General features: G+C 36.9%; 1 protein-coding gene across 8 annotated transcripts; it reads left to right on the top strand.

Moving 5' to 3' along the window:
• The first annotated feature begins 28,594 nt into the window (after positions 1 to 28,594).
• atp2b2 (ATPase plasma membrane Ca2+ transporting 2) lies at positions 28,595 to 134,118 on the top strand. Of its 8 annotated transcripts, none has more exons than XM_038290260.1 (24): positions 28,595 to 29,678; positions 72,681 to 72,881; positions 76,131 to 76,388; positions 79,200 to 79,325; positions 85,529 to 85,654; positions 86,010 to 86,042; positions 87,339 to 87,431; positions 91,304 to 91,345; positions 94,341 to 94,505; positions 98,167 to 98,381; positions 98,799 to 99,041; positions 110,617 to 110,858; positions 112,479 to 112,713; positions 122,284 to 122,463; positions 122,633 to 122,720; positions 122,923 to 123,029; positions 125,004 to 125,195; positions 125,458 to 125,671; positions 125,766 to 125,977; positions 126,141 to 126,248; positions 126,349 to 126,531; positions 128,234 to 128,423; positions 128,727 to 128,776; positions 130,492 to 130,628. In XM_038290260.1, exons 1-23 carry the CDS (start codon positions 29,480 to 29,482, stop codon positions 128,732 to 128,734), a joined length of 3,660 nt encoding a protein of 1,219 aa, XP_038146188.1. In that variant the 5' UTR covers positions 28,595 to 29,479; the 3' UTR covers positions 128,735 to 128,776; positions 130,492 to 130,628. The 8 variants fall into 8 exon arrangements, with proteins under 8 accessions (XP_038146188.1, XP_038146267.1, XP_038146554.1 ...); XM_038290339.1 differs by having other exon boundaries at positions 128,727 to 128,779; positions 130,492 to 130,627; XM_038290626.1 differs by lacking the exon at positions 128,727 to 128,776 and having other exon boundaries at positions 128,234 to 128,326; positions 130,492 to 134,118.
• The last annotated feature ends 10,061 nt before the right edge of the window (positions 134,119 to 144,179 follow it).

Here is a 144,179-nt window from a genome sequence, read left to right as displayed (position 1 = left end):
TAGTCAGATGGTTGCATCCTCAGCAGGTGGCCATGCAGATTTACTTTCATGACAAAAGATTTATAATCTTCCATACATGATGAAGTTTATATGTCTGTATCGGTTTGTTCAATGTAAAAACTGACATTCCATTTCTTAAAAGTAACCTCTGCTGAAACTGTGAAGGTTGTTTCTCAACAAGAATTTTCTTGGCTATTAGCAACTATTTACAATTTTATTTAGTAACATAAAAAAATATTAATAGGTTGATTATATTTCAAAACAAACATGTTGAGGCATCACCTGATTATTAGAAAGGAACTCTGTGTCAGGTAATATTCTTTGAATACCACCCTGGTGGTATTCAATATAATTCAAATATATTTTATTATAGATATGTGGAGGGATTTTAAACTCTGCACCACTCAGAATAAATGCAACATCTCTCCAAAACATAAGAATTTATTCACACAGTAGTTCAACTCCCCAGCTAAAATATGTGTGCTAACTCTGTTGAAGATAACAATTATTAACAGCATTATGGGTTTTTAATTAGAATTAGAACTAATATTATACAAAAGAATAAATAAAATGAGCAATATTTATCTAAATAAATATCAAAAACCAAGTTTATCTCTGTGGGACCACTCTCAGGTAACCAATGAAGCACACAGACCCCAGAACGTCCGAGGCCTAGCTTTTACTTTGTGCCACACTCAGTCCCAAGTGCACTCACCTCTTTGACATTGTAGATAGTGTGATTTTTCTAAAGTTATTGATGTCAGCTGCAGCTCGTTATCCCAAAGCAAATTTCACACATCTGTAAAACACATACCTGACAGTAAAGCATTTTCCAATTATGATGTTATTAGAGACTGACCCGTGTCTTTAAAAAATAAAAATATGCTTACACTCTGTATGGCTGAACCCACATGTAGCAGTTCTCAGCTGTGATGATCACCAGTTAAACAGACAACTGTCATAAAGCTTCCTCTTCCAAGCTCTTTTTCAGAGTTTCATAGTCCTTCACTTTGCCAGCAAGCAAGATGTTCTGAACAAGTGCTTCCTTGAGGTGTATGTCTATTAGTCTTTTCCTGTTGCAGTAGCTGGAGCCAACAGTGTTTTCAGTCGAACACAAAAACTAAGGATTTTCAACAAGAAACAGCAGAGAATATATGTACATGTGATTCAAACTACAAGCCATTTCTTCACACTTGCCTTACAGTACATAAATTTGAGGCATTTAGTCCTTCAATACTTCTTTATTAGAAACATGCATAAACCAGTGTCTTTTGATCAGCACTCTTATGACTGTACTTGTGTGAGCATCTCTTATGACAAGCTCTTGATCTAGAAAATGCCAAATAAATTATTTATTCTGTAGGAAAAGTTTTGTATTTAGAACCATTTTGTGTGAATTTGTTTAGGTTTTAATAGAAGTCATTAACCACTTCTGTTGATATATTTAGCTAGTTATAGTTAGCTTTTAAATAATATTTGCCTTACTTTTGTGTGTGTCTTTCTCTTGTCTGCAGTCCCCTCTTGCAAACTTAGCCTGACTGGGTTGATTTTAATTAGAGCAATAACTCCCTCATGATTTATTTGGGCTAATCTGGTGCAAGGAGAGGGCCATGGTACTGTTTTATCTACCTTTTTCTGACCTTGCAAGAGTGTGTTTTTGTGTGAATAATAAGATTGACATTATTCATATAATCTAATAATAACTCAGAAAGTCAGCCAGATAGTCAATTCCATCCATCTATCTACCCATCCTTTCAAACATTTATTCTCCCAGTGAACCAGAGCCAGGTTAGAGAAATTCTAGTTTACTTAATTAAAGAAATTGAAGTAAATTACACCTCACAAGATCTAACTTGATAATAGATTCCCACACAAATAAATAGCTCTTCCTTACTTTAACGTGTAAATATTCTTGTTTTATACAAAAATAAACACTGAACAAGTTAACAATTTTCCCTTTTTAAGATTTCTGATATAGCCATTGACACTGAATTCTTGACAGATCTTAAGGAGAGAGAGAGGGAGGCGCAAAGCGAGGGATTCAATAAAAGCATTCCTAAAAAAAAAAAAAAAGGCTTGTTGAAGGCAAAGGCTAAGAAACAGTGGGATTATACATTGCTGGTGTTTTGTTTTTGTTGTTTACATAAAAAGATTAACTGCTGTTTAATTCTATTGCAGTTTGATTTTTTCTTTTGTTAAATTGCTTGAGAAGCATTTTTTTCAGCATCATACCTTTTAAATAGCCAGTTGAAGGTTATCAGTGTGTAAACATAAAAGCTTTTCTTATGTATCATAATTGCACTTTTAGTAGTAAAGTTCTGCTACCATTAAAGCTATCCAAATTCTTCATAAAAGTAACTGCATAGTTACTCAGTAAATGAGTTACTAACCTAGTTACCTTATTAGAGATGTAACTAGCTATTAGTTACTTTTTTAAAGTTACATTTCCAAGGGTTAAGTCAACTGAAGCTCTTGTTTTACTGGCTGATGCAGTTAAACATTTGCAGGGGTCTTCTGACCGAATTAGCAAAATTTCATGAAGTAAAATGGTATAGGAATGAATGTTGAAATCATAAGGAAAAGGGATTATTATAAAGGCGCTGAATCCCAAGGAACTATCTGAAATCCATCACTTTTCACATAACAAATAACAGTGAGAATGCGATCGATACAGCTTTAGTTCATCTCAGTTTTTAAAATGGTCAGTATGACTGGAGCATAATCTTGCAGGGGAAAAAAAAAATCATTTCACCATCAACATGCCACAGCTGAGTGCCCTTCATAAGATTTCCAAAAGGAATGTCAAAGGAATAATCAAGAGTTGTTCAGCAGTCAAGGTGCACGTGCACAGAACTTCAAAAAGACCTGGGAATAGCAGGTACAGTTTTTGCTACTAAGATAATGGGTATGTCTTTTAACTGCAATGGCCTCTGTGTCTCCAAACTGTGCAGGATTCCACTGCTGAAGAAAGGTTGTTTAAAGTTTGCTACATAGGATTTGGCTAAACTTTTTAAATATTATGGTCTGGTCAAAGGAGCCAGGGGTGTTTCCTGGTCCTTGGAACATTGGGGGCTAAGCCCCCAAGGGGGAACCTTGGGGAATTTAACTCAGAAAAAGGCACTTTGTTGAAGCCTTCTTGAGCATTCTGTTACTTGTTTGAATTTAAATCCTGCAATATTCCCAGTTCGCTGTATATAAACATCTAGAGACATAATTTAATTTAACCTGTAAACGTTTCTGAATGTTTTTGCAGAAATAGAAGTTTGAAATATCTTGTATCTTGTGATCTTATACCAACTGACAGTGTCAGTTATAAAAATAAATCTTTATTGGTTAATCCGCATGTCAGGCTTTATAAAGATCGGGAGTCAGGGATCGACCACAAACCTGTAATCGGTGCACCCTTTGTTTCTGTTGTTTTCAACTTAAAACAGTTGAACTCTTTGAATTTTTAATTTCAATGCTAAAGCAAACATGTAAGAAAAACACAAAAAATTTAAAAGTTATGTTTTTTTAAGTTTCATTTTTGGCTCTTGTAACCTCTTTCCTTTATCAGCAATACCACAGTATTTCAGCTAACTAGAATACACTCTCACATTTCATACGAAATCAGCTCTTCAGTTGCATGCAGTTTCCTTCCAAAGCAAAACCTCTATAAAATCTCAAACAGACAGTCAGCTCTCTGTGCTTTTGCTCTGATGAGCTTACAGACTAAGAAGCTATTCCAGGGACATATTGTGTATATTTGCTGGATGAAGTTATAATTACTTTAGAGCTGGTTTTGCTCTAGTCTGATGTGACTATCCACAGCTGCAACTGCAGGATCAGACTGGGGGTGAGTGGCTGTTGTACCCATCATATAGCACTGCAAATGAAAAGAACATCTTGCTGTAGAACCTCAACTGCTGAAGAAACATTTTGAGGTCCAATCTAGACATGTCACACACACAGAAGCTTGTAACTAGGAACATTTGGACTGCAGAAGTATGGAAAGCCCAAAGTGCTACAGATACAATTGACTGAAAAAGAGGGCAGCATTTTAATTTGGAAAAAAATATATATTCCAGTGGTCTTGAGATGCATGCATCAAAAATAATTAAACCATCTCTAGACTAAAAAAAAAAAATATTTTGTATTTAAATTAATGTTAATTTTTAACGACATCGTTTTACACTTTGGTCATGTGCTGAAGATGTGATTTTTTTTCGTACTTTGCTTTACAAATCAAATTCACTCTTGCTTCAAGAAACTCTAACATAATAATTTAGATTAATAGGGTTATCTGCAGCTCAATTTCATTAAATGAGAAAAAAAAAAAGGTTATTTAAAACTACATTTTAGGCATGATTTAATTAAATGTTTGGAGTGAATACTTCAGTGGTTAGTATTAAAAAGAAAACGTTTTATTTACTTTAGCAAAGATTTTATATAATGATAAAAAAGAAATGATAAAAAGGAACTACTTCCAATTTTTACATATTATTTATTGAACCAACTTTAAAAAAAAAGGTTGTTTATTTGCAAGAAAAACAAACAAACGAATAAAGGTAAAAACAGTATATATGTAATAACGACTTATTTATCGACTTATTTATTTATTTTTAGACCTGATTTGGACCTCATTAATATCCTAGTGATGATATCTGACGTGAAAAACAAAAACCTAAAACAAAATATTGATGAATGAATTGAACTGAATTAGGCCCTAAAATAGCACAACAGAAAATAAATTCTGCTCTTTTTAAATTGGGCATTCACAGGATCTTGAGATTTCTCAGGTTTGAATTTTAACTATCATTATATCTTCATGCTTTTTTCCCCATGTGCATGTGTATGTTCCCTCTGGGTTTTCCAACCCCTTCTCATAGTCAAAATACATCACTGTTCAACTAATTGGTTACTTAAAAATACCCTTTGGTATAAGTTTATTCATGCATGCTTCTCTGTCTCATGACTTTTCCCGTTATGTGATGAACTTACAAACTCTCCAGGGTTTACCTCTTCTCTCAAGAAATGATTGCTTGGTAAACCTAGATACACCATCATCTTTTCCCAGGTACAGATGATGAATGGATGTATTTCAGTTCTTAGGTTACAGAAAAACAGCCTTTGATCTTGACTGGGCGAGGTAATCTATTGTCTCATTGTAATACAGTACACCCAGTTATTTACATTTGCTGCAGCTGATCATTCAAGTTATTGCATTTTTGTTAATAATTAAGTAATTGGCTTCTTTAAGCTTTTATAATTCCCATCGCCAATTAATGTACAATACCATTGCATTTTGATTGCTGCTGTTTTATTGATAGTTAATTAAAGGTTTTCTAGCATACTATGTGTGTTTATGTATAATGCAGTATGTTCATTTTCAGTAATAACTTCTATCTCTCCTTATCTTGTAGTCTGGATTTTTATTTATTTTTTTATATGAAGCAATAATTCAATTCAATTCAGTTTATTTATATAGCGCCAAATTCACAACACATGTCATCTCAAGGCACTTTACAGTTCAACCAGATCATACAGTCAAATTGATACAAAGTTTTCTATCTAAGGAAAACCAGTTGATTGCATTGACTCATTGACTCAAATACAATCCCCCACACTAAGCATGCTTGTAGCGACAGTGGAGAGGAAAAACTCCCTTTTAACAGGAAGAAACCTCCAGCAGAACCAGGCTCAGTGTGAGCGGCCATCTGCCGAGGCCGACTGGGGTTCAAGGAGACAGAAGCAGAGATACAAAAAGCAGCTGTAAAAGGCGGCCCCGTCCAGGAAACACACAGCCAGGCAGACGAGCTCCAAGGCAGCTCCCATGCCAGAGGACGAAGAGAGCACATCCACTCAGTCACGGTCAGAGAAACAGGACCACACTGGAAAACAGGCCGATCTCCAACATCTATTAACAAGGGTGTTGATAGAAGCAGCACAGCTGATGTTTTTTTCCAGGATGACGTCACAGCCAAACAGGAACAGACGAGGCAAAGCTACTCTGAGGAAAAGCAGAGAGAGCAGAAGGTTAGAGATTGAACTAACAGATTCTGCAGAATAGGAGAACAGAGAGAGAATGAAGCAGAATGATGAAATGGGGGTCCCTATATCCTCCAAAAGTCTAAGCCTATAGCAGCATAACTATAGAGATAGCTCAGGATAACCTGAGCCACCCTAACTATAAGCTTTATCAAAAATGAAAGTTTTAAGCCTAGCCTTAATACAACATTTGTTTACATGTTGATGTAGTATTTTCACAACAGAAGTATGGGTTTGTTTAAAAAGGCAAAATCCTTTATTTATAAAACACCACCCAGTATAGAGTCTCATGAGACTCGATGTATCCCAGTAGCAAGAAGCGAGCATTATGTAACACACAGCTGGAAGGCAAAGAGACAGAGAAATGCTCAAAGTGAGAAGGAATACATGAACTGGGTGATATCGTTATTAGTTTTCTTCTATATCAACATGTCTTATACTCTTCCTGCCTCTTATTCTATTAAACTCTTAAGCCACAACACAACGTGATAAATTACATTTTAGAAGTAAATAAATATCAGCATCGTGGGTGTGTGCGTGTGTGTGTGTGTTTGGCAAGTACATCCAGAGAAAAACAAACATATGTGACTCTCTTTAGCCGAAAGCACAAACACAAAATCATTGTTCAGAGGGACTCTCCCCATAAGGCTTATGGACTAAAGAATTTGATTTGTAAGGCTAATAGGTAAAATAAATTAATGATCTCTCTGATGCTATAAAGTTAATGTATGTTTTTAGTAATTGCTACTAATTTAAAAGAAAAAAATCTAATGTTAACATTTATTATTGGATACATGCATCTAAAGTTAATTTAAAACTTTCACATTTACCCATTTGCAGTCACACTAGTTCCTATTTGTAGATTTCAGCTTGTGTGGCTGGTTTGAATATCAGCACAAAATATCATGGTCAAAAGATGTCTTTAAACCTACAGTGTTTAGCTTTATATTATACATAAACATGTCATCCAATAAAATCTATGAATTGAAATCTGTATGTCTGTGTTGCCTTAGAAATTGTTTTTTTTTTTTATTACATAGGAGTAGCTTGTGTATTTATGGAGGCAGGCATCTTTGAGCTAAGCAGTGAAACGCTGACAAACTGGTGACTATAGCGATCTTCATAATGATCGAATGGGACTGCGGCAAGTTAGGCCTATATAAATAAATATCCTACACAGACCAATAAAATACTTTTTTTTTAAATAATCTATGTAAACTAGACTCGCACCAGCGACGACCTGCAAACGGATGGTAATTATGAAGAAGACCAATTTCAAGGGTCTTCCGTTGCAACAAAAATCTTGTACTGTACATGTTACTTTTGGTCAAAGTGCCCAAGACAAGGGAAAGAGAGTCACCTGGACAACAGAGGTAAGGTAAGATGCTATTCTTGTTCTTAGATCAGTATGAGAACGCCGGCTGAGAGAGCACCGGGATAAGTAAGCCAGCCATATCCCCCTCTGGACCTAAGGAATCACAGTGATAGAGGTGTCTGCTTACCAGTGGTAGCTAAGGAGGAGAGCTGAGGAGAATATTGTTGAATCAGAAACCCCTATGGGGTCCATGGAGGTACTGCATGGGGGTTGTGAAAGTTTTGGTTGATTAGACTTTTTTTTTGTTATATTCCCTCTGCAGTTTTTTCCACTAATTAAAATGTCTTTAATTACACATTAACATGAATTCAACTCACTGCAGTAAATAGATAAATAGAGGCAGAAGATGTCTTTCAGTCATCAACACACACATTCAGCGACACACAGGAGCTCTTTAAATCTGGGCACCGTTTCATTCACAAGACCTGTCCCATCAACAAGGAATCAGAATCAGGAATACTTTGATAATCCCAGGGTGAAATTACTTTTGTTACATGACTCCATCTGTAATAGAGTGACAATAGGACAAGTTTGATATAACAGAATTTCATACTATGTATAATTAGGGGGTCCCCGCTCCATCTTGCCATCAGTTTGGAGGTCCTTGGCCTGGAAAACGTTATAGACCCCTGCTCTAGAGGCTAACTGCTGGAGATGTATGGAGGACAGCTGAGTATCAGAGGAGCTTGCTGGTCAGACAGAACGGCGGAGCTGGGAGAGAAGGTGAAGGCTGGTCAGTGTTAGTGCTGGAGGTAGGACGACCAACAGTCATTCTACACTGCATGAAAAGTCAGATTTTCGACAACTTAAACTGCCGTGAATTCCACTACTTTATGGAAATTTGCAGCCATTTAAGGCTAGAGGAGCTTGAATTCTCTGAGCCAGAGATGGTCAATTTCTCACAACTTTGGGAGAAGGGTGAGGTGGGCGGAAAGGAATGGCTTGTGGCAAGGTGTTAACTACTTCAAATAACATAGCTATTCCAGCGGCCAGGAGCATAGGAATGTATCGCATTTGGTTAATCATTCATTGGATAAAATCAACTGATATCATCTCTCAGATATCACGTGATTGGCTGTTAGATGTCCGTCACATCGGTTCATATTGCACAATTTGAGGCTTATAGGTAAATTAAACATATTTAATACACAAATATATATGTAAATAATAATATATAATCAGGATATACAATTTTTGTCATTATTATGTTATATTATTATTAGTGCTGTCAATCGATTAAATTTTTTAAATCGCGATTAATCGCATCAATGCCTGAGTTAACTCGCGATTAATCGCATTTTAATCGCAAATTTTTTTTCTGATTGAAAATCATTTAAATACTCTCGATGACATACAAAAAATACATACAGGCTAGGTTTGTGCCAATGTTCTTTTTTTAAAATGAAAACAGGTCACAGACACTGATTTATGCCATAGAAACATATGGCAAGAAGATGGGGAGGCATGTAGCAAAAAATAACAAATATGTAGCCAAAAAAAAGGCCCTGAAAACAGGCTGATGTAAAAGACAGTCTTTACAGTCAATACAGTCTTTTGAACAAAGACAAGCATTTTACCCTACTGCTATAAAATGTAGTACAGTTAACATTAGATGTTAATTAACCAAGATAATAATGAACAATTTTCAATCAATAAATCAAAATCAATAGACCGACATCACTAGATGGAGGTAGTCTATGCTCTAGAAAGTTACTTTTCAGCCTCTTAACAAAAATGAGAACACACACACACCCATCCACCCACCCACACACAGACACACCCACACACACACACACACAGACACGATACCGACCTGTGGCGTACACAGACAGCAAGAGTGCCGTAGCAGATTCCATTTCACCTCAGTAATCTGTTTTCTCAGCGTATTTCAGGTTGCTACTAGTTACCAGACACTCAACTTGTTTGTTGGTGGTGGGGCTTAAAGAAAAGGCACTAGCGTCACCCAGTGTATGAGCGTCTTTTTCCCTTGAGGAGCTCCGCTCTGGAAGCCTATGAGAAATGCATACACTGGGGGAAAATAGCCCCGCCTTCTCGTAGGCTGCAGCGGGATGTACTTGGAAAATTGTACCATAAAACCACATAGCGTTAATCTCACGTTAAAAAAATTATCGCCGTTAAAATGGCCTCACGTTAACGCGATAATAACGCGATAATTTTGACAGCACTAATTATTATATTTCTTCTTATTACATAATCTACTTCTTATTTCAACAATGAAAACACTTTCCTAATCTTAATAAAGGTCTAGGGCTGGGTATCGTTCTAAAATTTTCGGTGCCGGTACCAATACCGATACCTTCACTTCGATACCGGTTCCTGAACGAAAAAGAAAATTACACAACATAATAAAGTACAAATCTTGAGTTTTATTTTAAGCTCCGATTTTTCCATTTACATTTTTCCTCTTACATAAAAAAACATTTTTCAGTGAAGAAGAACAGTTGCAAACAAGTCAGTGTCTAATATTCACTGTTACATTATGAGGATCTTTTTACTTAGCAGTTTTTCTTTAGAAAAATTAACATGTCTGCTTTCTCAGGAGACAAACAAGCCCGTTGAATGGGAATCCTACTGACACCGCACGGCTTGTATGTGGGGGTCTGAGCGGCTCCGACAGAAATAATATTGGAAGGCAGGATGTTAATCTGGATGAACTGACTGCAATGATTAAGTTTTCAGGTGGATTTTCCCACTTAAAAACATAATAAAACTACTTTATTCCCACTGATCACAGCAAATATAGCTGCAAGGCAAATAAAGGATAGAGTAGCTCCGCCCAACGCGCATCATGCACGCGCAACACGCAGCCAGAGCAGCAAAGCTGCTTCAGCCGCGCGTCAGAAGCTGGTACAAGCAGCAAAAAGGAAGCAGCAGACGCGATTTTGCTGCTCTTGCTGCGTCCGGTGTGAAAGCAGCATGATTCACTCCGCTCTGGCTTTGCACTGCCCACGGGCTGCTGAGAGGAGAATGGTTGCGCCGGCTGCGGTCCGCTCTTCTTGCAGTCAAACACCGAGCAACTTTCTGCTCTTAAATTGTTTCCGTGCACGATGTATTGCATTGCGCACTATTGGCATCAGTCTTAATAAAGTGAAGCCACACTTTTGACCTGGGGGGCATTTTAAGGGGGTTCCATGACGCTCGCAACCAGTTCACAACAGATACACATGAACCCTGGCTGTAGGCGGGACCACCTATGTATTTTTCCTGGATGACGCAATCACGTTAAGTGTTACAGCCAATCACCGAAACTTGGTAACGAAAGACAAGGCATGTTTCATTACTCTGTAGAACCAAAACATTTCGGTCGGTACCATAAAAGAACCGATGTTCGGTACCCAGCCCTATACAGGTCACACATTTATGAGAAAATCATTCTGAGGCACAAATTTATTTACTTACAAACAAAATTTAACACATTTTTAGAGTCAAAAACGTGTTCCTTCTGGACCACAAGAAGGTTAACTTCTGTCTGTGAGTTTCTAGATATACAGGCACCTGTGATGTCTTAAACAAATACTTCTCAAACCTGTTTGTTGATCACTACTACCCTGCATGTTCTAAATGTCTCTCTGCTGCAGCACATCTGATTCAAATAATTGCATGACCTCCTTAGCAGCCTTCAAATGCTACAGAAGCCTGTTATTATTCAAGTATATAAGTCACGTTTGTGGTAGTTATTATAGTAAAGAAAATATTAAGTTTCACTGCAGTTTTCAAATTTTTGCAAAAGCTCATAACGGAAACCATTTGTTTCTATTTCTTTCATTAAATATTTTTGAAACACCATGATTTAAGTCCAATGTAGAGTTGATGCAAGATCATTGTCTTCTTTTCTTAGTTAAGTCGAATTTTTGGTTTAGTTTAATTATTCAGATTCTAGGAAGGATGTCTTTTTTTTTCAAACTCTTTCTTTTCAAGTTAGCAAATGTTTTAAATCTATACAAGTAGCACTCCCAGAAGGCAATCTTAAATTTTTTATTTTCCATGTTTCTCTTCTATATCGCTTTCTGTTACTGATTACTGCTTACTCATTTTTAATAACTAGATTTTAAATATGCATTGTACCTTTCTTCCTTTGCTTGCATGTATTTCTTCTGACACCTGCTTTCCTCCCTTCCTTATAATTTATAAACTGATGTTACTTTGACTTGTGGTTTCTGTGCTTTCATGCTTGGCTGCACTTTTGTTAAGTTTCTGTTGTAGATTTTTTTGTTTAATTATACTTTCTTTAAATGTTGGTTCCTTTTTTTCCATTGAGGCTTTGTTTTCCATTTTCTTGCTGAGCCTGTTGTTTAATTTTCCCAATGTTTACATTTGATCTCTACTGCACTTTAAGAAATGGAAATGTCATGAGAGCTGTACAAAACTCTCACTCTGTGTATTCAAAATGACAATTAAAGTTGTCTAAGTCTAAGTCTAATTATGGAAAGCAATACCACAACTGCTCTCAGAACCTGGCACTGGTTCATTCTGGGTGTTCAGAGCAGGCAGAACCAAGACACTTCTGCATTTTCCTGATTTTTGCAGCAGAATGACATGACTTATTCTGTGATAGGTTTAGGGAATATGACAGCTCTGAGTCTCATGTCAGGGTTATTCATTCTAATCGAAGGGTTGTTTAAGTAAACATACATCATGATTTGGTCATTTGATTATGGACCCATGTAATTTGTTTTCAATCAAAACTTTGGAATTTTGCATATGTAAACATTGCTACTTTGTGTTGTCAGTGCTTTAACAGTGCTGTCAAAAGTTTTCAGTCAAAAGATGCCATCAAGTGTTTCCTGCAAAGGTTGCACAAGTCTTCTTGAAATAGTCCTAATTTATTTTATTCTTACTCTTTTTTTTTTTATTTTTTTTTTATTTGTGATTTGCGTCATGAAAAACTATAGCTGTAAATAGAGTGATTTTTGTTTTTAGCAAAAGTTCATCTTAAAGATAGGAAGTGGTAACTCAGTGATCTAAATTTAATTCAATAATACTTTATCACTCATAAAGGGTAATTAAATATTGCAATAACTCATAGTTTGATTTTTTTTTGTAGGTGTTGATAGCTTTCGGGCAGGAAGGATCTTCTAGATTGGTCAGTCTTGCACTGGATTTGGAAAAGCCTCCGACTGAAGCCACTTTATTGTTGTTTAAAATGACAGGATTTGAGGTTTTAAGATGATATACTTTGTGTGTAAAATCTACATAATGCAACGGTACAGAATATCATCACTTCTAAATCTTATCCATCTTATTGCAATTTCTATCCAAATCCCCACAATGCAGGCACACCAGACCAACCTCTCCACAATTTAAGATTGTAGCCAAGTTGTAACCAATTGCTTTGACACAATGTGCTATCTGTGCAATCCTTTTGCTGTAGGAATTTGGGATGAGTGAGGAAAAGATGAGGAAATTAATGATAAATGGTAAGATCAGGGAGGTGCTAGCCCTTTGAAGGCCCTGGGCACAAATACTGGGCCATGCCCCATCTGAAAATGAACAAAAATGCAGTATTTGTAAATGAATTTCTCTTTTTTATATCTTGTTTATCATTGTTTTGAAAAAATAAATGCAGCAATAAATGAGAGGGTGAATTAAAGTTTTGAAAAAACAAACAAACATGAAACTAATTTTGCACCAGCAATGCTGCATTTACTTCCACCCCAGATGACTGTGTTTTAAGTATTGAAAGATGTTTTTATGTGCAGTGCACAGATTTAACATAAATATTCTAATGTAGTGTTGTAGGGTGTTTACTTCCCTTTTCCTAAGTGGTTACTCCACTTGTCAGACCACCATTTTAAATAAGAACTTAATGACTTGCTTGTAAAAATAATCGTATAATAATAATAAAATGGGAAGGTAGTGCAGTTTGTTGACATGAAGCCCCGGTTGACAAGCACTGAGGGAGGGAATGTGGCGAGGTTTATTTTTAAAGTTCTTTGGAGAGCGCCAACATTCAAATGGTCCTAACTTCTTTACATCCGATTTTGATTTCCAGAAGTTTGACACCATTAGAAAAGCTCAGACTCTATTTCAGAATCTGTAAAACACTCATGAGTAAATGTTTTTATGGGTTGTTTTGCTTCACACATTTGCATATGTTAGAGCTTTACCTGTTTACCTATTGATGAGTTAGCACTATTGATAAACTCTGGAAAATACAGAACTATACAGCTTACTTTTCTGTAACATGAGGTACTACAAATGGTTTGGTAAAGAAAGTACCGTATTTTCACGACCATAAGGCGCACCGTACTAAAAGGCGCAGTCTCAGTTATGTGTCCCATTTCTGTATTTAACACACACATAAGGCGCACCGGACTATAGGGCGCGTTTTTTATATACAGGTACATGTCCTCTACTACCTTTAAATAGCTCTACTGCGTATTTTAAAAATACAGCGGGCCCAAAACTGAGTATGACTGTGCTTTATTCATGTATTTATTACAAAGTATTAATCAAACCTGCGAGCTGGCCATGAGACAGACACATCGCAGATGACACAGCGCTGTGATTACTCCTAAATTAACTTAAAATCCTGAAACCTGCCGACGGAATATGTTCACTTTTATTGCCGGTATCCTGGTGCCTGCAGTGTAAATTATTTAGATGAAAAACACCTGCCAGCCGCCGTGTGAGGCTGCTGTTGAAGGGATTTACTGTCGGTGCACCGCCGGTATGTGGGGGTCTGAGCGCCTCCGACAGAAATAGATAATCTGGATGAACTGACTGCAATTAAGTTTTCAGGTGGCCTTTCTCACTTAAAACATATTAAAACTACTTTATTCCCCCTGATCACAGCAAATATAGCTGCAAGATTTAGATTATTTAGATGAAAAAACACCTGCCAGCCACCGCGGTGAAGAGGAGGAGACCCGCCCAGAGGCTGCTGTTGAATTAAGTTTACAGGTAGAAAAATAGAGCGGGAGCAAAACTGAGTATGTTTGTGCTTTATTCATGTATTTATTACAAAGTATTAATCAAACCCATCAAAGTCATCATCCTCTGTTTCTGAATTAAACAGCTGTGCTAAATCAGACATGACAGTTTCCCTTTCTTCGCTGTCAGAGTCACTTTCCGTGCAGCGCGGCTCCTCAGAAATGATGCCGGCTTTTGCGAAAGCTTGAACAATAGAGCCAGCAGACACATTAGTCCAAGCATCAACAATCCATCCGCTAAAGGTGGCGTAACTTGCCCGGCGCTGCCTTCCACTTATCCTGAAACTGTGGTCTCCGTCGGTCATCCATCGCTCCCACGCCGCTCGCAGCCTTACTTTGAACGGCCGCTTCACACCGATGTCGAGCGGTTGAAGTTCCTTTGTCAGACCCCCGGGATAACGGCGAGCACAGCGTTCATTTGATTCACCTTTTTTTCACATCGGCTGTGAGAAGGGCACGCAGCGATGGTGATGCGTGGAAAAAAGCACCTGGTCTCCTCACATACACCTGCCTTTCATCATCTCATCATCCATCCAGCCTTTTTCATTTGCGTTAATATCATATGTCATCAGAGCGATGTGTCTGTCTCGCTGTCAGCTCCCAGATCAGCTTCTCTGATTCGTTGATGCAGCGCGTCCAGCAGCAAAACTTCAATTTTTCCATCTCGAGCAGCAGCAGCGCGTTGTCAGATGCTTAAACGCTCCTGCAGCTCAAAACGCGCTGCGGGACCTTTTGCTGCGCCTATACGCGCGTCAACCATTGACTTTGCATGTAAACTCGCTGCTTCTGGTGCACCTGCTGGGTCCGGTTCACACCGATGTCGAGCGGTTGAACAGCGAGCACAGCGTTAATTTGTTTCCCCATGTTTTTCACATCAGCTGTGAGATGGGCACGCATGGAGTTACATATTAACAGCGATGGTGATGAGTGGAAAAAAAAACACCTGGTCTAATTACATTCAGCCACTCTTTCATCATCTCCTCAATGAGGTGGTCTCAAAAGTCGCAGTTACAACACACATAGGGCGCACCGCACCAAAGGGCGCACCGCACATTTTGAGGGGAAAAAAAGACGTTTAAGTGCGCCTTATAGTCGTGAAAATACGGTATATGAATTTACAAATACTGGAATCTTTCTGTGTGTCTTTTAGTCGATATCATATGTATTATAGTAGATGTTCCCAAACTTTTCAGCATCTGACCCCAAAAATTTTATCATATTTAACTCATAACCCAAACACTTGATTATACATTCCTACAATTTAAATGACGACAAGTGAAATAATATCACAGATAGCATCATCAACCAAAGAAGTTGATTTTGTCTATTATTAAGAGATGTTTTCATATTTTTAAGCCCTTCTGTGGTGGATCTCAAGTCGCCATTTTTGAGCAGTAATGTGTGTCTCTTGTCCTTAGTTGTCCTTAGTTTAGTTTTGAAATTAACCAATATACAACATTAAAATCCATGTCCAAACTGGCAGCTCATTCTAGTTGACAGTTATGACTGCTGATGAGCAGATCAAACCCTGTTTGTATAGTTTTTAAAATGCCTCAAAATGGAAATCTCTTAGATTCTCTGAGTTTTATTTCAGCTTTTAGACGGATCAAGAAAAATCTTGTGGGTTTACATATTTATTTTGTTTGTCATATTACATTACTCTGTATTTCAATATTTTTCCCAAAGAAGATTCAGACACTAGATAAACCAAGCAGTTTTTAAGAACAAAATCAATAAATACAAAACTATGAAATGCAAGTACCCAAAACCTTACCTATAAATATTCTTTATAGAAAGGGGAAAACAGCCCAGCTTTTCTCAAAAGTATTTAGTAATGAGAATGACTGTCAGATATCGCAAGGTTTTTTTTTTTTTTTAAAGAGAAAGAGAGTGATTAGGTGGATGTTGATCCTGTGGTCTGGAGACATGACCTGACTGAAAAGCTGTCTTCAGCGATCAATGATTTATCAATAGTCATATATCTTTTCAATGTAAGATGAGATTAAGCTGCTGCAGATGTTTGGTAGATGCCTTCATTTTCTTTCTAACCTCATCTCTATCTTTAATGACACCATTATTTTAAAAGATAATATATATAGTTGCTGCAACCTAGTAGAGTCGCCTGGGGGAGGAATGGTATTTATACCATGCTCATAAAGGGTTTTATTTATGACTGCAAGTCTTCTGTATATGATTTACATCTGACTTGATTTATAGTAAATGGCTTCCCTCGCTCCTCTCCCAAACCATATATCTTGTTTTCCCAACATATAAACATTTTGGTCCTTTAAAGAGAGTCCCTTGTCATTGAAGTGGTTCTTATCTTGTCCTACATATCTGGCTCTCTTATGTTGCAATGCATGAGGATGTTTTGTTAGGAGAATATGTTTTTCTATGTTTCTTCTCCTTGCTCTATTCAGTCTGGTTGCTGCCTTAGTAAATTCCCAGGTTGGATGTCCACAGCTTTGGAAAGCTTCTTTTTTTCTGTCCTCTCTCTTTTCTTGAAGGTGTTCAACTCACTGGTTCTGATAATAAAAGGTTTGTGTTCCAGTATGTCTTGAAAGAGAAAGTATTGATCTGTTTTGGCTTGACCAGCTCGACACCCTCTGCGGGTGATCAAGAGTGCTTAGGAGTTTGCCCAACCGATCTCCATCTGGTGAGGGAATTCGACTGGATGCTGCCCTGTGGGGAGAACTCCAGGAGTATGGAGTTAGGAGCACTTTACTAGGCCCAAGTTAAAAATCTATTTACTTATCTCAGAGAATATAATTATAACTCGATTATATGATTATAAAACCTCGAACGCTTCCTGGATGGGAAGCGAAATGATTTCAAACTTGAAAACAAAGTCAAATGGATTGTTTGAAAATTGTCTTTTATGGAGTGATTATAACTCATTATTCATGCTTTGTACTAAGCTTGTATGTAGCACTCACATAAGTACTAAATGCAAGTATCTGCAGTAGTGTTCAGTTTGAAGAAATCTGGTATGGCTGCATCACTCTCGCCCATCGTCTACAGCCTCTGGGGTGATCAAATATCTCTCATCGTTCAGACAAAACACATCTCAGTAAGCCAGGCTAAGAAATGCACTAATATGTCCCTATGGTTTGGGAAGTCCAAGCTCCATATGATTTTAGATTTGCAGGGTACAACATACTTAACAACTTTAAAACGTAAAACTTCTCCCTTATAAGTTTTAAAATAAAATAAAAACCCTGTGGATAAAGAACAAAAGATTTCTAACTAACACGAGCTTAAGTCCAGTGGTGTTGTTTTTTAATATTTCTTGGATTTACCATGGCCAAGATGACTAAGAGTCTTTGTCATTACAAAAACACCCACACACAAAAAGATTAAAATGAAAGCATACCTAATCAAATAAAAACATATGAGAATGTTTGAAGACACATAACCAGCAAATACGCTGTGACAGAGCTCTTAAGCTTCATCACTGCACCACAGTGCCACTAAGTATTAAAAGCCAATTAGTTACCACTGCAAATCTATATCAGATCTCTCACTGATTTCTCTCAATCTCATCCTCGGCCACAGAGAAAGAATTTTCACTGGGTTCTCTTCTATGTAGGGCACATCATAAGCCCTTTTAAAACCTTTAAACAGAAGTATAAATAATTTTGTGAGCCTTTTTTGAACTGATCTCTCTTTTCTGTCTTTCTGTTTTGGATAGCTGCAATGTAAAATAAACCTGTTCCATGTTCTCCATTCCTACACTTAGGTAACATGACAGCTTGTTTAAGCCCAATTAGATAGCGCTGGTAGTGGCTGAAAGAAGACTCTCTATGTGGTTGTTATGTAACAGCTCACCTCAGTTAACATCTTTCTTTTTTTTCAGTAGTGTACTGCATTGCAGCTGCTATCTAGCCTACTACGTATCAGGGAATTCCCTTAAAATGGTGCAAGTGTCTCCGCACTTTACTGTTTCATTTCTTTAAACATTTGAATAATTTTCAGCTTATGATGCAATTATGATGCTGATTACACAATTATTATACAAAATTTTTAGAGGTGATTTTTTTTTTATTTTTTTTTTTATGATACACTCATCAAAATCTTTCATCCACATTCCTAATTGAATGCTTATGGAATTCTAATGTTAATTTAGCTCTATATGATGCTACATTGTCTAATTTCACATTAATTATGTTATAGGATTTAGTGGTAGTGAAACTTTACCACACTTCTACACAATTTTTTTTTTATGTCTAACTGCTTTTATATTCATTCTAAAAAGAAACTTGTCATTTTCTAACCTCTGACCTCTGAGTAACAGTAGAATATCAAAACCATATAAAACAGATCAGTGTGCAGATGTGCAGACACATCTGCACTGTTCATTGTCACAGGCAGAGGGGGCTGTATGCCTGTATGCTCTGATGGTGTGGGCACAGTTTATTCATGATTCCTCTCTCAATGTGTTCAAGGACATAAGGAGACAAATATATGGAGAATGTTCAAGGATGTGTTAGGCTTATTGAGGAGAGTAAACTGTTAAACACCCGATTTTACATGAAAATTTTGAAAATGAGCATGAACCTTTTGTGATTTATATGTTTTGGTCCATGTGCAATTTAATTAATAATGTGATTAAGTATTTTTTGCTAATTTGAGAAATTCTTTTAATGATCATTTGGAATGAAATATTCCAAGCCTAGATTTCTTGTGCCGTGGGTTCTCTCTGGGTACTCCAGCTTCCTCCCACAGTCCAGAAACAAGACTCTTAGTTTAATGGTTATCTGTAAATTGTCCATAGGTGTGAGGCTGTGTGCATGGTTTTTACCCTGATGGATTAGGGGAAGTGGATGGATGGATGGATGGATGGATGGATGGATGGATGGATGGATGGATGGGTGGAAGGAATGATGGATGCATGGATGGATTCCTTGTCTCTGATTATTACAATATCGTAATAGGTTAGATATTGGAAACTCCTGATTTAGGCCCTAAACAGTTTACTAACTGAAACCATCAGCACATGTTTTCTGTCTGATTCTCTCAGCCCGGCTCAGTGAGCTACACAATCATTAGAAATACTGCTTGACAGATGTACAGAAGATAGCCATTGTAACCCTCCACCAGAATGGTCCACTATGCGACTAAAATTGTATTGTTTGAAATGACACTTGTTTACAGGGTGCAATCTTTAAGCAGAATTATAGAAAGTCTAGTGGAGGAATATGTGCATCCGCAACAAGGTTAACCTTAGACCTGAGAACTTTGTAAAGCAAAGTATATTCAAGTATTTCAGGGGGCTTCACAAGTCGTTGTTCCAGTCTGAAGTCAGTGAAGTAAGAGCCACTACCCACATCTTAAACACGGTTGCCCAAAGTCCTCCTTTCAAATGAAAGTAAAGTTTATATTTAATTTGTGAATTAGCATCCCAGAGTTTGTAGGGGGGAGTTATAGGTATAGAATCCAAAGTTTCCCCAATCGGTGATGATTTTAGATGCCATCTCATCTGGTGGCATAGGTCCATTATGATTTTCCTAGGTCCACATTTAGCACAGCTTCCGATCTAGAAATAGTTAAGCAGTCCATGCTTTTTTCTGCTAATTATCTCTTTAGTAATGCTGACCTTCCCAAAATGGAAAAGGTAGAGCTTGGTTAATGACAAAGCAAACCTATCTGACCTGAAACATTTAAAGAATCTATGGAAACACTAAACCCAACAATGCAGATGACCTGAAGGTTGTTTTCAAAGCAACCTTAGCTTCAAAACCAACCCAACAGAGTTGCAGGCTGAAGAGTTTCACGCGATACTACAGTGGTGTATTAATTGATAAAAATTTAGGCCTGAAAAATACTGATTGTGTACGAATGCACATACTTTTCTGAAGCCTGACAGTCCTCCTTTTCTTTAAATAATTTTTTTATTAATCATATCTAATATTATATTAGTTTGGAGGACTGAATTTTGGAATATTGTTGTTTGTAAATAATCCTTACATTCACAAAGAACATAGGATGGATAAATAAATGTCTGTTTATGTTTTAAGTGTCAAACATTGTGCACTATTTCACAATATTCCTATTCTTTGAGATGTACCTATAGTAGTAGCCCTTGTGTAGACCATTTTAAACTGGTCTCTAAGTGTTCTAAGGCTTGACTTAAAAATTGATATGGTCCACAAGCAAGTCTTTAAATTATGCAGAGATGACAGGAAGTATAAATCAAAACTTAGAGACAGCTTTATTTGAATCAATATGAGAGAATTTTCTTTTCTTTTTTTTACTTGGAACATTTCATTAATAATGTAAAATTACTGAGGTTATCCATTCATTTTAATGTTGAAGTATATAGAATGGTGGCAGAAACTACCCACATACTTGAACTTTACAGGCAGAAAGAAACAATGTGCCTTTTCATCTGAAGTGCAGCCAAACCAACACTAACTATTCCAACTTCATAAAATATTTTGCGATTCCTTTACTTAAAGGAATAGTACATCCAAAACATGATTAGCCTTCATTTTCTACTCACCCCCATGCTGAACAACACTCTGGAGTACTTTTTTGATATCTCAAATGCATCTGGAGATCTGGGAGGCTTCTTGCTGTCTGCTGACATTCAAATAATGGAGGTCTATGGCGCCCGAGACAGAAAGGTCCATAAAAGTCCACAAAAACGTGTCAATATTCCTCCATACTGCTCGTCCAATGTAATCCAAGTGTCCTGAGTGGGTAGCATCCAGAATTTACTCGAAACGAAGTCATTTAGAATGTTTTTAGAGCATAAACAGTAGTGTATAGGATTTCCTAATAGCGCCCCCATGCGCGCTCACGATTCTACGGAAGCCGGCAGACCAAACCGGAAGAAAGTGCGCATTCAGCGCCTGGTCTGCCGATAATGCAAGCGTAGAAGAAGAAATGTGCTGTTTACCTGTGCAAAGAAAGAAACAACGAAAGAAAAATGTCTGAGGACTTCAGTGTTGAGGAAGAGCATGAGTTCTTTGCCGAGCTGAATGCGCTGGTTTGGTCTGCCGGCTTCCGTAGAATCGTGAGCGCGCATGGGGGCGCTATTAGGAAATCCTATACACTACTGTTTAGGCTCTAAAACGTTCTAAATGACTTCGTTTCGAGTAAATTCTGGATGCTACCCACTCAGGACACTTGGATTACATTGGACGAGCAGTATGGAGGAATATTGACAAGTTTTTGTGGACTTTTGTGGACCTTTCTGTCTCGGGCGCCATAGACCTCCATTATTTGAATGTCAGCAGACAGCAAGAAGCCTCCCAGATCTCCAGATGCATTTGAGATATCAAAAAAGTACTCCAGAGTTTTGTTCAGCATGGGGGTGAGTAGAAAATGAAGGCTAATCATGTTTTGGGTGTACTATTCCTTTAAACTTTTGTGGTTACACATGGACTTACAACTAGCTGAATAACACATCTGTCATGGCCCGAGGGGGTCTGTATCACTTTCACCAGCAATAAGCCACTTATGGAACGGCGGTAGTAACAACAACTACAAATGTGCAGATAGTTTCACAGTATGCGTCACCTCCCCCTTTTCCCATTTATTATGAAGATGGAAATCGATATGACGGAATTTCACTTAGAGCCCGGGACTTTGCGCTGGTCCTAATGGGAAATGCTGTCTTCCTTCAGGTAAAACAATACAGCTTTTGTGCACTGGGTGAAGCCAAAATCAACCAAAACTCAAAGCTCTTAAGAACTGCTTTAACATTAAGTGTAAATTACTAAGAGGACCAAAAATGGTCCTCTTAGTAAATTAAGAAATTAAGTAAATTAAGAAATAGAAATATAATATATATATTTAGAAATATATATATATATATATATATACCGGGTTAGTTTAATATATTTTGAACAACAGGAACAACAAAAAATGGGTACAGGGAGAGTATGTATGTTTTTCTTTTTTCTTTTATTTATTCATTTTCTTTAATGCAGTTTGTTCTGAAAAAAAAATCAAGTTTATTTATCTACTTTCTTACATTTTTGACACTTAAACGTTGCCTAAACAATGATCAATATAGATGTCTAATAGATACATTTCAAGGTGAGAATATTTGACTTTTTTGCACAATTTTTTTGGTATAAACAGCACTGTTGTTTTTAGTGTGATGGATACAGTGTTCAGCCAGAGAGGTCTTTATTTAATGGGAATCCCATTTGTTGTTTTGAGTTGACGAGTTCCAATAAATATGAAATGCTTTTTAGCTAGAAAGCTGTTATCTATTGAAAAATCTGCTCTTTCTCCTTGAGTGCTTGTTCAGGTGTTGCTCATTATTCACTGTCAAATGATGGGGACCATGCCAACAATTATGGAGATGAACTGGCACATATGCAGGTGGGCAGACAGAAGGATAGCACAGCATGGGAAGTTTTAGTCAAATACTGATAGGAACGATGATACAAAAAATGGATTTGCAGTATATTAACAATTTCATGTAAAAGATCTAATGATGGAGTTATAGAAAATATGGATAAAAGTTATCAAGTTAATATAAAGTTGCTAAAACTTATTGATTGACTAACAATTTATTAAAGCATGAACCCAGCAGTTTACGTAAAATTTAATATAAATATAAAAATATAAACCAATCATTTATAGACAGGGTCTGTCGCTCTGGTATAGGCCCATTATCAGACTCATTGTTTGGTGTCAATGAAGTGTACGATAATCATGATATAGCTGTGTGTTTTTAGTGCAGTCTAACAGTAAGTAGTGGGAGCAACACTTTGTACTGCTAGCTGTGGTTCTAAATCAGTGGTTATACAGTAGTTACTCCCAGAGGGATGTTAAAATTTGGCTCCATGAAGTTCATTACCTCATAAAAACCCTAACAATCAAACATGCTTTTTGGTATCATGTATTTTTCTATCATGTTACAAATGTTTTCATGGTGCCCTCTACGTATACTTCTGACATCACATCCTTACCATCAAAGAAAAGTGGTCATTTTTGGTTGAACTGTTGACACTACCCTTCCACGACTAATGGGGTGCTAATTGGATGATATCTTGAAGAGGTATTTGTGAGTCTATGTTTACGTACATACGGAACCACATAAATCCATTTATATCTCTGTCACAATTGAACAGTTTAAAACAATCTCACAGCAGACTCCTTTTATATTCTGTTATAGTATGACTCCAACCTCTTTTTGTTGTTTTCTCTTGCAATTGTCTGTGTTGCTCCATTTAAGAATAAACAGAATCAACCTCTTCTGGGGAGCAGCAATGCTATAATGATTACAGATGGTCTCTCTAAGCAAACATTATCAGTTAATTTAATGTAACAAATATTAATTTGAAAAACAATTAATCAACAATCATAAGTTATTTAAATGTTTGCACCCCTTTTACAAACATTGAAATCATAGATTTATGTTACACTTTTTAATTTATAAAATTATTTTACTTCTATATATATATATATATATATATATATATATATATATATATATATATATATATATAGAATATATATATAGAATATATATATATTCGCTTATGTATCATCTGTGGTGATACGAGCTTTATTTACAGAGATCCAAATGTACTTACAGGTGGTATATGTATGAAATCACGGAAAGTAGTTTTTTTTTGTGAAGGTACTTAGTTAAGGAATTAGCAGTGCACCTAGCCTCTGTCTCAAAAGTTCTTTATAATCTCTTATTATACCTCCTTTTGTAAGTCTTGATAATTACCTACTTGATCTGGTGGGAGGGTTGAATTGCAGAAAAATCTTAGATGATGAAGGGTGATGTTTTTACTTCATATGTCATTTTTGGGTAAGATCTCTTGGAATCTCGTCTCTACACATCACTTTAATTTAAACACGGAGTGCAGACAGCTTCACAAGCTACTTACATTCCCATTTTGATAGGGCAAAGCTTAATAAAAACAACCATACATCTTTGAGAGCAGATGTTGTTGAGTATCCAGGACAGTATCATAAACCTCCTTCCAGTGTTCTTATATTCAATCTTGAAATAGCAAATTCAGCAGATTTCAGGGGATTAATAAGTAAACGCTCTTGGCATCCTGCTCTGTGTTTAATTTTGTGTTATTTAGTCATTGGCTGTTTTACGTTAACCTATGAATGCACAAAAGAATGTGTGAGCACATTTTTAGTAACTGCATGTCATCAGACAGATCTACAGACGTTTTTAATGGCAAGGAATGATATGCTATATATGTCTTTGGTGACCTTTAGGCAATGCAGTTCTAGAGGTTGATTATGGAAGATTCAGCATAAAGGTCTGCCCTGGCAGTTAAAATTACCACCAACATTAACTGAAGCTGTTTAGGTACAGCATACGTTCAAGCTGAGCAAAATTCTAGTCAGTTTCTTGTTAAATAATTGGGGGCAGGCAGAAAATATTAGCTATCATCTTTGCAAAATGTTTAATAGTCTTATAGATTTAAGAAAAAGCAGGATATTATATTGAAGCTGTAGGATGGTTAAATACCAGCATGTGAATATTTATCCGCGATGTAGGCACAGATTGAAAAGGTGATTTTCTGGTACAGATGCCAGGCTTTTTTGACAATTACTGTATACCCAACAAATCAGCAGTTCTGTCTACCTCTGATTCAATCTGCAGCAACCCACTAAATAACACAACTTGATGATTTTTTGGAGTTTCTGTCATAAGTTTGTGTGAAATGTGGACAAAATGAAAATAGTATTTTAAAATAGACTCAAAATTGTTTAACTCTGGAAACAGTTGTTGTTAAACACTAAAGATGAAAGTAATGCGAGATATACAGAGTGCTGTGAGATCTATCAATGTGTCATATCATCAGTGTTATTTCCTAAAAATATATATTTAAAAAATTTAAGGGATGTACTTACTTTTGTAAAATACTGTCTAAGAAGGTTGTGATTGTTGGGGTTGCAACATTGTGGCTTCGAAAGAACCTCAAAGTAGAACCATTTACAGATGACAGATAAACACTTTAGTCACTGCAGGGCTTAGCAGAATACAAAACTAGGGTGCTTTGATTCCAGGTCCCCCTCTGTGTGGGTGGGGGTTGATAAAGGGCAACAGTGAGGCAAAGGTTCACTTTGAATAATAATATTAATGATGAACCTTTTTATAATCTGATGAAGACTCTACTAGTATGGCGAAAATAAACCATATTTGCAAGCTGAAATTAAAGATTCAGGCTAAACTAGTTTATCTTTAATAACTAAAATGAATTTAATAACAACAGATAAACATGAATATAAGACAGAAATTATTTATAAATTCCTGGCGGGGCTGTCCTGAAGCACTCATGCTAGTATACATGGATCTGGAGTAAGAGATTATGGTTTTTACCTGCAAGAGGATGAGTAGCTCTATAATCACAGCTGTCAGGATGTTATATAAAGGCTAATATTGTACAATTATAAGATTTGGTACATGTGTTTCTGGTGAAAATCTACAAAAAAGTCCCTTGGAGCCATAGTTAAGCCCCAAAGGAAGTCGGCCATTTTGGATCAAAAATATAATTTTCTCTTATTGACTCGTGTAGTGTCTCAGCAAACTTCAGCCAGAGGTTTGAGTCACAGAATTTAAATTTGCTTAGCATAGACTTTAAGCATAGGGGATTAAATTGATCAAAATAATTTTACTACATTGAAGCATATGGGCCCAGCCAAGCATCGCAATCTGACCTCTTGTAGTTATAAAAACATCATTGTTTTATAACTACTGTATTCAGAGGAGTACATTTTTTCTGTGTTATCTTGGAACATCATTTGGCAAATACAGATGCCTATTTGAAGATATCAGAGTAGCCCAGTTCCAAGGCAACAGGAAGTCTTGTGTTTTACTGTTGGAAGCCCTTGTTGTTCGCTGCTTGCCTATGAAACAAGAAATAGCTGGAACTACTGTCAGGAAGGTTGGATGTGGACCACATTGGCATACATACATAGTGGTGCGCTGGTCCTGCGGTCGCGATAGGCTGAGCAGCACTGAGCTGTGAGGGCCGCCCAATGCCGCTTGCGACTTTAATATTGTAGCTGGTTTTGCAGGCGATTGCGACCTGTTTTCTGCTGTTTTCTATGACTACTGGCAATAGTGTGTGTTCAGATGTGCACATGTCATATATATCTACACATAGGGGTGGACCTCTATTACCCCTTTCACACTGGCCGAAAAACCCATTTAAACCCGGGAACAATCAGCTTTTAGTGGCGGTGGAAACAGCTCGCTGACATGTGTCAATCCAGGTCAAACAACTCTGTAAGGGACCCACACTAAAATTGCCTTGGCTCTGATCAGTATGCAGTGTGAACACCAGAGCTGACATGCTAAATTATGTAATGACATGGAGGGCAAGGAACGTATCTGACATCATCTTGTCGTTAGCATGTTAAATAACAAGGCCAAACAACTCTGCTTGCATTCGAGAAACATGGCATAGCACTGGCAAAATAGAGATTTGTGAGCTCCCTATGATCCGCACAGAAGAAGAGATTCGTCTCCAGATTTCAAACACGCTCTGGCTCCCGTCTATGTTGCCCTTCATTGTTTAGGCTGGCTTTTCAGTCAAATGGAAAAATAGCTAAAAGCCAATTGTTAGCGGATCAACCCAATTTTGTAAAACCCGGGTTTTCGTTGTGACAGAGGCTAGTATGAGTGATAGTTTGGTTTATACTCTCCACATCGAACAGGCTGAGAGGGCACATGCAGTAAAAGTGACACTATCATGCCACCCCTTCCTCCAAAGTAGGGAGTCAACTGTTTCTTCTATTTTTTTCTGCATTTCCACTTGTTTTTATCCCTGCCCCACTGTGGTTTTTGTGAGTACTGCACCTACATCCGCATCAACTATAAAAGGGTACAGCTCTTCTCTGGACTTGTGCATGGCATGCTCAGACCAACGCAACAACCCAACGCACGGGTATATCTCAAACTATACAGAGCACACAAAATTGTAGAGGATTTAGACTTAGACTTTAGACTTAGACAAATTTTATTGTCATTTTGTATACACTGCGTGTATACAAAGCCAAATTTCGTTTAGTACATTTGGATGAAAAAAATGCCATTGTGTTGTAAAAATAGCAAATGACAGTATCAGTTTGTTTTCATAAAATAAATACTTACTATAGTTTTATTAAATTCAGAAAAATTGACTTTTACCTCATTTCCCACTACCTGATAAAGCTGTTTAACCCTGCAAACAATCGGCTTTTAGTAGAAGTAGAAGCAGCTCACTGACCAGTGTCGACTCATGTCAAATGACTCGGTAAGCGTTCCAGGTTAAAATCGCTTTCAAATAGTTCGGCTCTGATTGGCCTACAGTGCCAACATCACACCCGGGTCGACCTGCAAATTTTCTTGAATGTGGAGAATGTACGTCACAACATTGCGCCATTCCAAAAAAAGTAAAAAAAAATAAAATAAAAATCCACTGGACTTTGTTTCCAAGGTTGAAGACGTGTGGGTTTTTTTAAAAACCTTTTTTGGAATGACTGTGACCTGAATGACTGAGAATCTTCACCAGCAACATTGCACCGGTCGCTTCTGATCTTACAAGCCAAAAAAACTCTGGTTACACTTGATAAACATGGCACAGCACTGCTAAGAGGGATTCAGATGGCCAAAAGAGCCAAATGATACAGCACCCTTACTATGCCTTGGCTCCCTTCCATGTTGATCTCCATTGTTCACTTTCCTGATTTCTGTAGCAGTGGCGTTATGATTTTTAGCGGGTCGAAATAAACTGTGCTAACCTGCTAATTTCAGTTATTAGAAAATGAATCTAAAGAATTTATTAACTTGACTATCTGGTAGGAGGTGCAAAATGATCCTATTAATTAGTGGATTGAGGTTATCAGTATTATCTTAAGTTTAATCTACAAAGGTTTAGTAATTATGGTATAGTGTTATTTGTTCTGTCTGTCAATATGGAGTTAAACAGATAGTAGAGAATGGTTTGAACTTGAATGGTTTGAGTTATCTTACCTCAGTGGAGTGTGCCTCTTAAATTTTCCGGTAAAAATATGTAGTGGCACAATGTCTGTGCAGGTTAACTGATCTGCATTCATTAATGCCAAGAATTAAAAGAAAACAACATTAGGGGAATGTGTCATTGAAATAGAATGGCTTCACATAAGAGGTCGCTCACTGCAGAGTGAAGTAGCAGTTTACTTACTGGTGAGACAGCAGCATCAGCTCTCGGCTCAGCCCATCCTCCCTGTGACAGCGCAGCGTTACGTTCTGCATCTCTGCTCTGTCGTCAGAGAAGCCCCAGCCTCCCACCCGCGCACAACTCCTCTCCTCTCTGCACCAGAAAGGAGCAATCTCATATCTCCGTCTCTTTTATGTCCTCGCTCGTTCTCTGTCAGTTAGTGTGTGTACTCAGAATGAGGTTAGCAGCACCAGCAGCAGCAGTAGATAGAGACAGCAGAGGCACAGTTACTACAGCAGCCAGGAGAGGCTGTCCTTCAGCTGTGCACCATCTACTGCTGCATTCACCCCTGCCCTGAGAACACAACGCTCATTCCTGTGCTCTCTCTGTGTTTCTCCCTGCTCCTTCTCTCACCTCTCCGAATTCATTTCTCGAATTCGACTCCCTCTCTTTTCTTTCCCTTTCTCTGTAGCAGTGATGGGGAGGACCACCATGTAGAGACTGAGAGGCAACAAAGGCAAGAGCAGAAGAGCAGTAATGGAAAGCCACACATGGAGTGGGTCTGGACTGCAGCCGTGGTGAGCCTGAGAGCTACATGACTTGAAACCACCATCATTGCCCTTCTCAGGACCTAACCACTTGGGCTGTCCAGCACTTACCTGGATGCTCCCCATTTGTGATTTGCAATCCCCTTTTCTTCCCCTGCACTGTTGCTCTCTTTCCTGTGCTTTAATTTTCTTCTTTTTTGCATCTTTTTTTTCCTGTTAAGATCCGTTTCACCTGAAATATAGGCTTCTCCCCTCTTATCTATTTGGATTCTTGTCCTTTTTTTGAACATCTTTATCCCCAAGAAGCACTTGCTCTTTATTCCTTTTTCAGTCATTGTTGCCTGTTAGAAATTATTTTTAGATTTTTTTAATCAGACTGAGCTCTGTTGTGCAATTCTTCTTCTTCTATAAGCAATAACAAACACTAATCCAACTGACTTGAAAGCTGAAAACATGGGGGACATGTCCAATAGCGATTTTTATGCCAAGAACCAAAGAAAAGAGAGCAACCATGCGGCTGGCTTTGGTTGCTCTGTTATGGAGCTGCGATCGTTGATGGAGCTTCGTGGCACAGAGGCAGTGGTCAAGCTCCAGGAGGACTATGGAGCAGTGGAAGGACTCTGCATGCGATTGAAAACCTCACCCACTGAAGGTAAATGCATGCTTCCTACCATTCCACATAAAATACATATATTGTTGTTGTTTTAGTGTAATATTTTTGATGCATAATTGTTTTTATCTCTTGATATACAAAATATTTGCTAGTGTTAGAGAACATTATTTTATCAAAACCTGGGGTAGATGTAATGTAGAATTTTTCCTGAAGCATTTTTGAGAGTACGTAAGCACCGCATAATTATAATACATGAGGTTTGGGGATCCGATTTAAGGACCATATATACATTTTGTGCTGTGTAGCTAGTGTGAAATCTCTTTAGTATGCACAGAAAAATCTCTGGACAGTTTAGCCCACCTAACTCTCCCTCCCCATGAGAAGGATCCCACCATCTCTTGTCATCTTCCTTTTCAGCCAATCAGGTGCAGACGGTAAAATAACTGTCCAGGTGGGATGATAAAATGAATGTGGTAGAAATCAAAGTGATAGAAAAAAAAATCATTTATTTTTTTTCATGTTTTTATGTGCAAAAAATATAAATATGTATTTAATATGAAGTAGTTAAGAAATGTATGTTAGCATAGGGAAGACAAATCAAATAGCACACTTGTAATTCTATCTATTCTATTCTATTGTAACATTCAAAATGTTACAATTTTATATGCCAGGTCACCTCTAGCCAATTTATCTTGACTGTATATTTTAATAATCACACTTACATAATTGCTATAGTGTGATGCTTGAAATAATTACGAAGTTTGAAGTCTGACTTGCAACTTTAGTTGTGTAACTTTGTAGTATGGCCATGACAGAACAGGACAGGTATATCCAGAGATGATCATTAAATCCCTAAAACGCTATGAGTTAGGGATTTCTGACTTCTTCTGATATCTTATTAAGCAGACCATCTTTCATCTTTAATAATGTTATTAATTAATGTCAGCTGGGCATTTACCCACTGAGGATATCATTTTAGTACATCATACATTGCTTAATATCTAAGTTAGAGTGCTATAAAATAAAATAACAAAAGCAATTCATAGACTCGACAGCTCCATCTATCTATCCATCCATCCATCAAACCATTCAACCATCCATCCTCCCTCTATGGGGGCTGGTGCCTTTCTCCTGTAGTCGATGGGCAAAAGTTAGGGTACGCTCTGGACAAGTCACCAGCAGGCTTTGATCAGATCATCGAAGACAAACTTCAACTGGTTCTTGCATGTAGTGAAATTATTTATATTTTCTAAAAATAGATGTGCAATATTAAGTAAAGCTGAATCTTTGATGCTTGGTAAAGGGCAAAGTATCAGAGTTTTTGAAATACCAGAAAGATTTAAATAAAAAAATAAATAAAATACAACAAGGTAATGATGACATGTGACCCAATTAACAAAAAAGGTTTTGCGAGCAAACAAGTCAACCTGCCTGCATTGGCATCACAATCTTCTGACCTAAATTACATGAAACTTGTGATGTGAGCTAAACAGAAAGGAAAAAAAGGACATAGGACTAAGGATGATCCTGAAAGAGTGCAGAGTGGAATAGGATAACCACTTTCTGTGTGTCCTAATCTTTCTGAACATTAGAAAAAGAGGGCTGAATACTGCCTTGTTTGTACAGGAGATTTGTACCAAGTATTGACTGCAGGAATGCCAGTAATTAGACTAACAGGGATTCTGTTAAAAGCAATAGTTGAAGCATGGAGCAGAGAATTTAAGATGTGAAGCTCAAATTGAATTCCTGAACCAAAAATAAACTGGCATATGGAGTCGGTCACCAGGAAGTTTGCTCATCTGTCTTCAACAGTGATGGGACTAACGGCGTTGAAACTAACGGCGTTACTAACGCCGTTACCTTGTTTTAGTAACGAGTAATCTAACTAATTACTTTGACTGTAACTATAACGCAGTTACCATTGCAGGCACCCCGTTACTGCGCGTTACTCAGGTCGCACAATGAACCTTTTTTCATGATAGGACTCGTGCGCAGCTGCGTGAAGCTGACACCCCACCCACGTCAAAAAACTCTGCAAATAGACTGAATGGTTAATGCAACGTTAGTGCAGATTTGTGCAGAAAAAAATATTGTTTGTTCTACTTTTGTTTAAGAGATATTAAAGATTATTTTTTTAGGTCATCCAGAGGTGCGCGCCTTGTCATGAGAGAGGGGAGGATGAGATTCCGTCTGTCAGTTGGGTAGGTGGGTGTTTCTGCTGGTGGGTGTTAACGTACAGCACAGACAGAGAGATGGAGAGTGAGGATGACTCCAGCAGCAAAACAGCGTTTTCCACATGGAAATACCGGTGTTACGTCGAGCTGCGTTTCCCCATCACATAACGGTTTCCTCTGCATCTCCACACAGCGCAGGCAGCAAGAGTCACCGCGCAAGCGACAGGAAACGCGCATGCTCGCTAAAGGCGCGCAACAGTCGCTCTGTGCTCGCGCCACAGGAGAACTATGGAGAGCGTGAACGATCAAATTAACCTGACAACAGCCAGAAATGATAGCCTGTATGGAGAAAGGGAGAAATCTGGATGGATGGATGGATGGATGGATGGATGGATGGATGGATGGATGGATGGATGGATACTCTGCCTTCTCAACCTACTGTATTTTTTATTTTAAACATTATTTGATGGCCTTTGTGGCAGGGATGGAGATCCATATTTTATGTCACACACAGAGTATACATCTAGATAGATAGATAGATAGATAGATAGATAGATGTTGCAGTATCTATAACAACCCAAACACACAGGATTTCAGAATTAGACATCCCCAGTTATTAATTTCATATACTCACTGGACCTGAATGTCCTGTTATAAAACTTCACATCGCGTTCCCCCTGATGTCATTTACGTTGAGTTGCAATAAATGCTAAACTGTCTGCAGGTTCTTGTCATTGTCGTCCGCTCTATTCAGCTGGCTTTGGAAACACAGGCGAGAAGGTGGGGGCCGGGTGGTGAGGTTTACGGGGGCGAGAAACGCAAAAGTAACGCAATAGTTACTTTTACTAGTAACTAGTTACTTTTATTGTGGAGTAACTCAGTTAGTAACTCAGTTACTTTTTGGGAGAAGTAACTAGTAACTATAACTAATTACTTTTTCAAAGTAACGTGCCCAACACTGGTCTTCAAATGCAACAAACACAGCAGTACCACTGTTAGTCACAGGGGAATTTGACTCACTATATATAAAATTAATCAGTTAAAAAAAAATAAAAGAAGAAAGGGACAAAAAATGGCACATAGTGTCAGAATATTTCATTGCTACACAGCCTCTGCCTTGCATTTTTAAGTCTCTTTCTAAAAATAATCAAGATGTCCTCTATCGTTGTCCTCTATTGTAAAACTTTCCGTCAATTTTAGAAACCAGGTTTAAAAATCTCTCTTGGCTACTCTGCTTAACAGGTTCAGAGAGGTGAAACGTTTTCCAGAACACTTAATGTCCAGTTGCCTAAACTGAACCTTTCAAGCCTGACCATGATCTGGATGCCTGAGAATCTTCAAAGATATGTTATGTTGTTGTTTAACAAAAGTTACACAAAGTGTCAACATTTCACAAGAAAGATGGTGTGTTCATCTTTTTTTTTTTGCTAAGTCTGTGTTTTTAAAATAATTTGTTTACATTAATACATAATACATTAATCATAATGTATTATCATAATCCAAATTGATTGAACTTGCTAAAGAATATGCATTAGTTAAATATGACTAGCCATAATCTCTTTTACCCTCGACTGCTTCACTGAGCTGGTATAGAGAGCATAGACAGGTTCAATCAAATGTAGTAGATGGCAGGCCACAGCACATAACAGTAGAAATCAAACTCTCCTTTTTATCACATCCAGTATGAAGGCCAAAACACCCAGCACCCAGTTTAGCATCCATTCAACTGAAAATCAAAGCATTAACATATGGTTAAAATAAATAGGGCCATGCAGTCTGCTCCTGATTCACTCCATCAGTATCTGCATGGTTCTGACCAGGGTAAAGCCCTGGTCTATCATGGTCTGACCTATGCAGTGGTTAGGCCTACGCAGCAACTTGAAGGAAATGTCATGATTCCTGCAGGAAGAGAGACACAGTTACAAAGGAAATTACAGGGGTTTGTCTCCATATTGATTCATCTAGAAACAGCAACACACATTTTGTTCACATACAGTGAGGCCAAAAAGTATTTAGTCAGCCACTGATTGTGCATGTTCTCCTACTTAGAATAATGAGAGAGGTCCATAATTTTCATAGGTAAACTTCAAATAGGAGAGACAAAATGAAAAAAATAAATAAATCCAGGAAATCACATTGTAGGATTTTAAAGAATTTATTTGTAAATTATGGTGGAAAATAATAATTTGGTTACCCAGCAAGAGTTCTGGCTCTCACAGACCTGGTACTTCTTCTTTAAGAAGCTCATCTGTCCTCCACTCATTACCAGTATTATTGGCACCTTTTTCAACCTGTTATCTGTATAAAAGAGACCTGTCTACAGCCTCAAACAGTAACACTCCACTCAACCATGGCCAAGAGCAAAGAGCTGTCGGAGAACACCAGGAAGAAGATTTTAGACCTGCACCAGACTGGGAAGAGTAAATCTACAATAGGCATGCAGCTTGGTGTGAAAAAATAAACTAAAGCAACTAAATACAAGACCACTGATAGTATCCCTCGATCTGGGGCTCCACGCAAGATCTCATCCTGTGAGGTTGAAATGACCATGAGAACGGTAAGCAAAAATCCCAGAACTACACCGAGGGAACTGATGAATGATCTGCAGAGAGCTAGGAACAAAGTAACAAAGGCTACCATAAGTAACATAGGTTTTTGGTAAAAACCCAACTCGTCGTGTTTGAATGAAGAAGAATGCAGAGTTGCATCCCAAGAACATCATTCCTACTGTGAAGCACTGGGGAGGAAACATCATGCTCTGGGCTGTTTTTCTGCAAAGGGGATAGGAAAACTGATCCGTGTTGAGGGAAGAATTAATGGACCCATGTATCATGAGATTTTAAGCCAAAGCCTCCTTCCATCAGTGAGAGCCTTGAAGATGAAAGGTGGCTGGATCTTCTAGCATGACAATGATCACAAACACACTGCCTGGGCAACGAAGGAGTGGCTCCATAAAAAGCATTTGAAGGTCCTGGAGTGACCTAACCAGTCTCCAGATCTCAAACCAATAAAAAAATGGTGGAGGGAGTTGAAAGTCCGTGTAACCCAGTAACAGCCCTGAAATATCACTGCTCTGCATGGAGGAATGGGCCAAAATACTAGCTGCAGTGTGGGCAAACCTGGTGAATACTTCCTGGAAACCATAGACCTCTGTCATTACCAACAAAGGTTATGTTACAAAGTATTAAGTTGAACTTCAGTCATTGACCAAATACTTATTTTCCACCATAATTTAGAAGTAAATTATTCAAAAATCCTACAATGTGATTTCCTGGATTTTTTTTTTAAGTAGGAGAACTTGCACAATCAGTGGCTGACTATATATTTTTTGGCCCCACTATATAGCAAGTTGGGCAGACTTAGACATGCACAAATGATAAAACATTTAAGCAGTACACTTACTCATGGTAGAAGCATACTCCTAAACAGTGATGGGACTAACGGCGTTGAAACTAACGGCGTTACTAACGCCGTTACCTTGTTTTAGTAACGAGTAATCTAACTAATTACTTTGACTGTAACTATAACGCAGTTACCATTGCAGGCACCCCGTTACTGCGCGTTACTCAGGTCGCACAATGAACCTTTTTTCATGATAGGACTCGTGCGCAGCTGCGTGAAGCTGACACCCCACCCACGTCAAAAAACTCTGCAAATAGACTGAATGGTTAGTGCAACGTTAGTGCAGATTTGTGCAGAAAAAAATATTGTTTGTTCTACTTTTGTTTAAGAGATATTAAAGATTATTTTTTTAGGTCATCCAGAGGTGCGCGCCTTGTCATGAGAGAGGGGAGGATGAGATTCCGTCTGTCAGTTGGGTAGGTGGGTGTTTCTGCTGGTGGGTGTTAACGTACAGCACAGACAGAGAGATGGAGAGTGAGGATGACTCCAGCAGCAAAACAGCGTTTTCCACATGGAAAAACCGGTGTTACGTCGAGCTGCGTTTCCCCATCACATAACGGTTTCCTCTGCATCTCCACACAGCGCAGGCGGCAAGAGTCACCGCGCAAGCGACAGGAAACGCGCATGCTCGCTAAAGGCGCGCAACAGTCGCTCTGTGCTCGCGCCACAGGAGAACTATGGAGAGCGTGAACGATCAAATGAACCTGACAACAGCCAGAAATGATAGCCTATATGGAGAAAGGGAGAAATCTGGATGGATGGATGGATGGATACTCTGCCTTCTCAACCTACTGTATTTTTTATTTTAAACATTATTTGATGGCCTTTGTGGCAGGGATGGAGATCCATATTTTATGTCACACACAGAGTATACATCTAGATAGATAGATAGATAGATAGATGTTGCAGTCAGTGTTGGGAAAGTTCTCTTTCTACGTGAACTAGTTCAAAGTTCAGTTCACACATTTTAAAATGAACTAGTTCAGTTCATAGTTCACAATTCCAAAAAACGAACTAGTTCATAGTTCTTTTTTTTTCATATATTGCTCAATTACACCATAGCCTACTGTAGAACCACAGACAGCAATTATTTTATCAGTTGTAACTCTGAAACTGTGCGTCAGATTTCATCTTCATATCCAGTTTTGAATCCTTATCCAACCAGGGTTTACATTAGCATTGAGGGGACAGCATTTCCTCATTGTTGATTTAACGCTTTGTTGCTGTCCAGTCACTTCACACTAGTAGCAGCTGCAGCTTTCACCTCTACAGTATATTCTCAAAAACATCAGGAAAAATGTGCTGCTTGAATGGTCTTTTTTATGAGGAATTATTAAAAGAAAAATAGGAAAGTAGTGCACAAGTTTATTTTGACAGTGATCTTACCTCATAGCAAATGTTTTTTTTTGGTTTTTTTTTTTATAATTTTTTCCATTTGAAATTCCATTTCAATACATACTAAAAAGGAATACTGGAATCCTGGAAAATTATACCAGGCAGGTTTAACAAACAAGTTACATGGATAGTAAAACCCTCAAGAACAGGGGTCTTCTATGTTTTCCAGACCAAGGACCACCAAACTGATGGCGAGATGGAGCGGGGACCCCCTAACTATATATATTGTATGAAATTGTGTCCTATAGTCACTCTATTACAGATGGAGTAATGTAAAGAAATTAATTTCTCCCTGGGATTATTAAAGTTTTTCTGATTCTGATTCCTGGTTGTTGTGAAGGAAACGGTGCCCAGCTTGAAAGAGCTCCTGTGTGTCGCTGAATGTGTGCATTGATGACTGAAAGACATCTTTTGTCTCCATTTATCTGTTTACTACAGTGTGTTGATTTCATGTTAATGAGTATTTAAAGACATTTCAATTAGTGGGGGGAAAAATTGCAGGGGGGGAATATAAAAATATCAACTAACCATGCAGACCCTCATGCAGTACCTCCGTAGACCCCCTAGGGGTCGCGGATTCCCTGTTGAAGACCTCCGCTCAAGAAGATTTTACTAACACAAACGGAGGGACCAGGCTGAGGTAGGAATTTAAGGTTACTGAAGTGCAGATTTTTTTACTGAAAGCCGGCGGGCAAACTTGTTGCCATCATCCTCACCGACCACCTGGTCATAAAACTGTTTTAAGTGATCATACTGCTGCTTTGTCGCCTCCACGGTCTCCTCCATGCTGCTGTGGCTTCAACGCTGCATTTTTTTTTGATGACGCACGCGGCTGTAGGCTACGACGCTGGTAGCTGGTGTTGCCAGATTGGGTGTTTTTCCTGCTACATATTAAGGCTTGTTTACGGTGTGATTTAGCCGGGGTTTCGCCTGGAGGACTCTATAGAAATCTGGCAACCTATTGAACGGAGTTGAACTGAGAGAGCGTGCCGTTCACAGACGCCAGAATGAACGAGTTCACAATAACGTTCATCAGGCAGTAATACAGTACGTTCAGTTCACGTTCGCCCAAAATATGAACGAGTTCATGAACTTTCGTTCAATGAACGCGTTCAGGCACAACACTGGTTGCAGTATCTATAACAACCCAAACACACAGGATTTCAGAATTAGACATCCCCAGTTATTAATTTCATATACTCACCGGACCTGAATGTCCTGTTATAAAACTTCACATGGCGTTCCCCCCTGATGTCATTTACGTTGAGTTGCAATAAATGCTAAACTGTCTGCAGGTTCTTGTCTTTGTCGTCCGCTCTATTCAGCTGGCTTTGGAAACACAGGCGAGAAGGTGGGGGCCGGGTGGTGAGGTTTACGGGGGCGAGAAACGCAAAAGTAACGCAATAGTTACTTTTACTAGTAACTAGTTACTTTTATTGTGGAGTAACTCAGTTAGTAACTCAGTTACTTTTTGGGAGAAGTAACTAGTAACTATAACTAATTACTTTTTCAAAGTAACGTGCCCAACACTGCTCCTAAAAAAATAAAGTTAAACAGTGATGGTCTTTTAACTTGCTAGAGCAGCAACTGCATTTATATCTTTACTGTCTAGTTTGTTTATACTGGTAAATTTCAGGTTCAAACCCCTCTGAGAGTAATTGACCTCATGCAGCTCATGGTCCATAGAGACAACATATCTATAAAACGTTACCCTGTGATGGACTTGTTACCTGTCCAGAGTGTACCCTTCCTCTAGCCCCATACATAGGTATACAGACTTCATGGAACAATAATGATACATGTGGTTTACGTATTCTGCAGAAGATACAATTTTTTAAACTTCAAAGGTGATCATAATAATGCCAGCTGCCATCATCTGTCTGTTATTTGTACCTCATGAGGCAGAAGTTGACTGTGAAGTGTCCCTTCTCCAATTAATGTATTAGCCTTTGAGGCAGGAAAGTTAACAAATCTGAACTAAGAAAAAGGCAACATGTTAAACCTTTACAATGCTTAAGAATTTCACAATGACATTTATCTAGACTTGATGGTTCTAGAGAAAGAGCAGATACAATTACAACAATTAAAATTTAAACGTAGAAAATACTGCTTTGGTGTTTTTTTTTTATTTTTTATTCATCTTTGTAACCCCTTTTTTGTACTGTATACCTGGACCCAGGATTTAGTTATTTATCTGTCACCTTATAGATAACAAGGAGGTGATCTCTTGGCTTGTTTCTGTCTTTTGTTTAAAGCTAAGCTGTCAGCCTACATTGTAGTCTACTAGAATGTGCTGTGAATGTAAGCTAATTCTATTCTAAGAGGAAAAAGGTCAACTGGTTGGTTTTGAGAGTATGACTTTTTCCTAAAGATCGATACTTAATACTGCAATAAGTTGCAATATATATTTTGGTTTGCCACATTGTATTGACAATAGATATAAAGGCATGACTAATCCTGAAAATTTTGGATGAAGAAAAAAACACTTAAGCCACTTATTTATTGGCATAATAGAAATGGAATAGTTTCCAGGATGGTAGTACATAGGTGACAGTTTGACAGTTCCTTCTACATTCTTTCCATATGTTTCAACATATATATATATATATATATATATATATATATATATATATATATATATATATATATATATATATATATATATATATATATATATATATATATATATATATATATATATATATATATATATATATATATATAAATATATAAAACAGTGAATCCTTCAATACTTTTTGAAGTATTCATTACATTTATGGATGAAGAAAAAAACAATTAAGCCACTTATTTATTGGCATAATAGAAATGGAATAGTTTCCAGGATGGTAGTACATAGGTGACAGTTTGACAGTTCCTTCTACATTCTTTCCATATGTATATGTTATATATATGTTTATATATATATATATATATATATATATATATATATATATATATATATATATATATATATATATATATATATATATATATATATATATATATATATATATATATATATATATATATATATATATATATATATGTTTATATATATATATATATATATATATATATATATATATATATATATATATATATATATATATATATATATATATATATATATATATATATATATATATATATAAAACAGTGAATCCTTCAATACTGTTTGAAGTATTCATTACATTTATACATCCAACTCCTTACTGTTTTTATCTCACCATCCTTCTCCTTTTTTCATACCAGTTTTTCAATGGAATTCAAACAAGATTATGATCATATTGTTAATGCACTGTTACAGTACATCCTTTTTTAGGCTAGCACTGACAGAAAAGACATGCTTGCAGTTTAAATAAAATTTATACTTTAAACTCATTTCTAATCTAGTGTTTGTCTCCTCTTCCCCATCATTGGCTACCTTTGGGCTCATCTGTTGCCCAATGGCCTATAAGTAATATCTTATTCCCTTGGCCTTTTTTTTTAAGGAAAAAAGTTTAAAATGTGCACACCAGTTCTACAAAAGTTTTAAATATTTGCACATTTGTTTGTTAATATATGTTTGTTGATAACATATTTGTTAATTTATGAGCTTTAAAATAGGGCACTCAGAAATGCTTTCCAAATGCAGGACTGCATGTCCTTGTAAAAAGAATTCAAAAATGTCCTTACTTCCTAATCCAGCAACTGCAACTTGATGCACTTTCTTTCTATATTTCTGTTCCAGTAGCTTAGCACTAAGTCGTGCATAACTTTGAAGTTAAAGGAAAACCATGTTTTTTTTTTTTTTTTTTTTTTTTAGTTTTTAAGGATGAAACTCTGAAAAAGGTAGGAGGCATTTTAATTCAGCCTTGTTTACTCCGTTACCCTTATATCAATTGTAGTATAACTTATAATAGGGATGCACTGATATGAAAATCTGAACGGACACTCAGTTTTTTAAATGCACATGATATGATTCACTACACATTGGAAACACTTTGTAAAGGAAGCTGCAGGGGAAGTCACCTAAATAGGGCCCATTTAACTGTGCTGCATAACGTCGCAGCATCAACTATATGCACTAGGAGATCTTTTTCCCCTTTGTCTATAGTTTTACAGATCTGTTCATGGGAAATGTTCTTTGTGTTTTCTGCTGTTAATTTAATTATTTTATAAAGTTAATTATAATAGTGTCTAAGATTATTAGTGTGATAAAACTACACATTTTGGTGCAAAACTTGTTCAAATGTATTGATATGCTTCTTTTTTTCTCAATTTTGCATATTAAAAAAAGCCCTTCAGAAAAGTCAGGGCGTGAAGAAACTCAGGTTCCAATTAATTGATAAGATCAATCAACTTTACATTAACTAATCCTATAATAACTTCTATCGCACTTGAGCAGTGGTCTGCAAACTTTTCTTGCTGCCCCAATCTTTGGTCTACTAAAAGGTTTTCGTTACACATTAACTTCTTACCTTGTGAAACATGTAGGTTGCAGCACCATCCCTTTGGGATTTTTTTTTTCTTTAGCACAGACAAGGTAATGGATAATGAATGGAGACAAATAGAAGGCAATCCTGGAAGAAAACCTGTTACAGGTTGCAAAAGACCAATTTGGATTGAAAAATATCTGTGTGTTAGAATAAGCTAGTCAAAGCTCAGAACAAATTTTTGAGTCTATAGCTTAAGACTTGAAACTATATGTTCACCAATGTTTTCCTTCAAACAAGACTTAATGGTTTTTTAGAGAAGAATATGCAAAATAATTGGAGTCTATGTACATAGTTTTGCATAATCACGACATATCAAAACATTTCCATCTATATATTTATTTCTCTCATCGTTGTATACTTAACATTAATGTAGTAAAAAAAAAAAAAATGAGTAGATCACATCTGATGCTCTTCATAAAAAGTCTTTCATCCAATGGTAATGATCAACTCAATGACCAACCCTGGCTGAAAGTGCTTAAAGTTTGTTGTGGTGTGTGGTTGTAATATAACAATTGAAAATAGGTTTAATGGAATGTTCACACCAAATGCATTTCCAGCAACTGGAGTGATCAATTTACATTGTCATTTCAATGTAGAGGTGCCCTAAGGGGTGCAGCAATGCAAAGCGATGTGATGGAATTTCTTCTAGCGACGCGAAAGGAATGGAATGGGTGATCAGAGAAGACTAAGATTTTTTTCCAATGTGTGAATGTACTATAAGATATTTGAATATTTTTATACACCGCTTAGAGCAGGGATGGATATTTCCATAGGTATGCTTACAATACCTCAAAATAGATTTTGCTGTATATTTTCCCACTTGTCCCACTGTTTAGAAGGCCTGTCTTTCACCATCCTTTTGTATTTATTATCCTCTCAGACCTACAATAAAGGCAGCCAATTTGGACACTAAGCTTCAGTGACATTTTACTGTGGTCAGAATAGGCCTCTTTTTACAATGCAGGGGCAAAGGCAGAGTAAGTACTGAATAGGCATTTAAAGGCTTGTCTGAGAAACAGCCATTCTGAATGAAATGATTCAATTTGTGGGCGCTGGCAGTGTTGGTGTCTATGCTGATATTATTACAAAATGAGAGATGTTTAAAGAAATTCTTACAACTCATTCCCCTAAGAGATATGTGAATTGTTTATCTTTTTAGGTATCTTAAAACCTATTTTTTTTGTGTTATGTTGAAATATTTTAACCTCCTTGTCGTTGCAATATTCTGGTATGCATGTTTACTAATCCTAAATCACAAATCCCTTGACTTCCTATCTACCCCTGTACCTTTCAACTTCTTCCTTTGGTTAACTCAGACTTCCTCCCCATCACCTTTTCACTTGCCCTTTACATGCTTCTATTTCCCATCATCCTTAACGTGCGACATCTTATGTCTTCTTCCTCTCCTCCTTTGTTCCCATTTCTATTTCAGTGTGCTGGTCGGTTGCTGGTATCCCAATGGGCCAGCGTGCAGTGTACCCTAAATAGACCTGCTCTACATCAATAACCTTCATCATGTCTCCCTTCTACTCTTGCATCTTTCACAGTGTTAGATACAATGTGAAAAGATGCTAGGAAAGTAGCACACCTACCTGAAAAAGTAGCACACCTTTTTCATGTGACCTTGACTGTGTATTTATATTAATATAACTTTGGCAAATTAAAGAAAAGACTTGGATCCAAATTATTCTATTGTCACATCTAAGAAGCAATTAGAATGAAAATGTTTATGCCTTGTCTTTTGTGTTGTTGTGCCATCACAATCATAACAGTCCCTGGAGTAACACTTGGTGCATTTTTTTTTTATTATATAAATTTTTTGATGGCTCTCATGCTACCATTTCCTAAATCGTACTTGACAGCATTTCATTTAAAATACACTGACAATGCTCTTATGGAGAGTTGTTGAGTTTTCAGGATAAGTTAATATGTAATCTATCTTAACATCTGAATTGAAATACTAGAGCAGATGGATATTTTTTGGATCTAGAGCGTTTCCACTACAACATGTACCTTTGCTTTTTTTCTCATGGTGTGTATGGTAATATGTATAACCACACAGGCCAATTTATAGTAGAATATTTTCAACACATACCTTCAGGTGAACTAGTTGGATATTGTAACATTCCAAAAACATGATATTTGTTGTTCCACATGGTTTGTTGAAAAAACATTTTTAAATTTCCCTCATGACTCTCATGATAACACCTTCCTTCCACCTTCCAGATGATGTTAACAATCTCTCTCTTTAAATGAAAACGATCAGTTGATAAGAGGTTAATATTGCCTGATAAAACACACAGTCACCATAAACAAATGTTTAAGAGAGCACAGTGGCATTTTAAGTGCATTTGAACACATAATCTGATATAGATTTAAAACTAATGCCAAATATATGCTTAATGGTACAGAGGACATTTTTTCCGGAAGTATATAAGAAACATGCGCAACACTAACCTACCTACTCCTCTATCTTTGTTTGAAAGAATCTTCTGAATACACTCTAGTCTTATTTCGTTGCTCTCTGGCCTTCCTTAAACTTTAGAGACAGTTTTCTTCTTATGACTCTTAGCCATTTTCAAAGTTGATAAGAGCAATAGAGCTGCCCTAAAAGACTAAAATTGAATCTTACTGGATACATAAACATATTGGTGCACAACCAGAGGCAACAAAGACATCTCAAAGATTGGCATGTCTTGCACATAACAACAATTCACATAAGAATATCTATAGTTTACACCGTCATCCAGCGCCTTTAGGAGCGTAAGGGTGGGAGCACCTTTTTTAGCCAATCAGTGAGCTGTTAATTAGCTTCTTACTTACACATCTCTTTGATTTTGTTCTTTAATACTGCTTATTTGCTGCTAAAGTGAACTGTTAAGTGAACCGTGTTAAACAGGGAATGATTATTAGTAATTTAAATAAGGAAATTATTTTAAGATTTTCTTTACCAGGGGTGAGATTAAAGTAAAATGTAGCTCATAAAATTGCCTCATCAATACTATTTTTCCTGCCAGTTTGATGCTTAGAGAATGTTTCTGTAAAGTGTGTCACTCTGTCTGGAAAATTGCCTAGAGAAATGTCTTGTGTTTCACTGTGATTGCTTGGTGGTTTTTCCTCCGATAAATCTGCTTCGATCAAGACTATGGATGTACATATCAAATCTGTGCTGAGGGCTGAGAGCTGCCTACTCTTCTGCTAAAGACATGCAGTGTACAAGAGCTTTAACGCTGGTGCAGCTTCAGGTAGCCTCTCATAGAATTTCCTCATGAGGTTGTATTGTTACTCAAAGTTTGTTATGTTGTCCATGGTGGACACCACACAGTATTCCTATTATTTATGACCAACTTTACCTCAAATACTTAACTGTCCCAATTTTTGTGAAAAAAATTGCGTTACACATTTGAAAATGTACTGCTTTTTTGAACACATTTTACATTTCTTCAAATCATAACACCTAACTCTCCGAATTCTTCAAGAAATAGACACCTATGAATGATATATTGCATTTCCTTCACAATCACATTTTATCTCAGGGATCCTGGTAACAGCTTTGCAAAACAAGGACTGCTCCCCAGATGCTACAATGAAAACTGCATGAATGTGGATTTCTTTAGTTTCCAGAGGCAACATTTAGAGAGCATTCAATATATTTTAACATATTTTATTTATTTTTTTTTGTATCTAGAACTTCCAACTTAATGTTTTCAAAATGTATTATATCAAATAACTCCTCTCTCCCTCTGTCAGCCTACATGCTTAGATTAAACTTTTTTTTCTCCCTTAGAGGCATTCACAACAGGTTTAAGAAAATAATGATATTGTTTTAGAAAGCTATTTTATATCTGGCATTGATCTATAATTATATATCTTTCGCCTTTCTCTTAAACTCCTTTCCTTTCAGAGTCATTGAGTTTAATTATAGATAGTTTTGAGCATGAACAGTTAGTAATAAATATTCATAAGCAGAGCTTTTAATGTATCTCTATATATGTAAGACTAAGAGAATTAACACCAAATAAAAAAAAAATATATATTTTTTTTTAAATTGAGTATATTAAAATAGGACAACAGAGGCAAAAATTCCTGATTATTTTTGATGGTCGTTCTTTAATAGTGGATGGCACTTTTTGATTTGATTTAGTTTCAAAGAGCTACAATGTAATTAGAATTTTTTTTAGTTCTGGTCCATATTCCTTACTGGCTGCCCAAAACTGTTGCTTGCCAGCAACCATTAAAAATCAAGAAGAAGAAGGAGACATAATTATAGACTGATTAGTAAACACTTCCACATCAATCCTGTCCTCAATCATATGATTTGATATATATATATATATATATATATATATATATATATATATATATATATATATATATATATATATATATATATATATATATATATATATATATATATATATATATATATATATATATATATTTATGCAAGCTGTTCTACATAGTCATAACAGCAAAGTTGAGTAGCGTTAAGAATCTGTCAACGCTTTAGTGTATGAAGTATTTTAATGGATCAATATAAATGATGCTTCTGTTAATGCAACAAATTATGATATCTGTTTGATTATAAACTACTTATGGACTGTTTTTTTTCTCTGTTCAGTAGCAAACTAGTTAGTAGCTATGGCTAATGAGAAAACAGGTAATGATAATCCTTTGTGGTGTAATGGGAAGATGAGTCAACATATATTCAATAATCCACAGCAATGGCATCTCTGCTATTGTATTCCTCACCATTATCATGCTTCTGCTGTACTGCTGTGATGTGCTAAACTTTACTACACAGTGGTGGAAAGGTATTTTTTACTCATTACTTCATCTGAATTACTTTAAAAAAAGCTTGGTCTCTTTTATTTCTTAAAATGTCTCCATTTCATCTTCGTCTCCCTTTTCCCTGTCCATGTGGAAAGAGTTCCCATACAGTACACGAGTTCTTTCCTACATCATCTTTTTTCTTTCCCCAAACTGCATTATTAATAACATTTTCTCTTGTCTTTTTTTTCTTGAATTTAGTTTATATCCCATTTGACAAAACATTAATGTCTTCCATCTGATATTTACACACATTTTGCTGTTCTATTCTTCATTGTGTTTTTTTGTCGATTCTTGTGTGTTTCTCATCCCAACCTTTCTGTCTTTGCATCGTTTTCTTCTTTCATCCATCCTTCCCCAATGATCAGACTAATCACGTCCTCTAGTTGCGGCACCTCAAGCATGTTCCCCTCTGACGCAGTCTATTTAATCTCTGTCCCACAAGGGATCTCTCACATGGAACTGCAGTCTCCTTAATAAGGACAATTTTTCTTGCCCTGCAACTCCTCAGCTCCTACTCTCCTCCCCCACTGGTGTCTGTCTTTCCCTTTCCTTCCTTTCCCTTGTGACTCTGAAAAGGGGCTGGAAGAAGTGAAAGAGGAAGCATTGAGAAAAGGAGAAAGTGATGGCTCTCAGAGGACAGATTATAAATGATACACAGCCATTTTACTCTGAGTAGAACCACTGTGGGCAAAACCACAGTGCACACTCACATAAATACATTGCCACTCACACAGGTGATCACAATAGTGTAGATGCAATGACCTTGAGGGCGACTTCCACAGTAATTTAACAAAGCAGTCAAAAATATATATTTTTCTACTGTAATATCACAATCTTGATTTTATCATCATCTCTACATAAAACATTCTTTTTAAAAGGTAAAATAGATAACAGGAATTAGATCAAAGAACACTTCTGGAAATAATTAGTATAGCAGACATTTTATTTTAAGTCCACACAAAATCTGTAAGTTCCATCTAGCTTTTTGATCTCTTGCTCTTTTATCTGGCTCAGATAACGACGGCCGATAAAGTAATTTACGCATATAGTATAATAAAATTATCACAACAGAGTATGGTTGTTTGCAGAAATCAACAATGTTTGAGTATGCTTTAAAATATTTTCTGGAAAGAATAAAGATATTTTTTACTGTTATGCTTTAATTTGTATTAATGTGCAGTGATGTCACAGCTCACCACGCACATCAGTTTTAACAGCTTTGTAAGGGTTTACTATGTTTAAAATCGTCATTGGAATCAACAACAAAAAACTGTATGAAATTCAGTTAGAGCCATACTAATAAATTTCATTTTAATTAACAACATTTTTATCAAATGAAATTATTTGATAAATTAGTTTTCAAAACCAGTGGGTTTTAACAGTGATTGAATCGTTAGATAGAAACTTTAAATATGTATTATGATGATAAGACAACAATATATACCGAATTTAGTTGTAGACGCACGCGTCTGTATATGCTTTCATACTATGGTCCATCCGTCCATACAGATGAAAAGGTCTTGGTCTTTATATGCTCTTAAATCTTGCAAACATTTAAAAAAGATTAAAGTAATATTTAACAAAACTGTTTTTCTATTATATCTATATGATGAGGTGTTCAATTAATGTTTGTGTCAAGCTTCGAAGTTACTATATTTTAGTGCAAATATGTTTTTCAAATCCTACATCTAAATACTGAAAACATGTTTGTATAGTCACTCTGAGATATAGTCAGCCATTTTACTTTCTTTGGTTCTTCTGAAATTTCTGATTTGAAATGTCAATAACTATCTGAGTAAATTCAACTTAATCAGCTAATTTTAAATTTAAGTGGAATTATCTATTTTAGATTTTAAATGGGTATTCTCTACATTCAGTCAAATTCAAATAAAAAATATTATATTAATCCCAAAGGAAAATAAGATAACGATCCTTCATAAAATGTGCTCTCAAAAAGTGTGTTCAGAATACTTTAATTGCTCATTATACTTGAAGCATGTACAGTGCTGCATGGAAATGAGACATGCGGACACAAGATCTGCAGCTTGCCACTCTGTATGACTTTTCCCCTTGTGCCTAATACTCTGGCTGACTATATGTGGACATGTCCTGCATAGGCTGCAAGCTTAAAACACCACACAACATGTAAAAACAGAAAACAGTTGTTTTTAACAGTTTTTTTATGGAGATTTTGATCAGCATATTCTTTCACCAGTGGACACAGACCATGGCACTAAAATGTAACAATCACCTTTAAACTAAGTCACAATATCTACATATTTTTGACATCCCCAGAGCTGCTGATATAGGATCCCTAATACTTCTGTGAGTGACAGCATTAAATTTACTGCTGTGTTAAAGTGTAATAACTTAGGCTGCATTTATATTGACTTTTACTTCAGAATACTGTTATGTAAAAAACACAAAACAATATTATGTATTAAAAAGTGCTTATATTTAGAGCAGTTAAAATTAATTCTATGCTATTTTAATACAGATATCGCTGTGTATTGTTTACACAATACACTTTAAAATACAAGCAACACGCCTGGCTGGGTAATATCTATTAGCAGATATAATTTTTTTTTTTTGGTAGAATATGGTCACAAGGTCTGGCAAAGACTCAAATGGTTTTGGGGCTGGTCGAATGCCTGGCTTAGTCCATCTATCTTTCTCCATATTATGAGAAACCTTAACTTTAACATACAACAGACTTTAGAGACACTTGGGATTCTTCCAACTCTCCTTGTTTTAGTGACACTTTTAAAAGGTAGTCAACGAACTGAGAGTTCTGCAAGGACCTAGACCTAGTTCAGTATGCAAGGACCTAGACCCAAAAAGAGTTTGATGGAAAAATATGTTAAAATATGTTAAAAAAATATATTATATATTATATTTTTTATAAATGTATAAAATATTTGAAAATGTTTGTTACAATTACTGGAAGCAGTTTGCCTAAGTAGGCTGCTTAAAATTCACACTTGTAAAGTTCTTATCTATCCTTATAGATTAGATAAAGTACATCAAAGTTTTGGTCTACAGAAATGAATAATCTTAGTAGAAACTTGGTACATGCTGAAGAAAAACCAACAACCTGGAAATAAATTTCAGTCACATGCGTTACAATAACGATTAGATATATACTGGTTAAACAAAATAAAGGGAACGCTCAAATTAATACATCTTAGGTCCAAATGAATGAAATAATCTCGTTCAATGTGCCGACCACAAAATCACACAAAATTCATTAATGTAAATCATATTTATAAACCAATAGAGGCCTGGATTTGGAGTTAGACACAAAATCAAAGTGTAAAAACATACCACAGGCTGTTCCATCTTTGATGTAATGTCATAAAAACAGGTCAAAATAAGGATCGATATTGTGTGACATCCACATGCCTGTAAGATCTCCCTACAATGCCTGGGCATCTTACTGATGAGGTGGTGGATGGACTCCTGAGGGATCTCCTCCTAGACCTGGACTAAAGCATCCATCAACTAATGGACAATATCTGGTGCAACATGATGTTGGTGGATGGATTGAGACATGATATGCCAGATGCGCTAAATTGGATTCAGATCTGGGGAATGGATGGGCCACTCCGTAGCTTCAGTGCCTTCATCTTTCAGAAACTGCTGACGCACTAAAGCCACATTATATCTAACATTGATCTGCATTAGTGGGAGCCCAGGGCCAACTGCACCAGCATATGATCTCACAAGGGGTCTATGGATCCAGTATTGGTACCTAATGGCAGTCATGCTTCTTCTGGTGAGCACATGTAAGGATATGCGGCCCTCCAAAGAAGTGCCACACTATTACTGACTATGACTGCCATCAAGCTAAAGGATGTCGCAGGCCGCAGATTGCTCTGCACGGTGTCTCCAGACAGTCATGTCTATCACATGTGCTCAATGTGAACCTTCCTCTGTGAAGAACACAGGGCACCAGTGGTGAATCTGCATGGTGTTCGGCTGCAAGCACAACCCCCATCTGTGGACATCGGGCCCTCATACCATCCTCATGGAGCTGTTTTCTTAACGTTTTTGCAGACACATTCACATTTGTGACCTGCTGAGGTAGCTTTGCAGGGCTTTGGCAGTGCTACTCCTTTTCTTCTTACACAAAGGCAGAGGTAGCAGCCCTGCTGCTGGGTAGTTGCCCTCCTACAACCTACTCCACATCTCCTGGTGTACTGGTCTGTCTCCTGGTAGCGCCTCCAGCCTCTGGACACTGTGCTGACAGACATAGCAAACCTTCTTCCACCATGAATGTGAAAGCACAACGAACATTTAAAAGTGACCACAACATCAGCTAGAAAGCATAGGTACTGAGAAGTGGTCTGTGTTCCCCACTTATTATCCTACTTCTTTATTGAGTGTGTCTTGCTAATTACCAATAATTTCCACCTGTTGTATATTCCATTTGCACAACAGAATGTGAAATGGATTGTCAATCGGTATTGCTTCCTAAGGGTACAGTTTCATTTCAAAGAAGATTGATTTAATTCAAATTATATTGTTTTGTTTATTTGTTGCCTTTATTTTTTGAGCAGTGTATCCAGCCTTTTTCTTTTCGATTCTTGACACATTTCGGTAAAATTCAGATGAGATTCGTACAAGGTGTCACATAAGATGTGACATTTCACATTATTATTAAATAATTGCTTTGTAGCTTATTGCAAATGGTAGAACCATAATTACTTAAGTATTACCAATGTGTTCTGAAATATAACTTATTGAACTTTCAAACATGTATGGTGCCTTATATGGGTCTATTAAGCAATAATGGATTTATAAACTAATCAGTGAAAGTTTGGTTATCACCTTCATGTCTTTATAAAAAGAGAGGCAAATATTTTACCTTTCATTATGAATACACACAGTGGAAAAGCAGTAACGATTCTTAGAATGATCGCCCTGCGATGAGTTATGAAGTGCAATAAATCCTGACTTCCAAATAAGGGTTTAATTATAGTCTCCAGAGAGCTACATTTGGGTCTAGTTCAACTGACAGTGATTAATCATGGTCTGAGAAAAAGCATTTGTTTCTTGCAGTAATCTACTGCAAATCACTATGTGTCTAAACCAAGGTAGAATGTATAGACAAACACATTTTAAAGACAAACAGACAGTTATAAAATGTTTCATACAGATGTTAGCCATCATTGAAGTCAGCTACGCTGTAGATCATTGATCGAATAAAAGGCCTAATGCCAAAAAGCCAGACATTAACAGCCTTTTCCCATGGTGCCTGGGGATGTATAATATATGTTTTATACAACTATATATGTCTTATGTAGGTACAGTATAAGATATGTCTGTCTTTGTGACTATAATCTTTACAGCTAAATTTGTTAAACATGACATAAATTTGTAAAATATGGTAGGAAAATGTGTTTTACTGCTTAGAAATAAGGAATTCATCAATATTTTCATGCTGCAACTATCCATCCATCCATGAACCAGAAATGGACAAAATTACAGTGGCCCAGGTTTTTATTTAGGGGTATTAGAAGAAAGGGACTGAAAATTATTACATGGGAATCTTTCTGTATTTTTAATTTTAAAATAATATATCAATTTACCTTTGTGCCTCAACTATATTATATTTTTTACTAGTCTGTTTAAAGAATACTGTCTATGGTTATGTCATACAGTAAAACGTGACATGTGTATCCTCCATATCTACACTCACCGGCCACTTTATTAGGTACCCCATGCTAGTAACGGGTTGGACCCCCTTTTGCCTTCAGAACTGCCTCAATTCTTCGTGGTATAGATTCAACAAGGTGCTGGAAGCATTCCTAAGGGAGTTTGGTCCATATTGACATGATGGCATCACACAGTTGCCGCAGATTTGTCGGGTGCACAACCATGATGCGAATCTCCCGTTCCACCACATCCCAAAGATGCTCTATTGGATTGAGATCTGGTGACTGTGGAGGCCATTTGAGTACAGTGAACTCATTGTCATGTTCAAGAAACCAGTCTGAGATGATTCCAGCTTTATGACATGGCGCATTATCCTGCTGAAAGTAGCCATCAGAAGTTGGGTACATTGTGGTCATAAAGGGATGGACATGGTCAGCAACAATACTCAGGTAGGCTGTGGCGTTGCAACGATGCTCAATTGGTACCAAGGGGCCCAAAGAGTGCCAAGAAAATATTCCCCACACCATGACACCACCACCACCAGCCTGAACCGTTGATACAAGGCAGGATGGATCCATGCTTTCATGTTGTAGACGCCAAATTCTGACCCTACCATCCGAATGTCGCAGCAGAAATCGAGACTCATCAGACCAGGCAATGTTTTTCCAATCTTCTATTGTCCAATTTCGATGAGCTTGTGCAAATTTTTGCCTCAGTTTCCTGTTCTTAGCTGAAAGGAGTGGCACCCGGTGTGGTCTTCTGCTGCTTGTAGCCCATCTGCCTCAAAGTTCAGAGATGCTCTTCTGCCCACCTTGGTTGTAACGGGTGGTCATTTGAGTCACTGTTGCCCTTCTATCAGCTCGAACCAGTCTGGCCATTCTCCTCTGACCTCTGGCATCAACAAGGCATTTCCGCCCACAGAACTGCCGCTCACTGGATGTTTTTTCTTTTTCGGACCATTCTCTGTAAACCCTAGAGATGGTTGTGCGTGAAAATCCCAGTAGATCAGCAGTTTCTGAAATACTCAGACCAGCCCTTCTGGCACCAACAATCATGCCACGTTCAAAGTCACTCAAATCACCTTTCTTCCCAATACTGATGCTCGGTTTGAACTGCAGGAGATTGTCTTGACCATGTCTACATGCCTAAATGCACTGAGTTGCCGCCATGTGATTGGCTGCTTAGAAATTAAGTATTAACGAGTAGTTGGACAGGTGTACCTAATAAAGTGGCCGGTGAGTGTATAAGTTACATAAAAAGTCGTTAAGGATTTAATTAAAACTGGTTTGTTTGACTCATTAAGAACTCATAGCGCTAGTTGCCTCTATTGACAACAATGAGACTTAAAGGTGGGAGACACACAGCAAAGGTCCCAAGTTTGTTGGGCAGCTGTGCAGAGTTCTAATAGCCTGAGCTTGAGACTCTACCACTTTGTGACATGTTGCCCCAATAGGCTTAACAAAAACATAGGGTTTAGGGCTAAATACTAGGAAATATAAACACAATACTTTAAATATGTTATTTCCTAGTTAACTTCTTATTGTACTTTTTGATACAGTAAATACTCCATCTCCTTATATTTTATTAATCCTCTGGAAAAGTGTGTATTCAGAAAAGTCTCTTGTTCAAAAAGTCAGTCTCAACAAATTAAATTTCTATGGCTGGGTTAATACAGTACACAGGACATAACACCACTTTTTGTGCATTTTAGTCTCACCTGACTGTTGAAAGCAAGGGAAATGGATTGATGGAAATAATTACTTAAGTCATAGCAGGATTTGAATGTGAACACTTGCTAATTTATTTTCTTTGAAGACTTTTCCCACTCTCTGTCTTGTCATTCTTCCTGTTTGGGAAAGAAAAAAAATATACAGTTTTATCCAGAAGAAGTGGGCAATATCACTGAAATAGATTGAGAGTTTAACCAGATATGATGCTTCTTTGCTCAAAAATGCAAAATATGTGCACCTACTACAAAAGAAAAATAAGAAGTGAGAACAGAACATATCAGAAAAACTCTCAAATTGGTTGTTTTGCACTTGTACAGGCGATTTGAGTCTTATACAGGTGCTGGTCATAAAATTAGAATAGCATGAAAAAGTAGATTGATTTCAGTAATTCCATTTAAAAAGTGAAACTTGTATATTATATTCATACATTACATACAAACTCATATATTTCAGATGTTTATTTTGTTTAATTTTGATGATTACAAATGACAACAAATGAAAATCTCAAATTCATCATATCAGAAAATTAGAATATTACTGAAGACCAATAAAAACAAAGGATTTATAGAAATGTTGGCCAACTGAAAAGTATGAACATGAAAAGTATGAGCATGTACAGCACTCAGTATTTAGTTGGGCCTCCTTTGGCCTGTATTACTGCAGCAATGCGGCGTGGCATGGAGTCGATCAGTCTGTGGCACTGCTCAGGTGTTATGATAGCCCAGATTGCTCTAATAGTGGCTTTTAGCTCTTCTGAATTGTTGGGTCTGGTGTATTGCATCTTCTTCTTCACAATACCCCATAGATTTTCTATGGGGTTAAGGTCAGGAGAGTTTGCTGGCCAATTAAGAACAGGGATACCATGGTCCTTCAACCAGGTACTGGTAGCTTTGGCACTGTGTGCAGGTGCCAAGTCCTGTTGGAAAATGAAATCTGCATCTCCAAAAAGTTGGTCAGCTGCAGGAAGCATGAAGTGCTCTAAAACTTCCTGGTATGTGGCTGCGTTGACCCTGGACCTCAGAAAACACAATGGACCAACACCAGCAGATGACATGGCACCCCAAACCATCACTGACTGTGGAAACTTTACACTGGACTTCAAGCAACGTGGATGAAGTGCCTCTCTTCTTTTCCTCCAGACTCTGGGACCTTGATTTCCAAAGGAAATGCAAAATTTACTTTCATCAGAGAACATGACTTTGGACCACTCACCAGCAGTCCAGTCCTGTTTCTCTTTAGCCCAGGCAAGACGCTTCTGACGCTGTCTGTGGTTCAAGAGTGGCTTGACACAAGGAATGCGACAGCAGAAACCCATGTCTTTCATACGTCTGTGTGTGGTGGTTCTTGAAGCACTCACTCCAGCTGCAGTCCACTCTTTGTGAATCTCCCCCACATTTTTGAAGGGGTTTTGTTTCACAATCCTCTCCAGGGTGCGGTTATCTCTCTTGCTTGTACACTTTTTTCAACCACATCTTTTCCTTCCCTTCGCCTCTCTATTAATGTGCTTGGACACTGAGCTCTGTGAACAGCCAGCCTCTTTAGCGATGACCTTTTGTGTCTTGCCCTCCTTTTGCAAGGTGTCGATGGTCGTCTTTTGGACAACTGTCAAGTCAGCAGTCTTCCCCATGATTGTGTAGCCTATAGAACTAGACTGAAAGACCATTTAAAGGCTTTTGCAGGTGGTTTGAGTTAATTAGCTGATTAGAGTGTGGCATCAGGGGCCATCAATTTTGAACCTTTTCACAATATTCTAATTTTCTGATATGATGAATTTGAGATTTTCATTTGTTGTCATTTGTAATCATCAAAATTAAACAAAATAAACATCTGAAATATATGAGTTTGTATGTAATGTATGAATATAATATACAAGTTTCACTTTTTAAATGGAATTACTGAAATCAATCTACTTTTTCATGATATTCTAATTTTATGACCAGCACCTGTATATGGAGGAATTTTTACATAAGAAATATTTTGTAAAACCAAGAATGGAATATTCTCAAAACCTGAGGCATTCTTTGTTTGGAGAGAGAAAAACTATGAGCTTTTAGTTCTTCTTATGTTCTCTCATTGTCAATTTAACTATCAGCCAGTAAGGTCAGGTTGTATTTACTCTTCCTAGTTCCCAGCATCTTGCAGTACATTTTCACCCTTTCTCTTATAGTCTTTTGCTCACACTTAATAGGGTGTGCATCAGAGTGTGTTGATTTCCCTTACCTGTCATGACTATTTTATTACTCTCTCTGGTAGTTTGAATTTTAATACCAGTCCCTATTGTGTTGTGCTTATCTGAGCCCATGGGCGAAACCAGAGACTGACACCCAGATGGGAGACTGTAGATAGACCACTGTCACTCTCCCTTTCAGCCTCTTGGCCCCGGATGTTCTCTCTTTTCACTCATCTGGGGAAGGCTTGCTGATGCATGTCTGTGTTTGCATTAAATGTACAGAAATTCAGTTTTTTGTGTGCTTCCTAGAGAAAAGACTGAAGAATGCCGGAATCTTTATGTGTTGGAGCACTTTTGCAGCAGTCTTTTTTAATGTAGATGTTTTGTAACACAAAATAAGATATAATTGTAATTTACAGAACGTATTTACATCTTCATAACTTACACTGTCTTGTCACACAGAGGTCCTTTTAATTTAAAAATAACACATAGATGTGTCATACTTTGAAATTTAATATCACAGCAATGCATGTGCCTTAATCTACTAATATCTGTGAGTTAACCTAACACATTGTATCCATACCATGGCTAGAATTTTTTTTTACTATACAGAGTGATGACAAAGCTCAATAACATGGAGGAATAAATTAATGAAAGATAGACTGATGGTGGATAGACAAAAACAAAGGAGTGATGCATGGATACTTTTACTGCCTAAATGGTTGACCAGTCTGGAATTACAGGATAATGTTACTGACCCTGTTACACTTTGTCCTTTTTACTAAGCAGTTATGTCCAAACAAACCCTGACCATCTCTTTACTTTTCTTTGCCACACACAAACACACCTCTGCTGCCCTCTCACAACCAGTAAACAGATGTCTCATTAAAGTTTTGTTCTTGTGTAGGGCATTCGATCTGGCTAGTATTACACTTTACTAAGCACAGATGGTGGAAAAGATACATAAATAACTAAGAAATTGAGTAAGAGGTCAGAAATGAAGTTTTTCTTTTTAAAATTCTGATTATTAGTGTAATTTAAGATTACCAAAATTATATCTATATATGTATGAAACGCCATAAAATGAGCAGCGATTTGTTTTGTTTTAAATATTTTTTTCATTACTTTATTTAAATTTAGATGTACTTCATTTTATCTGCTGGGATGAAGAAAGAACTCAGTCAAAAATAAAAACTTCTTGAATTGCTGATTACTCTATGTTACCAACCTCACCTTTAGTGATGGTGTACCAAAAGAACAAAATACTCAATGCAAGTGGCCAAATGGAGGTAACATTAGGGGCTGGCTTGGAAATGGTTGAGGAGCTCTATCATCTAGGAGAAGCTCATCCAGGCGAGTTGAGCTATTTCTCTCTGCATCAGCAGGATGGTTCAGACATTTGACCAGGTTGCCATGTGGGCACCTCTCCTTGGAGAAGACCCAAGGAAAGACTCACTTAAGGGAAGCCTCCGAAATGAGCTGGAGGGTGTCACCACATAAAAAGATGGCTGGGCTTCCTCACTTAGTGTATTGGTACCCTTTGGTCAATAACCTTTTGGTTTGGCGGATAATCAGTATGGTTACATACTGATAAAAACACCCTAATGCGCAAATTGAATACATCATAAAAAAAAGACTTTAATATAGAAATATCCAAGCAGCATCTTAAATTAGCAGCCATATAATTTAATTTTGAGCGCAATTGGTATTTGTAATGGATAGTTGCCGATGTGACTAAAATTCCTCAATGATTACAGAAACAACACAAAAAAATCTATAGAAAATTATACCAATGCAGTCTATAAGACTGATCCAAAATTGTACTGTCAGAAGCTTTTGAAGGAATACCAAAAGAAAAAGAGTGAAAATATGCATTAATGTCTTAACAAACCTCACATTAGGAGAATATATAAAATAACTCGAAACAAAATATTTTGTTCATTATACTTAGATTTTGTTTATTGATCTAATTTTGATAATAACTGCTCTGAAACAGGAGTTGCTTGATTTACTGATTTACAATCAGACTTTGTAGAAAGAATTATCCTATTTTAAAACAGCATCTAATATTTATGGACATATGTCCTCAAAAAAGCAGCTATGTAATTTTAAAAACCACACATACTTAACAAGCGTGATGCACAAAATATTAAGCATATTTTGTGTAAATACTTGTGTGAGATTGTGAGGGCAGTCTATTTGATCATTTCAGTCCACTCTACCAATTCTCACATGAGTCAGGCCTCTAGACCACAGTGCCTGACAGCAAAACTCACCCACTTGTACAGCTGCCCCCACAAGTTCAAACACACACACAAACACACATTTTCCTTATTGTAAAATACACTGGAATTTTATTTTAAAAAGACTGCTTAATATACTTGTTTTGTTTCATTTTGCTGAAAATGCAAAATAGAAAAGTTGTTAGGTTAAGATTTAGTGCACATGAATCAGACTTCTGGTCTATTATCCCACATCTAAAATGTGGTCTTAAAGGTCAGTGTATGATTGTCAGAATCGCTGGCCAGAAAGTTTGTTGGTACCGTGGGATATAGCTTGCTTGGTTACCACTCACACTATACCTATAATGTGACTTGTTGTCACAAGTTACACTTTCCTCTCCATTGACTCTCAAAAAGGGTTCCCTTAAAGGAATAGTACACCCAAAACATGATTAGCCTTCATTTTCTACTCACCCCCATGCTGAACAACACTCTGGAGTACTTTTTTGATATCTCAAATGCATCTGGAGATCTGGGAGTCTTCTTGCTGTCTTCTGACATTCAAATAATTGAGGTCTGTGGTGCCCGAGACAGAAAGGTCCATAAAAGTCCACAAAAACGTGTCAATATTCCTCCATACTGCTCGTCCAATGTATTCCAAGTGTCCTGAGTGGGTAGCATCCAGAATTTACTCGAAACGAAGTCATTTAGAATGTTTTTAGAGCATAAACAGTAGTGTATAGTATTTCCTGAAAGCGCGTTCAGGACGCTACGGAAGCCGGCAGACCAAACCAGATGAAAGTACGCATTCAGCGTCTGCTCTGCCGATAATGCAAGCGTAGAAGAAGAAATGTGCTGTTTACCTGTGCAAAGAAAGAAACAACGAAAGAAAAATGTCTGAGGACTTCAGTGTTGAGGAAGAGCATGAGTTCTTTGCCGAGCTGAATGCGCTGGTTTGGTCTGCCGGCTTCCGTAGGCTCGTGAACGCGCCGGCGCGCGCTTTCAGGAAATCCTATACACTACTGTTTATGCTCTAAAAACATTCTAAATGACTTCGTTTCGAGTAAATTCTGGATGCTACCCACTCAGGACACTTGGAATACATTAGACGAGCAGTATGGAGGAATATTGACACGTTTTTGTGGACCTTTATGGACCTTTCTGTCTCGGGCACAATAGACCTCCATTATTTGAATGTCAGCAGACAGCAAGAAGCCTCCCAGATCTCCAGATGCATTTGAGATATCAAAAAAGTACTCCAGAGTGTTGTTCAGCATGGGGGTGAGTAAAAAATGAAGCCTAATCATGTTTTGGGTGTACTATTCCTTTAAGGCAGACACATTTTTTTGTTGTTTCATTTAAGTGTTACCAAATAATCAATTGAACTATTATTTAAAAAGGAAATTTGCCCACTAGTTTTTTTTTATTTTTTTTATGTACAATACAGTTCACCTGCTTGCATCTCTGGCCTATTTTAAATTTCATTGCTCAAAACCTAATGCTGCATTCAATACGAATGTGTTTTGTGTCAAAAAGGCTCCCAAACTTTCAACTTGAAAGCTGAAGTCATATACTCTGGATGCTGGATCCTAGACACTCCGGGCATTGAGCTGCTCTGTTCTTTTCCCTGCAAAATACTGAGTCGCTTGGATTTATTTGCTTTGATTATTTGGGGAAAAAAATGTTTTAACACATTCTTTAAGCAAGAAAGTATACCTCAAAATGTCATCTGTGCAGTTAGTTCATATGGATTATGATGTTTGTGCTGAATGTTGTGTTGGTTGACTCATAATATGCCTTTACATCATATGTTGCATCTCTTGCTTCCACCGATAGTTTTCATTCACTGTTTTTGAATCAAAGGATTTTTTTTTTATTATTATTATTTTTAATTTTATTTTTTACTTCTTTAACAGCGCAACCATGGCATATAATATTAATCTTGTGATTTATTCAATTACTTGGCTTTTACTGCTCCTGTAAATTAGCTGTTCAGCTCAAAGTCAGCAGAACCTAGATTTGCAAATTGTTAAGGCTCCTTTTTTTTCATCTTCAAAGCTATTTATGTGAATGAACAAGTGTGAGAATCTCCATATGATCTGCACACTTGTGTATTGCAGCAGGTTTACGAGGAACGTTTATGATCATTCATAAAACGTGAAGTAAAGAGCATTTGTTGAATCTGTTCTGGCATTTACATGGATCCAACGGTATAAGGAAAAAAAAGGAGAAATTTGCAATAAAAATATGAAAATGTTGCTTCATGAAGCCAAATAAGAAAACGTAAAGATTGTCTGAGGAAGACACAAAAAACAGAAGCTTTATAAAACAACACTCAGCAACGAAACTTAACAAAGTAATATTATTTTAACACAATTACACAAATAACCAGGATGAAAAAAGTAAATATAACTAAATCAAGACAAATGTAATTATAATATTACATACATTTGCACGAAAAGCTAATTTTAACAAGAATCAAATAAATCAAAAAGTATCAAGTAAGAATAAATAAGAAAGAAAAAAAAAAAAAAAAAGAGTAACAGTAGGAAAAATTTGTAAGAGGAGAGTGATTAGCTGCTATATATGTTTCAGTTAACAAGGCATTTAAAAAAAATGCTTATAAAACAGTCTTATATGCATCATTTTATGTAAGCAAATTTTTTTCTTTAATTCTGTCACAATCTTGCGGCTAACAGACGTTTAGACATCACCACATCATTTGGCCTCATCTTTGCTTTTCTGCATGTGCACATTCCCTTTCAGCACAACTGGACATACTAAACCTGCTCTTACTTACATATTCACATATTTTCAAAGGTTCAGAGTCATGGGTATTTCTGTTCACTGAGTGGGATGCATAGTGTTTCCATGGAGATCTATTTTTAGCCCCTGACAAAAAAGGGCAACTGTTAAAATATGCCATCATCATTCCCTCTGAATTAAAAAGATTTCATTTTTCCTTATGCAAGTAGGAAGGCTTAGAATGTCTTTTTCAGTGTTGTTTGAAAACTAGTAATGTGACCTATGTTAAAGCAGATGTAGATGAATTCTGATAAGATTAACAGATTAGTCAATTGCTAATCAGGAGTCCTTAAATCCAAATTCCTAAAAACAAAAAGGAAATAAAAAATACAAATACTTTCCATATAACAGCTTATTTGTATAATGTACACTGCAAAAACAACCTCAAAATTAGTAAAAATGTCTTAAATTAAGAGTATTTACCCTTAATTTGAGCAGGTAAATAAGATGATTTGCCAATGGAAATAGTATTTTTACTCTTAAAAGAAGGTATCTAGATATTATGCACTTGAAATAAGACAATGCAATTGTTTTTTTTCTTATTTTAAGTGTAAATTGTCTTGTTCCATTGGCAAAGTGTCTCACTTAAATACTTAATTCAAGAAAAAATGCACTTGTTTTAAGAAAAAATGACTTATTTAGATACAATTTTTTTGCAGTGTATTAACATGACTTATGGTCAGTCAAACAAACTTCTGCAACTTAAGAGATGGAATCACCTAGGTGGACTAAAATTTCAGTTGAGTACAGAAAGGGAAATAAAAGTTAATTAAGTTGATTTAAATGTGTCATGGTTGTTTGGGCCAAATAGGTTGGAATGAGTATTTTTATAACTTGCCAATCCTTTTGGATTTACTGGTTCAAAGTCAATAATCTAAAAATTAGAAATTTTCAATATTTTATTGTTGTACAAGCAAACATTTCTTATTCATGTCATAGATAGTAGTGAGATTATGATTAAAGATGATAGATAAGCAACAGTGTGAACCAAGGAATGTGGAGGACCATATTCAAATGAACATGTTGAACCCTGATGCAGATGGGCTCCTAGATGCCACAATTTTTTTTTCATCTAAGAAGTGAAAACATAATATATATACGCCACAGTTACCAGAGTTTCTGCTGCTGTCCATTCATTGCGATCAAGGTTTATCTTCTGATTGCTCCCTCTTGAAGGAAAACTCACTCTTTCACATAGCTTGTATTTCTACCCGATACACTGAACATAACCATGAAGTGGTCGTACTCCAGAGGCCTTTACAGTCACCAGAACATAATTCAACCGAGGACCTGTGGGACAACAAAACATTTGCATTATGGATGTGGAGCAGAATCTTTAACAAATATTTCAAACCTTGTTAAATCTGCCCAAATAAAGAATGAGGTCACTTGTTAAGGCAAGAGGGTGCTATATACTGTAAGTGTTGGTATATTATATTAAGAACCTATCAGTAAGTGTCTCCCCCTATAGTACTCCCATAATACTGTATGTATTTTAGCTATTTTTATAGCAATTAATATTTTTTATAGCCATCAATACCCTGCTAGTAGTTGTTATTTGTTTTATCCCAATAGTTTTTGGAAACATATGAAACACACCATATTATTTGAAATAAGCATTATGAGACAATTTAACAAAGAATCAGAAGAAGAGCGGAAATTAAATTCAAAATCAAAGTACAGGATTAAAACATAGTAACATGTCAATCTGTCACAATCTCATCCCTGTGTAACGTTGTCCCAAACTTGAGAGAAAATATATATGAATTTCTTTCAATTCGTTTCAATCCTAGTTAGAATGTAAACGTTTATTGTTAGTAATCTTTAATATCTCTAATATGGAAAATTGTGTTGCTGACTCAAGAAAGTTTAACAGTTATGCAGACTTTCTAGGACAGTTTGATGCTTTATTGGCTCTGCTGTCATTTTACAGCTAGGCCTGAAACAAAGAATTACATTAAGCATGATTATTCCATTAATGAAAATATTCATTAACTAATTTACCAATCAGTTAATTGTTAACTGGAGTATCAAGACACTAAACGATGCAATTAGCTGAAAAAATAACCTACTCAGAGCAATAATTAACCAAAATTGTAAAAAACATTATAAATGTTTTGCACTCAAGATGAAAAAACTATTTTTATCTTTCAATATGTTTTCACTGGATTCGTCAAGTAGCTTTTAGCATAATCTGGTTTTAACTATGTAATCCTAAATATTATGCATTCTGATTATAAATGCATTGATCAAAAAATCTAATCAACAGGTTAATCGATTAGTAAACTAATAATAAGTCACGGCTCTCATTACATTTTTTTTTTTCTGCTCTCGTACAGTATATGGTATTTCTATTGGTGAGAAACACCAACCTTCAATAACACATTAGCTTAAATGACTACTGATTAAGACATGCAATGGATTAATTATCAAGTTAAACAGATAATTATGTCAGTGTGTATTAATTTGATTTCAAAGTTATTCCTCTCATTGATAAAACATAATCAGTTAAGTATTGTTTAGTACCAGTATATCTTTCTGTTATGTTTACCTCCACAGCATAATTGTTGGTGAATGTCGAACGAAAAGCAAGAAATATAACCAAAAGTTGTATTTGATGTCCACTAGAATAAGCTAAGAGATGAGAGGGGCTTTGTAAAAGCTGCATATTCACAAGACATTCACAAGAATGACGTTTCTCCTATCCATGTGTGTTTCCGTGTGTTTTACGTGTGTATCTGGCCGACAGTGATTGGCAAATATATGTGCTCTGATGTTATCATGTGATGGTGTAAGAAACCACAGGCATGCTGGCAGAGCTCTCTTACACACAAAATAGTCCAAGTATCTGGTCACGACTCACAGACCCGGATACACACACACCCACACACACTCATGCTTTCACACAGAGATGTTTACAAGTTATGTAAAGAAGGTTTCAGCGGAGATCAACGGAAGAGCGTGCCAGGTCTTCTCTTAGTAATTATTAAAAGCCTATAGTTAATTATGCTTTTTATAGCATGAATAGCAATATATTTATTTGTAACCACAGTACAATTTTGTAGGTGGAAAATATTCCTCTGTCTGCTATGAGCTCTGATAACATTTCTTTCTTTAATGCTTCTCAAGTTAGTTTTTATAACCTTAACACTTCATCACACCTGTCGAAAGCACTCAGATATAAGGGGTTGTCAAGTAGAAGCGACGTTATCAGGTGCGATCCCGGGCCAATCCTGGGAGACCCTGTGACGTACTTTGCATGACATAAGACAGCGCTAACGTGTTGTTGAGTGGAAGAAGCCATGCTTTTGTTCTATCAGCAGCAAGACAATGATTTAGAGCTGCAAAGCAAAATTAATTATGTTAAATGCTGCAATGGAAAAATGATCTAGAAATAAGTAAAAATTTCTTAAATCAAGTGTATTTACCCTTAAAGCTGAAGTCTGTAAGTTTTTAAAAATCACTTTTTTGTCATATTGGCTAAAACTGTCCCTATGCCCAGACAGCAGCACATGTGATATGTAACCTGTGAAAAAAACTGCTTCAATTGGTACCGCCTACTGCCTGTATTTCACTCTGGAAAGAATAATTCGGGACGAGTCAAAACAACCAATCACAGCCAGAGGAGCGTCTGATGGAGTGTCAATCACAGCTCACACACGCTAAATCCCCCCCCCCCCCCTTCTGGTCGCATGCGGTAGCCGCACAGTTGCTGTGAGAGGGGTGGAGCTTGGAGGTAGGGCATGAGTGAAGCAGAGAGGGTGGGGGAGTGGCGTGAAACCTGTTTTTCTTCAAATTTTCAGTCGAAGTCTGCTCTCTCCTCAATGTTACAGACTGCAGCTTTAATTTGAATAGGTAAATGAGATAGTTTGCCAATGGAATGAGTATTGTTACTCTTAAAATAAGACAATTAGATGATATGCACATGAAATAACACAATGCGACTGTGTTTTCTTATTTGAAGTGTAAATTGTCTTGTTCCATTGGCAAAATGTCTTTTTTACCTCCTCAATCCAAGAACAGATGCACTTATTTTAAGAAAAAATGACTTATCTAGATTTCGATTTTTTCCAGTATGATAGGGAGCTCAAATTGGTTTTCCTAAATCTACATTTATAAAATCTTATTACTGTATTGAAATCTGTAATAAATGTATACAATCATTGTATTTAAAACATTTTTTTAATTTAACTTTGTGCACAAGTATGATTACATGAGAAAAAAATTGAGTCTACTTAGACACTGCAACTACTTTACAATTTTAAATTCTAGCTCTTGTTCATTTAGTCATTAAAAGAAAAACATTAAAGTCATTATATCTTCAGTTATGACTATATTTTTTAGGTAGTCACAGAATATACTTTCTTAATTTACACTCAAACATCTTTTTTACATGAACTCTAAAGACAATTTTTTCCTTAGCAATTAATCAGGTGTCATATTTCATAGAGATGCACAAATCAGTTGGCCAACTGTTACTTGATCAGTGATTAATTTAGCTAATTTCTTTCTTGTTTTTTCCATGTTCATAAATGCATGGAATCTTAGGGTGTTTCTACAACTATATACTGTGCTTGCTCATTTCTAGATGAGTTAATGAATTTCTTAATAGCTCTTTTCTCTTGTTTGATTTCTATTCACACTGAGAAAACTACAAGCTAACTAAAATACTTTAAAATTTAATTTTTTGGTCAGATGTGTCTAGGGCAAGAATCAGAGGGAATCTGCTGTGTTCAAAGTTAGTCAATAACCTAAATATTTTAATGATCAATAATAGATTTTTGGGAGGGAATTTTCTTAGAAAATATTGTCTGAGCAGTGTACCAAATAACTTTTGACAGTACATCTGGAAAGTTTCCTGTGACTTAACGTGTATAAATTAGATGTGTATCCTTAAAATTTTTCATCATAGGAAACAAGCAACCATTGAGAATGTACAATTCAATTCAATTCTGTTTATTTATATAGCACCAATTCACAACATGTCATCTCAAGGCACTTTACAGTTCACCAGATCATCCATTCAAATTGATTCAAAGTTTTCTATCTAAGGAAAACCTGTTGATTGCATCGACTCATTGACTCGAATGCAATCCCTCGCACTAAGCATGCTTGTAGTGACAGTGGAGAGGAAGAAACCTCCAGCAGAACCAGGCTCAGTGTGAGCGGCCATCTGCCGAGGCTGACTGGGGTTCAAGGAGACAGAAGCAGAGATACAAAAAGCAACTGTAAAAGGCGTCCCCGTCCAGGAAACACACAGCCAGGCAAATGAGCTCCGAGCCAACTCCCATGTCAGAGGATGAAGAGAGCACATCCAGCCAGTCACAGTCAGAAAAACAGGACTACACTGGAAAACAGGCCGATCTCCAACATCTATAAACAAAGGTGCTGATGGCAGCAGCACAGCTGATATTTCTCTCCAGGATGGTGTCACAGCCAAACAGGAACAGACGTAGCAAAGTTACTATGAGTGTTACGACCTGGCTCGATTGGTCGCAACAAAAAGTGGGGGGACACGGAAACAGGCACTGCATGAAAAGTGAGATTTTCGTCCCCGTAAACCCCCGTAAACTCCCGCAGATCTGCCTGATTTTCGTCAGTTTCCGACAATTTGCAACCCGTGCTTGTCCGCGTTTGTCGTGCCACAAATTGTCGGAAACGTACCGTGACGTATGTGGAGAGCGATCAGCTGTACTAATGGCCCTAATTAGCATATGAATACAGCAAACCCGCGCGGCTGGCCAAGTCTGGCTTGAATAACCTTCTCAGTATTGGCTGAAACCACTATTCTTAAACAAGTAAAATCGCTCGTGATTGGCAGCAAAACCACACGTGGCCACGCCAGGCTTTAATTTTCTTACTGAGTATTGGACGGAACCACTTCTTTTTAAACAAGTAAAGTCGCTCGTGATTGGTTGGCATATATATATATTTACATATAAATTTACATATATATATATTTATTCATATATATAAATATATTTATTCATTCATATATTTATTCATTCATATATTTATTCATTCATATATTTATTCATTCATATATTTATTCATTCATATGGTGTGTATTTATGTTATCCTACACTACTACACAATTATTATGCTACCATCAAAGACATGAATGAATTTATACAGGAAATGAAGATTTGCCAGGAAGCTGTTTATGCAAAGAAAGAGCTTTATTGAAACACAACTATATACGACGCGTATCCAAACACATGCGTTTCTAAAAATTAAAACTCCGTGAACGGTCCGTTTGCTTCCTCGGGGTTGGAGGTAACGGGCAGCATTCCCTCCGAGGCAGGTCCGATGTGCAGATGCCTAGTGTGCGTGGCCCTGTACTTCGGCATCGCTTCTAACCGGGACTGCAGCTTAACACAGAGTTCAGTGAGATCCGGCCTACGAAATGGCGGCGACCGTACAATCCATCCAGAGACACCGCCGAGGAAGGCGGACTTCCAGAGTTCCACTTCCTCATCTGCTAGCACACTCTGCCTCGCTTTCAGCAGCTGAAAAAAAAACAATGAATCAGCGCACTGCATATGGACACAACACATCTATTAATGCACCTGAAAAATAGTCACCAAATAAAGTCTTACCCTCTTTCTTCTGGCCCGACTCCGAGCAGATAGCCTCCGCACGCAGCGTGTGGCTGGCTGCGTATATCTGAAGCTCCTGCGTACCGTCTGAAAATACGTCTTACAGGCAGCTGGAAAACAATTAAATGAGAGTGGTATAAATAAAAAATCAAACGCAAGTCACAGTAACAAGGAAGGAGAAAACATTAAAACAAGTCACTTACACACAATGTCGTCTTTATCAACATCGTGCAAATCTGGACTTGCCGAGATGGGAGGTCTGTGAAAACAAAATGTAAAAGCTATGATCGGTATCCATCCGTATCCATTGCCTTTTACCGCAGAATGAAAGCATATTCTTTAAATCTTACCCTTGCTCCGGTTCATAGTGCCTGCAATTAGTCTCCGAGTTGTGAAGACGGCGTACTGCTTCCTGTAAATCACAAAAAATACACTTTAATAAAGCTTGTTCTAGCAAGGCTACTATTAGCCGCTATTAGCCGGTAGCTTAGGCTAGGCTGCTTTTAGCTTAGCAGGCAGTAATCGAACATATATTTACCGCTAGCATCTCTTCTTTGAGTTCGTCTTGTTCGATGCAGAGTCGCCATCGCGTCCAAGAGGAGTTTTACCCCGAAATCCAGAAGCTCCAGACCGCTGCACAAAGCAAAGCATACATCCTCCACTGTGGCTGCACACCGCCATTCTGAGTTTCTTGGAGATCGTAGGGAGCATGCGCGAGATGAACCAGGGTGTCCGCGGATCAATAAAAATAATTAAAAAATCATTCTTTTTTTTTTTTTTATCAAGGCCTTAATTGGCACTAAAATTATTTAAATATGTTTATCGAAGTATTTATAATTCTTTAATAAAAAATGCTTATAAAAACAATTTCGTCAGATATATTATATCGCTCCAGGCGGAGAAAAAGCTAGAGGATATATATATACGTATATATGTGTGTGTGTGTGTTTACATACATACAGGAGTCATGGAACTCTGCTTGCAGCTCCTTCATATTTCATGTACACTAATAACTTGTGTACATGGTTCTTGATGATGGCATTAAAATCATTTCAAATAGCATTAAAATAGCATTAAATTAGAGTCACTCATTCCTGTATGAACCCTGTGAGTGCTTAATTTAATATGACATATTAAAAAAATCCCACCATCATCCAGCATATGTTCAGTTTCTGCCCAAATATATATGTAGATTTTTGTAACGGGGATAAGGATAATTCAAAACTGCTTTTTTTTTTATGAACTTGTTCACTACTTCCAAACTCAGCATCTCTTTTCATTCCTGTAATAAGAAGTTTCTTTTGAATGGATTTGATTAAAGTTTAAGTCCCTCGGTATAAAATAAATATTTTGATGGAGATGAGAAATCTGCTTCTTCGTTGGTGAATAACCAATAGTTTGGATCCAGTCATTTAAATAAACGGTGTTAGTTTATATATATATATATATATATATATATATATATATATATACATATATATATATATATATATATATATATATATATATATATAAGAATTGTGCTATAATTTCTAGTCACAGATCTGTTGCTGCTATATTTTAATTTGACGAACCGGAATTTGTCGATGTTCTTTTTCCTGTTTGGTGCGATTGCAATTGCGGATCTTGACCTGGCCGGACCTTATGACCACAGTGTACCAATCTTCTCATGGCTACTTCCAACAGCATAATGCGCCATGTTATAAAGTGAATCATCTCAGACTCATTTCTTGAAACTTTTCCACTTAAGTAATTGTGAATTGAGCATATTGACAGACAACATTTTATTTTTTATCTTAAATGCAATTTTTTTTTTATAATTACTGCTCTAAATGTATTGCTCTGTCAGCTAAAGATCTGTTTTGGTCTCTATACTTTAATTAAATAAATCAATTCAAGCTAAAATGGAAGAGGCTATACTAAGCCTGATCTCTTTGTATCAGAGAATTTCTTACCCAGAAAGATGTCACTTGGGGTAAAACCCCCCCTGCAACCCTGGTTTGCATTTGTATAGCTCACAGCATGTTCATTTACATGTTAAAGCCTCCCCTAGAACTCCATGGGGGGGAGGCATGGGGGGAACACTGCCTAAGAGAGTCCACGTCAATTTCTGACAATTTACGGGAGTTTTCGGCGAAGCCTGCAAATTGTCGTAAACTGCCGCTAACCTGAAGTTCCACGACAATCTACAGTGCCGCATATTGACGAAAATCCCACTTTTCATGCAGTGAGGCAGTGCTTTAAGCCTGTAAAAGGCATTTATTTAGCAGAAACGCTCTAACGCCCCCTGACTCTCTGGATGATACGCTGTTGCTTTATTGTGTCGCACCCGTAGCTGTTTCAAAACCTGACTGAACAAATGTGTTGAAAAATTAGTGCCTTGGTCAGACTGTATTACTTTAGGGATCCCAAACACTGAAAAGAACTGAGTGAGTGCACAAGAGCAAAGTGAGAGTAAAGTGCTGTTAGGAACTTAAGGAACAATCAGATCTCTGATATAAGATGGAGCTTGGCCATTTAAGGATATGTGAGAAGGTTGGCAGCATAGTATCAATGTTCATGTTCAACCAAAGATGCTATTGGTTGGTTTGATTTATCAGCAACTTTAAGATTAAGAATAATTTGTTATCATTTGGTAATTTTGCCTTGAGTTATCCTTTATATAAATGATATATACTTTTTGTTATGTTATCTGATCTGGGTTCTCCCAAACTTATGTTTTAACTCTCACATTGCACTTCTCAGTAAATATATCTGAGTCACTTAGAGAACAGTTTGTACTCTTCCGTGTTTTAGGAGGTATTTGTAAAAGCTGAAAAATGTACAGGTGCTGGTCATAAAATTAGAATATCATGAAAAAGTAGATTGATTTCAGTAATTCCATTTAAAAAGTGAAACTTGTATATTATATTCATACATTACATACAAACTCATATATTTCAGATGTTTATTTTGTTTAATTTTGATGATTACAAATGACAACAAATGAAAATCTCAAATTCATCATATCAGAAAATTAGAATATTGTGAAAAGGTTCAAAATTGATGGCCCCTGGTGCCACACTCTAATCAGCTAATTAACTCAAACCACCTGCAAAAGCCTTTAAATGGTCTTTCAGTCTAGTTCTATAGGCTACACAATCATGGGGAAGACTGCTGACTTGACAGTTGTCCAAAAGACGACCATCGACACCTTGCACAAGGAGGGCAAGACACAAAAGGTCATCGCTAAAGAGGCTGGCTGTTCACAGAGCTCAGTGTCCAAGCACATTAATAGAGAGGCGAAGGGAAGGAAAAGATGTGGTCGAAAAAAGTGTACAAGCAAGAGAGATAACCGCACCCTGGAGAGGATTGTGAAACAAAACCCTTTCAAAAATGTGGGGGAGATTCACAAAGAGTGGACTGCAGCTGGAGTGAGTGCTTCAAGAACCACCACACACAGACGTATGAAAGACATGGGTTTCTGCTGTCGCATTCCTTGTGTCAAGCCACTCTTGAACCACAGACAGCGTCAGAAGCGTCTTGCCTGGGCTAAAGAGAAACAGGACTGGACTGCTGGTGAGTGGTCCAAAGTCATGTTCTCTGATGAAAGTAAATTTTGTATTTCCTTTGGAAATCAAGGTCCCAGAGTCTGGAGGAAAAGAAGAGAGGCACTTCATCCACGTTGCTTGAAGTCCAGTGTAAAGTTTCCACAGTCAGTGATGGTTTGGGGTGCCATGTCATCTGCTGGTGTTGGTCCATTGTGTTTTCTGAGGTCCAGGGTCAACGCAGCCACATACCAGGAAGTTTTAGAGCACTTCATGCTTCCTGCAGCTGACCAACTTTTTGGAGATGCAGATTTCATTTTCCAACAGGACTTGGCACCTGCACACAGTGCCAAAGCTACCAGTACCTGGTTGAAGGACCATGGTATCCCTGTTCTTAATTGGCCAGCAAACTCTCCTGACCTTAACCCCATAGAAAATCTATGGGGTATTGTGAAGAAGAAGATGCAATACACCAGACCCAACAATTCAGAAGAGCTAAAAGCCACTATTAGAGCAATCTGGGCTATCATAACACCTGAGCAGTGCCACAGACTGATCGACTCCATGCCACGCCGCATTGCTGCAGTAATACAGGCCAAAGGAGGCCCAACTAAATACTGAGTGCTGTACATGCTCATACTTTTCATGTTCATACTTTTCAGTTGGCCAACATTTCTATAAATCCTTTGTTTTTATTGGTCTTCAGTAATATTCTAATTTTCTGATATGATGAATTTGAGATTTTCATTTGTTGTCATTTGTAATCATCAAAATTAAACAAAATAAACATCTGAAATATATGAGTTTGTATGTAATGTATGAATATAATATACAAGTTTCACTTTTTAAATGGAATTACTGAAATCAATCTACTTTTTCATGATATTCTAATTTTATGACCAGCACCTGTAATCATCTGCTGGACTATATTTCTTTGTGTCTCCCATGGTTCATTTCTGGATTGCTACTGAGGTTTACTCAAGTTATGACACCCGTCATAACTTTTACTGTTGTAGAAGGAAGAATTTTGCACTTTCTTGTATCAAACCACCAGCATCTGTAACGAAAAAGTATTTTTCTGTTAGAGTTTCTAAAACCAAAATAAATGCCTTGAGTTTACCAAAATAAATGCCTAGGGTTGTTTTTAAATGATAAATTATTTTACAAAGAGAAAAACGTACCCATACATCCTAGTAATATGTCAACTAATAAATTGCTCCTCTCTTTAATTGTTAAAAATTACATGATTGTAAATTTAGTTTTACCTACTTACTGCCTAAAATATGGAAAGAGGAAATCATTTGATCAGAACATGTCTGACAAGATGAAGTAGGCCAAATGCTACTCATTATGACCCTATCTAAATAAATTCAAGAACAGTTAAGACATCTCATTAAAATATGTTTAAAAAGAAAAGTAACTTATAAATAGATAAATAACAGCACTGTGTTGAAGTGCATACAGGTTGATAGCTGTATTGATATCTCGTAAAAATGCAAATTCAGACTTAAGATGCATTATCTGTAAATTTTGAGCTGCAAAAGCCATTCATTTATTTTGCCAAAGGTAAACTTTTGATCCAATATATGCTTATTTGAAATGTAAATTGTGACTTAACAGCATGATGTGCTTCATATTAAAGTGCTAAAGATATTATAAACAATAGATTAAGGTGTATAAGGAGGTGGATAAGGTCAAAGTATATTGACCCTTATATAGGGAAAGCGGAAATGTGTGTCCCATAATGAATCAATCAGATAACTAGAGTCTGTTTATCTGTGGTGGGGGTGGGGTAGGATGATAAAGACAGCAAAAAATAAAGCTTGAAAAATGAAGAGAAATTACTAAGTGCACATTTATCTGCTGATCAACTTGCTTACTTTAAAAGGTATCACACAGTTTCTTTTCAGCAGCACAATAAGATATTTATTCTGTGTATAAATAAATATTTTATTTCATTTAATAGAAAATTAAAACTCTTTGCGCTGATTAACTCATAGAGTCTGAATGTCCTTCTTATACTAACATTCTTTGTGTTTCTCTTTCAGGTCTTGCAGGTGTTCAAACTGACCTGGATAAAAGAAAAGAAATATTTGGTAAAAACCTGATACCTCCAAAAAAGCCAAAAACCTTTCTACAGCTGGTATGGGAAGCACTGCAGGATGTCACCCTTATCATTCTGGAGATCGCTGCTCTTATCTCCCTGGGCCTCTCCTTTTACCACCCTCCTGGGCAGACCAGTGGAGAGGGTGAGTTTCCCAGCTGCTGTGGCATCTCCTCCTGTGACGTTTTCTCCCAGCTGTTTTAAATCAGCCAAACTTACATCAGTAGTTGAGATCATTTCAGTGTTGCAGGTGATTTAACCAATGGCCAACAAAAATCATAGCTGGTGTCCCAAATTTGTGTAAACCCACCTTTATAATCTGCAAGTTGGGTTAAGGTTAATATGTTTGTCACCTATCCTTAGAGGTCAATTTACTCATAAATCACATTGCTAATTTTTTTCGCAAGACTGGAAGCATCTTGATGCACTATGGCTGTACTAAGTGTGCATTAGATAGGTACGGGAAAGGTTAATGAAGTTTTGAATGAAGGAATAACCTTGAGCTCCCAGGACCTATACATCATCCCTGTGAGCCATGAAACAGGAAATGAAGACAGAGACGGTAAAGAGTTGCTGAGTCAGCGGGATCAGTCATCACCTCTTTCTTTATCGCAGTAATGGACTTCCTTTTCCCTGCCCAAGGGTTCAGTCATCATTTTAGGGGTTTTAAAAGCTTAGATTGAGCTGAATATGCCAGGAAAGAAATCTGTTATTATTTCAGACATTGTTGTATGTAAGGTCATTTTTTTTATTTTGCTTTTTAGTATGATTGGAAATAGTATCAACCAAGCCATGGTAAATGATTGTTAAAAACTACATAGCTAAAAAACAACAATATTGGATACATTTGTTTATTTGAACTTTATTATTGTTTCAACACACAGACATATGCATTCAAAGCTTCATTGCTTCACACTGAATAAAAGTTCTGAAGGCTACACATTTCATATCCATGTTAAATGCGATCAGTGCTCCTTTACCTTTAAAACGTGGGATGCCCATGTAACTTCCCTTTTATGTTTTTAAAATGAGTATTTTATGTACAATGGTTGAAACAGAACACAAAATGCAGAAACTGTAAATTACTTCCATCAATGAAAGAAAACTGCCAGTTTCTTGTGCAAAACTTTTATTCTTATTAATTAAATAATTGTATACCTTTTTAATGCACTGTTAGCCCCCTATTATTAAAAATGGATAAATAAATGAATTAAATATTGATATAATTGGAATCTAATAGTGAAAGTAATAGTGCTTTTGATAGCTACTGAGGTTTTTAAACTAATGGTTTAATATGTTTTAAACTAATGGTTTCAATTTGTGATAAAAAAGAAAAAGAGTTTTGATTTAGACCTAACTATCTTGTTGGATTTATTTTTATATAATATCTGAAAACAAAATCTACTAAAATACAGTGTTTTAAATTTGCACAGTGGTTAGAAATGAATGAAAGAAGGACATTTTATGGTACGAGAAAATCACTGGCTTTCCAAAATCTTGACCAATGTCTGCTATGTTTAAAAGAAAGTTAAAATAAAATAACTTGAATCATCAAATCAAAACTAGAGATGATTCAACCTAAGTTTTAAAACTGGTTTCAGTTTTTCTAAAGCTTTCAATTGCTGATGCTTAGTTTTTGTTAAATATTATTTTCTGATTTACTTTCAGGATCAACAGAATTTCATAGTAGAAGATATAAGAGCATTCAAATTTTTCTTTTCTTTTATTATTTTCTGGCTGTGAGAGGTCATTAATTATGTATTTTAGGAAAAGAGTTAGCATTACACTCCATGTGTGGAAGCTGTCAGCTTTAAACAAGGTTTTACTATTTGATGGAAGAGAGGCCAGATAGATATCCACAGATATCCCCAACAGCTGTACACATTAATGACAAAGGGAAAGAAGCAAGAACTGAATTGATTTATTGGCTTCAGTAAACACTATGCTGGAAGAGCGACTTAACAGATTCTGCAATGACATATGTAGTTTCCTTGAGTCTGATGCGCTTTTTCCTTGTGCAATAAATGTCAGACAAAGGGCTATTAAAGCTAGTTCTTGTGGACCCATCATCACTTTGTCTGCTTGATGATTATTCTTCGCAGCTGTATGGAGGATGCAGTAATTTCACAGGATATTCAGCCATATAATATAGATTTATACACTTAGACTAATGTGGTCAAGCTCTTACGTATGTTCATTATTATTTTGGTTGTCTACTTACAGTTAATAAAAACCAATTTATGATTAAAATAATACATTTGGCCTTCAAACAATGCACCAAATTCAATGCCTAATGCTGTATCTGTGCAAAAAAAAAAGGCCTGAGTATTTGATTTAAAAGAAGATAAGTAAAATGAATTCACTTCATACTAATTACAGCCAAATATTAGTTAACTGTGTACATTTTAGGATCTTGTAATTAATAATCATAGGATTAATAAAACAGGAAGATTTCTATGTGTATTCCCTGAAGTAAGTAAGTCCTCATCTTAGCTTAAGGCATTTCTATATCAACCTTACTTCATGGCCGATGGAAACATAAGTCTCAAAAAGATAAAACAGGGTAATTTTAATGTATGCCCATTGCTCACTGGACCCATAGATCAGCTTCTGTTATCCTGCTCTCTTGCAGCCTTAATGACCCCCTACACATGAGAGATTGTGAATATGCAGGCTCTTTTTAAATAGTTTCCTATATCTATATGTTTCTTTTGATCAAATTTTGAAACTTCTTCCAAATAAAGTATTTTCTTTAATTTTGTTTGAAGGCACATGAAGCAGCCTTTCCTATTAATGCTCAAATACTTATTTAAAGTATGCTCTCTTACTGTGTGCAGTAAGAGAGCATACTTTCAATTAGTACCTGACTGCAGTGCAGTGATCAAGTTAGACAGAATGAACTAACATTTTAAGAAAAAAATGGAATTCCAGTGTAGTGGATTCTTTTGGTCATGAGTGAAATGGCTCCAGGAGCATTACATTAGGAAGCACAAAGAGTACTGGAAATAGGCCTTGATTGCCCAGTACACCATCATCTACCACTGTGCAGCCAGTAGAATGCAAAGCCTTGTTTGAAATAGGGCATATAAATTAAGAGATAAGGAAAAGATTTTTCTCATGGGGCTATTTAAGCCACATGAGTTTGTATAATTTCAAACTTGTCTTTTAGGTTAGGTTTTGGTCAAGTGTATTTCTGTCAGGTATTGTAGAAACAAACAATATCCGATACTGAAATATTGTACTAGATATGCAGAGTTCTGACCTTTTCTCAACAATCTCCATTCTATACTTTTGAGGTTATCTTCTAATGTTTTAATGTCACTATTTTCTTGTATAAAAAGGGATTGCCTAAGATACACATGACGCTCATGTCTTCTGGGTTTTTGTTTTCCAGCATGTGGTGCAGCAGCCGGTGGAGTGGAGGATGAAGGCGAAGCAGATGCAGGCTGGATCGAGGGTGCTGCCATCCTCCTGTCCGTAGTTTGTGTAGTTATTGTGACAGCCTTTAATGACTGGTCAAAGGAGAAACAGTTCCGTGGACTCCAGAGCCGCATTGAGCAAGAGCAGAAGTTTCAGGTGGTCCGTGGAAGCCAGGTGATACAGCTACCTGTGGCTGACATTGTGGTAGGGGACATCGCACAAATCAAATACGGTAGGCATGAGTTTAACCCTTCAAAGGTATTATTGTGGAGGATTTTCACAAAGTTTTTAAAAGACCCACCTTTTCTTCTTAAAAACAAATGCACGTGCAAGAGCATGCGCAAGCCCATTTCTCATTGTGGACGCTCTGTTTAAAAGTTGCTGTTCTCATAGCTCATACAAGCTTACTGTGTCCGAACATCCGTCCTAACCCGTTAATCCCTATATAGAGTGGGTACTATATAGTGGACTTTATAGCAAACTCAGTTAACTTACTGCTCTGACAGATGATCACTACTTTTTGCTCCGTTTGTCGAATAACTCCAACTTCTCTACCGGGTGCCTGCACCATCCTTGTTATTAGTCGCCACTGTCAGGTAGCGACAGTGGGCAGCTGTGACCGCAAATCTCATAATGCTTTGTGAGGAGCAAAGCATTCTGGGATATATCTGCCTCTTTTGAGGCCTTTCTTTTCTCATACACTTTGTAGACACTTTTTCTGTTACGACCCTGGGCTATTTTCAAAGAACAGCGGTGAGAATGGTGAGCTTCAATGACTGTCTGAAACCGTAGCTCACCACAGATATATGCCTGAAAGTGTGCATGCGCAGAAAAAGATAGCTAAGCACGTAGGACGGCCTTACATAAACATATCACCAGAATGATTGACAATTACAAGGACCACTTATTTCGATGATCCCCCTGGAAATAAAAGATCATCCTCTATACCAGCGGTCCCCAACCTTTTTTGCACCACGGACCGCTTATATGTGAGATAATATTTTCACGGACCGCCCTTTAAAGTGTGGGGGTAAATAGGATCAAATAAAATGAAAGGACTGGCATAAAATCAAATACAAACAGCATAAAAATAAAACTCACCGTTATGTTGAATTAGTGGGAACCCTTAGCTTGTTTCTTCGAAACAAACCGGTCCCATCTAAGCGTAAACGGAGACAATGACACATGAAGTGTGCTCCTGATGTCCAGTCTGCTCCACCGAAAATCCCGCTTCACAAAGATATGATGTTATAGATACGATGCGTCTTGACCTGAATTAACCTGTGTCAAGAGGCACCGATGCACCGACTGATGTAATTGGGAGATAATACCCTAGAGTTTTGTATTTTTCAAAATAAAACACCACTCAGACTCTGATATATATATATATATTTTTTTTTTCTGTGCGGCCCGGTACCAAATGATTGACGGACCGGTGCCGGTCCGCGGCCCGGTGGTTGGGGACCGCTGCTCTATACCATTAATACCTTGAATATAAGGTAGCTTTGGATCTTAATGGCCGGCAAAAATGATAAAATCTTAAAATCTGCTCTTTTGGGCTTTGTCATGCTTGCTCACCAGTTGTTATTTGTTTTATAAGGTGAAATGGAGTAGATTTTATACACTATATTGCCAAAAGTATTTGCTCACCTGCCTTGACTCACATATGAGCTTAAGTGACATCCCGTTCCTAATCCATAGGGTTCAATATGACGTCGGTCCACCCTTTGCAGCTAGAACAGCTTCAACTCTTCTGGGAAGGCTGTCCACAAGGTTTAGGAGTGTGTTTATGGGAATTTTTGACCATTCTTCCAGAAGCGCATTTGTGAGGTCGCACACTGATGTTGGACGAGAAGGCCTGGCTCTCAGTCTCCGCTCTAATTCATCCCAAAGGTGTTCTATCGGGTTCAGGTCAGGACTCTGTGCAGGCCAGTCAAGTTCATCCACACCAGACTCTGTCATCCATGTCTTTATGGACCTTGCTTTGTGCACTGGTGCACAGTCATGTTGGAAGAGGAAGGGGCCAGCTCCAAACTGTTCCCACAAAGTTGGGAGCATGGAATTGTCCAAAATGTCTTGGTATGCTGAAGCATTCAGAGTTCCTTTCACTGGAACTAAGGGGCCAAGCCCAGCTCCTGAAAAACAACCCCACACCATAATCCCCCCTCCAACAAACTTTACACTTGGCACAATGCAGTCAGACAAGTACCGTTCTCCTGGCAACCGCCAAACCCAGACCCGTCCATCAGATTGCCAGATGGAGAAGCGCGATTCGTCACTCCAGAGAACGCGTCTCCACTGCTCTAGAGTCCAGTGGCGGCGTGCTTTACACCACCGCATCCGACGCTTTGCATTGCACTTGGTGATGTATGGCTTGGATGCAGCTGCTCGACCATGGAAACCCATTCCATGAAGCTCTCTGCGCACTGTTCTTGAGCTAATCTGAAGGCCACATGAAGTTTGGAGGTCTGTAGTGATTGACTCTGCAGAAAGTTGGCGACCTCTTCGCACTATGCGCGTCAGCATCCGCTGACCCCGCTCCGTCAGTTTACGTGGCCTACCACTTCGTGGCTGAGTTGCTGTCGTTCCCAAACACTTCCATTTTCTTATAATACAGCTGACAGTTGACTGTGGAATATTTAGGAGCGAGGAAATTTCACGACTGGATTTGTTGCACAGGTGGCATCCTATCACAGTTCCACGCTGGAATTCACTGAGCTCCTGAGAGCGACCCATTCTTTCACAAATGTTTGTAAAAACAGTCTGCATGCCTAGGTGCTTGAATTTATACACCTGTGGCCATGGAAGTGATTGGAACACCTGATTCCAATAATTTGGATGGGTGAGCAAATACTTTTGGCAATATAGTGTATCTCCAGAAGAGGATTTTATTCAGAATTAGATGAAATTGTCAAATTTACAGTTTAAACTTGAGTTGAATTGATGCATTATTAAGAGAAAGAGAAAAACTACATCAAGTTCCGTGGCTAGCATACAATAATATATTATGGCCATAGGTATTCTGACGTGTGTCATTGTGCAGGTGATCTGCTTCCTGCTGATGGAGTGTTGATCCAGGGCAATGACTTGAAAATCGATGAATCATCACTGACAGGAGAGTCCGATCATGTCAAGAAGGCTGCCGACAAGGACCCCATGTTATTGTCTGGTATGTTGGTAAAAGACTCTCTAGAACTATATTATATACCATGTCAATGTGACATTTATACTTCATTTTGTTTGCTAAAGAAAACATAAAATAAATAAAAGGGTTTTGCAGCCTAATAGTCCAACCTTCTGAGGATTTTAACTCTATATAAAAACCGAGGCACATTTTCTGCATAGTTCCTCAATATTTTCAGATGTTAAGCGATCAAGAAGAGTTTATTTATAGGGAATGTGGTCAGTGGTGCAATTCACAATCATGTGAAGTCAGTAACACTTATAGAATGATCTAGAAACCTAATTCTGTCAGTGAGATTGGAACACCACAATGAATGATACAGGGTAACCTGCTGTAAAAAATAGTTTGTGCTTACACTTACCTTAAATGGAAATCAAATTACATTTGAATGTATTATGTTTAGACTAAAACAAAAAAAAATCATTTTATATATAGCGTTGTTTTGTTTCTGTTTGTAGTGAAGTCATTTTTTTTTATGTGCACCCTACATTGAAGGGATAATTCTATAATGACTTTCAAATGGTACTCTTTCAGTTTAGTTTCATGGTGACATCGTTTCATTTATTTTCATGTCACTGAGTGAAATATTTTTACTTGTGTTCTACTTAATCCGGAACCAGGTTGTGGAGACAGCAGAGTAATTCCCGTTTTACAACAGTGTGGTCTTATCTCTCTCCAGCTTCTTCACCAGAGAGGGGATGGGGGAGGGGAGAGACAATGATTCGGTGGAAGAGGCCAACAGCTCTGATCCCCACTAATTTGAGTCTTTGGCTCAGAGATTTTTGCTCCTTTCAAATGGGAAAATTATAGCTCTTGGTCATAGGTCCTATCGCTTCACCTTTCACGGGGCCCACATAAGACCTCTATTTAGGGTAGGAAAAGAACTCCTGACTTTACGTTTATGGACGTCATTATGTGGCAGACATGCACATGGATGATAATAGTCAAATTTGGACTACAGCAATCGACAGCAATCTGAAAAAGAACAACAACAAGAACAGCACAGTTGAAGCCTTCCATAATAAAACGCCAAATATATAAAGTTGTACAAATCTGCATGTGTATATATATGTGTATATATATATATATATATATATATATATATATATATATATATATATATATATATATATATATATATATATATATATATATATATATATTTAACAGCTGAGCTCAAACAGTTCAACTGAGCCTTCCACTATAGATAAATGCAAACCAATTCAATTCAGTTTATTTATATAACGCCACACGACATCTCCAAGCAATTTACCAAAACCAGTTGATTGCATCGACTCATTGACTCAAAGGCAATCCCTCACAACAAACATGCTTGTAGTGTCAGTGGAGTGGAAAAACTGCCTTTAAACAGGAAGAACCCTCCAGCATAACCAGGCTCAGTGTGAGCGGCCATCTGCCGAGGCCAACTAGCAGAGGTGTCAAAAAACAAATACTTCATTACTTTACTTAAATACACTTTTTAGGTATCTATACTTTACTCTATTACTTATTTTTCTTCTTACTTTTGACTTCTACTCATTACATTTTCACAAATGTATTTGTACTTTCTACAGTACTCGCTACTATTGGCTTCAGTTTAATGGTTATAAATATTTATTTCACGTCATATGCATCATTCAATGCAGATCATTGGCGCCATCCACATCTAGTGAAAACTAGTGTAATTAGATAAGGTCATATAACGCAAACACCAGTGATGGGACTAACGGTGTTGAAAGTAACAGCGTTACTAACGCGTTACCTTGTTTTAGTAACGAGTAATCTAACTAATTACTTTGACTGTAACTATAACGCAGTTACCATTGCAGACACCCCGTTACTGCGCGTTACTCAGGTCGCATAATGAACCTTTTTTCATGATAGGACTCGTGCGCAGCTGCGTGAAGCTGACACCCCACCCACGTCAAAAAACTGCAAATAGACTGAATGGTTAGTGCAACGTTAGTGCAGATTTGTGCAGAAAAAAATATTGTTTGTGCTACTTTTGTTTAAGAGATATTAAAGATGATTTTTTAGGTCATCCAGAGGTGCGCGCCTTGTCATGAGAGAGGGGAGGATAAGAATGGCTGATGTATGGTGAGATTCCGTCTGTCAGTTGGGTAGGTGGGTGTTTCTGCTGGTGGGTGTTAACGTACAGCACACACAGAGAGATGGAGAGTGAGGAGGATCCAGCAGCAAAACAGCGTTTTCCTGATGGAAATATCGGTGTTACGTCGAGCTACGTTTCCCCATCACATACGGTTTCCTCTGCATCTCCGCACAGCGCAGGCGGCACGATTCACCGCGCAAGCGACAGGATTCGCGCATGCTCGCTAAAGGCGCGCAACAGTCGCCCTGTGCTCGCGCCACAAGAGAACTATGGAGAGCGTGAACAATCAAATGAAAGGGAGAAATCTGGATGGATGGATGGATGGATGGATGGATGGATGGATGGATGGATGGATGTTAGAGATTGAACTAGCAAATACTGCAGAATGGGAGAATAGAGATAGAATGAAGCAGAATGATGCAAAGGGGTCCCTATGTCCTCTAGCAGTCTAAGCCTATAGCAGTATATCTATAGATAACTCAGGATAACCTGAGCAACTCTAACCTTTATCAAAAAGGAGAGTTTTAAGCCTACGCTTAAAAGTAGATGACTGTCTGCCTCAAAGACTTAAACTAGTAGTTGGTTCCACAGGAGAGGAACCTGATAAATAAAAGATCTGCCTCCCATTCTTCTTTTAGAAATTCTAGGCACCACTAGTAAACCTGCAGATTGAGAGCAAAGTGCTCTGTTTGGTACATAAGGAACAATCATTTCCAATTTAAGGCTTCATATGTGAGAAGGGGGATTTTCAATTCTATTCTGAATTTAACTGGAAGCCAATGAAGAGAAGCTAAGATAAGAAAGATATTATCTCTCTTTTTAATTTTCATCAGAACTTTGGCTGCAGCATTTTGGATCAGCTGAAGGCTTTTAACTACAGCTTGTGGACTTCCTGATAGTAAAGAATTACAATAGTCCAGCCTTGAAGTAACAAATGCATGGACTAGTTTCTCAGCATCACCCCTGCACAGGATATTTGTAATTTTTACAATATTGTGCAGATAAAAAAATAAATTCTAGAAAACTCATTGATATGGGGTTCAAATTACATGTCCTGATCAAAAATAACCAATTCACCAAGATTTTGATATAAGATTGGATATAGGTTTATAATTGACCAAGTCAACTGGGTCAAGAGAGTTTCTTAAGTAAAGGTTTAATTACAGCGACCTTAAAAGCCTGAGTTACATATCCTTGTAACAGGGATAGATTAATTACATCCAAAATGCAGGAGGAAATCAGAGGGAATACTTTCGCCAATAACCTGGTTGGAACTGGATCTAGCATTCAAGTTGAAGGCTTAGATGAAGACAATAGTTTTGCTAACTCTGAAAGCTCTTCTGGATCAAAGCAGTCTAAACCCATTTCAGATTCTATGGCTACCTTAGATGCTGCCTCACCTTCCAGAGATTAACCAATCATATTTAGAGTACGGTAGTGCTAATGATCTCATTTTAATTCAATTCAATTCAATTCAGTTTATTTATATAGCGCCAAATTCACAACACATGTCATCTCAAGGCACTTTACAGTTCAACCAGATCATACAGTCAAACTGATACAAAGTTTTCTATCTAAGGAAAACCAGTTGATTGCAATGACTCATTGACTCAAATACAATCCCTCACACTAAGCATGCTTGTAGCGGCAGTGGAGAGGAAAAACTCCCTTTTAACAGGAAGAAACCTCCAGCAGAACCAGGCTCAGTGTGAGCGGCCATCTGCCGAGGCCGACTGGGGTTCAAGGAGACGGAAGCAGACACACAAAAAGCAGCTGTAAAAGGCGGCCCCGTCCAGGAAACACACAGTCAGGCAGACGAGCTCCGAGCCAGCTCCCATGCCAGAGGAGGAAGAAAACACATCCACCCAGTCACAGGACCACACTGGAAAACAGGCCGATCTCCAATAGAATATATCTTATTTATAATAAAGCCCATAAAATCAGTACTGCTAATAGCAGGTAGGATGGATTGTTCAACAGAGCTATGGCTCTGGGTGAGTTTGGCAACTGTATTGAAAAGATATCTAGGATAAGTCTTATTCTCCTCTATTAATGGAGATAAATATGCTGCCCTTGCTTTACGAAGGGTCATCTTATACAGCAGTAAAGAATTTTTCCAGATTAGGAAGGATTCCCGTAGGCATGTACTGTCGAGTGACATTTTCTCTCCGGTTTCCAAGGATTTGGCATCAAATTGTGTAGCTCTGCATTAAGCCAGGGAGCCAGCTTTCTGATTTTTTTTTTATGTTTTTCTATTTTAAAGGGGCTATATGTCTAAGGCAGTAGGCAGAGAAATAGCAACACCATCAACAAAATCATTAACCTGTGAAAGGGAATAAACTAAACTTCTGCCCTCTGCACTGATCAAGTTAAACATATTCTTTAAAATTTATAACTGCATTATCTGTGAATGATCGGTTTAAGAAAAGAATCTTTTGGGGGAGGGAATCTCTTTCAAAGTAATCCTAAAGGTTATTAAAAAGTGGTCAGAGAGGACAGGGTTGTGAGGGAACACTGTTAATTATTTACTTTCAATGCCATATGTCAGCACAAGGTCCAAAGTGTGAAGATGAGAATGTGGGACTATTTATATGTTAAACAACGCTAATAGTATCTAAGATACCATTAAAGGCTGCACTTAAGCTATAACCTTCAAAGTCAGCAGGGATGTTAAAATTCCCCACTATGATGACCCTGTGAGTATTCAACACCAAATTAGATAGGAACTCTGAAAACTCAACTATAAATTAAGAGTAAGTACCTGGTGGACGATACAAAGTTACAAAAATAAGGGTTAAATGTTCAAAAGAGTTGTAATTGCCTTTGAATTAATCAGAAAATGAGACTGAAAGATTTTTGCTACTACTACTGCTCCTCCTCCTCGCCCAGCATTTCTGGGGATGTGAAAAATGAAATACCTAGAAGGAGTTGCCTCATTTATGCTCACATAATCTTCTTGCTGCAGCCAAGTTTCTGTAAGGCAACACAAATCAACTGGATAATCCCAAACCAGGTCATTATCTACTGTAACAGGCTTTTTGTTGAAAGAGATATTATGTTCAATAAACCACATTTAATGGTTTTAACTTTTTCCCCAGATGGACTAATTTTAATTCGATTAACATGGTTTACTCCTTTAGGATTCCTTTCTAATTTATTTGATCTTGTTAATGGGTAAAACACTGTCTGGATGGAGTAATGAGTGGGTAACAGTAGAGAAGCTGCAGAAAGCTGTGTTAAGCTGCGACCTTGCTTCCTGGTCTGCACCCCGGGTTATCAGGGTTTAGTGGATATGAATGGCTTTTTCTTTCAATGATCAATAAATTCAACAAGCTAAGTAGCCTGTAGCTACTCTTAACTTAGGTTTTTTTTTCAAGCTATGTTCTTTAACTTTAGAACCGCTGATGAACAGACTATTTCTATGAGGTTATTGTGGTTTTCAATACATTTCTTGTTTGAAAGTTTTTGTCCCTAGCTCCCTATTTTTCTAAGCTCTACTTTGAAACTTTTTCAGATCCAAAACAGGAAAAATAGAAATTCTTGCATTTATTTTACATTTTGAACTATTATCCCTCAAAATGCAACCACAGATTAACTACCAAAACAGTGCAGAAGAAGATAACTCTATGACATTTGCTTTTATGTTTAATGAGAATTGCTGGGCAAAGGGATTTGAATTAGTCTTGGTTTAGAGGTTACTAGTGTGTGCTTTTGGACAGAAAATCATACAGTGTTTTTGAAATGTGGGTATGTAGCTTTGGGTATGCACAGCTCTTTTAAAATGTCTTTGTAACCCTCTCCAAACTCATAGTGTAGTCCTAATTGGCTTTTTTTTCTAACTTTACCTCATTCTTTTGTTTCTTTTTTCATTAACAGCATACTTTAAGGTTTAAGCATACCATTTGTTGATCCTTTTTTTTTCTTGATATTTTGTTTGATGATTCGAAATAATAACGTTTTATGACAAAATTAACAAGAGAAGACATTTGTAAAGTAATACTTTTCATATAACTTTAATCACACTAAAAATATAGTTCTCTGTGTAGTGTTATTTATTTCGATGCTGTGCTTCTTGCAGGAACCCATGTTATGGAGGGGTCAGGACGCATGGTAGTGACTGCCGTTGGTGTCAACTCACAGACTGGAATCATCTTTACCCTTCTTGGGGCTAGTGTTGAGGAAGAGGAAAAAAAGGAGAAGAAAGGTAAAATCATTATATCCCTAAATATGAATCTTTCTAATGTTTAAATGTTTTACCAAAATTCTTGTAAGCATTTTTTAGCAGTATTTTTTTCTTTCTTTCCATTACCTTCTGTATGAAGCGTTTGTGTAGCTCACTGTGTCATATACTGTGTTTTTAAAAAGTATCTCAAACACTGAGGTGTAAACATGTGTTTGCGTGTATTTGTGTCATAAAGTGCATTACAGTCATATGAATGTGTATTCACACTATACCAGAAGAATATTTGTGGTACAATTATGAGCTGCAGTATCCAAGTTCTGTGGGTTAAGGTGCATCATTGTCCTTACTCTCTTATTGTTCCAAATTTGCCTCGAAGGAGGGGCAGTGGAAGATGGACATCAAAACACAGGTAGAGTATCACGTTTCTCTCACCCCTGGGAGCTCACCTTAGTGCTTCTGACACTTGGTTCCCTTTAAATTGGTCTGATTTTATTTTTACATCTTTCCTGTAACCAAGTGCTATACCTCCTGATTATTTCCTCATTTAAAAAGATTATTTCCTAATCACAGCAATACATCTTTTGAAGTGCTGTCAGTTAACATATCCCTTAGTGCATAACCGTTTATGGCCATAACAAGCTTTGCAATCATCAAACCAAGTAGCTGGCATTCAGCTTCAGTTTTCTTTAAACATACTCTGATGCTCATTGCTTTGTTTCAAAGCAATCACATGAGTGTGACAGCCCTACAGGTGCATAGCAAATGTTCCAGCAGCAGAATGCAAAGTAGACAGCAGAAGCTTTGATAAACTCACATTCTAATCTGTAGCCTGCAGATTTAAACATTGTTCCCTCTATTCCTTTTTACAAGAATCCATAATCACTTGCATGAAAGCTATTTGCTATACTGCTATTACTGATTTCTCTGATGAACTACAATCAGTAAATTTGAAACCCTTTTTTCTCCCTTGTATTGAAGTTTTTTTGGCAAAATTTTTTGTCAGTTCAGCAAGTCTTATAATTTGTATTCGTTATTAAATGCAGTTATTAAATGCCCCCTAGTCCTTCCAACAGGAATTATACTTCCTTCTTTGTTGAAAAATAAGACATCTTCTGTTGATCGATTGGTTATGTTTATTTACCTTGTTTATTTACTTTGAAAATGACATGTTTTGCTTAAAATTTATCATTTGTTTGTTATGCAACAAATGAATTTATGCTTTTTTATGCTTACAGACATTACATGAATAACATGGTTTGATTGAATATAAATCAAGTAACCAATTAATAAAATTAATTTCACACATTCCATATGTTTTTTACTGCATCCTCCAATGTTATCTTTGTAGTATTAATTTTGTCATACTCTTTTAACTTAGATGGACATTTTTTACACATTATATTTAAATTCCAAGCTTCACATTTGTATACACTGTTGAACTGTTTTATTTACCTAAAAATGTTACTTTGACTACATCATAGCAGATTAAATATTGAGAAATACATTTACATATATACGTATATATATTAATATATTTTTTACGTTTAAGTCTGCATATAATGCTGAATATCTGTACTGTGCTATAACCATGTTATTTCTGTTTGCTGTCTTGTTTGTGCACATGGTTGGATGTGATATTGCGAGCGTGTGTGTTTATATCTGTGTTTCGGTTCATACAAATTGAATTTTCATTGTTACTGGCTAGACTGCTCCCATCCCCCTATCCACCCCATTGCAACTATAGCCACGGATGGGGCTGCAGGCAATAATGCCCCTGGCACTGCCAGCCTAATTAATGGTAGGTTAACAACATGTCTGATCTGTAACTGCTCTCTGTTGTGACTTTTGACCTGTCCTGTATCCTTTTTCATTCTCTTACTGTCTCCTATCATGGATGCCTACTTTCTACTGATTTCCGCCCTTAGTTACTCTGGACCTTTTTGTGTCCAAGCTTTCAGTGCATGCCTGATTAGGTAGTAGAAATAGTGTTGTGTTCTTGTTATTGTTCTCTTGTACCTTCTAGTTTCTATGTATGACGGTGAAAGCATATGATTTCCTCTCTTGTTAAGAATCATAAACAGCATTTTCAAACTTTCAATCCTGGCCATTCATAAAAGATGGATATATAGATATATTTATTCGTTTAGATCTCAGCTTGTGTTTATATAAAAACAAGGCAGCACACAGTTTTAGGTTCTTCTAATTTGTAACCTTAACTCAGGGTTCAAATATGCACGTCCTAAGTGTTCTGTCATCTGGACAAGAAGCAGAAACATCTGCTGTTGCTTTGATGTTTCTTTTGTATATGATGGGAGAAATCCCCAAGGATGTTAATACTAAAGATGGGAGGTCACCCATACTAATGGGTGACTAATACTAATGGTCACCTTTTTTGGTCATGGCCTTGAAAATCAAAATTTTTTCAGAGTCAGTTTTATGTTCACTCTACTATTCTGACTTGATGTGCAAGTTAGGGTAAATTTCAGCTCACTCTGGTACTACTGGCCCTCAGTTCTACCTGAATTATCTTTTTTGAGATATTTGAGAAGAATATTACAATCAGTTAGAACTTTTCTTGTCCTTTGACAACCTCCAAATATTAAGACAAAATATTAGTTGTTGAATATTTGCTTCCCTCTTAATTAACCAGCATGTTGGTTGGTTCTTAATTTCAACGCAATTGACTTATGATCTCTTGCCTCAAATATAGGTTCTGAAATGGCCCCAGTTGTTCTTACATAAGTGCATCATGTGGGAGGCTTTTCCTTCAGGCTTTCTTTCTCTCTATTGTGTTCACATCTCCAGTTTGGCTTCCTCTTACTGTGAATTTGCATGTGTTTTCTAAACTTTCATTTGCATGCTGTCTGCTGTTTGTATATAGTGTATATGTTTTTGCTGTACATTCCCTCATTGTTTTCAGTGCAATGTTTTTTTTCTACTGGCTGTTTTATAATCTACTGATATATCACTACTACTCATATGGTTTAAATCAACACCTTTTAATTAGGCAACTGTTGCAACATACATTTTTTATTAATTGTAAAGCATTGCAATAAATCAGGGTATCAAAGAAAATGTAAATATCTTAATTATTTAGTTCAAAAGGTGAAACTCAAAGTTCATCATGCAGAGGGTGATATAGTTCAAAAGTGTGCTTTGGTTAATTGTCATGAATGTGGCTTAGAGCTAAAGAATATATATATATATATATATATATATATATATATATATATATATATATATATATATATATATATATATATATATATATATATATATATATATATATATATATATAAACCAAAAACAATTATCCAGCAGTTAATCGTCCCTTCCAGAAGTAGGGTAAACCACCGCAGGTTATTGCTGAAGAGGCTTTTTAAGGAATGCTTTATTTGAGCATATCGGTTTAAAGTTGAGCAGAAGACAAAAAATTGTTTAGGGAAAGGGTTTGCAATCAAGATTAATAGCCACAGCTTTGAGACAGTTGTTAAGCAAAAGGTAGTTTGAGCACATGTTAAAACTGTTGCATTTCTTAGGGCAAGCCACTCTTGAACAAGCCACTCTTGAACAAGCCACATTGATAGAAATTCATGTGGACTGAAAAGAAAAGCAACTTAATTTTAATATATAAATATAAAAAGTTTAGTTTTTATTGGAAAAATGCAAATATTCACTCTTCTAGGACATTTTGTAGCACGCGATGCCTCCCTCTATTTTCAAGCGTTATAAAGCGGTTATTTGCTTTTTGCAGGTGTCGTTTCAGTAAAATGTGGCTTCTGGTCACGCCACTTAAAGTACCAATACCTTGTTTTCTCACCTATGTAATAACTGAGATTTATTAGGCGGCAAACTCATCTAAACTAAACCCTATAGAGAATTGATCAGTGTAATGAAACAATCTAGATCTGAGTCACGATCATGAAAATTAACAGAAATATGTAATGCAGTGAATTCTTAATCTGTTGAAACTATGTATTGCAGTACACAGTAGAAATGGACAGGTAACTTTGGTGTTATCTTAACAAATTACATGTAGCCCAACCTTTCCAGTTTTATATCAGTTAAGAATTAAAAATTATATACAATTCTATTTTGCAAAGTCTAAACAGTAGTGTTTTTCAAATTCAGAAGTTCACACGATGACTTTCCCTTTAAAAGAATCGGCAACCCTCATATGACGTAAAGGGTTGGTAAACAAGTAGTGTCCCTTTTACTGTTTTCACTTGTTTTTCTGTTACCAACAGTAGTATTTCGTGCGCACGAAATACTACTTCGTGGCCACGCAATAAGTTTAACATGCGCATGAAATACTACTTCGTGGCCACGCAATAAGTTTAACATGCGCATGAAATACTACTTCGTGGCCACGCAATAAGTTTAACGTGCGCATGAAATACTTATTAATATTATTAATATCATTCCTGGACAATTGGGTAAGCAAATCGAGCGCGCCTTAGACCTTAGAGAAGGTGCGCTCGATTTGCTTACCCAGTTGTCCAGGAATGATATTAATATTATTAATAAGTATTTTGTGCGCACATTAAACTTAGCACGAAGTAGTATTTCATGCGCACGTTAAACTTATTGCGTGGCCACGAAGTAGTATTTCATGCGCACGTTAAACTTATTGCGTGGCCACGAAGTAGTATTTCGTGCGCACGAGGGACATTTCTAACCTAAAAAACAAGAGGTGAAAATAATCTCCGCCTTTTCCCTTTAACACCCTTCCAAATCCTGACTAAATATACAACTGGTATCCGAAGTGCTGTGGGAAAAAGTTCTGAAATGTGGGAGAACAAACTGCATGAACCCATATGACAAAGCAGAAAATCAGAGCCGCTGGAAATGGGGGTGCTGTGAATTTTTTTGTTGTTTTTTTTGGACAAAAGACCCATGAGCCTATAGGCCTACCTAAAATACAACACAATAACAAATAAGTAAGAATCTCTGTGAATACAGGCCCTGATTCTGTTTTACCATTTCTGTAAGGAGGAATTGGCCAAAATTCCAGCAATGTATTACACAAGGCCTGTGGCCCAAGTCACATTTTCTAAAAGAAGACTGTGCAAACGAAATGTATTTAAATATGTTTGACCTTAAATAGAGTTCATAGAAAAATGTAGGTATTAGAAAAAAAACCTTAACTGACCTAAAGCTGGAAAGATTTGGCAGGTTTCCTGTCAGATGGTGAGAAAATAATGTTACACCGTATGTTTTCTTAAGTTGTGTATAAACACCTGGTTTCAACAAGACTTGAGTTTCACTTGTTTATTTAAATTACCTATTAATAGTACTATGATCCAGTGATTTCACATGTATTTTGTGTAAAAATATATTTTTTCAAATTAGGCTTATTTAATGTTATAAACTATCTTAATCTTCTTTGCAGCAGAGGAAAATTTATTCTAGCTAAAGTTTGGTTTAGTTTTACATATTTGACATATAGAACAACCTTCATTAAATAAACAACCTCCTTTTAAGTGGCTGTAGCCAACTGTTGCATAATATTACTTATATTTCAAGCTATTCTATGTGACTGTCACAAAGATGTTGTTATTAAAAGTCATTATCCTGTCTCACTGTTTGTTTCATCTATGTGGGAACGGTTATTTGACTTGTCTGCCTTGGTTATTTTTGTTGTTATTGTCGTGTATGTCTTCATCATAGGTAAAATGCAAGATGGCAATATGGAGAGCAACCAAATTAAAGGTAACTAAATCATATGTTTAAATCCCTTCTTCCTCCCTTTAACTTCTACCTTGTCACATGTCGTCCCCTTTTACGGTGGATGGTATGAACACTGGGTCAGAGCAGGTTGAAATTCCTGCGTTTAGGTTCTTAAATTTAGCCCACTTCATTCTTGGATTTAAAACTAGGCTGTTCTAATTCATTATTTATACTCAAGGCTTTGGAGTCTAACACAGGTTATACCCAGTTTTAGGCTCTGAGATGAGATCAAAAGCATTATTTGACCCAGGTTTATTACCTACAATCCATTTAGGGTAGACAATCTCCCTTTTAACTCCCCCACTGCTTGTCACTGATGTGTTGTCTGTGGTCTAATCTTCCCTTGTTCCCATTTTGTCATGAGCTCATCTTGTTCTTTTAGATGGAACAGCAGCTTTTCGCCTTGCAGTTGTGTGTCTTGCTCACTAATCAATCTCATCTTTTTTTATTGTTGATTTTTCTCTTAATATGATTTTGGAATCAATATTTTTACAGTTTTATGATTTTCCTTCTTTTTATCTGACAGTTTGGTTTGACCTCAAGGAAAATTATCCACCCTATTTGTTTTTATAAGAGATTTGATGTTTTTTATTTCATTTATAAACACACGTGTTATAATCTGTAACCAGGAGAGCAAACATAGAAGTAGTTGTCTTTTTTTTACCTCCATGTCATAGGTTTAAAGCAAGATATTTACATAGTCAAACAGATTAAACTTTTCCTGTTTTAGATCAGTTAGGATTAGGATTTCTCTAAATGCCAGAGTAAGAATGTTAGTTTCTTTCTTTACTTTTTCAAAAACACAAATTGCTGTGCCTTTTAATGAAACTGGCAAGGCCTAGATAATAAAGTACCATTGCTGTGAAGCTTCCTCTGTAGATTCACACTTATAATTTATTTTAAGTCACACATAAAACACACTGTTTCTTTGCAGAAATTCATTGATAAAAAAGAAATCAGTCAAAAATATCAGTTAGGATTTGGACTTCTCAAGGTCTGATTATCTTAATGATAATAAGAAGGTTTTTTGTTTTTTTTTTGTCTCCAGGAAGACGACTAGTCGTGTTTCAGAGATTTTGTTGTTTTGGTGAGAAATCTTTGTATAAACAAAAAAAAAAAAAAAAAAAAAAAAAAAAAAAGGTGAAAAAAAAGCTGATTTAAATTTATACATTAAGTTTAAAAGGTTATGTATCATATATGGGAATAAACAATTTATCTATACAGTTTTTTTTTTTTTTTTTAAAGCTATTTGACTTACCTGTTACTAGTTGATCCAGCGTGTTCAATTCCTAAATCGTTATTTATTGTAACCTCTACTTGTAAGTTTGGACAAGCATTTTTCATGAAAATCCTTTTTTTTTTTTTTAAACATGCTCAAGTATGAAGTATATATCCATAAATGGTAAATGGCCTGTATTTGTATATGGCTTTGTCAAGTCCAAAAACCCTAAATCATTTTACACTAAATTCAGTAATTCACCCATTCATACACACTCACACGCTTATAGTGGCAAGCTAAATTGTAGCCACACTGATCCCGGGCCTCACTTACAGAAGCGAGGCCGCCGTATACAGACATCCCAGGACCCTTTGACCACCATCAGAAGGATTGAAGAAAATGGGAGATTTTAACATATTCAAAATTACAATCTATATTTTATTTTTACCATTATTGTGTCTGAATTTAAGCCTATTGTGAGGCTTTGATTTCGGATTAAGCTGCCACAACGTCAAACCAGATGTCACCCTGATTGAAGTCCTTTTAGCATCAGAAATCTCTCAATTTCTTGATCAAAGCTTAATAAAGATCACACCTCTGTCAAATGGGTAGAGAAATAAAATTCACAACCACACAATAAAGCGAATGTTCATTGTTAAGTAGGTGTTTTTTTAACTATCAAATGCATGTCTCATGGTGATAGGAAAATTGAGCTGTAATGATTCTTGGTAATGGGCTGCATTAACAGAGAAGAGAGAGTGTGTGTTTCACAGGGGAATAAAGACGGAGATGGAGTAAGAGAACTCCATGCTCTGTCCTACTCTCTTTTCTGATTTTATTATCTCAGCAGTATTTTATCATTTATAATTTACTTACAGAGTACCTTAGATTTTATAAATCATTAAATAATTTATATAGTTTATGGTTCATAGAAAATCACTTGCTTTTTAACTGACAAAGAAAGATTATATGTTATGCCTGTAATGTATATTTATTATTTAATTTAGAAAGTGGTGTAATGTATGATTGCCACTATGATCTAGTCTTTTATGGCTAGCAGTCTTCCACCATATTTGGTGAAAAGGCTCTAAAGCCGACATAGTTCTTGTTTTCGTATTCCTTATTCTTTTTCAGATTTGTCATTTTAGTTAATCAATTTTGTTTATAATAGACAAATGCGCACTAATGTTCAATTAAGGACTCAGGTTTTTTGTGTGTCTATCACATAAACTCGCATTGAAAAAGTGGTTGAAATGCAACAGTATGTTGACCAGTTTACAGTATGCATGGTTTAGCAATAAAAAAATAATGACTTGCATAAATGTAGAAAGCAATATAAGCACATCATTGAATATAAAATTCAATGCAGCTGCAAATACTACAATATTAAATGCAAATAAACAGTGTATACAGTACTTGTGTTTTTGTTAGTTGTTGTACGTTACCTCAGTTGTTTTATATTATTTTCAGTTATTTTGGAGTGTATTCATGTTAATGAGTTGGTTGTTTTTAGGTTAATGATGCTCCTTCACTATTTAAAGAACCTCAAAAACCATGGGGGTTTTTACACCTACCATTTGATAATCATTCTGTCTTGCTCTATTATATTTCTTCTTTGATGGTTTGAAATACACATTTCATGTCAGTACTGGCTGTTCCAGAGAAAGTATCATACTTAAGTGAGCCTCCCTCTAATTGTGTAATTTTGTTCATTCAGTCAACAATCTGTCTTTTTCTTTTTTTTTCTGGTGCTTACAGTGAAGAAGCAGGATGGAGCAGCTGCCATGGAAATGCAGCCTCTGAAGAGCGCTGAAGGGGGAGAAGCTGATGAGAAGGAGCGGAAGAGAGTGTCAGCTCCAAAGAAAGAGAAGTCTGTGCTGCAGGGGAAGCTGACCAAACTAGCTGTCCAGATCGGCAAAGCAGGTACAGCAAATTGCACCCAGACATATCCATCACTCATTCAAGCAGAAAACCAGCTACAACAAGGTACTGAACCATCACCCTGTCCTTCAAGTAAACATTTTGTACAAAGAGGACATGGTTTGCTGTGGCTTGGAGGAGTAAGGCCTGTGAAGAAGAAGACAAAAGGCTGGTTCAGACAGCAAGATTTTAAAATTGTCAGGTGATTTTCAAAACACATAATGATAAAAAATCGGAGGTAGAACAGTTTTGGTCTTATAGTGTATTGTCTCCAGCCAGATGAAAAGGGAAATTCACCACACACAAGCTGATTGGGCCGTCCTTAACACGCATCTAGCAGATACAATTGAGGGAGATGCTTTACGTTATCTCCTGTGATGAGTCAGAAAAGATAGATTTAAGATGTTTTTAAATTAAAAATAACACCTCAAAACATCATCGACTGTATGCAGTCAATTCTTCACTTGTTCTGAGCAGGGGACCCTCACATAAAGGTGGGAGGAAGCACTGAGAATCCCCAGTGACAGCTCCTCAAGCCAACCAGTCAGTCTGGGATTTCCTGTTCATGGCAGTTGGAAATAAATATAAAGAATTTTCTAGATGGTAAAAACTGCAAGTAGTAGATTTTTATATTTTTTACTAGAAAGTTTTGACATCTTAAGTTAGTGTAGGTATTAGCAACAAAATTGTTTCACAGTTAAGAAATTTTTTTAGTGGAGTGCTCTAATTTTTCTGTGTACATGAAAAAAATAAATTCTCTTGTTGTTGCCTGTAATCCTAACTGGAGTGTTGCCGCTCTATGTACAGTATATTCTTTTTAAATTTAATTTTTAAAGTTGATAGCTCTGCAGAAGGAAAGATTACAGCTTGGATGCACAGACTTTCTCCAAGTCAGCTCCTGGGTCAGCCTTTCGGATAGGTTTTGCTTTAAAAGTTCAGAGTTTGAAACTCCAGCATCTTATTTGATCATGCTTGACTAAGGGTACACCACACTCGATAGGATATTGGGATCCGATTTGCGATTGGAGCAGTCATGGCATTCTATCAAGCAGACCCGATCACACTAATCACACACCACACATGGCAGGACTATCTCCCTGATTACCAGGCTGCAGAGGAAGATCTGTACAGAACTTGGCATGATCGTTTTGCTGTGTCATTGATCTCAATTATAGAACTCTGAAAGCTTTTGCACCACTTTTTGTTTTCTGAAAGACCTGCCCTTAGGCACTTGATGATTCTCAACAGTGGTGCTTGGGGGATTTGGTATTTGCTTATTTTAATTAGTTGTTTTTAAGTGTTGTTCTAAAGCAGAAACACATTGAGGCTGATAGCAAGTAGAAATTAGTTAATGTATTTGTATTACGTCTGATTTGGTTTTGGGACATTGTTGAAGCTGTCATGATGGGTTCTCTAAAGTGACCCAAGTATGCAGAACACCACGGAGAAGGAAACTGGTTGAAAGGTTAACAATGTTTATTGTCACAAGCACATGGAAATAATTGGAACAGTTCAGGCAGGGGACTGGTTCACTGGGGTCTGTACGGGGAACGGGAGATGGCTGGTAGCTGAGTTCATGTGAAGCTAAGCATTTAGCTTCAGGCTTAGCCTGGCAGTCCTGGGTTTGAGCTTCCAGCTTACAGCAGAGAACATCAAGGAAAAACACGAAGGATTTCTCAGGCTGAGCTTCCAGCTCTTAGCAGGGAACAACAGGGGAAAATCCACGTGGGAACCTCTAGGGAAACTCCACACAGAAGTCTTCAGGCTTCATCCACGTAGGAATCTTCGGGTTGGCTCACCAGGGCAGATTAGCTGGTTAGACTCTCCTAGAGCTTCTGGCTTGAGACTGGTTTCCTGTGATGCAGCTCTCCCAGAGCTGCAGGCCAGAGAAACTGCTTTTCCAGAGCTTCACGAGGAGACAGGAGGTTAAGCTCATCCAGAGCTTCACGAGGAGACAGGATTCCAACTAAGATCAACACTGCGGCGTCGAATCAAGGTCTGAAGGCAGCTTAAATACTGTGGTACCATGGCGCACTCTGCTGGAGGCAGAGGGTAATCTCCAGAACCTAACAGTAGCTCCAGCCCTAAGAGAAAAAGACAAAGAGCAGAAGAGGATCCTTGGCGCCCTCAGGTGGGCAAGCCAGAGGATCCCAACAGAAGCAGCAACACAGTATGTTTACAGTTAAACATTATATTGAAAAAAGTAATGGTTTTCATTTGCTTGTATTTTTTAAGTATATAACTAATAACTTTTTGTTTGGATCCTAGAGTTTTCCTGAGTTATAGATGTGGACATAGTGATGAAAGGAAATACCTGAATAGATTAGCATAAAGTACTGCTCTTGACTCATCACATTTCTCGGACTTGAAGGCCTTATTTATGGTGATGTTTTTTTCTGTACACTTGAAGGTATATGAGTGAAAAACAAACAAACAAACCAGGAAGCCAAAGCTGACTGGGCAGGAGCTTTCTTCTTTTTATTGGGATTTTATCCATTTATATCAATTTAGTTTTTTTTGTTTTTTTTTATCTTTTATTAGCTTAGCATTTTTTTTTTTATTTAAGGTGCATACTTTTTGTGGTATCTGTATGTACTGAGACTCCATTAAAATTTGAATCACTTATTTTATCGCTAAATGCTACAGAAACAACAAAGTTAATTCACCAGGTTCTGCAGTGATATTTACTGCATGCTTTAAAATGTACCTCATTTATGAATACAGAAATGGGCTCAGAATGATTATTGTCACTGTTTCTTAGGACTGAATAAAGCATTAAAAAGAATTTATCCAATAACATGCCATTAGCCTGCCAGTTAAGAGCGTCCATTTTCCGCCTCTATGTCAACTCGCCCTTTTTTCTCCTTCTTGCTTAGTGTTGATTTTGAAGATAACATAATGGATTACTTATATCTACAAGTGTGCTCACAGCAGGTTTTTCAGCTTAACTTGGATCCGTGGGGCATCTGAGCTAATACCAGAATCAACACTGGAAGCAAAGGGGGGCTGCTTTGGATTTTAGGATGTGATGTATACAAATTCGTCAAGAACGTTGTAGCACAGAATGTTTAGCATATTTGCAAAAACACAAACAAGAAAGCAAACTTTAAAAAAATATATATATTTTCAGCTTTTGTCCTCACATGACATAATTTTCTTTGAGCTTCAGGATTTGGGCTAAACCATAATTGGAGGAAAGTAGAATGTCCAGGCATCAGTGTGCCAAATGATCATAAGGAATAGTCTGCCTATAAATGGCAAACAAAAATAAGGTTTTTCCTTGTCAAAGTTAAATGCAAAAAAATGCAACTATGATCTTGACTGCAATGGTTACGTAATGTAATGTAATGGTAAGTGCAAACTCCAGCCTCCGGTGCTGTGATTGGTCCAGTAAGTTTTAGAGTCTGAGTCTTCCCAGTCTGACAATGTGTTTGTTGAATGCAGCTGGCATAAGTGAGTCTGACTGACCAGGCTATTATAATGAAGCTTTGAGTTAGACCACTAATAAGTTTACTGAAATCAGAATTTTTTTTCTCATTATTTGACTGTTATTTTTACAAAAGAATAACACTTTGTATCCTGGATTATCCAGGGTTTGAAATCTTTTTGTGTTTTCTCTTTAATCATTCCTTTTCTCATTGTTTTCCTTCTTAATTTCTTCCAGGTTTGCTCATGTCAGCCATTACTGTCATCATCTTGGTCCTGTACTTTGCCATCGACAATTTTGTTATGGAAAAGCGACCTTGGATGCCAGAGTGCACCCCTGTCTACATCCAATACTTTGTAAAGTTTTTCATCATTGGTGTGACTGTGTTGGTAGTGGCTGTACCAGAGGGGCTGCCACTGGCTGTGACCATCTCCCTGGCTTACTCAGTCAAGGTAAGGAGAAACAACATTGCTTAGTTAATTAGCGCTCTAACTAACTAAACAGTCTTGATTGAAAAGATGACCAATAGTTTAAACAGTTTGAAGCTTAACTTTTCAAATGACTATTTTGGATTACATTGATTCTTAATCTATATTATTAATACATTTTAGAATGGTCTCAAACCACCAATATTCTTTTTGTGGAATTTTAATGTAGTTAATGCTATATGGACAAATGAGGTTATATCAGTATACTCTTTTAACAAGTAGTTTTGTGTCTAAATATACTGTATACTGTAGATATAGACATGTAATTATTAAGGCTGTCACCAGTCAATATCAAGCTGTTCATGTGCCCAATGGGCTATTTTAAGCAACAGTTTGGTCCATTCAACTGTTTTGAGACCTATCCATGTATCCTGCCAACAGAAAATGATGAAAGACAACAACCTTGTGCGTCACCTGGATGCTTGTGAAACAATGGGCAATGCAACTGCAATCTGCTCTGACAAGACAGGCACGCTTACTACCAACCGCATGACGGTTGTGCAGTGTTATATAGGAGATGTGCACTACAAGAAAATTCCAGATCCTGGCGTAATCCCACCCAAAACCTTGGAGTTGCTAATTAATGCCATCGCTATCAACAGCGCCTATACAACAAAGATACTGGTAAGCGTCTGTAATAGTATTTTGTATTACCCATTTTTGCAATTCATAAGTATTCATAACTTTTGATGGTAATCAATTGTTATGGTTTTGTAGAAAAACTCAAAGGATTAAAATAATAGTTTAAGTGAAAAAATAGTTCTTGAAATTCTGTTGTGTTGCTGCTTAAGATGTAAACAGTAAACAAAGTCCTATATTAACTTATATTGTCTCAGCTCTGAGGCCATACATTATCCAGATCTCTTATATAAGACCAGGTCTTCAGTCTTGTCATCTTGGGATGCATCCAGTAAGTGTCTTTGGCTGCTACTTTAGATCCAGCAGGCATTCTCTCAATTTATCACATTGAGAATGTTTGTGTAATTCTGTTTTATCAGAATATAATTTAATCCAATTTACCTAAGTGCTGGAGTTGGTCTCTTGGTTACATTGAGTGGAGTAGAGAGTGCTTTTTGTCCAAGCCAACCCGACCTGCATGGGAAAATAAATAAATGTGTATAAAACATGTCTTCATCAAACTTCTAAAACAGTTGAACCACATATAGTTGAAACATATCTGTGACAAAAATTTAGCCAAAGGTTCTAAAACAAAACACTTAAACAGTCTGTTCTAATTGAAAAATTGTAATTGGAAGGTGCAAGATTTAAGATTTGCTTTTCAAAAGGAACAATTCATCATAATTGTTCATGTTATATGACACCATGTCATAGCACAACAATAAAAATAAAGTAATAAAATACAATTTTTATTTCTCATTTGTCCCACATTAAAATAGTCCTAACTGAATTCTGTAATTATCTGACCTTCTAGTTGTGTTTTGGTCATCCTTATTATACCATGGTAATCAGATCACAAAACTGTTGTGCAAGCCTTTCCCTCTAAAACCTTTGCCCAGAAGTTTCTGCTCTTGACATTGAAGATAATTTTTTGACAATAACATTTATTAGTATAAATGCAACCATTATTCTAAAGATTATTTTTGTGTTACACATACATTGTGACTTGGCAAAGCAAATATAGAAATACAAACAATAGGTTGCATTTTTATTTGCACTAGTATGCAACATTTATGTTAAACTTTGATGGATTTCCAGCCAGGCACTGACTTTTAAATAAAAAGAATAAAATACAACTCTCTTGCTATCATCAAGTACCTTTGACATTACTTTACTTAAAGGTATAGTGGAGGATTTTCTTTTTTGGGGTGGATCATCAAAATAAGCGGTCCTCCTAATTGCCAATAATTCTGGTGATATGTTTATGTAAGGCTGTACTACGTGCTTGTCCTCATTTTCCCTTACCTGTGGTGAGTCTGATATAGTGGAAAAATTACAAATCTTCTTTTGGAAAGTAAGCTTGCATGAACGAAGCAAACATCAACTTTTAAACAGAGCATGCACAAGGAGAAATGGGCTTGTGCATGCTCTTGCATGCATTTAATAGGTGTTTCCTCTAAGGAGCGGGTACAGGGTTGTACATGCGCCGTTTTTTTTTTACCGTAGAGTGGGCGGTTCTTTTCAAAAATTTTCAAAAATCCTCCACTATACCTTTGAAGACATAGTGAAGCAAATGAATGAAAGGAGAAGTAAGATAGAATATGACAGAATAATTAGGGAATCCAAAAAGTGAGATGCAGAGGAGAGCCCTATGAGTAATACCCAGTTTGTTCCTCTTTCCCTCCCTCAGCCACCCCCACTCCCTCGGTGGCACTCCAGCCTTGCAGTATGCTTGCTGGTGTGTTCTTATATAAGACAGAAGTCCTGTGGGATGTAGGAATGGCTTTGGAAGTCTTTCAGGGCTACCACATAAAGGCACAAAGGCAAAGAAGCAGGCTTTGATACCATATCAATCCATCTCGTTCTCTCAAGCATCCTAATACAGCTCTTCTTATATCAGCGCTCCTTCAATCAGTGCAGGCATGCTGTAATGCCAACTGGAGATGGCCTTGGCCCCACAGAGAAAAATTACAATATTACACAAAAAATGTTTTCTTGCACAATGTACATAATGAAAGTGTAAAGCTACCTATTTTAATAGAATCTGAAAAAGGTGATCTCACTCTAAAATCTTGTACTTTTGTCCAAAGTACTGCATAGAATCTGTTCAAGTCATACATTTTATAAAATGAACAGCTTTCAGTGAAATTAGTTCAGAGATGTAAATTTTAGGGAAAAAACCCAGCACTTCCAGTTGATACTCAAATAGTATTTTGAAAACAGATATTCTAACATATACTGATTCGTCATACATCTGTCAAATTTCTGCTAGAGATACTCAGATCACAGGTGTGTCTTCTTGCAGCATAGTATGTTTAGCATGGCTGTACAAATGTCCTCAGGGCTCTGTTTAATGTAGATTTAACGAGCCGCTCAAGCAATTTATCCGGTCAAAAAAGATAGAGCTAGATAACAGTCCCTGTTGGAATAAACAAAATATGCTGTCTTTCAAAAAGGAGTGGCTTATTATTCATAAAAAAAAAACAACAACAACAAAAAAACCATGTAGACAGAAGTATTGCCATATGCTACAAGATGTCACTTGCCTTCAAACAGATGTTTACAGTTATTGATTAAAAATTTTCTTCAGCATTGTTCTGTAGAAATTGCAGTTACATAGATCTTTTAAAAAAGCTGGTCTAAAGCCTAGATGTAGCAATAATCTTATGCTTTGATTTAAGAGAACTTAGCAGTCTCAGCCACCCTTAAATTGGGTAGCAATCCATTCAAAGGTTTGCTGCAGCCACAGCAAAAGCTTGATTACCTTTATATTTTAGCTTAGATGTTGGAGTGTAAATAATAATTAAATAAAAATAACCATAATAATAATAATAATAATAATAATACTACATACGATTTAGGACTCAGGGGTATGACTGATACTTTGGATTCTGCGTTCACATGTGTCTATAGTGTTTTACTATCAAACAGTCTGACAGCTCAACATACTGTATTGTACAATTTCCGCCGTACTCATCCCCACTAACACTGCACAGCCAAGAATATGCTTCTTCCCACTCACGTCTGCATTTTTGCAAGTTTTTTCTTTTGAGGAAGTACTGGAGCATCGAGAGCAGAGTGGAGTGCAGTCTGGCAACGGTGATAGCAGTACTTAGGAGGTCCTGCTTGGATCCTTACTATTTCCTGTGTTTAATTTTTTCTAACAATCATTAGCATTAGTTTTTATCTATATTTTTTTTGTATTGAATGTGCTGCCGCATCACTGCCCCACGGTGTCACAAATGTGTTTTCCACAGCATAGTCTATCTAGAGTGACATGAACAGATCACTGCTCAGCAACTGCTCATGGGAGATGTAGTCTCACATTTTCTGTTTATTAATTCAGCCATTTTTCTGCCATTTCAGAAAACTACAATTACAAAAGTGTTCTGCCACTGCCTAAATTCACCCACATTTGGCAGGTTGGCTGATGTTAAAATCAAGCCCTTTTGACAGCCATTATTGTCAGTATACATTGCAAAAAACAAAACGACAAAAAACAAACAAACAATGATAAGCCTACTAGGATGAGCTGGCCTACCAAAGTTACTCCAAGACAGTAAAGTTACTCATCCATGAGACTGAAAATGACTCACATTACAATCCGTACTTAAAGACGATGAGATATTTACCCAGAAAGAACCCAGCCAAGGACTTGGTGAATATGCAAACACCATGCACTAACCAGGAGCTACTTGCTGCAATGCAACAGTGCTAAAACTAGCAGCCCTCATGAAGTTTCAATACCAATAAAATCTTAATGGAGTTTCCATCTTTTTAGGGAGGATCTACTTCATGCTGCAGCTGATCCACATTAATTGATAGCTGTAACTAGTATGATTCAGTTATCATGGAGTATAACATGTGTGTAATTTGAGATGCTGCCATATATCAACATAGATATATTCAGATTTAACATTAAGATGATTTAAAATAGAATTGTGATTGTAATTAATTTTGTAAAACAATAAAAGGGTAATTATGTTAAGTTGTTTCTTAATTGTTATGACAAGATATTGTTAAAATGTAAGCTTCTGGTACTTTTGAATGTAGACAAGTTTGGTAAAAACTGGAAAGAATTGTAATTAATGGAGATGAAAAAGGCTTGAATAAGGCTCTAATGTGAAGAGCCATTGGGAAGCAAAGCTAGCATTAGATTGAGAAAAAGAGAGGGAAAGAGAAACTCCTGTCACATGACAACCATTCTTATAATTAACTGTGAGGCTGTATCTCTGCTCCCAGCACGCCCAAGGGCTTAGCCTGGTTGCATTGTCTAGCTGTTTGGAGAGCTACAATGTGTCCTGCCTGGTCCTTCATCCAATAAGAGAACCAGAGAAGAGAGAAGGCCAAGGAGAAGGAGGACCTCATAAGAGACGTCGAAATTAAACAGAAAGTCGGATAAAACATGGCAAGACATTAATGAAATGCTATGGAATAATGAAAGAGAAAAGAAATACTTAAAGGCCAAGGCTGAGCATTAAATGCATGAGTGGTATATGAAGAAAAGGACAAGAGAGAAGGAAGGGACAGGAGGTATGGATTAAGAAGAGCCCCAGGTGGAATAGGAAGTTAAGTTGCCAGCTCTCCTTCTGGCATATGTCCTTGCCTGCAGGATCACCCAAGGACCAGGGAAAGGGCAGCTGGTGCTAAGCCACATCCAGGCCAGGACATGCCAGCAGTAACCTACTCATGCCAACCCAGAATACTCCCTGCCAACAACTGTACTTTGCTTAAAACCAGCATTAAAAAATAGATCTTAGAGAATCAAAAAGCATCGCTACTCTGTCCCATATTTATCAGCTGTATCTTTTTGCCTCAGGTATCAGCCAGCAATGACTATTTTAAAATGTTTAATATTTCATTCTCTATAAATAATTTTCTCTAAAGTTGTTTAGGGTTTCAACATAGAATGTGTGATTATTTGTGGTTTAGTTTTTAACTGGAGTTTTCAGCTTGGAGCCAGTTTATTGAAACACCAGCAGGCAATGCTGATGAGGCCATTTATTCCATCCTGTCATTAGCCAAAGACAGGCAGTGTCTTCCTGATGTAATCACTGGTCATTAGGAAGAGGCATTCATTCTGTTATTTAACACAAGCTCTTTATAAAATATTCATTCTTCTGTCTCTGTTTGTGACACACAGCTGAACAATAACCAGATACACCCAATTACCTGGTTCTAATTTGGTTTTAATGATTAATGTGATTTTAGAGGACTTTCAGTTGCAAATGCAGGTTCAGAACCTCAACAGCTTCAGAAACAGAAGAACTGTGACTGAGTCAGTGTCAACTGATATTTTCTTATGATGAAAATAGTCATACAATTGTAAATGACTGATTGTATTTTTAATCTAGTTTGATTCATTTGAAACACTTATATTTATAAAATTTTATTTATAATTATTATTATGCAGGATTACCTTTCTACGGGTGACAGGCAGGTACACCCTGGACAGGTCGCCAGTCCATCGCAAGGCAACACAGAGAAAAACAGGACAAACAACCATTCACATATACACTCACACCTAAGGAGAATTTAGAGAAGCCCATTGACCTAACACTCATGTTTTGGACTGTGAGAGAAAGCTAGAGTACCTGGATAGAAAATATGCATGCTCAGGGAAAACATGCAGAAAGACCCCACGCTGGGAATTGAAACCGGGACCTTCGTGCTGCAAGGCAGCAGTGCTACCCACTGCACCATTGCAATTTACAATGTACATATAATTGTGAATAAAAACCCTTAGAATTTGCAGTCATTTTTTTTTTAGACCAAACCTCATTTCAATATCCATCTAGTCAAACAGCAGCAAGTCTGTGACTGAAATTGGCTTGTCAGTGATGATTGTGTACAGTAATGTTATTGAAAATGACAGAAAGAGCCAAGTGATCTTTATTGTGTCTTATGTGTCTGGACATGTTATTAAAGCAGGAATATGCCTTAAGCCTGTCCAATACATTGTTTTATTTTACCAGAATGGCAGAGTTTTTGGTACAGACACTTAACAAATAGAGTAGCCTTAGCCTCAGGAACTACAAATCAAAAAAATACAAAGAAAAAAGTGTAGCAAAAAATATTCTGAGGACATGTTTCAGGAGACTTAAGTCAGTGAGTAGGAATTCCCAAGTGGTAAAATTCTCTGCCACGCTATTCCCAAGTCACAACTGCCAAGTGCGCTTTGCCCAGCGTTACCATAGGAACGCAGAGCTGGCCACACTTACTTCCTTACACATACAGTGAAAATCATGTACTGTAGAACTGTAGTGTCAAACCACATGCCCACGTGCAAAATAATTTATTACACTGGTGAGTAAAATGCATACATTTACTATCCAACAAATAAACTTGTAAATGGGATTTAAAGATATAAAACATTATGAAATGGATGAATACAAATGAATGCAAATACATTTACAGACAAACAAAAATAAAGTGGTGTATTGTTTTACCTGTACTGAAAAGCCTTTCTGAAACAATGTGTTAAATACCTGCCAATGCTGGTTGTTATTCCCAGAAAACCTCCTGCTACAATAACTTCATTTGCAATGTCTCAACTAAATGATAGGAGCTTAAATTACCAGTGTTTTTATATGGTTGTTTAGTAATTTAGGAAAGTGAAAATAGGTTGCATTACCATAAGCCTGTGACAATGCTAAAGTAATGCTTACACATGATGCCTCAGAAAAGGTCCCAGGTGTCGAAAAGGGCTCCTCTTTATTCACAAATACTAATGTTGTGTCTGTTAGTAGTACAATACTCTACCACTTGTATTGCTTTTTATCTCCATGATAACTACTCTTCTAATGGTCAGCCGTGCAGTGGGGTTCTTGGTTTATTCGTCATGCAAGTGACAGGGGAAATTCTGAAAAAAATATTTGACATAGGTATTTGAATTAGAAAGTATTAAAGAAAACGAGTTGTTGAAAAGTGCAATTAAATCTATTGGATTTGACAAAAATAGCACATTCATGAGACATGGACTGAGGACGCTGCAAGAGGTAGCGGTTCAGTGGGCATGGCATGTACAGGTGCTGGTCATAAAATTAGAATATCATGAAAAAGTAGATTGATTTCAGTAATTCCATTTAAAAAGTGAAACTTGTATATTATATTCATACATTACATACAAACTCATATATTTCAGATGTTTATTTTGTTTAATTTTGATGATTACAAATGACAACAAATGAAAATCTCAAATTCATCATATCAGAAAATTAGAATATTACTGAAGACCAATAAAAACAAAGGATTTATAGAAATGTTGGCCAACTGAAAAGTATGAACATGAAAAGTATGAGCATGTACAGCACTCAGTATTTAGTTGGGCCTCCTTTGGCCTGTATTACTGCAGCAATGCGGCGTGGCATGGAGTCGATCAGTCTGTGGCACTGCTCAGGTGTTATGATAGCCCAGGTTGCTCTAATAGTGGCTTTTAGCTCTTCTGAATTGTTGGGTCTGGTGTATTGCATCTTCTTCTTCACAATACCCCATAGATTTTCTATGGGGTTAAGGTCAGGAGAGTTTGCTGGCCAATTAAGAACAGGGATACCATGGTCCTTCAACCAGGTACTGGTAGCTTTGGCACTGTGTGCAGGTGCCAAGTCCTGTTGGAAAATGAAATCTGCATCTCCAAAAAGTTGGTCAGCTGCAGGAAGCATGAAGTGCTCTAAAACTTCCTGGTATGTGGCTGCGTTGACCCTGGACCTCAGAAAACACAATGGACCAACACCAGCAGATGACATGGCACCCCAAACCATCACTGACTGTGGAAACTTTACACTGGACTTCAAGCAACGTGGATGAAGTGCCTCTCTTCTTTTCCTCCAGACTCTGGGACCTTGATTTCCAAAGGAAATGCAAAATTTACTTTCATCAGAGAACATGACTTTGGACCACTCACCAGCAGTCCAGTCCTGTTTCTCTTTAGCCCAGGCAAGACGCTTCTGACGCTGTCTGTGGTTCAAGAGTGGCTTGACACAAGGAATGCGACAGCAGAAACCCATGTCTTTCATACGTCTGTGTGTGGTGGTTCTTGAAGCACTCACTCCAGCTGCAGTCCACTCTTTGTGAATCTCCCCCACATTTTTGAATGGGTTTTGTTTCACAATCCTCTCCAGGGTGCGGTTATCTCTCTTGCTTGTACACTTTTTTCGACCACATCTTTTCCTTCCCTTCGCCTCTCTATTAATGTGCTTGGACACTGAGCTCTGTGAACAGCCAGCCTCTTTAGCGATGACCTTTTGTGTCTTGCCCTCCTTGTGCAAGGTGTCGATGGTTGTCTTTTGGACAACTGTCAAGTCAGCAGTCTTCCCCATGATTGTGTAGCCTATAGAACTAGACTGAAAGACCATTTAAAGGCTTTTGCAGGTGGTTTGAGTTAATTAGCTGATTAGAGTGTGGCACCAGGGGCCATCAATTTTGAACCTTTTCACAATATTCTAATTTTCTGATATGATGAATTTGAGATTTTCATTTCTTGTCATTTGTAATCATCAAAATTAAACAAAATAAACATCTGAAATATATGAGTTTGTATGTAATGTATGAATATAATATACAAGTTTCACTTTTTAAATGGAATTACTGAAATCAATCTACTTTTTCATGATATTCTAATTTTATGACCAGCACCTGTACGTAGGCTGTTGGTCCTTATTGCAGCTGTCAGGGGTTTAACTCCAGACACCAGGTCCTCTGCCTTCTTTCTTTGCCCCTTGCTTTACATAACGTTGTAAGTTTATGTCATAGGACAATAAAGGTCTAAACAACAAAAAGTGATGAGTCAGAAACAACAAATACACAATACTGCTATCTCTCAATACTGCATCACTTTGCTGAAGCCATTTTGCAAACTATGGTGTAAATCTTCAGTTTATTGACATCGTTGATAGACTAAAATTGGACATAAATAACATGTATGATATGGTGTTTCCTCCTCAAACCTTCAGAATTAGCTTTATACATTAACATTAAGCATAGAAACAAATAATGTCGTAAATATTCCTGATTTATGCTCTTTACAGCAAGTGCATTAAAATGTACTTACTAACGGTAAGGGGTGTTTAACTTACAGTTGATGAGTAAAACATAGTAACCCGAATGTAGATTAATAACATTAGCTTACACACAACCAAGTAGGTATATTTGCCTTTCACCAGTTTTGTTGAGCAGGAACAGCTAAATAAAATCAACAGACTAATTACTAGACAAGAGCAAATCATTTTCATTGAAAAACACTTGAGTATTTACAGATTTAAACTCTTCATCCTGAAAATTAAAATGAGCTACCTCCAGTTTATCCAACATGTCCCTGTATCTACTGTCAATGTCTAGTCAAAAAACAGCATTGTATTATAACAGTTAGCTAACTTTTTAACTAACTTTTTTCCCTAACATTCTCTGACGCTTTCTGTACTGCAATACTAATATTAGCTTGTATATCAGCAGGAACAACAAGTGGGAAAAGAGTGTAGAGGGCCACAGCTAAAATTTTTGCTCACCATTCCTGAAAATATACACTGCTCAAAAATAAAAAAGGCAACACTAAAATAACACATCCTAGATCTACATTAAGGAAATATTTCCAATGAATACTTTTTTCTGTACAAAGTTGAATTTGTTGATAACAAACTTATACACAAATCATCAATGGAAATCGTATGTTCAAACAAATGGAGGCCTGGATTTGGGGTCACTCACAAAATTAAAGTAGAAAAACAACTTTCTACTTTCTTCTAAAAACTAAGTAATGTCCTTTAGACCGGTCAAAATGAGGCTCAGTATTGTATGTTACCCTCACGTGCCTGTAAGATTCCCTACAACACCTGGGCATGCTCCTCATGAGTTGGCGGATGGTCTCTTGAGGGAACTTCTCTCAGACCTGGACTAAAGGATCCGCCAACTCCTGGACAGTCTGTGGTGCAATGTGACCTTGGTAGATAGATCGAGACAGGATACCCCAGATATGGTCAGTTGGTTTCAGGACTGGGGAACGGTCAGGCAAGTCCATTGCGTCAATGCCTTCATCCTGCAGGAACTGCTGACACAATCAAGCCACATGAGGTCTGGCATTGCCTGCATTAGGATGAGCCCAGGGTGACCACAGCAGCATTCGGTCTCACAAGGGGTCTAATGATCTCATCACAGAACCCTTATGGCAGTCAGGCTACCCCTGGCAAGCACATGGAGGGCTGTGCGGCCCCCCAAAGAAATGCAAATCCACACCATTACTGAACCATTGCCAAACCGGTCATGTTGAAGTATGTTGCAGGTAGCAGATCACTCTGAATGTTTTTTTTTTTTCAGACTGTCACATCTCTCAAATGTACTCATTGTGAATCTGCTTTCATTTTTGAAGAGCACAAGGCACCAGTGGCAAATATGCCAATACTGTTATTCTCTGGCAAAGGCCACATGTTCTGCATGGTGTTCTGTAAGCACAACCCCATCTGTGGACGTTGGGGCCCTCATACCATCTTCATGGAATCGGTTTCTAACCGTTTGTGCAGACATATGCACATTTATGGCATGCTGGAGGTCATTTTGCAGGGCTCTGTTAGTGCTCTTCCTGTTACTCCTTACACAAAGACACATGGAGAGGTCCTGCTGCTGGGTTGTAGCCCTCTAGGGGGTCCTCTACGTCTCCTGGTGTACTGACCTGTCTCCTGGTAGCGCCTCTAGCCTCTGAACACTACAATGAGAGATACAGCAAACCTTCTTGCCACAGCTCACATTGATGTGCCATCCTGGATGATTTGCACTACCTCTGCCACTTGTGTGTGTTGTAGAGTCCGTCTTAACCTACTACGAGTGTGAAAGCACCACTAGCATTTAAACGTTACAAAAAATTATCCAGAAAGCATAGGTACTGTGGTCTGTGGTCCCCACCTGCAGAACCATTCTTTTAGAAAGTGCGTTTTGCTAATTGCCAAAAATTTCCACACGTCGTTTATTCCATTTCTAAAACAGCATGTGAAATTGATTGTCAGTCAGTTGCTTCCTAAAGGGAAGGTGTGATTTTCACAGAAGTTTGATTTGATTTAAGTTGTATATGTGTTGTTTACATGTTCCTTTCATTTTTTTAGCAGTAAATATTATTCTTTGTGTTGTTTTGTGACGTTTCCGTTAAACGGCTCCTCAAAGGGTAATGAAATTTCCTAGTACCTATTCTACCAAAAACAAATCTAAGATATCAGGGAAAGAAGGAGCATCATATGCTGCATTCTATTGTTGGTAATGAACTCAAATATTCACTGAACCATATAATTGCATGCTTCTGCACATACAATTACAGATTGTGAAGGCAAGAGCTGCTTTCCTGAAATAAGAACATCCAAATTTGATTCTATCTGTCTCATCTACTGCCTTCCCACTCACAGTAACCCTGTCACCTGCTTGCTAGTCAATTATCACCAGCAGCTATTTCAAGTGTTACATTGGACATGTTTAATTTTACTAAAGGAAAATAATCTCACCGCATAGAATTGAATATAGAAAACGGATGTTTTTAATAAACATTCTATAGAGTTCCTTAAGATAATTCTTTAGATACAAATGTATTACTTCTCCTTTTCTTCAGCCCCCAGATAAGGAAGGTGGTCTACCCAAGCAAGTTGGAAACAAGACTGAATGTGGACTCTTGGGACTGATCCTGGACCTTAAGCGAGATTATCAACCCATAAGAAACCAAATCCCAGAGGAGAAGCTTTACAAAGTCTACACCTTCAACTCCGTCAGAAAATCTATGAGCACTGTAATCAAACTTACTGATGGGAGCTTCCGAATGTACAGCAAGGGAGCCTCTGAAATTGTACTCAAGAAGTGAGTCCAGTATTTTAAGTACTTAGCAGTTGTACTCTTTTGTACGAAAGATGCCTTGATGGATTGAGAAACTGGATTTGCTTTAAAATAGGAGCATATATTAAACATGCATTTAGGGAATAACTGACAATTTATAAATTGCCATTCAATGATGAGAAATTGAAACACACAAACAAAAAAAACCCCACCCATATACAAATATATTGCAGCAGCAGTTGTACAGAGTAACAGTTTTTGCGACCCATGATAGAATGTCCATATATGGAGAGAAGACTGCAGATGCAATAATTGAATGAGTGAAGTTGCAGACTAAAATACAAATGCAAAGGTGGGATGGCTACAAGAACCTCCTACCAGCCCGAGCAGCAGAAGGTTGAAGTTATTTGGTTGCAAGGTCTGGATTAGATATTCCTGTCAGTAGATAATTGTTGGTTGTTTTAGAGGCTGTTTTAGCTCTCCATCAAGTCAGAACCCAGCAACTGGCCTAAATAGAAAAGTGGACCACTGCATAAATCTAAATTTAATTAACGTCTGCAAAATAAAAGCCTGCAAAGCCTACCTGCAGCAGCAATTTTTGGCTCATCCCTCACACTTTTTGTCAGCTTCCTGCTTCAGCTATATACTACTACTACAAACAATAATAATAATAATAATGATGATAATAATAATTGAACTTTATTAATCTGACATTGTAGAAATTCAATTCTGCATTTTATCCATCCCCTTGGGGAGCAGTGTGCCACTGCGTGGCACCCGGGGAGCAGTGTGAAGTTAAGGGTCTTGCACAAGGAACCCGAGTGCAGGCTGTGGGGATCGAACCTAGTTACCTTTTCAGAGCACAAGCACACTGCTCTAACCATTAGGCTAACACTCCCCTAATATATAAGGTCTGATAGGAGCACAGGTCTCATGATGCCATATGACACAACTGAGTACGGGTTACCACAGGGGGCAAAGTAAGGACATCTGCATTACACTAGTGTTGTTTCTAGAGGGGACTTGTGTGAAAGCATCCTACATGCTGGAAGGGACCATATAACCTTACTCTTGAACTGCAATTACTTAGACAACATTGTCATTTAGTATACCCAGAGTTTATACAAAACAAAATTGTATTTAATACAGCTTTTAAACAGTAAATGAACATTTCTATTCCATAAAGTGCGATTGTGTATCAGATGTGAAGTGTGTAGGAGAACAAACATGCAACAACTTCTTCAAATGCAGAGCAGTTTACATGCAGTAAGAGTGCATGACGGATACAAAAAGAAGGAAGAGAGTGAGGGTGTGATGATAGAGCAGTACCTCTGAGTAGAAGAGGAATAGAAAGTAATTGTGTGGATCTGAAGATGAGTATAAAAAGGCTCATGGGGCTTGTGGAGTAGTGAAGACTAAAGTATGTTTGGTTTTTTTGTGGTGTTTATTGTAAATAAGAATGGGCTGTATGATCCTTTTCCTTGATGTTTTTCTTTCTTTTTGGTTAGCACAATATTGGAGAATTACTGTCCCTGACACCAATCTGTCGCTACCGTACGATGATGGTTAACCCAATCTAAAAGTAGGCCCTGTTTTGAGAGCTAGATTGTTTAAGCTATTACCATGTTTTTTGTTTTGTTTTAGATGCAGTCATATTCTGAATGAAGTTGGTGAGCCCAGAGTTTTCCGGCCACGAGACAAGGATGAGATGGTGAAGAAAGTGATTGAACCCATGGCATGTGAGGGTCTCAGGACTATCTGTGTGGCATACCGCGACTTTCCCAGGGATCCTGAAGCCAAGTGGGATGATGAGAACAACATCCTCAGTGACCTTACAGCCATCTGTGTTGTAGGAATTGAGGATCCTGTCAGACCTGAGGTAAGAGCATGAGATATGTCTTTCAATATGTCAATCCACCTTTATAAGCACTACAGAATCAACCACAGAGTTGGACCTATATAACAAAAAAATATATATATATATTTATATATATATATAAATATAATTATATTATGCAGAAAAAAAAAAGGTAATTAGCTGTAAAGTTTAGAGAGGTAGGATGGACAACAACATTTGAAGATTTAAAAACAGATAAAGCCTAATCTAAACTGAGCTTATCTCTATAAATCACATTTCCCTTTATGGGCTCCAATTGGCAGCTCATAAGAGATTTAGTCGGTAGCATTTTCTGGTCATGCGATGGGTTCTCATTTACCTAGCAACTTCCTTGAGTCTCCACCGCCATTGATGCATTTACGAGATAACTTCATTATTTACAACTCTTTTACCTCCAAAATACTGTATTGATCTAAACTATATAACTATGCAGATGCAGAGTAAGACTGCTATGCTTTTCCTGTTCTCCTGTTTAAGTGCACAACATCTGTGTAAGTTCAACATTTCACCAAAGAGGGGAAAATGCTGCAAAAATCTGGAACTTGCGCTTTGATATTTTGAATTTTAAAGTTTTTTTATTTAATTTTTACAAGCGGTTGAAAGTGGTAAATACTACATACTTTTTATTAAAGAAATCTTAACCTTTTTTTTGATTGCCTGACTACAAATTAAATTATGTGTTCTGATTAGGTCAGCCAGGTCCATGGTTCGGTATGTTAAAATAATGTCACTTTATTTAAAATCTGTTAGTAAATATTTTATTGACTTTAACTCAGTAATCTAACTGACATTTTAATTCCCTTTTATCTTTTTTATTTCGATTTATCATAGGTGAATGCTGCTGTAAATTTATTGTGTTACACAAGTAACAAGTTTGGATTTATGGTTCTTTTAAGGGATATAGTTATTGTTGATTTGTTTCTTTAAAAGATCTAATCAGTGTAATTAGACAATTAGATGCTGTCTTCAGAATGATTAACCAAACATTCATGTTTTTGGACTGTAGAAGAAGCGTACCCTGAAAAAAAATGCAGAAGGATAATATGAAGACTCTATTTAGAAACAACCAAGATTTTAAGGAGAGACATTGAGAGAGGCAGAGCTGCCTTATCTTGGCTTTAAGTTGGATTAATTAATTTTTTTAATGGATTATACTCCACTTTCTTTTATTGTTATTGTCTTCCAGATGCATCCAAGAGCTGCTGAAATTTCTCTAAATGAAACATGCCACAAGAGTGGAATAACTGTTTTTTTCCTAACTTTGACTCTCTCTTTTCAGTTGACCTAAGCAATCATTAGAGTAATTTTGTTTCAGAAGTTTTGTGTGTATACATCTCCTTCATGATTTATTTTTTCAACCTGCATCAGTATTCAGTATGAGTACTACATTAGAAAAGAGCTGCATGAAACAATAGAGCTTGGCAACACAGTTAATGTATAGTCACTTTGCAGCATGATCCTCTCACTACATTAGGATGTCACCACAGCTGTTTTGAAGCTTTAGCTTTCAAATGTTAGCGGCGTAAATTTGCTATCAACAAACACCACTTACATAAATGCTGTTTAATCTTATGACACCATTCTACAGTGCCAATCTCACCACTTCACCATAACTCGATGTGCTTTGCAACCAGTCACAAGCTCCTTATGGACAATTAGATGGTGCAGATCATTGCATTCTCTGCAGCAATTCACTTGCACTGGAAAATCTCAAATCTTCCTGAGTGTATTTGTAAAGATCAATCTTATTTTGTATTTTTATTTTGGAGTAATCCTAAATGACCTAATTTAGTCTGATTTAATACCTGACAGTAGAATTAAAATGTATTGTGTGTCTTTATTTTGACTAGTCATTGCAAATTGCTGGGTTCGTTTTTACATATAGAAAATGAATGGAGTGAGAACTATGACATGTTGAGATTTAAATGAATTAGTGATTATCACAAAATGGTTTATGAAAAACCCCTAATTCCCATAGAAAATCTGTAATAAAATGAAATAAAAATGCAGTGCTGGATTTAAGTGTAGTAGTTTAGCTGACCTTACTTGGCACAACTCCAGTGATGGTGCATAACTCTCTACTGCATTATTAAACCCTTTCCTTTTATCCTCTTTCCATCCCTCTTGTTTCTTGGAAACGACAGCTCTTTCTCAGCCTCGATCCTTCGTGTTTTCACCTTTTTACCTTCTTCTTACTGTTCTAGTTCTTTGTCTATCATTTTCCATTTAGTCTTCTTTATCAGATTGCTCCTTTTTTGTTTTACTGCTTTTAGTTGTGTTAGAACCAATTTTAGAGAAAAAGATAAGTCAATAATAAAATAAATGCATATAAACAACAGAATATTTAAAATGAAAATGAAAAATTGCATACACAAGATACTGGAAAGATACAGGACTTTTTGCTGACACTGTTACCTATTCTTTTTCCCTTCTGGTTATTAAAACAAGTGCTTGTACAATTGTCTTCAATTCGAAGTAGTTTTTTCATCTGATATTTTTAGATACTAGTAGCAGTTTGAAAAGTTTTGGGCCCTGCCCATTTTTTAAGACTTTCCCCCACTGATCAAATGGCCAAACAACCTAGTAAACATAATTTGTTTTTTAATTAGCATCTGATCTTTTACAGGTGCTGGTCATAAAATTAGAATATCATGAAAAAGTAGATTGATTTCAGTAATTCCATTTAAAAAGTGAAACTTGTATATTATATTCATACATTACATACAAACTCATATATTTCAGATGTTTATTTTGTTTAATTTTGATGATTACAAATGACAACAAATGAAAATCTCAAATTCATCATATCAGAAAATTAGAATATTGTGAAAAGGTTCAAAATTGATGGCCCCTGGTGCCACACTCTAATCAGCTAATTAACTCAAACCACCTGCAAAAGCCTTTAAATGGTCTTTCAGTCTAGTTCTATAGGCTACACAATCATGGGGAAGACTGCTGACTTGACAGTTGTCCAAAAGACGACCATCGACACCTTGCACAAGGAGGGCAAGACACAAAAGGTCATCGCTAAAGAGGCTGGCTGTTCACAGAGCTCAGTGTCCAAGCACATTAATAGAGAGGCGAAGGGAAGGAAAAGATGTGGTCGAAAAAAGTGTACAAGCAAGAGAGATAACCGCACCCTGGAGAGGATTGTGAAACAAAACCCATTCAAAAATGTGGGGGGGATTCACAAAGAGTGGACTGCAGCTGGAGTGAGTGCTTCAAGAACCACCACACACAGACGTATGAAAGACATGGGTTTCTGCTGTCGCATTCCTTGTGTCAAGCCACTCTTGAACCACAGACAGCGTCAGAAGCGTCTAAAGAGAAACAGGACTGGACTGCTGGTGAGTGGTCCAAAGTCATGTTCTCTGATGAAAGTAAATTTTGCATTTCCTTTGGAAATCAAGGTCCCAGAGTCTGGAGGAAAAGAAGAGAGGCACTTCATCCACGTTGCTTGAAGTCCAGTGTAAAGTTTCCACAGTCAGTGATGGTTTGGGGTGCCATGTCATCTGCTGGTGTTGGTCCATTGTGTTTTCTGAGGTCCAGGGTCAACGCAGCCACATACCAGGAAGTTTTAGAGCACTTCATGCTTCCTGCAGCTGACCAACTTTTTGGAGATGCAGATTTCATTTTCCAACAGGACTTGGCACCTGCACACAGTGCCAAAGCTACCAGTACCTGGTTGAAGGACCATGGTATCCCTGTTCTTAATTGGCCAGCAAACTCTCCTGACCTTAACCCCATAGAAAATCTATGGGGTATTGTGAAGAAGAAGATGCAATACACCAGACCCAACAATTCAGAAGAGCTAAAAGCCACTATTAGAGCAACCTGGGCTATCATAACACCTGAGCAGTGCCACAGACTGATCGACTCCATGCCACGCCGCATTGCTGCAGTAATACAGGCCAAAGGAGGCCCAACTAAATACTGAGTGCTGTACATGCTCATACTTTTCATGTTCATACTTTTCAGTTGGCCAACATTTCTATAAATCCTTTGTTTTTATTGGTCTTCAGTAATATTCTAATTTTCTGATATGATGAATTTGAGATTTTCATTTGTTGTCATTTGTAATCATCAAAATTAAACAAAATAAACATCTGAAATATATGAGTTTGTATGTAATGTATGAATATAATATACAAGTTTCACTTTTTAAATGGAATTACTGAAATCAATCTACTTTTTCATGATATTCTAATTTTATGACCAGCACCTGTATTTCAGGATATTTTTTATTCCATGGGTTCTGTATATGGGTGCTTCTGTAAGGAAGGACAAAGAGCCAAACCTGAACGTAAAAAAAAACAGTCTGAGATGGATAAGTAGATTAGAAATAAGATTGATGTTAGAGTGATGGAGGTGGGGTTAGACGAGTAAAGAGAAATGATGGAGAACAAGACTGTAACCAGATCTTTATCCGTTACTCAAGAGGCTTGTTTTTCCACTAAAACATCTAGACTTATATCGTCCTCCTTTGTCGGGTCTGACTGTATTTTCAATAAGCCTACACTCATTTCTCTCTCTCCTCTCTCAGATGGGAAGTCAAGTAGAGCTGTGGGAAAACGATTCCTAGAGTAATAACAATCACAAACAGCAGCCAAATATCTTAGTAGTGATGCCATCATAATATTAGTAAGAAAAAGAACTTCAACCAAATAAAAATACTCATAATTACTGTTGTGTTTTATTTTTAAATGATGCACTTATCATGATTAAGATTTAGCCTTATTAAATTACATTGTAAAGCAATAGTTTTCTAATACATTTACAATAGAGACTTCTAGAGACTTAATCAATCAATTCACTATTGAGATGCCCTTAAAATAAATAATTTCCCTGGTTGATAAAAATGTCAGCCCCCTAAAAAAAATCCACTTTAAACAAATCATCTTTGAAAGGTACTTTAGTCTTTTAATTAAGTCTTTCTTAAGTCTTTCAATTGATAACAGGTGTGTGACAGCCTGGAAACACCCAATAGTTGCAGGGCAGTGTAGGGTTAAAAACACTGCCATAAAGAACTGTATGCTTACATTGCTTGATAGATTTGATTGAAAAAAGGAATGTGACAAAATAATCAAATAAAACACATTCAGCTAAGTATTTGATTATTCTCATTTTGCCCTACCATGGTCATTATTATTAACTCTAGTTTTGTATGCTTCTTTGTTTTTTTGCATTGTCGGATTGAAAACTTAAGGCCCTAATCACAAAAATTACTACAACATTATACTGGGATATTTTCTCAACTATAAATGAGTACTTCTTTAAAAAAAAAAACAGCGTTTGTGTGAAATATATAATCAATATACATTATTTTTGGGGGGGCTGGGTAAATTTTTACATGGTAATATGTTTACACAGCCCCATTTTCTTCAAACAAACTAAATAAATCCCTAATTTCCAGCATATGTAACCTCAGTAGTAGGACCACTTGCTTATTCTTTACTTATTATGCAGCAGCAACTCATGGACATTCATAACGTCATATCAAAATCACCAAAAAAAAATGAAAAAAGCCTGATAGTTAGTGGTCCAACATGTCCAAAATGAAAATTAATTTCAAAATAAGTTGTCAGATTGGAGAAATAAGTTTGGACTAAAATATGAAACTTTTTATCAACATTGTTAGATTTAATGAATGAAAAACATATTAACATAGTCCTATGAAATAAAAGCATAACTGAGGTATTAAAATGTTATCTAATGTAAAATGCATTTCTTAATTACTATAATATAATTTTCCCCTTCCCCATTCAACAAAGTGGTTTGGTTTGCATCGACAGGTGGAGCTATTGGCAGCTCTGTGGTTAACTCACGTTATTATTGCTGGAAGAAACTGTGTCAATATGTGAAAGTAAGTAAATTATCACCTCTTTTCAATGAGCACAAAGTTGTAACATGAAAAGGACATGACATTCCTTCTTGCTTCGTCCAAAATCAGACTTTTTATTAACTTGCTTGTTAAGCAAATAGGCTTGCTTTTATGATAGTTAACAATCTTAAGGAGAAGGAAGTATATCACCACTGAGAGAGGACAAAGGAGGAGGGCAGAGGAGATGGAGGAGGGAAAAGAGGACGGCAGGAAAAAAGAGAGGGATCTCTTACAACTAAGAAAATAGATGAGAAAGGGAAGAAACAGAAATATAACATTTCTGTTATCTGTGTGTGCGTGCGTGTGTATGTCCTAAAAAACTAAAAAGGCACAGAAAGTTGAGTGGTGCATGTTTGTAAAAATCAATGTGGGCTCTCATTACTGCATGTGTACACATTTGTTTATGTGTGGGATTGGAGAACAGCACTCTCCCACACTGTCCTTTGCCAGAAGATGTGTTTCTGTATTAATACTGATTTGCAAAGTGTTGATAATACAGGTTTTCTCTTGGTGCCCTCTTTTCACAATATTTTACAATATTTTACCATTTCAAGTCCTCTTCACATAAATATATTTTGGATAAACTTTACAGAACATACTGAAAATTTTTAAATATGGAAAAACTTAGTTCTGTAGTTTCCCTCTAGTACCCATTTGATATTTTGGCTTACCAGCCTGAAACTTTTAATTTTTTTTGAAGAGGCCTCATCACATTATCAAAACTTTTAAACCAATTTCACCCACACTAACTCCTCGGGCATCCTGTTTAAAGCATATCGTGACTAACAAACATGTGGTGCTATGTTTAACTTACAATTTGAGATGTCTCAAAAGGAACCTTTTGTGATCGTGTGCAGCAATCCCTGCAGATTTTTGACCTGGCATGAGTATTTGCGTCACTCAACCAAACTTTTTCAAACCACAATCATTAAAAAGCACTAAAACTTACCCAATGAAAATAAATTAGGCTCTGTTCATTTAAACTGAAGGAGCATTGAAAGAACTTTTCATCAATAGGTTGGAGCTTTTATGATTTACAGTAAACATATTCAATGAAACTAAATCTTATTTAGGCTCATTCAACAAAATATAACACCTAAAAAGGATGAAAACAGCCAGTCAGATATAAACTACATATATTCTCCTGGTTAGGTCATAGAAATGTGCATCAGTCTTTGCTTCAAGAAGCATATAATCCATATTTTCTTTGAGCTGATTGGTTACCTTCCTCCTGTGTACATCTTTTAGCCAATCAAAGCAGCTGTTGCAGTAACATTTTCTGATTCATCTGTTTCACTGAGTTATCTGATAAATCAAGCTTTTGCCTAATCTGGAATGCGCAAACATCTTCCCATCAACAAAGGCAAACAATCAACCCGTTTGTTCGTTTTAAAAAAAGAAATAGAAGGTATTCTAACTGTCCTCATAGTTGGTGTCAGCAGTCTGTCAGCTGTTGGGAAGAAGCTGTTCCGGTGCCGGGTGGTTCTATCCCGTAGACTTCTGTAACGCCTCCTAGAAGGTAGGAATAAGAAGAGTGTGTGTGCAGGGTGAGTAGATTCTTTGGTGATTTTCCCAGCCCTTTTCAGACACCGCTTCCTGTAGATGTCCTTGATGGCAGGCAGCCATTCCACAGCAATGCAGGGCAGTTTTCACCACCCTCTGCAATGCCTTCCGAGACAAAGCAGTTTCCATACCAAACTGTCATACATGTTGCAGATTACCATGGTGTCATATGCAAACTTGATGATGGCGTTGGAGCCATGGACATGTCTACAGTCTTGGGTGAGGAGGGAGTAGAGGATTGACTCATCACGTAGCCTTGTGGCACTCAGGTGTTTATAGTGATGGTGGATAAAAAGTGGTTGTCCAGCCGGACATGTTGGCATTGGCCAGGGACAGGTTGAGGATGTCCTTCAGCACTCCTGCCAGCTCCCCACGGCTCATTCTTGAGGACTTTTTCAGGGATGCCATCAGGAGCCGCAGCCTTGTGGGCTTTGATCATGCTCAGGATTGCTCCTACATCAGAGGGAAAGGAGAGTCACGCACTGGTGTTCTGGGGTAATGGCTGCCTTGGTTGCAGCTGTAGTGTTTCCTCTCTCAAAATGAGCATAAAAGTTGTTAAGCTCGTTGAGGAAGGAGACATCAGAGGATGCGGGCTATGTGTTGTTGGTCCTGTAGTCTGTAAGAATCTGAAGGCCTTGCCACATACGTCCGGAGTTGAGGTTGGAGAAGTGATCCTCCACCTTCCTTTTGTAGTGGTGTTTGGCCTTCTTGATGCCCCTCTTCAGCTCAACTCCAACTCCTTGAAGAAAATAGTCAAGTTACTACATTTACTTTCCCTTTGGGATCAAAAAGTATTTTTGACTTCAATTGATGTTAAATAATGTTATTGATAGCAATGAAAATATTCTTTTTTAAGAGTTTTGTTTTTTACCTGTAACCACGTTTTTATGTTCAACCAGCAATGTCAACAATGGCAGTCAGCAGAAGATGGCAATGACATCTCATCTAACAGAGTTTATTTGCACCCTGCTGTATTACCACTGTATTCCATCAAAGTAGCATCACAAAATATAAAGCCCAATGTAAGCTCCAAAACTATAAAGGGCATACCTCAAGAATAATCCAACTTCAAAATACTCTTCAGAAAATAAATATATACTTAAGTGTATATATAAAAAACAAGACATCACAACTATCACACAAATGATGGCAACTTATTTAGTGCACAGGATTTTAAAGTTATCGATTGTGTTGCCAAGCCTACAAATTATAAAAAAAAATATTTTAACCATGTATTTATAAATTAATTTACTCTATGATACCTGTGTGTCTAACTTAAGGGAATTTGTGAATTAGTTAAACAGGACCAAATGTATTTATGTTATATCTAGATCCAGCAACATCCATAGGAAGAAATCTAAAATCTCAGTAAAAAAGATTTAGGCTTATATTTGAAAATAACATAGTGAGAAACAATAAAAAAAATGTTTTCCTCTTGGTTTCTTCCCTTTCTCATCTATTTTCTTAGTTGTAAGAGATCCCTCTCTTTTTTCCTGCCGTCCTCTTTTCCCTCCTCCATCTCCTCTGCCCTCCTCCTTTGTCCTCTCTCAGTGGTGATATACTTCCTTCTCCTTAAGATTGTTAACTATCATAAAAGCAAGCCTATTTGCTTAACAAGCAAGTTAATAAAAAGTCTGATTTTGGACGAAGCAAGAAGGAATGTCATGTCCTTTTCATGTTACAACTTTGTGCTCATTGAAAAGAGGTGATAATTTACTTACTTTCACATATTGACACAGTTTCTTCCAGCAATAATAACGTGAGTTAACCACAGAGCTGCCAATAGCTCCACCTGTCGATGCAAACCAAACCACTTTGTTGAATGGGGAAGGGGAAAATTATATTATAGTAATTAAGAAATGCATTTTACATTAGATAACATTTTAATACCTCAGTTATGCTTTTATTTCATAGGACTATGTTAATATGTTTTGTTCATGTTAATGATTTTTTGGGGGGGGCATCCCACTGTCAGCCTCCCGGATTTACCGCCCGACATATGGTGGTAAAACAGTAATTAAATGATTCAATCCTCTGTGAACCAAGTAATGCTAGCTTTTGATAATTGGTGTGTTCATCACAATCTGTATATATCTACTTTACCTTAGGTGCCTGATGCCATTTTGAAGTGCCAGCGTGCAGGCATTACAGTACGTATGGTGACAGGCGACAACATAAACACAGCCAGAGCCATAGCTATCAAGTGTGGAATCATCCATCCCGGAGAGGACTTTCTCTGCATCGATGGCAAAGAGTTCAACAGAAGGATCCGTAATGAGAAAGGAGAGGTACTGTTGTCACGTTAACAGTGAGGCAGAGAATAGGTGGCATACTTGAAATTTATAGAGAAAACATCTATACTGCAACCAGTTCTTCTTATTTTCAAAAGTTTTTGTTTTTTCAATATTTCTGTGCTGTCATAAACTGGTGTGTGTATGTGTGTGTGCGTGTGGCAAGGTGGAACAGGAGCGTATTGACAAGGTGTGGCCTAAACTCAGAGTTCTGGCCAGATCATCCCCAACAGACAAACACACTCTCGTCAAAGGTAAGTTAGTGGCATCTTTTCTGAAAAAATGCAATTTAGCTTGAATTAATAAAAAAAAAAAATAGGTTAATTGATTGTTTTTGTTTGTTTCTCTGTTTCTGTCAAACTAATAATCATCAAGGAATTTCTTATTAAGCCATATTAGGGTGTGATATGGATTGAATGATGTGTGCTGCATGCTCTGCTCTGTTTGCTTTGACAGGAATTATTGACAGCACTATGGCGGATCAGAGACAGGTGGTGGCTGTGACAGGAGATGGCACCAATGATGGACCTGCTTTAAAGAAAGCCGATGTGGGGTTTGCAATGGTAAGCAACCCTGCATTGGACTGTTTTTTGGTTTATGTTTTTCTTTTAAATGACTTACTAACTGAGCCTCAACATCTCCTAACATATTTCCATTCCAGTACTCTGCCTTCATATTTGCTGTTTCAGAGCTCCCCCTACCTGTTGAACAGAGTCACACAAATTAGAATTTCTTAGCCTCCTCTATCAAGTATTTTTTTTAAATGTAACCCTTAAGAAATTAAAAAGTAAGAACATTACACACACATCAACCTGTGTAAACTGTTACTCTTTGTTTATTTTGATGATTATGACATAGAGTTGATGAAACTCCAAATCCTGTCTCCTACATACATAGAATAAAACTAAACACTAATGACAAAAAGAGAATTCTAAAACACCAATAAGTATGTCCATGCAAAGAACAGTAGTTGTTTGGGGTTTGCTGTCACTCATACACAGTAGTACCAGGGTCGTTAAACTAGGTATTTAGACTTTTTGCGGTGCTGATGGGGGGAACGACATCTCTATAAAAGGGTGGAAGGAAAATGAGCTCTTAACATTCCCCAGTCGATGATTGTGCAGAAATATAACTTGATAAAACAACAAATATGATGATGGGGTACCCAAAATTATTACTGAAGGGAAACTTCACTCTGGAGATTGGACAACTGTGCCTCTTAACCTTCCTCTGGACTCTGAGCCCGTAATCTCTACATGAAATGGAAAATGTACTTTCATTTCAAAGTGGGAGTTTGAAATACTTGCACCAGTCAATCCTTTTTTTTGTTTCCAAAAAAGTAAAAAAAAAAAAAATCCACTGGACTTGGTTTGAATATTTTTTATTTTATTTTATACACTCTAATAATCCCAGAAGGAAATTACTTCTCTGCATTTAACCCATCCCCCTGGGGAGCAATAGGCCCACTCCAATATGTTTCGCTTCCCATCCAGGAAGCTTTTTCAATTCAAAATGTCTAAATTAACGTTGAATTTTAAGCTTTATATGGTAGCCTAAAACTTGTTTTGGCTTAAAAAAAACATGCAAATTGAACCAGAAGAATGGGTTTAATTTGCATGTTTACTCCATTTTCTCCTTAGCCTGAGGAAGACAATGATCAGTACTGTATAGTGCTAATCCATGCCTCGAATACGTCCAGGTGCAGTGGCTCTTGAGGCATTGATTTAAAGCACATTCCAAACCTTGTGTATCTTTTTTAAACATTTCAGTGGATTTTGATTTACGATCCTCTCATGGATGCAGTCCATGATCCTCTCATTATCTGCTGCTATTACATCTTTTTCTTTCCACTTTTCTACAATTATTCTTGGTTAGAAAATACTGTAAAAAGCCTGATTCATCAACACTTATTTTCTGTGGTTTTTGTCTAATTCATTGTTGGTTGTACATTTTGGGTTGAGCTAAAGAAAAATGATAATATTGAATATTCATTTAAATTCACAAATGCTTCAGGTTCAGCATGTGAAATAAATTAATATTTTCGAATTTAGTTTCATAGTTATAGACACCTAACATTACAGTATGTTTCACTCATAACTTCTGAATACATTTTTAGGTTCAATGATAAACCTACAAAATTATTTTTTTTTTACTTTTCCTGACCTGGTTTTTAATAAGCATGAGCTCAGATAGCACAATGACATTTATGGATTTTGCTTCTCAACATTTTCCATGTTCTAACTAAGAACCAAATCCCAAAGTTTAAAATGATATACTTACTTTCTTTTTTAAATTTGTGATCTCAAAATAGGTCTGTTATGTCTTTAAGCTATTTCAAATGCCATGTGAGTTTATTATTCTTATTTTCTTAATAATCAAATAGTGTTTGGAACCCCGCTTGGGATAAGCGTGATGAAAAATGGATGGATGGATGGATTGTTTTCACCCCATTTCCACCAGAAACCATTTTTAATTCACAGAGAGGAACGATTTGAAATGGTTTGCTTCATTTCTGTATTCTATTTTTGCTCTTTCAGGGTATAGCTGGAACAGATGTGGCCAAGGAGGCGTCAGACATTATTCTCACAGATGATAACTTCAGCAGCATCGTGAAGGCAGTTATGTGGGGGCGAAATGTATACGACAGCATTTCCAAGTTTCTACAATTCCAGCTTACTGTCAATGTTGTAGCTGTCATAGTCGCTTTCACTGGAGCCTGCATCACACAGGTAAGAGCCGTTAAACAGATGTATTAACATTATCTTTTAACACCAGTGTAATGTTCATTTCCATTTTTGGGACAGAGACAATGATTTTCTGATCTGTAGTTTTAAAAATAGTAAGTGGAGTTATGAAATAAAAGCAAAATTATATTTGTGTTAGTATAAAAAAAAACTGTACATAGGTATGAACAGAATGATTGCGTCTACTATTTTTCCAGTTGTATTGGAGTTTTTCTTTTATGAGGAAATTTGTGTTTGATTTCCCCAGGATTCTCCACTTAAAGCAGTGCAGATGTTGTGGGTTAACCTGATCATGGATACTTTTGCATCTCTGGCCCTGGCGACGGAGCCTCCCACAGAGTCCCTGCTGAAGAGAAAACCATATGGTCGCAATAAGCCTCTTATCTCCAGCACTATGACCAAGAACATCCTGGGACATGCAGTCTATCAGCTCATCATCATCTTCACACTTCTGTTTATTGGTTTGGACAACACATTTGTTCCTAATAATAATTTATCTCAATAAATAAAACAGCAAAATCAAATAGTTCATTTAATGTTCTGTATTCCCACCAGGTGAGAAAATATTTGACATTGACAGTGGTCGTAATGCTCCTCTCCACTCTCCTCCATCTGAGCACTACACCATCATCTTCAACACCTTCGTCATGATGCAGCTGTTTAATGAGATAAATGCACGTAAAATACACGGAGAGAGGAACGTATTTGAAGGGATCTTCAGGAACCCAATTTTCTGCTCCATCGTTTTTGGCACATTTGCTATACAGGTAAACAACTGCAGATGTTTCCTTTATATTAGTTTGTGTGTCTTACTAATCATACTGTACTATTTATTTTTAAATCACACGGAAAACATGTGCATTATCTGTATTTTTATGTTTAATAAATCAACGTCATTTTATCTTTCTTATGCTTGACTTTTCTGTTCAGATTGTGATCGTGCAGTTTGGAGGCAAGCCATTCAGCTGTCAGCCTCTAGACCTTGAAAAATGGATGTGGTGTGTTTTCCTGGGGATGGGAGAGCTTGTTTGGGGACAGGTACCTCTATAATAAAGAATTGTCTATTTTCTTGGACTGCTTTGTATATTTTGTTGCATTTTTGCTATATGTGCTCTTTTTTGTTTGTTTTTTTGTTTAGGTGATTGCCACCATACCCAACAGCAACCTTCGCTTCCTACGTCGGGCGGGCCAGTTAACTCAGAAAGATGAGCTACCAGAAGATGACGTGAACGAGGAGAACGAGGAGATTGATCATGCAGAGAGGGAGTTACGGAGAGGTCAAATCCTTTGGTTCCGAGGTCTGAACCGCATTCAGACTCAGGTAAGAATTCTGTCTTGAGTTAAATTTTCATCAGACATTTTGGAAGAAAAACATTAAAACTTCCAGACATGAATTTTCTTTTACTTTATTCATCCTCTTTCCTGGCACCTGTTTTCCAAAACAGTTGTGCGGATCATTTTTGTGTTTAGGTGATATATACCAGAATGGAATTAGTATACCTATTAACTGCCAGAGATTCTAATGATTAGAATTTGTTATGGTTTCAATTTTGCATGATATTTAAGACATTCATGTCACAATGTTAAAGTCATTTTTCTTTCAAGATGATGAATTTAGGAACATGAAGATCTGACTTGTCCTGGATGGATGGAAAACCTGTGGACCTTCAGCAGAAATGAAATGAATCCTATTGTTGAGTTCTGAAGACCGGTATCACTGTGAAAGTTAACATGATTTTGCCTTCATGTTGAACTTGATTTCATCTGTAATGTGTCCCGATTGGTCCTGTGTGTAGCTATCCCACAGCATTCTTTAGTAATGGAAAGGGTTCATCTTTATATTAAAAATCTCAACTGATGCTTTTAGACGTATATAATGAAAAATAAACTGAGTTCAAATTATCCAAATTTAATTTGATCAGGTCTTCTTTGACAATAAAAGGTTTTAGATGGGACTTCTTTTTCACTTATTTTGAGTTGAGTCCTTGTGCATTACCATAAAAAGAAACTTGGAAAATGATACAAATAAACAAATTGAAGATCTGTGGTATCAGCGGCTAGGACGGCTATAACAGGATCATTTATTAAAAATAAACACAGGTTACTGACCAAGATAATCTGATGGAAGTTGATTTTGAACATATGGGTGCCTAACCTGGTTTGACAGTTCAGTACTTACCAAGAGAACATGGATAATTCCAGCCAGTCGGCTGACAAGATGCAGGGGACGATGACAGAGAGTTGCATACGTGGAAGCCTAGAAGGCTGCAGAGCTGACAGTAGATCAGATCCGAGCTTACTAAGGAAGGCAGGATAATCCGCAGAGCGATTTCAAGAGACTTATTCTGGTTCAGTCCACAGAATAACCCGACAGAAGCCCGAAGACAGGCCAGGCAAACAGATCGGACAGGGGCAGGCAGACTCAAAGGTCCAAATACAGAAACGGGTCAGGTTCACTCAATCAGAACACTAAAGAGACTCTAGAGAATTCTCAACGCCAGAGTTTTAAGAATAATCTGGCACTGATGACTGGAAACAGGCAGCATAAATAGGAGTGGGAACAGCTGGATCAGATATACAGTGATGAGAAAAAAGGGCAGAGCTAGACAGGTGTATGAAATGAGCAATCAATCCAGTCATCAGGGCCAAAATCATGACAGAATGAGCAAAAAAACAATGTGCAAGGAGAGAAAAATTTGTGAAAAAGCAACACTATCTAAAACAAATACTTGAACATCTTTATAAAGCCTGGAAAACCGTTTATCAGTTTATTTCTGAGTGCAGACGTTGGAAGAATTAAGACATTTTCTAGTAATGCATGACTCTCTTGGAAGTTATAGCTTTTTAATTCATATTCATCATTTAGTTGTGGGGATACTCCACCCTGACCTTTACCGCCCTCACCTTTATGTGTCATTACTGCAAACCTGTACTCCCTATGCCCGACCAGTCAGCCTGTTGCCATTTATATGTGTCACTCTGAGCAGCCATTTGTCCTCTCCTGTTCCGCTGTTCTTCCACAGATTGAAGTAGTCAACACCTTCAAGAGCGGCACCTCCTTTCAGGGGGCCGGGGCTCTGAGACGCCAATCATCCACCACCAGCCAGACCCAGGATGTAACCAATGTTTCTAGTCCTAGTCACGTGTCCTTGTCCAATGCCCTTTCCTCTCCTACAAGCACTACTGCTGCTACTGCTCCTCCCACTACTGGCCGTGAGTCAGAACTCTGTCAGTCTGCTTTTCTGCTCTCTTTGCTTCAGGGGTGCCATTCAGTCCCCATCAATCACTTATTTTTTAAACATAAATTATTAGACCTAATGCCACCAATGCCTGCATTGTGACGTTGGCATCTCTGAAGATGTGTCATTTTCTCTCTTGCTGCTTTTTTTTTCTTTTACTTTTCTTTCTTATTCTGTCTTTTTGATGTTCACACTGGATTTCAAATTCATCTTGATATCTCCTCCCATGGTTGGCTGTACTGTCCTCTCATTGGTCAATGTGTGTTTGTTTCCTCAGAGTGCTAGGAGCACAGGACTAAGACTGATACCCACGGCGTGACATTTCAGGTTGTGAGTTTGTCTCCCTCGGCTCATCCCCCATACATCATCACATCTGTCCCTCCTCTCGTTTTTATGTCTTGACGGACGTTAATATTAACTAATTCCAAACCACTCACAAAGGGACTGAGTTAACATTCAAGTATAAATGGAAGCTTTGTTTTATTTGCACCCCATATTGTAGACAATGGCTAGAGATAAACATTTATTCTGCTTACAGTTTACTAGATTTTAAACATTGAGGTAGCTGCTGCTTTGTGGTTAAGGATATCCTTTTTAATACCTTGAATGATACTAGAAGTGTGTGTTCTCAACTAAAAACCTTTGATTCTGACACCTGTGACCATCTTTGTGTTTAGATTTTAGGCATTTATGAACCTGACCAGCACTTTAGGGTGAATCTGTTTCTGAATCCCTTTAAGTTGGAATTGTCTAATAAGAAATAGAAATCATGTATCAAGTATGAGGAAATCTTCCAACCTTACTTTTCTAAACTATGAGGTAAACATTTTTAAACTACATCATAGACTACTAGAATCCTGTATTTAGGAGTTATTTAATCAGAACTACTTCCAGGCTGCTCCAGCGATTATTTCCTTTCCAGCTCTACCAATAGCTATAAACCTTTTGACAAACGTAACAGATTTTTTTGCTTTTGCATCCTCTTGCACCACACTTAACCATCAATACAGCAATATTATAATCTAGTATATGGATATAATTGTTGCACTTATACTTGAATGTTTTCTCAGAAATTCTTAGAAATGCATGGAGTGAGAAACATTCTTTGACAGTCAGACCTCTGACAATGAAACATATTTTCATTATTCACCTTCTTTTGATGTCAGCTTTTCTTGTGCCAGTGTCCAGTTTGTCAATGTTGCATGTAGTTTGTGTTTACATCTTGGGCGTGTGTATGTGTTCATAATACTATAACCTGCTGTGTTTGCTTGTTGTCTAAATGTCACTTTTTTTATTTGTGGGATGTGTTTGGTTGGTGTGAGTTTTATTTACACCGCAATGCTTAGGTTGAGCCAACCTCATGCAGATTTGACTCACTCCATTTGGGACAATGCCTCTGCTACGCTGTGCTACATATGAGTGTCTTGTGTGTCTCATCCAGAGGCTGTGTGGATATTCTACCAGCTGGTGGTCTGGTACCTCCCTCAACCCCCTTCCCCCCAGAAGTTTTTAAACTGCCTCATTGGATCTTTCTAATCTAATCAACTTCTTTCTTACTGACCTCGTCCACCAGATTTCTTCAAAACTGCATGTGGTATTATCCTTTAATTTGTTTTTCAGTAAGTATTCCATTTATTAATGTGGCTTGTTTCTAGGTATACAGCACATTGGATTAAAGCGTATACTTACAACGAGCGTTTTTGTTTCTTTGGTTTTTCTGGAAAAGTTTGATTTTCTTGTGTTTTTTTATGATTATGTTTCTCCCAGTTTTTCTTAGTGCACGCAAATTAAGTGACTTGTGACCTTTGCAAGCAGAAAACAGGCTGCAGTTGCCTTATTTCTTGTTTCTCTTTCACTTTTTCCTCCCTCACCTAATATTCTCAAATAGACGAAGAAAAGATTTTTTTCTTCTTCTTTGTCCATTATTTTTCAAACTTTCTCTCTTTTCTCATTACGAGGTTCCCTTCAGCTCTTTTGATCTGTTCTGTATTTTCACCTCTCATGTTTTTCTTCCATTCCTTTCTTTGATCTTTTCACAACAGATCCGAGTTGTAAATGCATTCCGTAGCTCCCTCTACGAAGGCCTGGAAAAACCTGACTCCAGAACATCTATACACAACTTCATGACACACCCTGAGTTTAGGATAGACGACTCCACACCTAGTATCCCCCTCATCGATGACACGGACGATGATTCCGCCAGGAGGAGGACAAAGTACTCCAGCCAGCCCTCGTCTCCTAACAAGAACAACAACGCCATTGACAGTGGTATCAACCTCACTATTGACATCAGTAAATCCGCCGCCTCCTCCAGCCCTGCCAGCCCTCTGCACAGCCTGGAGACTAGCCTCTAACCCCTGTCCTGAACGCAGCCCTAACATCTCATTGTGTTCCCTCGTGGTCCAGAAGCAACTCCTCCAGCTTTCCCAGACCTTTGTTACTTCTACCACTTCTTTTCACACGCCGCTCAGTTCTCACCTTTCCACCCCTTCTAGTGCACCATTTTTTACCACCAACACAGATCTGTAAGCTTCAGCCATAAAGCTCTCGCCTCCTTTCAATATGGAGCTAATCTTAGTGAAATGGCAAGAATAAAAAGAAAAACAATTTCAAAAAGCTCCACAAAGCTACACGACCAACACAGCCATCCTGCTTTTGTGGTTGCATGTGTATGGTGGCAGCCTTAATGGTGTGTATGACACTATGCTTGTTCCGGTTAGCATGTACTGTAGAAAAGTGCAGCTGACTGCACGTTGTATGTGAACTGTGTCTGCAGTGATACTTGGAGGAGGACAAGGTGGAAGGAAACTGCTGAGGAATACGGAGCGCAAACAGACTTTATACTCTTCTTAAACTCCTTCTCTTCACTAATGGCATTGTTAACACTGATACAGTAATAGTTTGGATTAAATTAAAAGCTGTTGTTATTATTCTGAGTCTGATTATTCTTGTATTATTCTTAATGATCCTGCATGAATGTACATTACCCAAGTTTTATTTAAAAAAAGCTTTTAATTTTATTGAAGTTTGGTTCTGATGGGCTGGGCCTTGCAGCGGACTACAAATGTAAAGACAGCTTCTCTGAGTCCTCCCTCCCTGCTCTGTGTGGCATGAACATGTACCGGACTCTTGGAAAAAAAAATGATATCATCTATTAACAGAAATGTGTGTTAAGGTGGTAGGGCTGAACTTGCACAGTAGTTTTGTACCTGAGGAAAAAGAAAAATGCAAAATATTAATGATGATGATAGCATTTATGGGATATATTCTATACATATAAACTCATAAAATCTATTTAGAGAGAGTTTATCTTTGTTTGTTGGCATGTTGCCTTGTTTCTGCTTTAATGGCTTAAATTACTTTGACTTATTTATGTCTTAAACAGAATGTAATTGTTTACACCCTCTTAGAGAGGAATTTCCTGGTTTCTTAGAGGAGGCAGACTCAGAGTTTCTTTGCTGTTACTACGGGAAAAACCATGTGCTTAAACTTGACTGCTATATTGTCAAATAATGTAGATATTTGTAGAGGATAAACACGAAGAAGAAACCAAAATATAATGGGATGCATAGTACAGTACATGTGGAATCTTAGTATTACTCTATATGATTGTTGGGATCAAATAAGAGCGGCTTGCCTTTGGTTTTTCCTAACGAAGGTCTCCTTTTTGTAACAAAGGATGATATTTGTTTTGATTATTTTTTTTTTTATTAATTATGTTTTTTTTTTTTTTTGCTTTGCTCCAACGCTGACCTGGTGTTAGTGCTTGTGAAAAAAGGTTGATATCAGGACCTTTTTATTTAACTGTTGTCGAGGTGAACCTTCTTGTTTAAAGGACTTCATGTTTTGAAAGTGTGTGCGACCAACAAAAGGCTGCAATCAAGTCATTTTAGAAATTTGTTTAAAGCTTGGAATATATTGTGCTGTTATTTTCTAATTTATTTTGATTTTTTTTTTTAAAGCTTCTTTCCATCTAGACACAAGAAGCCCCTAAATGCTGTTGGCATTTTTAACATCTAAAAAAAGAAAAACTGACAAAAAAACAAAACTAATAATAACAAAAATGGAATGTTGCTTTGACTCTTTTTCTATGACTATACATAAAAGATTTCCTGCACTATCTGGTTATGAATGAAAACTTCTGTGGTGTAACTCTAGATGTGCTTATGTGTGTTAACCAAGCTTGTCTTCCTGCCGTCACAGAATATACAGTACTCTTAGCATTTCAACTGTACTCACTAGTTGTAAACTATTTATTGTACTTTGACCAATCAGACATTATCAAAAGTCGCATACAGAAAGCACATTTCTACATTTTTTTGCACTCAGAAGGACAAGGCCACCTTACTAACCTCTATTAGTACTCTACCTAACCGAAGTCAGTGGCAAGCATGATGTCATAAAGTAGGCTCATTATGCAACTTACAGATAATATTTTTCTTTTTACATAAATTGAAATCTATTTAGATGATGTTGTAAACAATAATTTCTCACAGCAGCTTTATCTTTCTTTTACTTGCTTTTGCATCCTCCCCCTCTGTTATTGTTAAGCCGATCTGTTCATCTGAAGAGGGTGCACAAGCTTTACTGGTCAGCTCAGGCATGTTGAAAAACATTAAATAAATTCTGTCTTATTTAATTTGAAAAAAATATAGTGTGGGTTCTGATATTTACCTTAGAATATCTTAATTTATTTTGATATCTTTTCAGTGTCTATTATTTATTTGTCTTTAAAATGAAAAACAATAAAAGAAAGCAAATAAAAATATACATAGTTATAGCATTTTCAGTATATATAAAAAAGACATAAGCCAACATTCTCAAACCATTTTTACATTGGGGAGGACATTCAGCTTTGAGAAACATGTTAAAACTGATTTTTGTAAATATAGTAATGGGTCCACTGAGGACAGAAACACTGAAAACAGTAACTCCTCCTGATTACATCATGCAACTCGATGAGTCATACTGATGATGCGGCACTTTGGCTGTTTGTAATCAATCACCACTCCTGTCAGAGAAACCTCCTAACCATAACGTGTTGTAACAACTTGTCATTATGTTTATGATGACATCCATAATGATGATATCAATGATACTTTTTGCAATATACTCACCTGCCTCTATGTACTGTATTTAGCAGCATGCAGTTTGTGGAACAAAGAAAAAGAAATGCCAACAGATAGCTTTTTGGCATACTTAGCCATTCATGGGTAAGTGAATTAAGTGTTCATCTTGGTTTTATGATATTTTTTTATCTATACAATAATTGTAAATAAAGAACTCAATGTCTTTGTTCATTTAATACTATGCAAAAAGTTATGTTTTTTCTGATTGTTAATCCTGTTATTTCGAGTGTTTTGTTGGAATGTTTGTGGTTTCAACCGTCAGTAAAAATAATGTAATGTAAATTATTTTCTAGACTGACGAAAAGTAAAAATGATGCTGAAAATTCTTATTCAATGAGAAAAAATTGACAACGATGGTGACTATGATGATTACGGACTTTGGCTCCTGCTGCTTGACTGATCCATTTATCACATTACTAACAGGAGCATCAGTGAAAATAAAGTAATCATCATATTACTTATATTAGGACTAATAAAAAAAAAAAAACTCATGTAATAAATTTCCAAGAGCATCATAATACTATGGCTGCCCTCGCCCCATGTGACATGTTCTCTTCTTATTTTTTTGTGCTTCCCCTTGACTTTGTTTTTGTTCTTTTTACTTAATGATTTAACTTAAAAACATATCAGATATTCTAAGATTCTAAGGTTACAGCTTTGTTGTTAACTAAACCCTGATAATGAAAAGGCAACACAGTAACATCTGAAGGAGCAGCAATTATTTTCTGGATTCTATCTTGTTCTCCTTTCCTCCTCTCCCCTGCTTGTACTATGTTGCACCTACGTATTTTCCGGACTCCAGAGTGTACTGCACCATAAGCCGCACCAACAAAGTTTCACTAATTTTTTTCTCGTGGCACCAAGAGCTTCTAATGAAAGATGAGAATTAATCGGCTCTTTATTTCAGCTCTGCAGTAGTTGCACACAGTATCTTAATTGGTTCAACAGTTTTAATGCGGAAAATAAAATTCAAAATGTGTGAATTTAGGAAATTTGTTTTCCGTCATGCCTGCTGCTAGCATGTGCTCGTGCAAAAAAAAAAAAAAAAATTTGCCCTTTCTTTCATTTCCAGTTTTGACTTCGACCCCCTGGCGGTTAGGAAAAATCCACTGAAATGGCACCTTCGTATAAGCCATTGGGTTCAAAGTGTGGGAAAAAGTAGAAGCTTATAGTCCGGAAAATACGGTAGTTAAAGTGCTCTAAATGGGCAAAATTAGAAATGAGTAGGCTGTATCAGATGGATACCTTTGGTCAAAGTCAGAGAGGGTTAATTAGTTAAAATCTTTATTTCTATCAGTTTAATCAAATTTCACAAAGAGATTTCAAGAAGGAGATTTCCCAGGATTCTGAATTTATTTAAAAATTCATTCAGGTAAAATAGAAAATACTCTAATATATTAAGATTAACAAAGTAATTATTTATCAAGCAAAATACCCTGTGTCATATGGTAAATGATATGTGCTTATCTAGCACCTATTTTATGCTATGTTCAGTCGTTCATCCCTTCACATAACAATGATGGCAAGCTACATTGCCACAGCCGTCCTGGGGCACACTGACAGAAGCAAGGGTGCCATACCACTAGGCACCACTAAGCCATCTGACCATCATCAGTTGGTAATGCTGGTATGCGGTAGTGTCTTGGCCAAGAAGACAACTGAAACAGAGGGAGGTGGGGTTTAAACCATGGTCTCTCCAGATGCAGGATAGACTAATGCATCCTGTGCCACTAATGCTGATAGTTGCAAATAAAACATAGAAACCAAGCTTAACAACAACAAAAAATAATGAACCTAATTGTTATTAATACCTTGCTGATTTAAAAAAAGAATTACTCATAAAATTGGCCACCCAAAACATTTATATCACATTTATTACATTTATAACATTATGCATTATACGTTTAACATTCATAACATTTATATAACATTTATATTATATTTAAATATTTATACCAGTAAGAATATATAATTACCAGGATCTTGGTGCTTTCGTGGAGACAAAAAAAACAAAATTTTATGGGTTAAATCATCATTCAAACATCTAACTTTGATCTCAAAGGAGAAAAATTGGGAATGGAAAGGTAGTGACTTTGTACTACTTTTGTTACCAGCTTTGGCAGCACCAGAAGGAATAAAATATCCAGCATAAGCCACAAACTTGTAAATTCAACTTTCATAAAACCAGGCTTGGCATGGTACAGGTCAAGCAGCAGCCATCCAATCAACCTGAGGTCACTCTAAGATCTGAGGTGATGGATGGATGGTCCCATGTTTGACTAATGACACAACTAGACCTTATTAATGCTCCATGAAACCCAAGCTGAATTAACTTACCTACTGGGTTAGTTAGGCTGTGTGCACGCCTATGTTGTATGGAGGGAAGTATAATCAGACATTGACAAAATAATGAACGTCAAACTCTAATGCTGACAAATCAAGCACAGAAAACCACTGAACCTGGTAAAATAGGCATTCGACTCCTTCCCTGGATCAAGAGAGGTGGTTTTCTTGTGTTGAGTTCAACGACTCCAAATCAGTTTACCAAGAGGGACACTTCAGTAAAGAGATGGCTGACCAGCCAGACACAGGGTAACACTGTCCATTCATGAACATGTAGAGGTTACTCTTTTGAGTTTCAGAAGGACCATCTAAGCTGAAACTTAAGGTTAATTGTGGATTTTCTCAAATCTTTCTGAATTCATAGATTAGTAAAATCTGATTACAATCCTTAAACATCCATCCTCATCTCAGGGAAATGTTTTTGTGTGATCAGCAAGGTAACTGACTCATCATCTTTTCATATAGGAGATAGTTTAACTTTAAGGTCATATGGGTTAAATTGTAATGAGCTGCAAAAATACCTAAATATCTGCTCTAGTCCGTATCTGCTGTATGCCAGGTTTTCACCACTGAAGCAAAGCTAAAATATTTTCAAAGGGCAGTTGAGATTTTTATTAAGCAACAGATTGATGTTTAAGATGAAAAAATCACAATAAGGTTATGAACACATTGAAGGAGAACAGACAAGGTTGGTGTGAAAGAGGTGGAACCTTCGGACAGAGTTAGAGAAAGGCAGATGATCTGTTTGCAAATCCTCCCGTTTGTTTATATAGAGGGGGAAGTTTTAAGGCCATAACAGGAAGTAAGTACACCCAACTAAGGTTCAGACTGTAAAAGAAAAAAAAAAGTGCATTTTAATTTGTCGAAAAAAATAAATGGGCTAGGATTATTCTAAGAGGATAGACAAGGTCAGGGTCCACTTGATGCTAGAATGAAAGAAATAAGGTCTCGAAGTTCATTTTCATCCAATTCTAATCTTGCCACAGTTATGTGCCCCAAATCTGTAAAAGAACTTAGATCATTAAATCTTTATAGTATAACATTTGAATACATAATTCTGTATATGCAGCAGATCACTTAAGTTTTTTAAAGAAATGTATGAATCAGATTAAAATCCTTATGTGGAACAACTGACCGTGTTTGAACATGCAGTGATTTCTAGTCTTGATAAGACCATTTCTTGTTTCATGTTCCCTCAAAATTCCACTTTTGGAGTGGCTGTCATTGAACCTTTTCCAATGTGACTAGGACATTTTTATATATTTTTTGAATTATTGGATGAATTCTATTTGTCTATGGGTAGGAGCTGTTTTGAATGGGTTTGTTCTAATTTCTAAAATTCCTAAACCTTCTACCTGAGCAAAGGAAGTTAAACAGTCTCTAAACAGGGGTGAGAGTTAGGTGTTTTAAACTTTGGACAAAGAATAAGAACTAGCAATGTCCACTAGCAACAGTAGGCCATTATATAACCTCTTGCAGGGCTTCTGCTTGTTAATTTGCAACCAGCTTACTGCAGTGTTTAGAAGTGCACCTAAACAATTTCAATGGTGAATAGTTTTGGTGTACGCATTATGACAAAAAAAAAAGCGTATTCATTTTAGTTAAAATTTTGTTTACCCAGCAGGGATAAGTGGAACGAAAAATGGATGGATGGACGGATGGATGAAATAAAAGATATGATGAGAATTACAGAAAATAATTGGATAAAATGAATTTTATGTTATTCTAAATGTAAAAACTGCATATCTGACATTCATCCATCAGAGAAAAACCATTGTCCTCCACTAGGACCATAAGCAATAAAAGATCATTGGTAAAGATACTGCCACTTCATGGTGTGTGTTATTTAAGAATAAATAATAAAAGTAGAAGCAGACCCATAAGGTATAACAATAATGTTAACAGGACTCGACAAAGCTGACTCAAGAATGTGGGGAACATTCAAAAATCATTAGCTGCAGCTGTAGTCAGTGCTTCAAGAGTTACTAATCACAAAAAATACAGGAGCAAAACATTTGTTTTTTATTTTTATTTAGCTGTAGGCCATAGTCATATTAACTAGCAGATAAAAGAGCAAAGATAGGAAAAAAAAGCACTTAAAAAAGGGTCGCTTTATGTGATTAATCTAGAGAACCTATATTTTGAAATATAGTTAAAGACAAAAGCAACTTTCCTTTGTTATTATTCACAGAGCTGCCCCTGTAGTCACAGAAATTATACCAAGCAACCTGATGATGAATGGCTTTTTTACACCACTAGCAATAAACAACAGGGAATACAATTAAATTTTCATTTAAAGCTTTATATTAATACAACTGATAAAAATAATTTCACAAATTACACCAAAGACAGCCCTTTTTGATAACTGTGTACTCCAGCTTTGCCAGACAGCCACATGCATAATCTCTTAGTAACATGGAAGTAGTTAGTGACTCCAGGGTCCTCGTTTATCCACTGGAGGGCAGCACTTCATCATTTGGAGAAACTCATACATTACTTGTATCCTAATTCTAAGACATTTTAAAAGATACTCAACAATGTGCATATGTGGTACGCTCTTTGGTTGACAGAAATTAAAATATTGAAATAAATATAAGCTGAAACTGAGCTGCTTAATGAGGAATTTACATTATATTTTATGCTTACATTCAGTTTAATCCTATTTTAGGTTATACTTTAGTTTAATATGGGTGGATAAAACACACCGTTGACAAGTAGCCTCTTTAGAAACTGTGTCTGGTTCTAAGCAACTGTTTGAGGCACAACTGTCAAAGTGGCATTCTGTCCCATGCTTTTCTACATTATAACATGACATAACACAGCATTATCAGAAATGTTTTTTTTTTTATCATTGTTATCATTATGATTATTACCATTAGATAAACTCTAAATATTCAAACATACAGAATTGTGTGTTTTCCTTTCCTGTTATCATAGTAACAGAAATAAATTTGATAAAGTTTATCAAGTTGATCAGTCTGTGAATACTTAATATCAGTTATAAGATTTCAGTTTAATTATTAAACTTATTGATTCTATTCTAAGTCATACAAATTGAAGCTGAAATTGTTGACCCTAAAGAATAATGTTGAATAGTAAATCAAAACATGGCTTCGTTAACAGTGCACAGTTATTAAGAAATACATTTACAATTTTCAGTGAAATTCCAGATGAGAATATTTTTCTTTCTCTTGAAGTTTTGAAGATTTTTGTACCTTAATGGTTCATCTGAGTATCAGCCTCACAGGGAGTGTAGTAGCATCAGCATGCGTGGCAGTGTCTTCTGGGGTGGCACAGTGTGTGAATATAGAGTGGGCTCCCACAGCTCAGAAGATTAGCAACACAGTGCATTCAGGTCCATGTGCGAGGGCCGATTTCCAGGAAGAAAAGCCCTTCGTTGGGCCCCCAGTTGAATCCTGCTGCTTCCTTTTTGCCTAATAGAAGGCTGCAATAACTGACAGTCCTTTACAATCCGCCAACACTGGTGAGGTTTTGGAGGCTCTAATTTCTTCTTCTTTAAACTGGCCATAGAATAGATTTTTTATTTTTCTAGTATATGCATATTGTTATATTATCTGCATTGTTCTCTATCCTCTATGTAGAGGTCTTTGTGTTTGGTAGCACTGGAAACACTCACCAACATGCACACCCACCCATACAGACACACGAGTGCACGTTTGAATGCCAGTGCTGGCAATTGTCTTAATGGGATAAGGGGAGACTATGGTTCCTGTTGGGGGAATAGGACTCAGGGATTGACATGGGAAAACACACACGTTGCTTTCATTGCACCAGTGGCTATGTTGTTGGTTGATTCACAACAAAGGTGAAATGTGGTGACTTGTTATCCTCCAAATAGGCCACAGGGCGGCAAATATTTTCCAATCTTGCCATAACATGGCTCAGTAATCCTCAGTATAACTGAAACTGAAACATCTAATGTTTGAAATAAATGCAGCAGTAAAATAGAGTCTTGAGCCTTTTTAGGGTCATTAATTAATATCAATAAAAGATCATAAATGTACCACTTAAGGGAACAAAGTTTCACAGTAAAATTGTGAATTTTTCCCAATTTTGGAGTTGCAATAATGTTTCTTGACCAGTAGGGGTCATCTGTAGCATAATGTTGAGCCAACTATACTTGCATCCTTGAATTTAAAAACTGTGATAAACAAATTGTATGAACTTATAAAGTATAGCTGTCAACACTGTACAATGGAAAGGGATATAAGTGAGAAACAGTAAAATCAAACTAATCCTATGTTAAATTAAGATGATTGATTTACTTGATTCCAGGTTTATACTTCTAGTGAGTGTTGTTTAAGGGTTTACCATACATCTAATTCTAAGTTATTTTCATTTCAGCATCCTACAGAAAAAAAAATATCTTGCAATGAATTAGTAGCGTGAAAGTATACAAAATCTGACATTACATTATGACCACTGATAGGGTAAATTGAGAATGATTACCTTTTGATTATTGCTCCTCCTAGAAAAGGTAACAATTAAATATTTTGCCCTTAAAGTTGATGTTCTGGGAACAGGAAAAATGTGCTATCATTTATATGCGAGTGCCTAATTGTGACAGCTTAAAAGGACAGATCATCTCCAGACATTATTTTTTGTGTAGGATTTCCCCTGTCATTGTAATATATTGAGGGACAAATTTTGATATTTGAAATACAGGAAAAAGAGAAGGCTTACCTGTGTGATCTGATGCAGCAAATAAAGTATTACTTTGATAAGTACCTATATTGTTTTAAACACTCTCTTTCATCAAAACAATATTTTCTGACTGCTCGGATGTCTTTTTCTAGGAACGGTTAAGGAGCACGGCCAATTTTAAGTTGACTTTTCCTTCAAGTATTTGAGATCTGAACTCCATCCAGTAACGATGGTCAAAGAAGTCTGATCCATAGAGACCCAGCTTTACAATAATCTGCTTTTAACATCTTAATGCCTTTCTAAAATCCACTTATTTTGGATTTTTCTATTCAGCAAATCTTACTGGTGGTGTTCATTTAGGTTCAAATCTGGGGATTTTTTTTTACATTTTTTTTACTTGTTGTTGTGCTCCTCAAAACATTGATGAACTATTGGAGAAGGGCATATCATCATGCTTTCCCAGACATGCATAGCCAAAGACCTTTCCTCTTAGAGAGGAAGTTTGTAACTACTGTCCTTCCATAAGCATCTCACATTCATGTCGTCACATTCTGTCTGTTATATTTTTTTTCATTTCTGGGACACCAGCTTATCCTTTCAATCAATGGTTGAGCAATAAGGTGTTAATTCAGTTGATTTAACCCACCAATATGAAAGGATCTCTATATAAAGGAAAACATATGCTATTTATGTCCAAATAAATCTTCCCACCACTAAAGGATAACCCAAACTACTCCAGCTTATTGACTTGAATTTATTTTTTATGTTCTCTAGGTGTTGCTTTGAAATTTTTGTTTTACATTTCTTATAAATTTCTTGTATTCTGTTCCCTGTGTATTCAGATTTTCTCCTTGGTCAGATTTCTTTGCACCTCTTTCTCTTTGTTTCAGTCCTGTGTTCATGTTAATTATTCTCTCTTCTGTTAGTTGGGTCGTTGTTTGTAATATTTTTATCTTAAGCACAATCCTTTATTATGTGACTCATTTAACTGTCGGTCCAACTACTGACTGCTTAGCCAGTTACAGATGAGTTGGAATTAGATATCAAACCACTGGAATCTGATCGATGAGAAATAGCGTCTAATTTTTGTAATTTTATTTTTGCTGTACTTTCCTACTTTTTCAAACTTCAAAGATGACATTTGTCAAATAGGATATAAACAACAAAACACAACAACATAATCTTACTCAGCTCTCCATTGGTAGCAGTTGGACAGGTCTATGATTACTGTTCCACCTCCAATCCTCAGTGGAGTAATTGTTCTTTTCTCCTGTTCACTCTGTAAGTACTGAGGTGTCAGGTGGCAAAAAGTGAACTGACAAATTCAGACGACGTGTGTGTGTGTGTTGGGGGGGGGCATATTTCCAAGACCAATCAACATTTCATCTTGAGGTAGGAATGAGTTGAAAATGGGAGCATTATAAATACAGGTGAAAAACTGAGAGGAGAGAGAGAAAGCACCAGCTGCTGTTATTGATTTGATGCGTATCATTTGTCTTCATTACCCATGGTCCACTGATCTCAAAGATATGGCAACGTTTTCCTGCATCACATGACTGCCTGTCAGATGATGGAGAAAGTTAGAAGTAGGAGTGTTTGAAAATATGATTGTACATCTGGTTTGGTACCATCAATCATTTATGAGGAATGTTCAGGATTTAAGAGAAATAATTGCCTTGCGGCTCATCAGGCTGGTAAATATAAGAACAAAAATAATTCTGCATCAGAGGGCTTTTCAATTGCACCCATTCATGATAATAATGTGCAACATATAGAAAACTTTTATTTTTTTGAATTCTTGAGCTTTATTGTCATTGAAAAGTTAAATAAAAAATATGTTTAATACGCATGTGATGTATAGTGTTAGAGTGTCAATGAATGTTGATGTAAGGCTGAAAAACACGTGACTGTTCTTTATAAAAAGCACGCAAAAAAGGAAAAAAATGTGTGCAATATGCCGAAAAAGAAAGTCTAGGTTATCTTCTCTCTTATATACCTGTGTGCAAAATCTAACTCTTTGATACCAAATGTATATATTTTTTTTTAATTCTCAAGTGTGCTATTTTGACTCCTTTTTTTACTTTGCCAATGGTACATGGATGTAAGAACTGTAAGTTTGCAGTGACCAGTGTTGGGAAAGTTCTCTTTCTACATGAACTAGTTCAAAGTTCAGTTCACACATTTTAAAATGAACTAGTTCAGTTCATAGTTCATAATTCAAAATTTTTAACTAGGTTCACAGTTCCAAACAATGAACTAGTTATAGTTCTTTTTTTTTTCATATATTGCTCAATTACACCATAGCCTACTGTAGAACCACAGACAGCAATTATTTTATCAGTTGTAACACTGAAACTGTGCGTCAGATTTCATCTTCATATCCAGTTTTGAATCCTTATCCAACCAGGGTTTACATTGGCATTGAGAGGACAGCATTTCCCCATTGTTGCTTTAACGCTTTGTTGCTGTCCATTCACTTCACACTAGTAGCAGCTGCAGCTTTCACCTCTACAGTATATTCTCAAAAACATGAGGGAAAATGTGCTGCTTGAATGGTCTTTTTTATGAGGAATTATTAAAAGAAAAACAGGAAAGTAGTCTTTAAGGAGCAAATGTTTTTTTAATTTTAATATTTTTTTCCTTTTGAAATTCCATTTCAGTACATATGCCGTTTCAGATTCGCTTTGGATGTTACTGAAGTGCGGATTTTTTTACTGAAAGCCGGCGGGCAAAGTTTGCAGAGAAATGTAAGAATGTTGCCATCATCCTCACTGACCACCTGGTCATAAACCTGTTTTAAGTGATCATACTGCTGCTTTGTCGCCTCCACAGTCGCCTCCATGCAGCTGTGGCTTCCACGCTGCATTTTGTTTTGAAGACGCACGCGGCTGTAGGCTACGACACTGGTAGCTGGTGTTGCCAGATTGGGTGTTTTTCCCGCTACATATTAAGGCTTGTTTACGGTGTGATTTAGCCGGGGTTTCGCCTGGAGGACTCTATAGAAATCTGGCAACCTATTGAACGAAGTTGAACTGAGATAGCGTGCCATTCACAGACACCAGAATGAACGAGTTTACATTAACGTTCATCAGGCAGTAATGCAGTACGTTCAGTTCACGTTCGCCCAAAATATGAGCGAGTTCATGAACTTTCGTTCAATGAACGCATTCAGGCACAACACTGGCAGTGACAGTATTCTTCAAATGATGTTATGCTGCATAAAGCCTCTAAGAAACAGGCTCAATCCACATTAATCAAACCAATAACGACTCCTAATTCAAAGTGGAGGTGCATTAGTGGTCACCAGAATAAGTACTGTTGTATTAGCGCTGGTAGTAAGGAAGGAGGTAGGAGATGGAAGCTGGATTCTTCCTATTCATAGTTCATTTAGCATAGGGACCCACAAATGTTACTTTCCAGTGCTTGGGAGCTATAATGTATCCCATAAACCTTTCCATAACGAGACATGTAGGCACAATTTGACAAAAAATAATTTTTTTTTTCCTCATTTGTACTCTGCGTAACACGTACAAATGTATAACCTTGTCATGAACCGAGGACAAATGGACCCAGTATTCAAGGAGAGACAGTCA

This window comes from Cyprinodon tularosa, unplaced genomic scaffold, assembly GCF_016077235.1.
Source record: "Cyprinodon tularosa strain WSP-4 unplaced genomic scaffold, ASM1607723v1 ctg10, whole genome shotgun sequence".
Classification (NCBI taxonomy): domain Eukaryota; kingdom Metazoa; phylum Chordata; class Actinopteri; order Cyprinodontiformes; family Cyprinodontidae; genus Cyprinodon; species Cyprinodon tularosa.
The sequence above is the reverse complement of the archived record's forward strand: the minus strand, read 5'-3'. Positions and strand labels throughout refer to the sequence as shown.

Bases quoted from the DNA above. Each gene is read 5' to 3' on its own strand.
- atp2b2 (XM_038290626.1), top strand. From the start codon at position 29,480: ATGGGGGACATGTCCAATAGCGATTTTTATGCCAAGAACCAAAGAAAA. The intron at 125,978-126,140 runs GTAAACAACTGC...TTTTCTGTTCAG, and splicing joins TTGGCACATTTGCTATACAG to ATTGTGATCGTGCAGTTTGG. The intron at 126,532-128,233 runs GTAAGAATTCTG...GTTCTTCCACAG, and splicing joins TGAACCGCATTCAGACTCAG to ATTGAAGTAGTCAACACCTT.